Source organism: Xenopus laevis, chromosome 2L (assembly GCF_017654675.1).
Source record: "Xenopus laevis strain J_2021 chromosome 2L, Xenopus_laevis_v10.1, whole genome shotgun sequence".
NCBI classification, from domain to species: Eukaryota; Metazoa; Chordata; class Amphibia; order Anura; family Pipidae; genus Xenopus; species Xenopus laevis.
The window spans coordinates 150,446,975-150,591,153 of NC_054373.1; the positions used below are offsets into that span (position 1 = coordinate 150,446,975).

General features: G+C 38.1%; 1 protein-coding gene across 2 annotated transcripts; it reads right to left on the bottom strand.

Moving 5' to 3' along the window:
- Positions 1–5,870: 5,870 nt before the first annotated feature.
- LOC108708614 (fidgetin) lies at positions 5,871–72,331 on the bottom strand. Of its 2 annotated transcripts, XM_018247503.2 has the most exons (3): positions 71,865–72,331; positions 16,538–16,633; positions 5,872–14,877 (listed from the first exon to the last, which is right to left on the bottom strand). In XM_018247503.2, the coding sequence occupies exons 2-3, from the start codon at positions 16,539–16,541 to the stop codon at positions 12,683–12,685; spliced, it is 2,199 nt and encodes a 732-aa protein (XP_018102992.1). In that variant the 5' UTR covers positions 16,542–16,633; positions 71,865–72,331; the 3' UTR covers positions 5,872–12,682. The 2 variants fall into 2 exon arrangements, with proteins under 2 accessions (XP_018102991.1, XP_018102992.1); XM_018247502.2 differs by lacking the exon at positions 16,538–16,633 and having other exon boundaries at positions 5,871–14,877.
- Positions 72,332–144,179: the final 71,848 nt, after the last annotated feature.

Consider the following 144,179-nt stretch of genomic DNA (forward strand, 5'->3'; position numbering starts at 1 on the left):
GCCCCTCTCTTCCTGAATTATGTCACCATATTACCAGTGTTTCTTAGTTCAGTGTATCAAAAATCAACCAGCCCATAAGTGAATCAGTACAACAAAAACAGTGCCTTGCGTATATATCAATGAAAGGAAATATAGTTTGACTACATACTGATCATTTAGAAGTTCATCTAATGTTCCTGAGACATATAACAGACACATTCTGAGACATAATTTGTAGAAATTGTGTTCCGCACTAATGGTGTCCAGTGTCAATCAATGTCACCCTGTAGTGTCCTGTCGAAGACAATCTAGGTGACTAAGTATGAATCACACCACAGCACATGTCCAATCTATAAGGTGTGATACCACTCCAGTTTAAAATTGTCAAAAATTATTTTTCTGGTGGAGCTGCTCACATATCAAGGTCTGTTTCTGCCTCCCAAATTTTGCAAGCTTCCTTTGTTGGAGGTCTGTTTAGGATATCCATAAAGTGTTTCATCCAGTGGAATGCTTGCTCCTTTTTGGCTGTCAGAAGGTTTCCCTGGTTAATTTTGACAGAGGCAGCTGAGGTAGGTCTGCACTACATGGCTAAGACAAGAGTCATAAGTAATGACAATCAGGTACTGTTGCATCTGCTAAACATTTACATCTTGTGGTAAAGCCACATCTTATTTAACTAAATTAATTTGGTCCTATCCAGATCATAATAATGTCATCCACGTTTTATGGACACAGAGAGAGGATCACACCCAGATTTGCATTATCTCAGAAGACAATCTCTACAAACTTTTATCTGAATATCAATCAAGGCTGAGAGAACATGTGTCCTGGAATGTCAAGGGCATATCCAAGCAAGGAGATAGCTCATGATAGAAAGTATCATCAGTATGAAAAACTAGAAATTCTGTCTGTATGTCAGTATCAAATCAATTGTGTAGAACTAATGTGTTCAGAGCAGTGGATCTCAAATGGGGATGCTGGCCCACTTAGGGGGGCCTAGGACAATTATTAGGTACCCTAAACTTCTGGAAAAAAATGCTTATTTGCTCTCCTAGGTAGATCTGAAGGTTATATTTTAATAGTTAAAGAGAAATAATTTTGGTCAGCCCTAATTTGCTGTGATATTATTGCTGATTGGCTAATGCCATAATGGAATATTACATATATCTGTAACCTTGATATGATGTAAGAGGGCCCTTGACCAAATGTTGGACCACAAAAAAGGGCACAACCAAAACAGTCAGAAAACCAGTTTTTTAGAGGGTTCTTTAATCTGGAGCTCAAAGCTTGTTCTAGCCCATCACAAATGCAGTCTCACTTTTTACTGCACCTCCTTTCCAAGCTGAACTTTCACTCTCCACAGATCTGGCTTTGGCTGGCTGCTGCAGCAGGAGCTCCTTTACAAGCTCTATCTGTAACCTCGTACATGGACTTGTTTGATCCCCTACATCTGCCAGCCACTTATACCCTTACTAGGACTGCACTAAGCAAATCCAAAAAGGACCTTGGAAGCCTTGTAGATGATAAACTTGGCTGTAGCAAGCAATGCCCAGTCAGCAGCATCAAGGGTAAACATGGTCTTGAGCTGTATTAAAATGCGCATAGATTCGCAGGAGGATGGGGTTATTCTTCTACTGTATAGAGGTACAGAGGTACTGTACTGTAAGGTGATCGTACAATAATCAGCCGTGTGGCTGATACATTAGAAAGCTTTAAGAAGGGGTTGGATGGCTTTTCAGCAAATTAGGGAATACAGGGTTATGGAAGATAGCTCATATTACAAGTTGATCCAGGAACTATTCCTATTGCCATCAGGAAGGATTTTTTCCCCTCTGAAGTAAATTAGAGACTTCACTTGGGGTTTTTTTTGTCTTCTTCTGGATCAAATAGCAGTTAGGCTGGTCGTACTGTATATAGACTTAAAAGGTTAAATTTGATGGACGTGTGTCTTTTTTTAACCTAACTTACTATGTAACTGTGTATGCTAATCACTTCATCACTGGGCCATAAATCTAACTGAAAGGCAAGAGCTACCGACCAGCAATGTAAACATAACAGTGAATCATTTTTCCAAGTCTTTTCCACTTTTCCAGTTTGAGGCTGCAGGTCCTATGTACAGGTCCTTATGTCCAGTAAATTAATTGTTAAATACCACAGTTCTCTGGAATTTCTGTGCCAGGAAACATACGTATAAAATAGGTAGGATAACTCCCTGTGAATACAAATTATAGATGAAGATCCAGCTATCAGCACTGACCATGTATTTTACTATAGGTTAATGTTTGCGTATTACAATAATGTCACTAGATGTCTATTTTCTAATCATCTTCAGGATACTAGGTAACATTCCTTGTGAACATGTAAATACTCTCCCATACTTAACAGGGCACAGCATAAAGGGAAGCAATTTGCAGGGGCATAAAAACACAGGTTGGTTCATGTGAATGTGCTATCCAAACCCAGAGGAGAGCTCTTATCTTTTAATAGTAGCTCTTTTCTCCTAGTCAAAGCCAAAACATTGTGCTTGTTAGCCTGTGCATCTGGCTTGGTCACAGAACACCACGGCTAATAGATAAGAAGTAGCCCTGAGGCTACGTATTAATACGTATAAGGAGATGGCTTATATTCCACTGTGGTGCTCCAACACAGATGTTTTGCTATTTGTTATTGCCCTGAAACCATTTCAATTGTTGGTATTCAATCTTGTGTGTGAACATGATGTTATCCTTTAACCCCTGCCAGGCAGATTCTGTGCATCTAGATTCGCACTGCAGTGCCCTGACTCCTTCTCTGTTACAAATAAGATATTGAATGAGGGGCACATTTACAAAGCTCGAGTGAAGGATTCGAATAAAAAAAACTTTGAATTTCGAAGTGTTTTTTTGGCTACTTCGACCATCGAATGGGCTAGTTCGACCTTCGACTACGACTTCGACTTCGAATCGAAGGATTCGAACTAAAAATCGTTCGACTATTCGATCGTTCGATAATCAAAGTACTGTCTCTTTAAGAAAAACTTCGACCCCCTAGTTCGGCAGCTAAAAGCTACCGAACTCAATGTTAGCCTATGGGGAAGGTCCCCATAGGCTTGCCTATGTTTTTTGGATCGAAGGATATTCGTTCGATCGATGAATTAAAATCCTTCGAATCGTTCGATTCGAAGGATTTAATCGTTCGATCGTTCGATCGAAGTATTAGCGCTAAATCGTTCGACTTCGATATTCGAAGTCGAACGATTTTACTTCGATGGTCGAATATCGAGGGTTAATTAACCCTCGATATTCGACCCTTAGTAAATGTGCCCCTAAGTGTTAATGACATTGCCATGTAATTGTTCTGAAAGCAAATTCTTGTCGCCTTTATAACACTGGGGAAAATGATCAACATATAAAGCAGCATCGGATTTAATTGATCCTTCCGAATATCTACCAGTTCTTGTTTTTCCCTTGCTTTCTTGCTAAAATTATTTTATAGCAGCAGGAAAACTATTGTCATCTACAGGCCATATATTTTTTTTAAAGCTTTGGATCTATATAAAGGTATGGGACCTGTTATCCAAAATGCTCAAGACCTGGGGTTTTACAGATAAAGGAGAATTTGGATCTCCATACCTTAAGTTTACTATAAAATCATTTAAAGTTTAACAAAAGAAGAAGTTAAAAATGTTGTACATTATGTTTTGTACTTATGTACCTGCCCCAGGCAACCACAGCCCTTTAGCAGGGAAGTCTCCAAAGATGCCCCAGTAGCTCCCCATCTTCTTTTCTGCTGATTCACTGCACATGCTCTGTGCTGCTGTCACTTACTGAGCTTAGGGACCCACTCACAATATACAGTACACATAGAATAGAAATGTCACAATATAAGGCTGATTAGTAATTAATACAGATGATTACTACATGACAGCACAGAAACCACTGCAACCAGCATCAGAATTTAATAAACAGCCCTATAGCATCAGCTTATATTACAGACAAACCTCATTTTCTGCTTGATAATTTGCTACGATCCCTAAGCTTAGCTTCTCAACAGCTGCTCAGAGCCCACTGAGCATGTGAGTGTCGCAGACACTTTCCAAGATGGTGACCCCCTGTGACAAGTTTGAAGTCCTGGATCATTGCTGCTATTGAGAAACTGAAACTTTAGGCTGGTGCAATAAGTTCAGTTTATAAACTATGCCATTTTTAGCCACATTAATTTTTAAGGTTTAGTTCTCCTTTAAACATGAAATAACCCAATAGGCTGGGTTTGCCTCCAAAAAGGATTAATTATATTTTAGTTGGGGTCAAGTACAAGCTACTGTTTTATTATTACAGAGAAAAAGGTAAAAAAAGAATTATCTGATTAAAATGGAGTCTATGGAAGACAGTCTCTGGATAACAGCTTTCTGGATACTGGAAAAAAAATGATCTGCATTGTGACACAGTCAAACACTCCTGCCTGTGAATAGGACATTATAAAACATGCAAAAGCAGTAAAAGTGGAAATGTCCTTTAAGATTAGCAGAAAAGGTAATTTCAATGGCATCAACCCCTGGCTGAGCAATTCACAGGAGAGGTACTTCTCTGCAAATAGCAGAACCTTCACAACACGTTCTATAGCTTCTCTGCTTATATTAAAAGGCACAGATTGTTTCCCCAACTGTTACATTACTGAGCACTTACTAAGTAGACTTCCACTTCATTTATTTATGTAACAGAAGGCATTTTTGCTGTTTTTGCACACGCCTCCACCCACCCGCATTGTTTTTTGGAATGAAAGAGCAGCAGCAGCACAAGAATTTAGGGTGAATACACAAAAAGTATCTTTACATTTCTGCAAATATAGGGGCACAATAGCCATTCAGAAGGAAGCCAGACTCTCACCTTTTATCCTTCAACATATTGGGGGGGAGGTCATTGGAACCCAGTGCATTTAACCCAAGAAAAGTAAAAATTGACTTTGGAAAAATGAATTTATCATACTGATCAGGTGCTGCTATCATGTGCAGCCACAACGAGACTGGCAGATATGTCACGTTCTATTTTAGCTTGGGTCATGTGATGTATCAGCAACAGAACATTGCTGGAAGAGGACATTTCTATTATTTTTATACTTGTATATATACTGTACATTAAACACATTCAAGTACATTGAGCTTATGGACAATAAATGGTTTGCCCAAGGCCACATAGGATTTCAACATGATATCAGAGTTAGTTTTACAAAGTCAGTTTTCCATACTGACATGTGGCACTTTTTCCACTGCAGACTGTACTGGTAGTACTAATCATATCACTCCTCTAACTTCCGACCTTAAATGTTAAATGACTCTCATAAGTTAAACTTTTTTTGTTGGAGCACCATACACTTTACATGTTTGATGCAAATCTAAATGCCATTTAACAAATTAAAGATTGGGTTATTTTATGATTTGGGGCCTTAATGGGGTTGTTTACCTTTACATTAACTGTTAGTATATGATGTCGAGAGTGATATTCTGAGACAGTTTGCAATTGGCCTAAGTTTGTTAAGTATTTAGCTCTCCAGTTTGGAGTTTCAGCAGCTATATGGATGCTTGGGTCCAATTTAAAGGGGTTGTTAACTTTTAGTATGTTATAGAATGGCCAATACTGCATTCCCCTACTCCTCTACAGATCTGCTCTTGCATAGTGATGGACGAATTTAATCGCCAGGTGCGAATTTGCCGCGATTCGGAGCCGGAAAATTAATTCACTAAACTGACGGCTCCATTTTGCAAATTTTTTGCCGTTTCACGAATTTCGCGGGATATTTGCGATATTTGCGATATTTTTTTTGCCCATCACTACTATAGCACTCCCTCTCAGTCCTTATGTTCAGGGCCATGTATTATCCATACTGTTCACTACTATAACTGATCTCCAAGTGTCTCTAGAATGCTTTGCCTTCACCAGATTGACCCTATTCTCGAGCATCTTTTTATTTCGATATTTATATATGGAAAAAGTAAAGAAGAACATGAACAGAAAAAAAAGTCACCAGGCGTGAAGTTCACATAATCTCTTTAATACTGCGCAATACTTTCTTTTTAAATACAGTATTTTTGAGGTAGACCATTACAGCTCAAGAGCATCCCAACATTAAAAAAAAAACATGAAATAAATACTTCATGTAAAATACTTTGCAGAATGAGGTAGAAATGGTTCCAGATCATGTAACACGGTCAGATGAGAATGTCCTACAAATACAGTACCACTTTTTGGAAAACTGACCTCCGACTCCTTTTAGAACAATGGAAATGCAAGAAAGCAGAGGAAGAGCTGATACGTCTATGCATATTCTATGTCTTACCACCTCAATTACCCTCCAGAATGATTACATTTGATAAATCAGGGTACCCAAAACATATTTGTCATGAGATCTATGCAGCATGTGATCTAATTACTAGTGAAATAGAGATTACTGGAGAATGCTCCTATATTCAGCAGCCCACATTGTAGTTTAACACTAGCTAGAGGCCTGCGGGTTGGAGGTCTGATGTTTATAATAAAAATTTGGAATCATTTTTGCACAATATGTGTCTTTTCATAATATTTCTCCTACGGGCCTCTGTTTGTGCTGGGGGAGAGAGCAAGGAACATGGCCATTGTACTATATGCTAAAACTGGACAATGTCAGCTTCCAAGTTTCCCTGGGTTCTAGTAACCTATAGCAACCAATTTGCAGACAATATTTGCTGACCTGCTGTTTGAAACAAATATCTGAATGGTTGCTACGGGTGACAAGACCTGCAGCAAACTGGGAAATGCACAAATGTATGTATAAACAAAAATATATACTGTTCAAGGTAGAATTTTTACCTTTACATTAACTTTGAGTATTGATGGAACTATTCTAAGCACCTTTAGATCATCAATTTTGCATAATCACTGGTTTTACAAATCTGCCTCCTTTCCAGACTGAGACTGAAAATGTAGGCAGTTGTCAGGGTCACTTATACTTATTTTTACTTATACTTATTTGTTATTGCTTTCATATTAATTTTGTAATGCTTCCATGGTTGCTAAGTGAATTGCCCCCTCGCAACCAGATAACAGTTTAAATTCTAAGCCTGAGAGATGCAAAACAACTGTGGCTCTTCCCCGCCCTCAATGACCGGACCAAAGGTAAGTGGACTTCAGGTGCTATAAAACTGTTTGCTGTCAGGGTGTTTCTTTAAGATGGACTGGTTGGCTATAATTCCCAATTAGGATTTTATTTTGCTGCAGTAATAAATTGGGACATAAACCTCTGTATCTCAAGAATGGTTTCTGCACTGGCTTTATAAAAGTTGCCGACCCCGTGGTATGGCCCAGTCATGTGAATCACCTGAGAGTATAAAGGTGTAAACTGATACATGAATTATTTTTGAAACCTATAATGGGATTGAGCAATGAAAGAATTGGTGTTTGGGATTGATAATATGTATAGTGTATCAGTCTCTTCCAATGTTGCAGAGAGGGCATCTTCATTTTGAACATCAAAGGCTTTGAAAAGACAGAAGACTCCATTACATTTCATTTGCTCTGAGACATCAACCAGTGATTAATGGCTTCTAATAAATAAAGTTAAGTGTGCACAAAGCATCCCAACTTGGCAGCAGGAGACCAGTGCTCAATGTGGGTACAATAAAGCTGGGAAGGGTGCGCGGATTTCACTAGTGACTCAATATCATCCCTCCTGTTACAGAAAGCAAAGAACAATTCAAGAATAAAGACATAAGGGATAATTTATTACAAGACCTGTTTATAATTTCACAACGTAATGAAACACAATAGGAAATAATGGCACGTGTGTGTTGACAGTTGACACGCTTTGTGCATGGAAACTAAAAAAATGGCTGCTGGCTGGATTTCATACCTTATTGTGCTAGAAATGAGTTTGTCTTACAGATAATCGGCGTTGGCATTCTCTGACGCAGAGCCAAACAGTACCCAAAAGAATTTAGACAGTAATTCTTCACCTGACTATCATACAACCCCCTCCCAATGGGAATCTAGAGCTAATACTGTCATTGTTCCTTTATATAAAAAGAAAGAATATGTTGTACAAATATACATTTGTTACTATATCACTCTTCCCCAGATACAACTGTACAGAGCTGTGACAAGTATACACGCACATATAAACGGCAGTTATGCAGATTAGAGACAAGGCAGTGTTTCAGCAGTTAAAACTCATTTCCATTCACTCCTAAATCTGAACAGGATGGTGATCACTGCACATAAAAATGTAAAAAGCAATAACAACATATGAAAGTATTTAAATATAAACATGAGTTTGTATTAACCCTTGTGGAGGCCATTGACTGGCACCGCCCTAGAGCCGCACATTGCCTAGAGATGCATTATTAGATACTTAAGGCTATGGCACAAGGTCTATTGTTGGTCGATGCACAGGAATCTACAAAACATAGAATCTCTTGCTATTATTTTTAATAGTAATCGTCTAGATTGTTGAGGGCATTCCTTCCAGATGATTGCCATTTATGTCAATATTGTGCTTTGTCACCAACTCACGGAGCTATTAATCACCCAGGTAGAAAATATTCTGTGTGCCCTAGCCTTAAATATTTATTTAAAAATGAACTTCCACCTTTCGTGCAGTAGTAAACTCTTGCTAATATATTTTGGAAACTCTCTGCTAATTGATAAGTAGGGTTAATTCATTTATTCTCCTTAAAAAAAGGCAACAGTGTATGAGATGAGGTTATCGATACATAGTACAGCAGTCAGGTCAGTATCTTTATTTCTTTATGGCCATATGATGAGCTATTGATGTTGGCGTCTAGGGGTAAAACCTCTATAGACAACAGGGCAGTTGTCAATAGAAATAAATGCAAATAAGCAGAAAAGGAATGTGCTGTGAATGCAGTATCCCTTGCACTCACACTCATAAATGAAGGGAAACAACATTATGCCTAATTATAGATGGAATTTCTCTATAAGATTGCAGCAATATTGAAAACAAACAAGGTGCCATTGTCTAGCTAATGGCGAGGAGAATACAAGAAAGGGGGTGCAGTGTTAGCCACAAACAGTTGGAAACCATTACACTGACAAAGACGGTATTGTTGGGAAGTGCTTGGCGTCTCACACAAACTGCTCAGAGTTAAACAGAAAGCTTGTGTTTCATAGCAAGATAAGCCTTGTTTCTGCCAATGGAGAATTCTCCAGTATGATGCATTCATTTCCTGGTCCTAAATCCAAAGATCAGGCCTTTCAATTAGAGAATTACATTGAATTTAATAGCCGTGGGCCTGCTGCTGTTTGCAGATTTAAAACAGAGTTAATGGGAAAAGCCAATGGAAAAAAACACAGAATTGTTACTTCTGAAGAGTTGTTTTAAAAAAATAAACCAACTCAAGAAAGAAAAGAAGGGGCAACATCTGAAGGAGGAGGAATAAATAAATCATAGGGTCCAAATGTTGCCTTTTCAGCTATTGCAGGGCTGAAAAATGGATACCCCAAAACTACCTACTGAAAATATCAAATGGTGTTTATACATTAATAAATTATCCTTTGAACTTTTATCTGTCATAATCCCTCTAGAATCAACAGTGTCGTAAGAGAATTCTTTAGCAGTGGTTCTAAAAATTTCCCAAAATAGCTGGGCACCAGAAAAGAATACAAAAGTAGCCCATTAGGTCACAGCACCTATAAACTACAGAGATTTTGGACCTCTAGCTTGTAAGATAGTACTATGCCCAGAACCTGCAAAAGTTAAGACAAACTGGGCTGTAGATAGTGGTAAATCCATTATTTAATGGTTGCTTGATACTGTGTGCTATGATCATGGACCAGTATCTCCAAAAATGCAACAGATATACATGGGGGAGAAGGAAAAGTAAATTAATTCATCAGCCTGGGGCACTGTTTTCTTAGCAGTGGACACCTGGGAGAACAAAAGAAATGGTGGAGCGGCACTCTGCAAGCAGTACTGGCTGGTGAGTTTTTTTTTCAAGAACAGCGCCAATCTGGGGTAACAGGTAAGCCATTAGAATCTTTTTGGGGTGCCTCAGCAAGCACAGGGATTTTATCTTTGATTTTCCTATTTCATCTCTTCACAGAGGAAGAGATGGAGTAGGATATCAAGATGCCCAGGTAATATTTTTATAGAAAAGCATGGCTTCTTTCTGTCAAATGCGGTTTAGTTCTAAGACACCTCCATTTTTTATAGAGATCCTATCCCCTACACCCTTGTCTGAAGGCTGAAGATGGACCCGGCCAATCTGAAAATGGAAGTTGAGGAAGATTAAGTCCATAGAAAGGCAGATCAGAACATGTTTTATAGAACCAATGTTGGGAGTTATGAACATTATCTAATCAGCAACATCAGAAAGAAATAGTGGAACCAACATCATTTTGGCACTGTGTAGGCATGTGATGAGCTGTATATATACAAACAATACAATCAGACAACTGCAGCATTAGGAAGTAACCTTTACATATGCTTTAGGCTGACTGCTACAACCTGTACTGTATCTTTGGTTTGAATCCATGAGAATACAAGCATTACACAGTCTAAATTGTTTTTTTTTCTTCTCCTAAACGTACAAGAGGAAAGGGGGGGGGGGGTTATATATGTACAGTAAAACTATTAGAGTTCTATCATAATGCTTTCAAATCATATTCATTAACAAACTTTGGTTTAAAGAGACAATGTATTTACACTTGAAAATAAAGCCTTAACAGGTAGAGAAGCCTCTGAAGAATTAGTAAACAATTTTGGAGAGATGTCTCATCTCTAAAGTTGGGAAATTCAACTGGCTGAGTACCGAAGTGGCCTGTCATATATTACAGGACAAGCTGTAGGTACTATAAACCCTTTCATAATTTTGGACAGACTATCCTTTGGCGTTCAATGTATCTATTCCAGTGCAAAAGAGAACACTGGGGGGCTTATTTACTAAGATTGTTCAAAAGCCGATTTCCAGAATGCTGCTTTTCTGCTCGCACCACAAGCCAATAAAAGAGGCATTGGTAGGACCATCAGGTGCATCTGTTTAGGGTAGTCCCATTCTTATGGACTAGTGCAAAGTTCAAGACCCTTTACACACTGGCAGGTAACCACTGTGCTGTTATCTAACCAAACATGGAAGCCGCTCTCTATGCCTGCCCGTCATTAGTAAATCAGCCCCTGTATTCCTATGAAACTTTGGTATATCATATTAAACAATTTTTATTCAGACACTAAAGAGTTCTTTGGTCATTCTGGAAATTTGCATCTCATATGGCAAGATCCAGATTCTGTTTTAAAGCAATGGTTTAAAAGGCTTTGGGAGGTGGCACCCAGTAGAAGTATTACTAGGTGGCATCTTCTGGAAGAACTAAAAGGTTGTCTCATACCTCTCTAATTATAAATGATCATCTAGACTTGGCATGTTAGACTCATGGCCGCCCCTTAGTAGTTGGTAGCTTTGTCTACAGAATTTACAGCCAATGGGGGCATAACATATCTGAAGTCTAGATTGGTGATGTGTTACTTCTAGTACTAAAGGGATCATTTATAACTCTACTGTTTGATCCAAAGTAAACCTAAATGTATATTACCCAGTATCAATGCCAGTGAAATAAAGCCCAAGGAAAGTAGTGGCACATTGTGAGATATGGTCAATAAAAGCTATAAAATGGCACAACAGCATATCCCAGTTGTAAACAAAGACTGAGCTGTCAAATCTCCTATGGGTTTTTGTCTTAGAAATAAAAAAAAACATAGGAGGCAAGGTCCTGGCTAGACAATAAAATAATACTTCTCAGGACTTGAAAAAGAACATCCAAAAAGTGGTACTGAAAGTATGTCAAGCTACCGTGCAATTAACATGTTTTAAAAAAAATCAACACTATAATAACAACGTATATAAAAAATAAAATAAAGCAGACTTTTGTGGGATCTTTTTGTTCCTGATAGTGTGAGTGAGAGCATATACAATACATTCAACGTTAAATTCTTGCAGTTATTTCAAGTACTTCTTTGCAGTCTCTAACTCTATGATCTTCATGAGAATGTTGAGTTCAACAGACACATTCCTTTGGAGGTAAATATTTCCTGAGTATTTAGAACATAAAAAGACTAACAATAAAAAAAAAACTGAAAAAAAATTAAAAATGAAAACAAAAAAACTAAAATTAGTTAACAGTGTACTTCTCTTTCCATCCCTTCTTAGTTGTTGTATTTTGATCCTCAACGTTGTGTTGGTGCCTGGTCACCTAAATTATGCCAAGAGTAATATGGTTCCCCAAAGTGCCATGAAGGGGCTGATAAAAAAAAAAACAATCATGTATTATGTAAAACAGCAGTTAAGGTCACCCCAGTGGAAACAAGACCTTAAGGACATGTTTGCAGAACATCCAAACACCTGTTTGTGAAACCACATTGGTACTGCCAATATTTGGCAATAAATAGAAGGTATCCTGAGAACAGTATTTTGAAATGTGTAGAAAAAAAAAATCACCTTTTGAAAGTTTTTTTCCTCTGCATAACATTCAACAGAGCGGATATATCTATACACATATGTATACATATATACACAGATGTAAAAAGATGCCCGTCACTTGGCATTCAGCTGTCATGTTAAGATTTTTGTGGTAGAGAAACAAAAACTTTTTGTTAACCTGTTTCCAGGTAGAGGTCTCACGCACGCACACACAACAAAAACAACACCAGTGTAGAGTCAAATTGTTCCATCAGAGTTATTTCACTGTTAGTGTCTCGAACCATACATTTTATTCCATTCCATGTACAAGTCCAGTTGCTTCTGAGAGGTACTGGCTCGGAGTTTACAAAATGCTCCTTCGAAGTCTTTGTAGGATGTTGGCTGTAGCTGCCCTGAAATACTGTGAAGATGATTGGCTCCGGCCTGCTGACAAAGTTGAATCAGCTCATTGCCTGAATAGCCCTCTGTGTGTTGGACAAGCGATGCCATTTCCCTTTCACTAAGGCAGTAGTTTTGTTGTGCCAAGATGTGATGGAGGATCTGCCTCCTGGCTAGGCTATCTGGAGGTGAAATGTAAAATTTCTTTGCAAACCTGTGGTGTGCCTCTTCATCAATATCATCAGGCCTTTGTGAAGTTCCAATGAAAATGATGTTATCATCAGATGAGGTAGCTATGTTATCTAAGAAGGAAATAAGCTGAGCTTTAAGATTGCTCAAATGTGTATTGTCCTCATTTACATGAATAGAAAGAAGCAGGTCAATTTCGCTAATGAAAACTACAGTAGGCTGGTGACAGCCTGCCATGTACAGCACAGTCTCCAAGATTTTTTCACTTTCATTCTTCCACTTGGAAAGAAGAACAGTGCTGCTGAGCTTAAGCAATGTTGATCCAAGCTGTGTGGCAATGCACCTACTCAGCAGTGTTTTCCCTGCACCTGGGGGACCAAATAACAAAATACTTTTTGGTGGCCTGTTGGTTCCTGTGTAGGCGCCAGGTCTCAAGATAGGCCATACCAATTCTTCTTCAATTACCGCCTTCACAGATGCATGGCCAGCAATATCTGTCCACTGCACAGGGGGGGCACAGTCAACAATTTCAGTATTAACAAGCTCCAGGATAAGGGGATCCATGTTTTTTATACGATCTTCTGAAGAATTACAAAACATTGTCTGTTTTATCCCTGGAACTTGCATTCTCTGTGCAAAAACATGCCCTGGCTCATTACCTCTATGCTCACCATTTATTACCGGGGGAGTGAATTTTCCAAATGTTTCGCTAGATCTCAATGGCCTTTCTTCATTAAATGTTGGTGAAATCATTACTTTCATTGACTGGTTGTTATATTTTCCTGTTCCCTCTTCTTCTACTTGGCGCTTTCCAGATTTAAAGGCAACCTGCTGTGTTTCACCATTGCGATTGAAGCCATTGCCTCTGCAATCATTTGGAACACTATCGGATATTGCAAATGAAGCATCTGAGGTAGGCTTTGGTTGCTCATAGCTGTATTTTCTATACCTGCCCTCGCTTTCTTCTGCTGCTGTCATGTCAAAAGCTTTTCTTTTCAAGGAATTTGCCATTTCTGTGCTCAGAGGTGGGACTGACAATGGTGCTAATGTAGAACTTTGGTAAGCATAACCAGGGACCATTGAGGGCCTTGACGATGTAGTATGGGGTGGAAGTGGTGTAGGTGCAGCAATACCAGATGGCAAATAACCTGGAGGATGAGATGGATGCATTCCACCATATCCAGGACCAATGGCAGGCTGAGCTGGATAACCACTTGAGCTGTAGTTGTATAATGAGCCTGAAGAGCTGTATCCATGAACCAGAGCTGGTGATGCATGTGCTGGCTGGAGTCCTGAGCTGTGAAGAGATGAGGGATGGGTAGGTGGAAGTGCTGAGTTAGGTTGACTACAGTAGCCTGATGGAAGATAAGTGCCACTGTAGGCTGAGGTATAATCTTGGGGAGCCACAAGACCCCCCGTTGAGTTTGGCCCCCCACATGTAGTACCAGGGTAAATTGGGTCAGGAAGGTTACCAGATGCTACAGTTGGGCTAGCCAGTCCAATTGGACCATTGCCTGATTTAGAGCCAGCCAAACTATCATGTATGGAGTTGACTGTATAAGAATTCTCAGACCCGTGTGACATCTGCCAAGACTCAATGTCCCCCTTTTGTCCATTAACAGGTCCAAAGGCTCCATCTGTATAGGTATTTAATGTAGATCGCTCATATGGTGAGTCCAGGACCCCAGAGTATTTCTCTGCATATCTTTTCAAGAGATTAGAGGCAGTCAGTGCAGATATATCATCATTGGCCCAAGCATAATTTAACCTTTGTCTGTTGTACACATCTGATTTGTGAGCTGGAGAAGAGGTGGTTGATGAGACATCGAGGTGCTGCTCTGGCCACTGGGTCAGGGACTGGGCATGCTCCGGTGTCCAGTGCATCTTCAAGAGAGCTGACAGATAAAAAAAAATAATGTTAATAGGTCTTCTTTTAATACCATGGAATAACATAACAGTGCAGATGCCTACAATATAAAATCTCAGCAATACAGTAATTGTGAGTTATTATTACTCATGCAAGCTTTCAAAGTTTTTGTAAAGATATTTGCCCTATGTGTAAACGTTGCACATCAGTAGAAAACCTGTCGAAGTGTATTGAATTGTATAAAATCGACACATTTCTTACCCAGACTTACTAACTGCGCTGGATTCTACATAAGTTTTAAGCAGTATGGCTTCCATTCAATGCAACTGGCTTGCATAAACTTTTGGCCAAATTGCTGCAGGTGCTTTTGTTTGTATAGCATACATTTTGTAAAAAGTGAGAATTTGAACTGTGTATCTACAAATAACAAGGAAATCAATATACTGAACATTCAAACACAGGATCTGACACACAGGGGCAAATTCACTAAGATTCGTAGTTGCGCCAGGTGCAACTTCGCCGCGCTTCGCCAAGCGTAGTTTTGCCAGTGGTCCGCGAATTCACTAAAATCCGAAGTTGCGCACAGGGGTAGCGTAAGGTTGCGAAGTTGCGCTAGCGTTGATTCGCTAAGTGAAGCGAAGTTACGCTAGCGAAGGTTAATTTACAGTCCAAATTCAAATTTCAATGGAGGAATACGCATCAGCACTACAAATGCCTATAAAACCTTCAAAACATCAAAAAAAATTTTTTATTTTGCCCTACACATGTGCCCACTGTCTAGGTAAGTTGCCATGAGTCAGGAAATGTAGGGGGGAAGGAGGGGAGCCCTAAAAAAATTTTCGGTCTTTTTCAGCCTATCACCCATAATGTAGAAAACACGCCAGCGTTTTTTGGGACTTAGAAAAAATTTTGAATTTTTTTGAAGCAATCCCTATCTACTCTATTGCGCTTCGCCTGGTCTGAGGTGGCGAAGGAAGTCTAGCGTAAAAGGTAGCGTTCAGTACACTGCGCGCGTTAGTGAATTTGCGTAGTTACATCCGTAGCGAAAATTTGCCAGGCGTAAGGGTGCGAAGTAACACTAGCGAATCTACGCCAGCGTTCATTAGTGAATTTGCGAAGTAACGAAAATGCCCAACGCTAGCGAATTGAAGCTAGCGTTCGGCGCTTAGTGAATTTGCCCCACAGAGTTTGTGAGCCAGAAAAGGAACCGCAAAGACCGCAATGAATGAAAAGGATTCACTTTACAACCAGCTATTTAACATTAAATCCTGAGCTTTAGATAAAAAGTGCAACAAGGTTCCCAAACATGAATAGAAAAAAGTAGCTTTGTGTTCAAAATTCAGTGGGGAAATGTAGCAATAGTAAGAACACACAAAAACCATCACAATTTAATATTCTTCAGTAGACTAATGACACTGAGAAGATTTTTTGGGTTGACATTCCCTTTAATTCCCATGGAACAGTGATCATTATGGCCACTGTATTAGGGAAAGAAGACCCAGTTATTGGGTATCCCTCGTTTTGGAGATGCGCAAATAAGCCGGTATATTCGGAACATTTATTTACCCATAAGAAAACTTCAGAATTTAATATACAGCTATCCTTTCTCCTGATAATTCACCAACCAAAGTTATGGGATGGGAAGTGCACAATAACTGTGTGTTAATGCTAAAGAGGAAAATGCTTACCCATTAAATCAATATTTATTTATCTGATTGAAGTGCATTTCCTAAAATACAATCGGCTTTTAAATCACAACTTGGAGTCAGCTGCAAACCGCAAATCTGGAGAGAGAAAAACACGTGTATTATAATACTTCCACATCGGCGATACAAACTCGGAATCATAAAGAGAAATGTTACAATGCGAGCAGGGCCGTCTAACTTTTCCTATCTGAATCCCTCTGGAATACAGCATTGAACTCAATTCATCCTCAGTTATTAATATAGCGCTTAGAAAGGAACGTCATTCATTACAACAACTATCATGGTTCGCTGTTAATTTGTGTATATACAAACAGATACATTAATGTTTTTACAATATACACACAAAACATAGCACAGGGAGTTGCACATATGGGGGAATGTAATAATACAGGTATAGGATCCCTTATCCGGAAACCCGATATCCGGAAAGCTCCGAATTACAGAATGGCCGTCTCCCATAGACTCCATTTTATTCAAATAATCCAAATTTTTAAAAATGATTTCCTTTTTCTCTGTAATAATAAAACAATAGCTTGTACTTGATCTCAACTAAGATACAATTAATTCTTATTGGAAGCAAAACCAGCCTATTGGGTTTATTTAATATTTAAATGAATTTCTAGTAGACTTAAGGCATGAAGACCCAAATTACGGAAAAATCCGTTATCCGGAAAACCCCAGGTCCCGAGCATTCTGGATAACAGGTCCCATACCTGTAGTAGCAAAGAGCAAAACAATTTGCACAAATAAGAATAAAAAGTCTCATTTTGCAATGTAATACGCTTCCTTAAACTGTTATTACATTGTGAATTTTAATTGTGCATCGCCTACTTTTCAGAAGTGCTTGAAGGTGTCGTAATCTTTTGGAGCAAACATAACAACTTTATCAGTACGAAGTTTTATTACATTCACTGCGCACTGGCGCAAACTAGAAAATTCGCAAACTTTCTTCCACTGTCGGAAGTGGTCGCTTAACAGATTCCGGGTTCGCAAAAGCTATATTAAATTCGCACAAAGGCAAATTTGTTCGCACAGAGGCATAACTTGCATTGCGAATATTTTTTCCATTACCGACTTTTATTACATTCCCCCGTGACTTTTATTTAGATGTTCAAAATGCATTGTGGTCCTAAACAATGTGCCTGGGGACAGTGTGTGCAACACTACAATGTGTATGAGGGCATAGCATTTGATTTGCAAATCCCTCTGTGCATTCTCTGATTTTGAGTATATATTTCTCCTGACCTGGCACCAGTTATTTGCAAAGAGGTTATTCCCTTAATAGCTGGAGGCTTTTAACCCGTTGCCACATTTACCCTATTCATTGCAGCCCGTTTCCTTTGTGAGCAGGAAGAAGCGAGAATGTGCAACACACTGGAACTCAGAAAGGGACCACAGCCAGTGGCTTTATATCATTACCATAGATGGTCTTTTGTGCCACATTCATAGCCAGGGGGAACATTTAACACCGGTTAAGAAACTGTGTTGTACGAAGAACTTTGGGTCATTTACACGTTTTTGCATTTTGAACACAAAAAAATCGCAATAACCTGCTGAGCTTAGCAGTTTTTTTTTTTTTAAATGTTTGTTGGTGGAACACAGCAGCACTGACTGTGATAACAAGCAAAACATAGATTGTCTCAGTTTGCACAGCATTCACACGCAATAAATATACTTGCAGGGGTCTTTTTGTGATCCTGATAGTACTGGACTGAGGGTCCCACAAAGGTTGCAAATACAGATATGTGATCCGTTATCCGGAAAAAACCCATTATCCAGAAAGCTTAGAATTACAGAAAGACTATCTCCCATTTTTTTTTTTTTAAATGATTTCCTTTTTCTCTGTAATAATAAAACAGTAGCTTGTACTTGATCCAAACTAAGATATAATTAATCCGTATTAAATGGGTTTATTTAATATTGAAATGATTTTCTAGTAGTCTGAGGGGCAGATTTATCAAGGGTGGAAGTGAATTAGAGGGAATTTTAAAAGTAAAAAAAATCGCAATTCAAAGTAATTTTTTGGATACTTCGACCATCGAATAGTATACTACGACTTAGACAAAACAGTCAAATTCGGTAAAAAGACTTCGACTTTGATATTCGAAGTCGAAGTATAGCCATTCGATCGACCTTTCGACCTTTGATAAATCTGCCCCCTAAGGTATGAAGATGCAAATTACAGAAAGACCCATTATCCAGAATACCCCAGGTCCCGAGCTTTCTGGATAAAAGGTCCCATACCTGTACAATACCAATAATGTGCAAATCCAGATTTGAAGCAGGCTAGCATATTTTAAAATAACTATGACAGTGTAAGTTTAAGTCGAAAGACGCTCTGATAAAGGTATAGAATCTGGCATCTGGAAACCCGTTATCCAGAAAGCTCTGAATTATGGGAAGGCTATCTAGACTTCATTTTAATCAAATGATTCTTATTTTTAAAAATGATTTCCTTTTACCCTGTAATAATAAAACAGTACATTGTACTTGATCCAAACTAAAATAGAATTAATCCTTATTGGTTCATTTAATGTTTAAATTATTTTCTATTAGATTTAAGGTTTGGAGATCCATATAAAGGAAAGATCCCTTATATGAAACACCATTCCCCTAGAATTCTGGATAACAGGTCCCATACCTGGCATTATTTTTAACCCTATCTGAAATGTTGGTACGTTTTCAAATCCAGCATTAAATTATATGTAAAATGCTCAGGCTGCATACAGTAAGCTAAAAATCACTATAAAATCAAATCTGGGTGAATCTAAGAAAACTGAATTCAGTTTGGCCAAGTGTTAAAAATCCAATGACACTAATGGGCATTCCTATGAAAATACTGATTCCCCATAACTTGCCACTTGCTTGTGTAGAGCTTTGGTGTTCTAATTATTGAATCTAAGGCTTCTCTACAAATAAACTATTCATGTAAACAGTATAAACTGTTAAAACAAAGATATATTAAATGTGCAGTTTATAATGGTCTGGGGAAGATTCTTGCGTATGAAAGAGAAGCAGGCAAGGCTCATTTCCATGTGAAAGAAAGTACTCAGCAAGTGCAGCACTGTTAGTAGTAATAAACACTAAAAGCGACTTTATTATGGGCTTAGTACACAATATGGTTACAATGGTTCAGCTGTACAATGGTTGGCTATACACAGAAATCTATTCCTAACATGGAAACATCTTAAATTCTCAAAAAGACGGAGAATTTAAAACAAAACATACACATTAGGATATTTCAGACTTTATTCTATAGCCTGTATCCCTTCCATTGGCAGCTGCAATGCAACAAAAGTAGTAAATATTCCTCTGATGCAAGTTTCACTGTAACTGTATTTATCCTTTAAAAAAAATTAAATATGTATATGTGTCGATGCCCTTAAAGTCTTGTTCTAAGTCTTAAACTGAACTGTTCCATCAGCCCATAAAAATAATGCCTTTGTTCTACGGGGATTTAATTAGAAATCATTTTTGTCCATTGTAAGACCTTCGCTGGGTTTGTGGCTCCTTCCACAAAATACGCATAGAACAAAGCAAATAATCAAATCAGCATGTAGGAATGTTAATCACACATCAACGTCTGCAGGATAAGTAACTTTAATTGCACCGTTTCTCCGCCGATCAGTTTCCCTTCTAACTAATGAACAGAGACAAGATTGAGAAACTTGCTGAGGGCAAAACAAATTCCAAATTTTGGTGCTAGCTGGAGCCTCCATCCCCCCACCCCTTTCTCTTTTGCCACTTTGTTGCTTATATTACATGCATACTGATCTGTTCCTGCTCACAAAGTATTTCTAGCCCTCTGGCTAGAGGGCTGCGGATAAGTTCTGGCTTTCCCAACATCTGCATGTGCTTGTCCCTCTGGACCTATTGTTGTCCTTCAGCAGCGTATGTTCTCCTTTCCCTTCTTTCATATAGACCATGGGGATAGTAAAGCTTAGGGGGGTTGGGAGGTACCATAGTACTATTCACTGTCGGAGCTGCTTTTAAGCCACTTTGTGGCTAGAGCACAATTAGATTACCTAATGCATTAATTGACTTATACAGGATCATGGCTTTCATTTTGCCTACTAAAATTACACAAGAGGATTCCAAAGAGCAGCTCTGCAGGGCTTTATCCAGCAAGCCAAACACTGATGTGCTATTATTAAGCGTGCCGCAGTTAGGTAAACGCTTATTAGTGACGGCAAACTGTTTCTTACCAATAGCTCTATTTTCATGAAAATGAGGGCAGATTTTTCAATTGAATCTCCCTCCCCTCCTTTAAAACACACAGTGCTTTAAGGAACAGTTAGATCTTATTGAATTTGCCTTTCATGCTGTTAAACTAAGTTTCTCATACACCAGGGAACTGGGGCAAAACAGAACCTCCCTATAAAATCCTGAGAAAATTATAATAGGACCAAGAAGAGACCGTAGTTTTTTTTTTCGCCCTTAAAATTACACTTATTTTTAACTGTGTATTTATAAGGTGTTCTCAAGAAATTGCTATTTCTATTCTCAAATTCAATAACAATTCAAGCTCTATTCTCAAATTCAATAGTAACAATTACAAGTCAATGCATAAGTAAAGGACAGTAAAAACAGTGGTTTCCAAACTGTTGCGTTGACCTCTTAGGTCAGTTTCTTATCCTAGATAAGCCTGAAAGCCCAGTTTGAAGATAAAGTAAGGTAAGATTTTTGGTTGAACACCTTTTTTACTGCCCAAGATACTCTGGGATAAGTCTCAATGGCTCACAACAAAATGTTTTAATATATCTGTAAGTTTGTTATGAGCTAAAGGCAGAACTGGCCAAATATTGGACCTCGTAGAGGTAGAACCAAAGGAGTCTGGAAACCACTTAATTTCACCTCATCCCTAAAACTACTAGTTACCTGCTATGTCAACCCTACCCCTATTACAATGTGTTTGCTGAGATGCCAAATTTGACATCCTGGTGCTTATCTGCAGTCCTGCCCCCAGGCATGGCCTTAACTATATGACTATACACTTTCTCCTAACAGAATTGAGCGAGTGCTGACACTGCACATAACACAAAGGAGAAAAGACCAGGGATGCTTTTCGGGCTGTATATAGACTACACGCTATTTGTGTATATGAGTACATGTGTGCATAGTGCTGTGTAACGAGGTGATGTCATGTTCCCTAGTCAGCTATTTTATCACTATTGTGTTGATGACTTTGTAAAGTCGACCTGTGCTATGAAGATTGTGTATCACAGAGAGTGATATGTCCCCCCAAAATTAAAAAAAATCAATTTGATATACACAGTGACTACACTAAAACAACAGCTGGTACATGTCCCAGGTCACTGGCAAATGCAGTAATTCACACAAACACCTTCTCAAATTCCCTGAAACAGCACTACCAATAGATATATTGATCTATATCTACATGTATGCTGCCTCAATGACAAAGTATACAATAACAACTATAAATGCTGCACCCCACTGGGCATCACTTGGCACCTAACATGAACTATGATCTCCCCCCAAAGGAAATTTCTAGTGATGGGCGAATTTGCGCCGTTTAGCTTCACCGGAAAATTTGCGAATTTCGCGAAACGGCGAAAAACTTGCGAAATGGCGCCGGCCCGTTTTTGAAGACGGCGCCCGTTTTTGACGCTGGCGTCCGTTTTTTCGAAAAAAAAATTTGACGCCGGCGAATTTTTGCCGCGAATTTTCGCGGGCGTTTCGTGAATTTATTCGCTGGCGGCGAAACACGCAAATTCGCAGCAAATTCGCAGCGAATTCGCGCCTGGCGAATAAATTCGCCCATCACTAGAAATTTCTGCTTTTCTTTCCTGGCCATAGAAATGTCCCACAAAATGTTTATTGTTTGATTGGACTTATTTCAAGCATTAATGCTGTTCAAACACGTGTGCTATATTAGTTTGATTTGTGTTCAGGCTTTCTGTAGAGGGCTTTTATCCCACTAAAAACAGAACATTCTGGCCGGGTCAAGCTGTGCCATTGTTTTCATTCTCTTTGTGATTTATTGCTTTCCCAATAATATGACTTAAAAAATTACAGCATTTTACTTTATAAAATAAAGAAAAAAACCCAAAAAGTTTGGGGACACATCATTACCTACAAGATTATAAGGTTGCCACCAGCCTATCACAGTCTCACACAGGGCCAGAACTAGGGGATGGCAGAAGAGAGATGTTCCTAAAGTGCAATGCTAGAGGGAAGCGATGGCATTAGGGATGGGCGAATTTGACCCATTTCGTTTCGCCAAAAATTCACCGCCGGCGAAATGTCGCGGACGGCCATTAAAGTCCATGGGTGTATGACACACGTCTTTTTTTTTTTGACCCACAACGCCATACAAGTCTATGGGCATCATTTCCACGGCGAAACAAGGCGAAAAAACTCGCCCATCCCTAGATGGCACATACCACTACATTTCCCTAAGCTCTGCCCTTATCTATGTAGGGATTCGGTGTGCAAGTAGCGGAGATGTGTATAGAGTGCAAGTAGAGGCCGTACATGCCGACAGGACAGGGTTGAGGTGATCAAAGGTGGGTGATTACCTTGGCTGCTCTGCCCTGTAGACCCTGCCCTTAACTCACAACACACTATGGCCTACATGTATATTATCTTCCTATAAATTATCGAAGGACACTTGAGTACTGGGTGGAAACCTGCGCAAGCATGGTGAGAACATACAAAGTCCATACAGATAGCTCTAGACATGCCTCCTCTGCCACCAGATTGGAGCACGTGAACAGTTTATATGTGGGTACCCCCTAAGCTCCACCATCATGTTTCGCTGCAAAATAAATTCAACTTTTTCATACAAAAGGCATACATGGGAAGTATGTTGTACTAGGCATGGGCCCAGGTGCCTATACAGAAAACCCTGGTTACGGCTAAGGCATTTAGTATACACATAAACAGATAGAGGATGCCATGAAGAACATCAAAGTTGAGGCAACACAGATGTATACATACACATTTACAGAGTGGTTGTGCACACAATAAGTTGTTTGAAAAGCAATGGTGGGTTACTTTAGTAGAAGGGTACTTTTATATATCTTCTCCTTGTTCAGTACTTTAATTGTAAGACAGCTTCACTAACTAAACACAATTAAGTTTTAGAACATGACAGGAAAGCCAAATGGAAAACATTCTTATAATAATATCCCTTAGCAGGGTTTGAGTCACGTCCCAGCCCGCAGTTCCCGTAGCCAACTCTAACCTCCCGTGCTCCTGTGGGTCCTCCATGCTTTGGTAGAGAGTGAGCCTGTCACGCTGTGGCATTCAGATCAGTCTGTCCAGCCATTAAAAAAGTTAACCTGATTTAGGTTTGCAGAATGTTAAGTCAAACGCAATTAAAATCAAAGGAAATCTTTAAATAAACTGCCAATGCTAATAGTTAGATAGTTTAAGCAGGCGGCTTTCTTTCTGTCAGTTTCGTAAATCACCTTGTCAGCAATGAAGCACGCTGTTGGCCTGAGGATACTAGCTTTGGTTTTATTCTCAGAGTGTTTTGTTCTATATATACATATATACTAGTCAGTTCATTTTGCCCCCCCCCCCCCCGTTGGTCAGTAACCTGCATTAACAGCCAACTCTCCTGCAAAATTCTGAGGTTCTGTAGTTGTAACTTGTTATTATAGTGTCTCTAGAGTCCATGCACCTACAAGGTCTGATGGTCTACCGAGTGGCTTCTGGTAATAAAACAGGACACGGTTGTTCAGTGTGATTGTGGTAATAAATTTCACAACACTGGAGTCTGTTTCTGATGTCCAAAATCATGGAATGAAATACAGATTAATGTTAAAGTGGGGGATGTAGGTATTTGGTCTTATAATTAACTGATTGCTCCAAAGTGATCTGCCTGGCCTTCTGCATCACTTCTCATAGCAGACATTAGGGCTCATATACAAAGGCAAGGTACAGGGTAAAGCAGAATTTGCACCAATCCAAATGCAAATCACAAAGTTTCTTGTGTTATTACATGCTCCTCTGTTGCACCTCGCACCAAACTGACAGTTGTGTCTGCTTTGCAAAATTAGGTAACTCCAGTTACAATGCACTACCAAAATGCAAACTCAAATTGCCCACAATTTCCCTGTCTGAGAAACCTTCCAATATTAAAAATGCTTTTAAGGACCAAGGGGTCTGTCTGATTGACTGCAACACCTCTATTTTCTACTCAATGGAATACTTTGCAAATCCTATCTAAGTATTTATATTTTAACTAGAGAGAAATACAAGTCTGCTAAAAAAAGGACATGTAAATAAAGAGGGTATAGATAACATACTTCTACTTAGTAAAGCAAATTATCAGCTTGCCAGGTGGAAGAACAGTGAGTGCCTTCAGAAAAATAGAAATAAGTTCATGGAAAAAGACAGATGTTAGAATGCACATCCGTGCTGTGTGAGAAAAGGACTGTCCAGTGACCAAATGGCATGTGCGATTCCCACCCTGGTTGCTTGCCCATTATCCGGAGCCAAAGACAAAAGAGTAAGAGAAAGTGGGGAGGGGTGGGTCCCATTGTTCCTCGTTCTCCCTAATTATGGAAATCTTGTTAATCTATTCAGCTGCATCCTTAACTGATCCTTTGTTCTGAGTTTTTCTTAACACAGTGCAACTGGTGCACACAGAGTTCTCAACAGATTTACGGCACAATACAGTTTTTCGCCATTACCAATCATTGGCGTGTCCATCCAACATGTCATAGGGAAATTCAGGGCACAAATATTTGCTAAGTCCTGTCAGAGAACTAAGATCCCTACAGACTCGGATTCCCATGGGGACAGCAGCTGTACCTTTCTCAGCATCACTCTCGCCCCTGCCATCTTCCTATTGCAATCTGTCAAATGGGATGACTAAATGGAGAGATTCCCGCGGAAAACTGAACATCAACTCAGTGTGTTTAATTGTTCCATTTCATATAGTATGGTGCTAGTCTACATGTAACCTTTTGCACTGCTAAGGAATGTTAACAAAAGCACTAAACTCTATTCAGAACTCAAGATACTTAAACTTGTTATCAGGGTGACTAAGCCAGCTACATGTTACAGCTACTAATGTATGAAATTAGCTCTAAAGGGAAATGAAAGACCCTTAATCAGAAGACTATTAATCTGGAATGAAGCACACACCCAAATGTAAGTTCCTTTGGTTCTATGCAATTTACATCAGGGCCTGCTTTACCCCACCTTATTAGTGTCATGTGCATTCATTGGACTCGAATTCCATGTGCCACATTCAAATATAAAAAGAGTTTGGGAGCACCACATGCATGAAAAAAGTTCCTGAGGTGCCAAATATGGACTGCGACTGGCTATATTGGAGCCCCTATGTGGACTGGCAGCCTATAGGAGGCTATGTTTGGCAGTACATCTGGTTTTTAAGCAACCAAAAGCCAGGAATTCAAAAATAAGCACCTGCGTTATGGTCACTGGGAGCAACATCCAAGGGGTTGGTGAGCCATTGGTGTCACTTGTATACAGCAATAAGTGCATCTAGAACAGTGATCCCCAACCAGTAGCTCATGAGCAACATGTTGCTCTCCAACCCCTTGGATGTTGCTCCCAGTGGCCTCAAAGTAGGAGCTTATTTTTAAATTCCTGGCTTGAAGGCAAGTTTTGGCTGCTTAAAAACCAGGTGCATTGGCAAACAGAGCCTCAATGTAGGTTGACAATCCACATAGGCGATACCAAATGTACCAAATGGCCAATCACAATACTTATTTGGCACCCCAAGAACATTTTTCATGCTTGTGTTGCTCCCCAACTTCTTTTTCTTCTAAATGTTGCTCATGGGTTCAAAAGGTTGGGGATCCCTGATCTAGAATATGCACCCCATGATTCTGCAATTGGCTTGCATTTGAGAACAGGCATTAAATAAAATTGCACTTGGAAGTAATGATGCATTAGTCTTTCTAAGCTGCAGAATACTGAATGTTGGCCCTCCACGTGTGTCTCTGCCCTAAGAGATTTAGTCTCCCAGCGACAAAATGCCTCTTCTTCAGGCGACAAATCACCCTGAACTGCCTTCCAGCCGGCTACAAACGAAATCGCTGGCGGGATGGCACTCAGAGCATTTTGCTTTCCGAATTTGCCTGAAGTTGCCTCACGAGGAAACTTCGGGCAACTTCAGAAAACAAAGCGCTCCGAGTGCCATCCAGTCGGAAATTTAGATTCTAGCCGACATTGCGGGCAGATTAGTCGCCCAAAGAAGAGGCAATTTGTCACCGGATGACTAATCTCCCCGAATCTCCACGTGTGTCTCTGCCCTTAAACATCGGATAATAATAATTGATCCTTATAGGGTACAAAAACAGTATCACCAGAGCTGGGAGTATTTCCACCGGATTATTCGCTTGTTGCCAGGGAAATGTTGAATTCACAATGCACAGCCATAGCCAGAGTAGCTAATAGTCTCAACTAGCAACAAAAGTGCCAAGATACTTAGCAGTGCAGCCGGCAGCTGTGAGCCTCCCTGCTAATATCTGCAGTGATTTCATAGTTGTCCCTGCATAGCAGCTAAACTCTGTATTTAATAATCTGAACACAGCTCACTCCATAGGCAGGACTGCAGCAGCTATTTAGTCATTTGTGTTGTACTCAGCCTATTCTCAGACCAAGTATATGCAACCAAGTCTCAATGTTTTGCTGAACAAAAAATCCCAGATTCCAACACATATAAAGGCAAACATTTGTTTATAATTAACAGACCCAAGCAATTAACTGACATGCACTTATTCATATCAGGGCTAAAGATTGATGACTATGATAGCAACTGTATTTGCCACCCACTCTTGATCATACTGCCTGATCTACACTTCTAGAAATGACTAAATAATAGTGGGAATATATATTACAAGAGATGTGCTCATCAATAACATTGAGATTACAGATTCATTTTAATCACTGACACAGGAATCTGGATGGAAGTCAAGGAAGCATACGTGTCTATTGGTCACCATTTGGGAAGCTTCCCAATTAATGGCTGTGAGAAAGTGTCTCGTCTGTCACAAGGCAAACGCAGGCACAAATTAAGACAAAAGGACACTGTAAACTGTTCAATGGTTTTATGGCTTCTTTGGGTCAAATGTGGTTCACTGCTAAAATAGTTGTGTAACAAATTCTGCCTGTTCAGCACAATTATAAATCACCATCATTTTGTTTTTAAAAATGTGGCATTTAACCAAATACTGGTGTAAGGAAGCCAACACTTAATAGGCACTTTAATCATTTCTAAGCAAAATAATTGACTTTTTCTTATATAGGAATCAGTTCTTAGGATCAAGCATGAAACTGCAGTGCAAGTGACTGACAGAGCCATGGAAATATACTGACTTTTGCCTTGATAAACGCTTGCTGCCTGCAGTGCATAATAAACACATCAATGGCTCTGCCTACACACCAGGGCTGCCACCACCAAAAGGTCTTTCCCTTATGTCATCTTTCAAAAGGCCTTTGAAAGCCTATACACAATTCTAAATAAAATAATGTGCATTATTAGCAGGTCTGTGAAGTTATGGCCAGGACCTATAGCACTTTATTCTAACCTATGTTTATTTTTCTTCCCACATATAAAATGAATAAAGACAAAGGAAAACTGGAGACATTTAAAAGTATTGGTGTTTAGCAGCGATATTGGCATGCACTAAGCCCACTAATTAAACAATTTTGGTAATGGAAAAATAAAAAACATAATTGTAGTCACCCATTCAATATGCTAACTTGGCAGGGAGCAGCTGAAGAATGTCTCAGTTCCCTGGATGTTACTTGAAACCTTTCTGTGGCTTAATGGGATTTGTATCCAAACATGAAATAATTCTTCTATTTAATTGTATAATTCCAAAGTGCTGGTATGCAACTCTATAAGCATAATTTTTTAACCAATCTTTAAATCTCTATTTTTCTAAAGCTTAAAACAAATTATTAAATAATGATTGAAGATACAATCTAAATAGGTTCCAGAGAAAGTCACCTCCCTCAGTGAATGAATGTGAAATTGAATTACATTAATCAACCGATACTTAAGCAACAAATATTTTAGCTGTATCTTGGAGGCATAGAGGATAACGGACATGAGCTTAAGTAATTATCCATGTGTTGGCTTGTTGACGTCTATATGCTTGGTAATATAAGTTGGCAGGACGGAGCTGGCCAGAAGATGTATTTACGAACAGGTGACAGTGTCGAGATGTCAGGAGTTTTGACACGCTTTGCTAGGCCACTGCTCTCTTCTCTAATGACCGAGATAACTAAAAGCCTGTCATTCTGAAGACCAAAGGGTGAGATGTTTAACAAGGTCCACTCTATAATACACATAGGCTTCCTTATTATAAGGCTCAAATACATAACAACATCCAGACAAAACAGAGAAGATTAAAAAGGTAGAAATGCCAAGTGCTTGTTTATGCCTCCTCAGAACCTGCAATAATTAAATCCCATCTCCCAGGAGGAAGGGTTAAGGGGGAAATCACATCCTTAACCCACACACTTAATCTTCCTGATAGCATGCAGTCGTGGAGTCATGCAATGCCATCTAATTTCTCGACAATTTGTCTCTGCAGCAAAGCAAGGCACAAATGCCTAGGTTAGAAGATCAGCTCAGTTGGGTGTACTTGTACAAGTCAGTCGGATGGAGAACCACCACCCTACTCATATGCATTGCCCAGTCACAGCTGGGAAAAGTATTAAGCTGTAAAGAACGTTCCAGCACCAATGAGGGTTTGCCACCATAAGAAATTGTTTTTGTCTGCAGGCATAAAAGACAGAAACTAATATAATAGGTGTCCTCTCCAACATCTATATAAGTTGCTTGGCTGAGGATGTTGGGAGTTCCAGATGCTCACCCTTGACCTCATTTACGACTTTGCTTCTGAATGCAGTGACTAATGAAATCAAAGAAACTGTGTGATCAGGTAGAAAGGCAAAGAACAAGTGTGAAGCTGAACTATTAGATACTCAATTGAAGCGACTAAAGCACAATGTAAAAAATAAGCAAAAAAAAAATGTGGCTTATAATTGCCAAGTATAAGTCAATAGAGTCTTTTACACCAGCTAGTAAAAATGATGGCATATGTGTGTATATACATACACATGGTAGAAGGCGCTATGCAAGAAATATGAGAATACCCAATCTTGGTGTTTCATTATCAGTATAAATACTCAGCCTTTGGCCTCCTGCAGTTATATTGTTATGGAATGCCTTATTTACTTCTAAGGTCTTTCTTCCAAACATAGACAGAATAAGACAAAATCATCAATGGTGACAGAATTTAATGGCATGTAACAATTGCAAGTTATAATGGCAGCAGACATTTGAAACTATCTCTAGTTGCTGCCAATAGTGGATTATTGGAAATACTAGCAGTATGGCACAGCTATGCAACTGTCGCCTTAAAAAGCCATGTTTCCAGGAAACAGCTTTATTATACATGAGCTGATTCAATTTGTCCTCAACAGTAACCAATTCACTTCCCTTATACTTTAATGATATCATCCCATTAAATGGAAAGTAACATTTAAGTATATAGCTTGCCAGTGCAGAGACCTTCTCTGTATATTTACATTGCACATAAATGGAAGATTTCCTTTGGCATTCTCCACTGATGGCCTTAACAGTTCACCTTGCTGCAACAAAGATTTAATTTTTACTGTTGGGAAAGAACTAGGGATGCACCGAATCCACTTTTTTGGATTCGGCGAACCCCCGAATCCTTTGCGAAAGATTCGGCCTAGTACCAAACCAAATCCGAACCCTATTTTGCATATGCAAATTAGGGGTGGGAAGGGGAAAACATGTTTTACTTCCTTGTTTTGTGACAAAAAGTCACGTGATTTCCCTCCCTGCCCCTAATTTACATATGCAAATTAGGATTCGGAATCGGTTCGGCCAAGCAGATGGATTCAGCCGAACCCGAATCCTGCTTAAAAAGGCCAAATCCCGAACCGAATCCTGGATTCGGTGCATCCCTAGATAGAACCCTTCGTCCAATTCAAGAAATATGGTAGACCAATTACCTGAGAAGGGGTATTCTACATATATACCAAGCTTTGCTGTCATATAAACACAGGATACATATATACAGAAACCTGTTATCCAGAAAGCTCCAAATTATGGCAAGTCCATCTCCCATACACTCCATTATAAGGAAATATTTCTGATTTTTAAAAATATTTTTTTTCCTGTACCTGATACTAAGCTGCATGAATCCATATCGGTGCCAAAAATGCTATTGGGTTTATTTAATGTTTATGTTTTAGCAGACTTAAGGTATAGAGATCCCCTTATCTGGCAAACCCCAGGTCCAGAGCATTCTGAACCTGTACCTGTACCTGTTTTTTCTTTAGATAATGGATATCATTCATGTGCAGACTATATATCACTGTATAGAACAATTTTTTGTTCCAATTAATAATTGGAGTTAATGCAGTGAGTTAAATACACTGCAGCTTGTAACCACGCACTATGGAGAAGCCAAACTTCCAGCGTGTGATGCAAAGAAGATAAAAATACACCAGTTTGAGTGGGAAGAATGTACACTATTTGTTTAGCGGACATCATTTCGATCCCTTCACGGGGTTGTATTTATTTATGTTTCCCCTCGGGTGTCATATTCTGTCCTATAACCATGCGAGTGTGTGCTGTTTGAAAAGGCCAGCATGTGTCTCTTTGGGCCTTAAAGTAACCACCTTCAAGCCAATGCACTCCTTGAAACCCAAGATGTGGAATTTGGAAAGAGTCCTATATGTAGGATCAAGCACACATCCATGTTACAAATGATGAAAACCAAAAATAGATGTGTGCGGCACAACCTCCTGCTGATAGGGATTCCAGAGTTTATGGCTTGTTTTATTCCAGTGTTATTTATTGTATGGGAATATCGTCATAATCAGTGCAGTACTTTAAGGCCAAGGAAGAGGCAGCTGACCCTTGTACGTGAGAATTTGTAAGGGATGTAGATTGTAAGCTCCACCACCTCATGAGAAAAAAACACAGGCCCCATGCATTACAGATAATACCATCTGTATCATCCCTTCCAGCAGAAAGCAATTTAGGAAGGCCAGGGCCATAAACTTTAGAGGATGTGTAATTAGCAATTCTCCAGAACTACAACTCCCAGAATATCCATGTAAAGTGGTTCTTCAAAAATGGACCTGAACCAGCACCAGCATTTCTAAGAGGTACAAGTTAAACAAAATTAAACATAATACAGGGCATTTAGCATCTATAAACTGATTTAAATTCTATGAGCATATGGACCTTAATACCATCTAAAAGTAGCATGGATATTACAGATTTATATTGCATAGCAAATAACTGGATACTGCTGTTCTCAACAGAACGGAGCATTTTCATAGCATTTATTACATTTAGTAAGTGTATTTTAAAAAGAAATAACAAATAGATTCCTGTTATCACATGTGGCGAATTCTGGATCGAGGTGATGAGTAATTTAGAGAGTTATCAGTTCTCGGAAATAGGATAAATCAGAATCAATTGCTGCTGTGCTTCCATGACTTGCACAAAGCATTGCCAGCCCACAGAAGGAAGACTGATAATCTGCTCCAGCTTTCTCTTATCTGTCCTGCTGCCATGTGCACTTCCTTGCCTTTCTTTGCCTCCCTTACATATATCTATATATATATATATATATATATATATATATATATATATATATATATATATATATACATTTTTTTACCTCCATTGCCCCCCATAGACATTGCCCAGAATGCTCAATATGCTGTCTTTAAACACATCACTAAAGTCATGTATAAATGTAGGCTGTATAAAGGTAGATACAAATTTAAAAAACTAGAATCTAATGTACTTTGTAATTCACATATGCTTATTTTATAAATAATTATAATTATTGTGCAGAAAGCAGTTGTACTGGTACATTTTCAGTTGAAATGAAATTTACAATATTACAATATTAATATTTAACAGATATATACCTCCATAGAACAATGGGGGAAAATTTGTGAGAATGCAACTAAATCATCAATATGTACCACCATGAAGGAGAATATATATAAAATATTATTTGAGTGGTACCATACTCCTGCTTTGTTGCATAAACTTTTCCCAGACACTTCAGCTAACTGTTAGCGTTGTCATCAAAGCCCAGCGACACTATTTCATATTTACTGGACTTGCCCAATTATAATACCATTATGGGACACAACTGATATATTATCAAGGATCACTTGCCTAACAATAGTGAAAGATCCTTTAACCCACCTACTGGGGCTACTGCTTGGAAACATAGGCAAACGTATCCAAAAAGTCGCACGGAATATATTGATGGGTACACGGTGCTTGATTGCGGCCCACTGGAAGGCGCAAACGGCTCCAACTACGTTAGCTTTAGTGAACAAAATACAGCAAATAAGGAGAATGGAGTATTTAACTGCCCTATTACACAATAACTCAATGTCCTTTATGGAGGACTGGTACCTTTGGGATTCATATCATGACCAAATTCAACGGTAAACCATAGATTATCATGAGGGGTGTGTGGTGTCACTCTGATAATATGGTGCTAGTTTATTTTATATACTCAATTATTGGGTAAAAGAGTAGTTTACATATATATATATTATTCTCGGTAATCTCGCATATCTCGAGTTGTACTTGATGTGCTTGGAAATATGATGCTCCCCTCCTCTAGAGGCACCCATTTATGGAGATGCACAGTGTACCTTTTGTTATTTGTCACAGATTGTAACATTGGGGTTCATTTTTGTATGCTTCTCATTATTTCCTGGAGAGATGTTTTTTCTTATGCTGTCATGCATTGTGATTTAAAACCAATAAAAAAATATGGTTATCAAAAAAAAACAGATATATACAACGATATGAACAAAGCACAAACATGCAACATCTGTGCCCTATAGGATTCCTGACCAACATGTAGGACATCAGCTATTATACGTCTGTTATAAAGGGGCAGAGCAGTACACTAAATACTGTATGTCTTTAAGCCCTTTCCTTTTATTAGCAGGAATCTGCTGTGTAGCTGGACGAAGCCACCAATCCTCTAATGACACAAATGCCATTTTTTTTCATCCAGCGAAAATGAATCTTGATTAATGGGCATGATGGATTTTTAAATCAAATCGGAGTCAATGTACAAATGGTTAAGGGAGAACATCTCCCCCCAGCAATCCCACAAGCACAAGTCTCTATTCCCAGAGCAGGGGCACTAAAATGGACTGGGTGCAGTGTATGTCCACTCTGTCCACTCATATATCAAATTCAGAGCAGCTGGACATCACTAGGAAATAGAGACTCACCAACAGGCCATTCTCCATCTGTGCTGTTTCAGGAGTCGGAGTCATCGGGCAGAATTGGGAAAATGAATATGTATCAATGCTGATTGAAGACAGCTGAGCATCCTCCATCTGTTCCTTTTGACAGGGCAGATACAGGGTGTCTAACATCACTTCGTAAAAGAGAACTCATCTGAGGATGTATCTCTAGCACTTACACCCGGTGATTTGCCATAAAATAGCCTCAGTACTGCAGAAGCTGTCTCTCTTATATGGGGCTATAAAGATGGAATGGGCTTGAAAATCAGCGTAGCTCCCAAGCCCCCTTACAGTAAACACATTTAAAAGGAAATAAGCCAAGGAACACGAAATAATTACGTGAAAATGGAATTCCTTATATTTGTCTCTCTACATTTATAATAAAACATTTTAGAAATAAACAGTCACAATAAAACCACATTTATTTTATGACATTAATGTAATTATAAATAATTTCCCCTGCTTTAGCCATATATTCCTCTGTTTCCAAAAGTCAATACCCTTGTGCCCTTGGGCTGTCTTAAATGTGGTACAGGCAAATGAGACCAGCATGGGCCCTACAGTTGGTGAGACTTGGATTTCTTTTCTGAGACTTTGCTGCATCACTTATAATGAAGGTAATACAACATGAATCCTCCTGCTGGTCCCATCATTCTCTGAAAGGCAAATATTCCCAACTATTCCCTTAACCATTATTCAATGTTCTTCATTTGTTACGTCATATCCATAGCTATAACATTAATCTTTACAGCTTCAGAACGCTCCACCACTATCCTTCACTGCCCATTAGAAGGAATAACGCATCTTCACTATCATATTTCCAATCCATCACCCTTCCTTACTCTGTTCCACTGCTCTTTTCCCGTGCTACTACACTTTCTAAACACAAACCACCAACATCCCCCATCACTATTTCTAAAAGACTATTGTGGGGCCATAAAGGCCTTCTCATTTGTATCTCCTTATTTGTAATCTTTATCGTCCATCTGCTATGTGCACTGAAGTGAATAATTAGTTAGTGCTTTATTCAGATAATAATTATAATTTACCTAAATAGGCTCACTGTTAATCTTTTAGCATTTCTACTATGCATCTGCAACTAACGTTAACAATGATATTGTAATGTGACATTGCTTGATTAAAAATGTTCCACCCAAGATAAGACTTTGGATTGTTTTTCCAGTCTTGAGTCCATATTAAAATTGATCTTTAAGGGCTGTTTCATAAACTGTTTCGAAACAATGGCAAATAAGTCAATGTGGAGTAAAGTATTACTGGTAACACACTGTGGCCAGAAGAGGTTACTCCACTTCACAAACACAAACTGTCATGTCTTTCATCTTTGACTTGATACTGATGCCCTTTAGAGGGCTCTATATGCTAATTATAGGCTTATGCTATTCCATTATTAACCACATATCCAATGATTTTAGAACACACCCCCAGAGAAAATTATTATATTATAAACAACCAGGCTTTAGGAAGTGGAAAGCAAAATTATGACCAGACATTTAATAAAAAACAAAACAAAATCCGGACCAATCCAAGTTTAGGTACTGGATGAGCAAAAGGCAATATAATCAAGTAAAACAACCAAAGGTGGCTGTACATGGGCATATTTAAAGGAACAGTAACGTCAAAAACATAAAAGTGTTTTAAAGTAATGAAAATATAATGCAGTGTTGCCCTGCACTGGTAGAACTGGTGTGTTTGCTTCAGAAACACTACTATTGTTTATATAAATAAGCTGCTGTGTAGCAATGGGGGCAGCCATTCAAAGGAGAAAAGGCTCAGGTTACACAGCAGATAGTAAATAAGCTCTGTCTGTCTAATGGTGTTATCTGTTATCCATTAGTTATCCTGTGCCATATAGCCGTTTTTCAATTTCCGCCATTGCTCCACAGCAGCTTGTTTATATGAACTATAGTAGTGTTTCTGAAGCAAACAGATCAGTTTTACCAGCGCAGGGCAACAGTACATGATATTTTCATTACTTTAAACCACTTACATTTTTTGGTGTTACTGTTCCTTTAAGTTGCTAATTTGACCGTTTAGACCAATTTGACGGCTTATCTGCCCATATATGGGGTCCTCAGATAGGCCTACCTAATCGATATCTGGACGAAAATTAACTGGATGAGGACTAGATTGAGGACCAAAACTGCGCATTGATGCAGCCAACGTGCGGCATAACCGCAATGAAGATCCAATCATTGGCCCAAGGGTCAAACAATCAGAACAATATTGGCCACTTGAAGGTGGGCATATTGGTGAAAGATCTGCTCATTTGGTGACCTCACCAAATGATCTTATAATGTATGATAAGCTTAAAAGACACACATGATGTTTCATTTGTTTCAATCTACTTTGAAGGATGTTGTATTTCTTTTACATCACATTCTCACAATACATCTGGCTCCAAGGAATCCCCAAAGGCTCTTCCTGGAGAAGAGATCATGCCTTGGCATTGAAATGATATATTATTGTTGTTTGTCCCTCCTCTCCGGGTCTCTTGCAATGATAACATCCCTTTAATTTAATATGTAGGAAAGCAGGGTTGCTACCACTAGACTTCTTTCTTTAAGCTTTGCTCATGTAATGCCTCTAAAAAAAACCCAATAAAGCACATCTGTATATTAAATCAAATGCAATGAAAATGCTGTGCATGATAAAATATTCTCTCAGGATAAAGTGGAAGAGCTGTATCACAGTACTAAATATACTACATGTGTGCTAAAGTCTATGAAAGGTTTATCGTGCCCTGGGATAATTCAAACTCAGTGGACAGGAGTATGCTGGGTAAGTATATAATACTTGAAGGCTATGAATAACAATTAAGATATATCTTTATAAACACTGCTTAGCGAGGTCATCAGCTAGGCACAGTGATGAAATTTGAGTTACAACTCAAAACATGAAGTAAATTATGAGTCTAGAAGTCCGGAATTCCAAGACCAGTAGAAAAGCACTTGGCCCTGAATCCTTGTACCTTTATATGGAACTCATGGAACTCACTGGTCACTTTTATTATGTTTTACAGAATTTTCGGTTGGAATGCTCTTTGTTGATATGTTCAATCAAGGTTCCACTTTGGACATGGGCAAGCAGAAGATATTGTTGTACTATAACCCTCAGCATCTCTCTGAAGCCTGAGTAAGGGTGACATTTGGAGGGCCACTGGTGCTCACCACTGTTGCATTTGATTCCATGTTCCAATATTTTCTTAATCAAAATAAGATCTGTACGTCACGTGAAAAATTGGAATCCCATATATTCACTGTTCCATGTATGTAGCTGATTGTGCTCTTAGAAACCAAGCTTTTATGTTATATTATGATTTCTGCATGGGACGTCTGAAGCACATTGTATTGAAGTGCTCTAATGTGTCATTAATTGATCCTTTGCTTTTTTAGTCATGGTCTGGAATCACTGGATGGAAATTCCAACATTCTCCATTCAAGTTCCATGTGGTATTTCAATGATGATCCATAGGAGTCAAACTTAACTATCAATGGGGGGGCCTTATGGACCCTATCATGGGATTAGCTGGTCGTAACTTCGCCAGTATACTGTGACAGGGCTGTAAAAATCAGTGAGATGGAAGTGAGGAATGTCCTGCATTTAGGAAACAAGGATAACAGGAATGCAGAATATGTACATAACATGTGGCAAATTCCTTTACAACTTCCACGGAGAGTCCCCTCTGGCAAACCTTTTTGTTCCTTATTATCCTGATTAATGGAAATATCTGTATATAATTAAAACTATGAATTCTACAACTGTGGAAAGAAAAAAAATGTTGACATTATCAATCACATGCAAGTGTAAATTGTTGAAAGTTGAATTTCCTTAAAATGACACTCTGTATTTATGTTCTCTTCCAGAATCCACTCAGCACTCAATAATCTGCTCCCACACCCTATAAAGAGACAAGCCCAAAAAGGTTACTATTTTCCACAATTTAGCCAATAGATGCTATCCCTAAGCAATAAATTCCTGACTCCTGTCCTTCTCAAATGTGTAACAAGGTACAAACCTTGGTTTGAGTGTCAGAATCAAAAAAATAAATAAATAAAAAGCTTTTTACATTAATATATTGCAAATAATTTATGGATTACTAACAATGGTGACTTTCTGGCCTTCAAGAACAATAAGAACAAGGGGGAAACTTATTTTCCAGTATGTCTTCCAAGTTGCTTTTGTTGCAACCAGGTAGGAGTGCAAATAATCTAGAACCCAGCATCCCTCTTGTAGTCCCCTAAATCACAGTACACACATTGGCAGTGGTTGTCAAACATTTTCAGTTAAAGCAACCCTTGGAGGCCATATCTTGGGTCAGGAATCCCCCTTAGCTCATAACAGGGATACAGATATGGGAAAATATCAATGTAATCTCAGTTGCAGGAATCCTAACCTAAATGACATTTAAGCTGAGCCCAAACTGCCACCATCCAAGCACCCCAAGATGGGCCAGCCCCATAGTTTTGGAATCACAGCAAAAATGCAACAATGCTAATTCCTCCAAATTTTTTAACAAGCACCCATTTCTTAAGTTATTATTTTAAAAATCTAAATAATTGTAAATACCATGGCGATTAAACTGAATACTGGGATGTTGTAATATACACCTATAAACCACCGAATGAGCACCACTGGGCTACTGGTTTCCATGGAACGATTCTCTAAGATACACAAAGCACTTCTCCATCCTGGAACAAAAAGTGCTAGTCCCAGAGGTGTTAATTTTCAGTGGTGCCACTGAGCTCTAACACCCCACTGAACAGAACGGTGTTCGACTAAGCAAAACAGTCAATGCATTCTGACAAACTGACACATTCATCTGAAATATAAATCATTTCATTAAAGACATTCCAGTCTGGAAAATGCCCCTACCAGTCAGAAAAATGTCCAGTAAATAAAATAAAATTAAGGAATTCAGGAAATCTGAATTGTTCATGTGTTACAGGTTCCTGCATGAGGCAGAGAAGTGCTTTGTCCCTGACTCATAGAAATCACCCTCCCAATACACCTCCATACAATACCGTGCATTTAACACACAGCTCACGTACAAACCATAATACCAATCATTATAAAGTCTTGACTTTCAAGATTTCATTTAAGGAAAAAATAGAAGCACCTTGGATAATTGTGCTGTGAGAATATTGAGAATATTGGTAGTGACGGTTTCTAACGCAAGTGCAGCATTCTAACAATAAATCTTTATCTTTAAATAATCCCTGGGGGCTCTCCTGCAGCTCTGGGTAAACTGCATGATTTAAATTGTTATCCATACACTATTCTGCTACAGTATTGACCATTAATGTACAAATGGGAGATTGACAGATATTCCACTAGTGCATTTTTTATATTAATCATTTCCCCTGGCAGCTCTGTTTAACTCTACGCACCTTTATATAAAGATCAAGAGACCTAAAGGGACAAATAGAAGGTTGCTTTTTTAAGATCAGATGGGGCATGAATTAACATTTACAGATAACCAGTAAAACAGTACAGTGTAATAAGCCATTGACACACATTGAGTAACAAGTAGTCAACTGTCCCAGTTGGCAGCAGCAGCATGCAATAGATGAACAAGCCTTTTCCTTGACCACTGAAGAACAGCACTTGCAATTGTTTCTAGGTTCTAGAAATAAACTGTAACCATCATATTTACATTTGTACATGTTTCAGTTAGAATAATTTTTGCAGCATCTTGCTTAAACCAGATCACTGACGCTTGGACTGGATCTTGCTATGTGGCTATATGAAGACTACAATGAACATGTGTTCCACCTATATTGTATCATCTATCTTACATGGGCTAAGGTTGTCTCTCGTGCAAACTGGCCTGTAGGGAATTAAATGCCTGCAATAAAGCGTTTTGCTATTAGATCCATGCATCATAGCTCTAGGTGCTTAACAGTCCCAAGGTATTTATGTTTCTCTGAAACATTCAGGAAAGTCAATGACCTTGAACAGGGCAACACATTTGATGCTGAAGATGACTGCCAATGTATTACATCACACGGGTCTCAAATGTGAGATTGTTATGAGCTTAACAGCTCATGCATTAAAGTACCCATAAAGAAATTTCATGTTGGTCACATAAAAGCTGTCAGAAACTGGAGGTCTCCGCAAGCAATGCACCTTGCAGAACATTGCCTCTAGACACTGCTTATTTCTATTTCCTTCCATACATGTGGAACAGCTCAAACGTCATAGTTGCAACTGTCTATCTATCTATCTATCTATCATCTATCTATCATCTATATATCTATCTACCCGTCTGTCTATTATCTATGTATTTATCTATTATCATCCATATATCTATCTCTCTATCTCTCTCTCTATCTATCTATCTATCCATCTATCTATCTATCTATCTATCTATCTATCTATCTATCTATCTCTCTATCATCTATCTATCTATCTATCTATCTATCTATCTATCATCTATCTATCATCTATTATCATCTATATATCTATCATCTATCTACCCGTCTATCTATTATCTATGTATTTATCTATTATCATTCATATATCTATCTATCTCTATCTATCTATCTATCTATCTATCTATCTATCTATCTATCTATCTATCTATCTTTCTCTCTCTCTCTCTCTCTCTCTCTCTCTCTCTCTCTCTCTCTCTATTATTATCATTATCTATCTATCTATCTATCTATCTATCTATCTATCTATCATCTATTATCATCTATATATCTATCTACCCGTCTGTCTATTATCTATGTATTTATCTATTATCATCCATATATCTATCTCTCTATCTCTCTATCTATCTATCTATCTATCTATCTATCTATCTATCTCTCTATCATCTATCTATCTATCTATCTATCTATCTATCTATCTATCTATCTATCATCTATCTATCATCTATTATCATCTATATATCTATCATCTATCTACCCGTCTATCTATTATCTATGTATTTATCTATTATCATTCATATATCTATCTATCTCTATCTATCTATCTATCATTATCTATCTATCTATCTATCTATCTATCTATCTATCTATCTATCTATCTATCTATTATCATCTATCGATGTTTTGTACGATCGGATCTTTGCATCTATGGCCAGCTTTAGAGCCCCATGGCTGCTTTAACCCCATATAAACTTTGCAGCCTTCTAACCAACCAGATCTAGGCAGTATCAATAACCACAGTTGTATAGTCACTGCTACTGAAATGAGAAATATCATCATCATTAAAGCATTCACAGGTGCTTATCTTCAGCTTTTTAGAATAAAAAGAGTGTCCACAAATATCTGGGATTGAACAGCCAATGGATTATTGTTTATAGTTAAATATATAGGATACAAGTTTTGTTCATATTATAAATAAGTCTTATATGTTGTTTATGCAATGGGTCCTCACCACCAAAGAAAAGACATTATGCAATAAATGAAAGCTTACTATTGGGCCATAATGTATACATTTTTGTGTGCAAGCATGCTAGAGTTTAGGATGACTAGAATTCTAGATCAGCCAAGTCCCTTTGAGACAGTCAAGATTGGGGCCACCATAATTCATCTATCTGTGTAATAACGTACTATTATATTCACAAAAATGTAAACCATCCTATTTTAACAACACCTACCATATTTGTTGCAAAATAATCATTGATAAACAACAGAGAGTTATTTCCTAGACAGTTTCATGAGCGAGACAATAAAACTTTCTGTATTAGTTTGAACGAGACGTCATGTCTACTTAAACCACTCGCAAGGGGCTACTCCGCTCGTGTTCATGACAGGCAGGAGTTGGGCAAGGAGAAGCAGAATTTATGAAGACACTTTTGCAAAAATGGAGAATGTGGTCACAGATGGGAGGTCACCAGAGCGTGCTGGGAATCAGGCAGGCGATATAGTAATAAACTAGTCTATTATAAGAACTACAGCCTTTTGATTACAGGAGGCAAGGATTTATTGTAAGGCTGTAACAGATAGCAGAGTCAGGGACATAGTTACAACCCACATTATAATTTCTAACACAGTGAAGGTCAGATGAAATCTTAAGGTTGTGAGTGGTAGTGGGAAGCTTTTAACATTAATGTATCCATTCTATCCAGGTCCCAAGCCCATGTTAGAAGGAGAATCACATGATAGAGGTTGAGTTCACTTAGCAAAATACATGGATAAAGTCAATACAATGAGGCAGGACACACAGTGAATGGGATAGAGAGAATTTGCCACAGATGCGCATATTAAACCACAACAATTAAAAAGGTGTTTTCACAAAATGACTTGTTATGCTACACATTAAAAAAATATTTTAAAAAGCCCTTAAATAATGCTTACAATTAAAGAGAAAAAAATGCTTTGTACTATAAAATTCCTTGGCACTCTTATAAAAAGTTCCCCTGGGACATGCAGCCTAAGTACCAAGCAGAGTGCATAAAGATTCTTATCCAGCTGAGCTACCCCAATCAGCTCTTTCTCTGCTGAATCCTTGAGGTGACTTACAAGGTAATGAAATTACATGATTAATAACCAGAGCTGGCAGAAAAGGACTAGGAGTTCTGACTTGATCATTCGCTTGTTAAAAATAGGGAATTCTTATAATTGGTGCAATGTGATTAGATCAAAGCTACCCAAATTGCAGCCCTTCAGTTGTTCTTGATAGAGATGTGCCAAATTCAAGATTCAGAAAATTATCAGCTGAATCCTGAATGCCCGACTAAATCCCAACCCTTAATTTCACGTGAATTTGAAGCAGTGGGCAACTGAAGGTGACTTTTTTTGCACTGATCGGTGCAATGCGTGGGTGCTTGGACCCAGCAGCTCAAACATGTCATTTACATGGATTCTACCTTTTCCCTGATATTGAATTTGAGCTCTTGATTTGTTGAGCATACATGACTAAATCTTGCCATAACCCACAACTATTTGGCCATTCTACTTAGGAAGATGACAAACTGCATTGAAGGACATATCTTTGCTTGATACTGTCTTCCTTCATGGCCCAAGTATCAGACAACATGATATTAATTTGGGAGGACATCATTTAGGAGACACATACAGGCCAGTAGGTTGCAAGAGTGGCAGCCAATGTCTGGTCAATAATTAAATGGCCAATACATGATTCAGCCTTCACATCTGGCCTGCACCTTATTTATAGGACATAAAATCATAATGTCATGGGATACCATGTGTACAGTGAGTTGTGTTTACACTGCAAAACATTCTGTACTAGTGGACCTTTGGTAACGGCACAAAATATATAACATATAAATACATCTGCAGTTAGATTGAACCAGCCACCTGTATAACCCTATGGTCCTGCCAGGAAGAGTATAACTTCTTCTGAATAAATGCTTATTATAAGCAAATAAAAATAGTTTACATTGCCCCATTAGAAATGCCAGCAGTTTCACTTACTAATTTCAGACAGGCACAGAGACACGGCAAACTGAGTGCTGAAAAAGATGAAAGCTCCAGCAGCAACACCGCAGCACATAACCCAAAACTGATGCAAAGATCTTTGTAAAGGATCGAGCAATTCTGCTCACTACGCTAAAACAAACTCAATTCAGCAACGAGAAAAGCGAGAGACAGGAAAGGCACTTCCATCTTAGATGAATAATCTATACAGAAGCCCCTTTCTCCTTTAACAGTGGCCTGCCTGCTGGATTGTTCATCTTTTGTGCTCCTTGGAGTGGAACCCAGGCAATCTGGCTCCCATTTGCAAAGCCGCTGCAGCCCAAAGCTCCTTTTGTTGACCGCCACATTTCGCGCTCATGTTCTTTTTATTGCAATGTGTGGAGAATTAGAGACAAATTAATCTTCATTGATTCTCCTCCAACAGCTGCAGCAACCACTAATATTTATTTCTTATTTATTCTACTGGATGGAAGCCGCTTGTTTCACCTCTAGCAACTACAATTACATCTGGCAATTAATTAATTACCGGCGGTGCCTAAGTGCCAACCTTGAGATCTCCCTAAAGGCTAAAAAAAACACATTTACAGAAAGTACAATTTATCTACTTAATCTGATTTAACTAAAAAGGAAAAGGCTGGTCTAAGGCTAAATACTTACGTTTATTAGTTGATTATATGGTTTCAAATATATTTGGGGAGGATAATATGGAAGTCTTTTCTTTTTGAGTGACAGCAGTTTACATGTAAGAAATAGCCTGTCTACAGCAGTCAGTTATGGGATCTTGGAGTTAGAGACATAGATAAATAAACGTCCCTTATTGATGATAGTGTTCCATTATATGAAATCGGAAAAAAACATACAATTGAAAAAAATAAAAATAAATAAATAAAAAATGTGTTTGAAACTGTTAGAATTTTTTTTTCTGGAAATGTCATGTTCAGTTTCCATAAATCTGAAAAAGCAGCTGCTTCAGTATGGTGTGTGACCTGGTAATAGAGAACAGTGGGGAGAATAACCTTAAGCAGTGACCAATGGCAAGACTGTTGTGCATGCTCAAAGCCTGGCAGTCATAGAGAAGAAAAGGCATTTTTAGGTTAACTTTTAGTATGTTATAAAATGACTAATTCTAAGCAACTTTTCAATTGGCCTTCTTTTTACATTTTTTTATCATTTTTAAATTATTTGCCTTCTCTTGACAAATGAGGGTCACTGACCCCATCTAAAAAATGCCCTGTAAGGCTACAAATGTACTGTTATTGCTGCTTTTTATTACTCATCTTTCTATTCAGACCCTCTTCTTGTCATATTTCAGTCTCTCATTCAAATCAATGCATGGTAGCTAGGGTGATGTGGGCCCTAGCAACCAGATTGCTGAAATTGCAAACTGGAGAGCTGCTGAATAAAAAGCTAAACAACTCACAAACCATAAATAATAAAGAATGAAAACCAACTGCAAATTGCCTCAGAATATCTCTCTCTACTTCATACTAAGGGTTAATTTAAAGCTAAACAATGCCTTAAATTCTAAGGAGTTCTCTGCAGACACTTAGGGGCAGATTTATCAAGGGTCAAATTTCCAAGTAGAAGGTCCCCATAGGCTAACATCGCACTTCGGCAGGTTTAATTTGGCAATTGGTATTGAAGTCAAAGTTTTTTTAAAGAGACAATACTTCGATTATCGAATGGTCGAATATTCAAACTATTTTACTTTGAATCGAATTCAAAGTCGTAGTATCCTATTCGATGGTCAAAGTATCCAAAAAATTACTTCGAATTTCGAATTTTTTTACTTCGAAAATTCCCTCAAATTCACTTCGACCCTTGATAAATCTGCCCCTTACTGATATACCTTACTTTATTGTTAGAAGCTAAGATAGAAGCTTAAGGTACAAGAGAAAAACAGAAACAAAAATCTAAACCAATTATCTCATGAAGAATAGGAGGCACAATATCACTTTAATTGTTTGAAACAATAAGCATACCTCCCAGTTGTCCTGTTTTCAGAGGGACAGTCCCTCATTGACAGCTCAACCCATAGTCATCATCATCATCATCATTTATTTATATAGCGCTGTCAAGATACGCAGTGCTTATATCCAGTGTTTTTACTGAAAAGTCTGACTTTCTCTGCACTGAACAGCCAAAAAAAGAAACAAAGTTTCTAACTTAATTGGCTTTTAGCAAAGAGCAGCCACAGCAGCAGATAAGATACTTTTGTAACAATTTTGAGATAAGCAAATAAGTAATTATAACAAGATAAGATAACAGGTCCCTTGGGGAAAGTTAGACTCACAGCTTAAATTCACCTTCATTAGCAAAACTGTAATAACTGAAAACAACCACAGAAATATGTTCAAACTTTCATAACCTGCCAAATTTTGTAAAATGAACATGGTAATTAGGTGGTGTGGTCACAAAAATGTCCCTCTGTTTATTTATGTTGTATAATGTTGGGAGGTATGCAATAAGCCTGTGGGTTGTCACCATAAGAATTCAATATTTTGAGTTTAGATATTTGTAGCAAAGAATGCTTTTCACAATTCAGGTCGCAGCTCTTCCGAAAAAGCTAAATTGAAGCACGGCATTACACGCTGTGGAACGTATGAGGGTTTTGTTTATATACTACAGAATTGATATGCAGTCTTGTCAAGAAGTTCTGTGTAATTAGTGTGGCACTTATGCTTTTCAAGTGATATCGGGCAATCACCCTGACCTGAAAGACAAGAATGTCATGCAGCCAATTGACCCTTCTGTACTTAATCGAATCACCAGGCGTTCTTCATTCCATGACATCAATGTGTGTATGTGTGTATATATATATATATATATATATATATATATATATATATATATATATATATATATATATATATATATATATATATATATATATATATATATATATATATATATAGTATATATGTCTGCAGGCATTTGTCACAACACAGGGTGTGTCCATATTCATTCTATGATGTTCCATGTCCATTCCTCAATATGTCCATACTCACACCTATTTGTCATGGAGCATGACCACAACCTCTACCACCAACTCCACCATACTTGTACCCACAGCCTCATGACATTGTCCTACAGCTGCAAGATATCTATCCATCTATCATCTATAAATGTATCATCTCTCTATACATGCAAACACACACACACACACATCCAGGCCACATTTCATGGTAAACTGACACTAAGCATTTGCCATAGATCAGTGTATCCCAGTTATGTGCTGTCCACCTGTCTGGCACTAACATGTTGCTCCCAACAGCACCGTGGCAATAAATAGAAACATCAGCAAGTTAATATGAATAACAGTTCTGCTGCAACAGCTAAAATGGCACGTGCTGGTGATGTGTGGCTAATGATATCTTATATAATAAGGAAAGGCAAAGACCTCTATCTAATATTTCTATTAAGTAACACCCTGGAATGCTTGGCTGAGCTTGTGTCACAAGTGTGCTTCTACTGCACATCATTCAATAACCAACTCTCTATGGGGCAGATTTATCAAGGGTTGAATTTCGAGTTTATGGGAGTTTCTAAAAACTCCCTTCAACCCCCATGAACTCAATCGAAATTTGTAAAAAAAAAATTTTATATTTGGGTGAATAGGATCAAACTGCAAACTTTTTCACCAAAAAAAAAAAATAAAAAAAAAATTCCACCAAACAAATCCAAATTGATTGTAGGAGGTCCTCCATAGGCTAAAACACCAATTTGGCAGGTTTTAGATGGCAAATAGTCAGATTTGAATTCTTAAAGGGACAGTGCATGATACATTTCAAAATTCAAATTTCAATTTGTTTTTAAAGATAAATCAAATTTGAACTATTCCCTAGCTGAATTACACTAAAATAAACTCGAAATTTAAAAATCCGAATTTTTCATTCGACCATTCAAACCCATGAATATAAAGGCTTGATTTTGTTTTTTTAATAAGTCATCTAATTGTGGGTGACAGTGCTGTAATCTTTTCCAGATTATTCTCTTGCCTATAATTAACAACACAGCCAAATAAATAGATAAACGTATAGCAATAAATAGGCAGATAGATTGATAGATATATAGATTGTAGATAGATAAATAAATAGATAGATGGTCGATACATCCAGTACATAGATACGGCGACAATTACACACACGCGCACCCCAAAGAACTAGGCAAAATAAACTTCCTTAGCAAAACACACAAGTTCTAGTAAAAAGTGGAGCAAGTTCTAGTAAAATAAGCAACATGATTGCATCAACAGCACAATTTACACCCATAGAGAGAGAGAGAATATATTTACAGTAATTATAAAGGGCCAAATGGATATCATTACAAGTGCCCTAACATTTAACTGGCCAGATGAAGCAAATCCCAGAGGTGTTATAATTAGCATCCATTACACCACAGGCCCACATGAATTTCACAGTCGGCCTCGGGGGGAAATGGAGACCACTGCAAACTTCCCTGCCCCCAGCTTTGGGATACAATTCCCAAATATCCCTGTTTCTGAACAGCAGATGCTAGAAGCAGACACGAGTGCTGGCTTTCAGTTGCATCAATATGTTTGGTTGTGGTGGCACTCCGCTATATCCCTACCCCTGTACATTTAAATTGTGATGTAATAACGCCCCCTGGAGCTGTGCCATTCAGTAAAAGATACACAATTTGTCTTTCCAATTTCCCAATTTTATATTTATAAGACACATGTCTATGTAACCAGCAATGTTCTCATACTGAAGGGTTTGTAGGATGAGTCCTCAAACACTTTCACATACACAAAAATTATGCACACAAGGGTTCATTTATCAGTAGTATAGGAGCAAATGCTGGAGCTCTATGGAGGGACTGGTGGCTAATTTATACCTGACTGTGTAGAAATATAATAAGTTTGGGTCAAAATTCTGAATCAAAATATTGTAATGACATTTTGTTTGCCAGTAATTACTTATTTCTAGAGACAATTCCCTTTTTAGTTATATGTATCAAGTACCCTAACAAACTGACCAATCTCATTTCCTATATAAGGAAAGCAACTCTGTTCCTATAAACAAAGTCATAGCTGTCAATCTAGTGACCCAAGTACCGGGAGCCACTCAAGCCGCTCAAGAGCTTTATAGATTTCTTTTTCTGATATCACCACTTGAATATATTTAGGGCCAATATATGTGCTAAAGTAGATGAGTGGCCCCTCTATGTGAAATAAGCTGCTTAATGATTTAGGTTGAAGGCCAAAAAATATAATGCAACATATAACTGACTAATATTTATTTGATTGATTAATGTTGAGGAAGTGACTAGAAATTGCACTGGAGGAGGACATATTTTTTCTTTGGAAAGAAAAGTGCTGGAGGACGAATGGTTTTCAGTCAGACAGATGCTGACCAATTCTGCCAAATGATAACCAAAAACAAGGCTAGACAAACGTTTATTAAATGGGAACACTTATAAATATTAAACTGTACATTATAAAACTGAAAGGTATATAAAATACACAGTACAAATCGGCAGTTACACAAGAAATAAGACCATTTAAGGGTTTTTAATCCAGAATCAAAAAAATGCAGGAAAAGGGTTGCAAATTACTTTCATATCTTTGGACAGGTAATATCAGTGGTTTCTGCTTCCTATGTAGGGGGGTGATATTACTTTTGCATGTCAAAGGTGACCTGTGTTTTTGTGCATGTGCCGGTGATTTATGGAGTCGTTGGAGCCCAGAAAAATACTTTGTGGGACTGGCGCCTCCAAAGTTAAACCATTAATGTGTAGAGGTATTTCTTCAGTGGATATGCTTAGATGGATATGCTTATATTTATTGTTACTTTTTATTCCAATGATCCCTTGTTTGTTACTACTAATTTATTGTTTTGCTGTACAGTGTTTTGCCCTCAAGGAGCGCTTTACAAATAAAAATATACATACATACAGACATACATACAGATGTGAGTTGTAAACTTTTGAGTAACATCAGCATGTTCATGAAACATTCACCATTGAATTCTACAGTGAAGATAACTAGAATAATAAAGGTAACATTAACATGTGGTGTTCTATAGGTACAGTGAAGCCAGGAAATGAAAGCGCCCTTATAAAATCAGTCGTTTGAATAGATATTCCTGGGTCCTACAGAAAATTAAATTTTGGCCTCTCCCAAACACTTCCAGAAGTTGACCCATTTCACCAAAGAATTTGTAGCATAAAAAGTGGAATAAAATGCTCTAAGCTGTGACACAAATTGTGTCAAATGGGATATTTTTCAAGGCAGCGCCTTTATTTGCACATTACAATAAAAAGATAGATTTTTATCTGCTCACTGCTTTTAGCAAAACATCCACACAAATATCACCTTGCCTACAATGCCCTATGATACAACAATAGGACCCCTCTTAGAACCAGTAGGTTTGGCTTCTTTAAAGAATATTAGGGAACTAGGCCAGCTATTACTGCATCAAAGCATGATGGGATGCTAATGCACACATAACATATATGACTCATTTATTTTGTCATTTATATGCAATTTTCTGTGCTCTATGGTACAAATGGTTATTTCCAGGTATTAAACAGATAAAGCTTTATACTAAAACACACTCAGAGCAAGAACTTCACACAAGGAGTAATGCTAAAATATAGAACACATAGGTTAACTCTGCACCCTCCTACTCATGTGAGACCAGAAACATATAATCCAATCTCATATTTCCAAAAGGGAATCAGCCTTGAATATAAGCCAAGATAAACTTGTAGCAAGGTAGCAAATAAGGGCATTTCAAGATAACACCTTTCTCCTTTGACAGCCCTACTTTCATCCAGACAGAACATTGTCATAATAAATCATAAGTACTGTGTTGTGTGTAGCTAGTTGCATATGAGAAAAGTCTGACTTCAGGAACATTCTTACTAACAACATATTTATAAATCAGGATTGATTGACATAGCCAAGAGCACAAAGATTAGCCAAGGAGTCATCATGTGGAACAGAATCCAGGCCTGTACAGTATAAGCACAAGTCCAATACTTAATCACTCTTACTCAGATTTTAGTTAGCACTTGTGAAAACACAATTAGTTACAAAATGAACCATTATGCTATTATCTTACAGTCATTTGAACTATGATTCAGATGTTGGATTTCAAAGCAATTTCCTTATATACTATTACAGGATATGAGTTATACCAGTGACTTCTGAGTTCTTTCTGACTTCTGAGACCTTTCTGTCCTCTTGCTCTTAAGATTTTCAATCTCTTATACTTTTTGTCTGTGGCTACTGACATAGTATGAGCCATTTCCAGACACAAGTGCAGTTTGCAAAGTGCACCATTATGCATCCTCACACCAAGTTGGGTCTGCCTTAATTGAGGCTAATGCACAAAAGCGTTTATTCATTGGCGTGAGTCTAATAATTCAGAGTTCGGGGATGTGCCTACTGATACAACTCTGAAAACCCTGGATCTACCAATAGAGTAGCAGTAACTCTCGGGTTCCCCAGGGTCAATAGGTGCAGTTGTGGACCATACATCAGAAGAAGCAGTATGGATGCATTGGCAACCATGTGAAAATGCAGTATGCATTCTCCATTGTGTCCATTGTAGAACACCTGCACTTGTGAGTGCATTTGTAAACTTGCCGGAGCGAAATAAGATTTGCTCATCTCAAGGAGCCCCAATAATCCCCAAGCATGGAATTTAGGGTTTCAGTATCTGAAGCTAGTAAATTAATTATTGAAGTTTAAAAAAGGCTTCAGTATAAGCCTAGACGTTTTCCATTTTATGTTTTTCTTTACACCTAAACAGTCAGATTTAATAGCAGGTTGCACTGGGTATGCTTAGAAGAGTATTCCATAACATGATCTGTATATGAACAATAAGCACAAAAGTGCCATTTAGTCCCCAATTAAGTCAAGCGTCTCTGTTTTGTTTCATTAACAAACACAAGAGAACATTTACGAAATGCAAGGAAAATAAATTACCTAAAATAGCACCCTTTTTTCTCTAGACTTTAGAAAGCAAGTGAATTGTCAGCAGATGTGTGGGCTTTGGATAAATCAATAGCAGCTGTAGCATCTTATGAATCATGATACCACAATGTTAACTATATTTGCAGATGTTAGCAACATGCAGCAACATCTATATCTGTCAGAGAACCACGGCCGCCTTTGTTAATGTTTGCCGTCCCAGCACTAATAACGCTGCTACTGTTCTCTTCATTCCTGGAAATGGGGAGGTAATGTAGACTGGAAAGAAAAGGAGAAAATACCCATTGCATTTTTAAGAGTTTGCTCACATTATTGGAATCGGATCATGGTTACTATAATAGAATTTTGTCTTGGCAAATTTTAAGTTGTCAGCTAGCAGGAGACAACATGCTCAACTCTCAGACAATTAATTTTTTCTCTTTGCCAATCAACTTTGATTTGCTCTTGATCAACTTTTTGTTTTAAATGTCCAATGTCCTGACTAACAACGCCTGTTTTCAGAGTTAAAACATGGCAGGTCCCACCACAAAGAACAGTGGACACTGGTTTATTGCCGTTTGAATCCTCTAAAAAAATAAACCAATAAACCACTATTATTGGACCCCAGTAGACCCTGATATAACCCTGGTATAGCTGGGTAAGAAGTATATGACAATTGCCAACTATGATGTTAGTTCTACAGTAATGCTTGACAATAAGTGCATGAACCTCTAGGGTGCCTGCTGTCCAACTGGAGAATACTTGATTTTCAGGAAACATATAAAGTGCCTTCCAGTAAAGTAAATAAGTACATATAGGGAGGGTCATAATAACATCTAAAAATATTACATGCAGTGTATTGGCCTGTTGTTAATATTTACAAAGGGAACACATAAGGGAACAATCCTAATTCAGATTTCAGCCCCAGTCCTCCAGTATCCGCATCTCGTTAGCTTTTGGCAGTAGCATATTCTGTAGAACATCACTTTTCATGGAATAAATCAATGACGGAGTGCCCTTCAAAGCATTCACAATACACAGTGTGCCTGCTGACAATGGTGTACTAACATGTTCCATAATCTCAAGAGAAATCCAATGCCAAAAACTATATAAAAAAAAAAGTTCTGTTGTTATAAAATTATGACAGTAGATTGTAGACAAGCGAGATGATCATACTGCTTGAGTTCTGTGCAGCAAAAAGGGAAAACAAGGAAATGTAAAAACTGGGAAAAGAAGAAGTTTGACATCCTCAATGAATAAGGCACCACTGAAATGTCTTCAGCAAACTGAAACCTAACAAAAATAGATATCTACCCATTGATTATTTTGTGGAAATTCTTTTCAAATGATATGATTTTAGTGCACTTCTTCAACTTCTACTTCTTCAACAAATGCCAATACAGAGGGAACTTTCTTCAAGTTCTGCTTCTGGGCAATTTCATTATCAGTGAAAAACCAGTAACCTGTGATTGAATAGTCATTTGTAATGCTGAGGTATATGCAGAAACAGTAAAGAAATTTGCCTCCAATGCCAACCACACACCTTCATGTTCTTCCAATCCTTGGCTTGCTCCATGCCAATTGCTGTCCCTTGCAAATATACAAATCTGATTATCGCTGAGAACCTGTAGTGCCTGAAAATTTGCCGAAAAGACAATCCACAGGGACATTGGCAATTTACTAAAAGGCATAGACGACGATTCGCTAGCGAAAGAGCTCAGCGGTAACAAAGTTTTTCGCCTTTCGCCAAACGAATTTTCTTTCAGGCAAACGATAGTTACTCTGCAAATTAATCAAAGTGTGAATTTTCCACTACGTTATCCTTTTCGCCAGAGAATGCTTCACCAGGTCATTAATAAGATGAAGCTACATCCTCCTTAATATTATGTCAGTGACATCATATCCTGCATACAGAAAAGTCATAAAAAAGGCAAAACGCTGGCATTTTTTCACATTTTAAGTTGTAACTGTTAAATAGGTACATATATTTATATATATTTTTTTTTTAAATTTTTTTAACCATTTGAAGCTCATGCCACATTTTTTTAAGGACTCATATCTAGGACAACAGAGGATCTCTTTTGTTTTGCTGCCTTGGATATTTTTAATAATAAGTGGCCACTTCAAGCAATTTCACCAACATCACTAATAAAGACATATATATGACCTATATGTACCCACCCTATTTAAAGTGACGTAAGCATGTTAACAAAGTATTGGTAGGTAGAAAGAAACGCTAGCAAAAGTTCCCTTTAAAATGCCAGCGCTGAAAATTTTCACTGGCGAAACTTCGCCATTGTTTATCTGCGAAGTAGTAACTTTGCATTTTGATAAATAAGCATATGTGCTTCGAATTAACGCCCTTTAGTAAATTTGCCCCAGTGTTTAGATTTAGCAATGTTCAAGGCTTCTCTCTTTATTATAAGCATTATATCGTTAACCCCATCTTTTCATTTGCTAGATTAAAATGATGCAGTTATATAAACCATGGCATTACATAGTGATGAAAGACGACCAAACACAATCCAGTTTAATAGTAGACGAAAGTAATGGCAAGACAGCCTTCGTTACAAAAGAGTAGGTGGCATCACAGAGATGGGATCCTGGGAAAGTGGTCTGTATCCTAGGAGAAATGTGGGGTAGCTGGAATATCTAGGATACATCTGGAGAGATCACAAGTATGTAAATGATTTGGGCCGCAAGCTTAGAATAGAGACTGTTTTTCTACATGGCAATGCACTGATAGACCAAAAGTCATATAAATGACACATTTAAACTAAAGATGGTGTCTGTTTTCTGTACATATAATGAGCATTCTGTAATTCATGGATGATTTAATTGTAAGCTGTCTGGCAAGGGGACTCAATTTCCTTAAATGTGTCTATGTACAGAAATACTAATCTCTGTTCATATATTTTACCAGCAAATAATAGGCAATTGGCAAATGCAATGTTTGTTAATACATTATTCTAGCGATACACGTGAAAAGATACTGCAAATATTTCAGAAAATAGAATAGTTGGGTTCCAGTTGGTCCTGGCCTTTCCCCTTGTTTACTGACTCAGATGTTTCAAATAAAAATTAAAAAGGAGAACCCACAAGATAAGGAAATGCTAAGTCGATCCATATGCCGTGCAGCTTGCATTGCTATTTAACTCCAATGATAAAGAGTCAAAATAAAACAAAGGGCGAGTGTTGAGGGCAGGCGGAGAGGACAAAGCTGGAGAGTGGAGGCATGCCCTGCAGCTGCACAAAAGGGAATGGCCGGGAGAGAAGGGGAAGCATTGGAGAGGGGGGAGGGAAAGGGAAAATAGGCAGGGGGTAGGGAGGGGGGTAGAAAACAGCAAAGTTGCTTTCCACATGGCTGCACACTGTCTAAAGGTATCTCCACTATTTTCTCACAGCTAGGGCCTCCTGCTCTCTGTCACATTTACTGTCACTGTAAGAAAATAAACACATTAAAGCTGGGCCAGCTGAACACATGTTAAAGAGATAGACACTCCAGTCCCATCATAATCATGGCACCTACGTGCAGCTGCAAATTCAGAGAAAAGAGGACCATGGATAACACAGCTGACACCTCAAGTTGGGAAAAAACTATATGCTTCATGGATGTTCCAACTGTGGCCCTCCAGCCAGCAGGCCTGGATTTGTGGAAAGGTCGCCAAGGCCCAGGCCTAGAGCGGCAGGATTTTAGGGGGCGGTATGTTGCCCAACCACACCCATATTGGATCTGAAACACTGGGGATGAGCAGGAGATACAATCGTTTTTTAAATTTACAGTGTGCCAATCCCCATTGCTCCGGTCCCTATGATATAAATTTGCGCAAATAAGGGGATGGGACAGGGGCGATGAATGACAGCGGGCCTAGAGGCGCCTGCTATGTAAATCCAGCCCTTCATATGTCCAAGGAAGTAATGTTCTTTCTAGCCTGCCATCAGGGTTTATTCACAAAGGGTGTCTGTACTACAGAGCAATGTGCTCCTAGAGTGTCAAATGTCCTAGATCCAGAAAAGGACATCACAGGCAAATGGATGAATGCAGAAAAGCAAACTATAAGAGATCATTCCATCTGCTCAGACATCAGTTGGGAAGCCTGAAAAATGACACTGGAAATGGACCTCACTGAGCTATAGATCCTCTTCTGATTGGTCTGCTTAAGGCCTCTGTGTGATGCAGCCATTGGCCTGAGGATTGGATCAGGTCAATTTAGCCATCACAGAGGAAACATGACAAAAGTCAGGTCTAAAAAGTATCAGATTATTAAAATCATATAACAAAAACATAACATCAAACAATATAGCTATCATTGCATGGCATGTCTTTGCTCATAAGGCTAAATAATATGGTCAGGCGGTAAGGAAGGGTTGGAAAAACACAATAATCTGCTCTTGTGAACATTCATTAGGACTGTTTTCTCAACTCAATCCCAGTTTATCACTGCTTGACAAATTGCTGCCATAAATTGCTGATGAGATTTGGATGCAAAATAAATGTACATGAAGGCTGAGCTATAATTATTTATTTCAGAGGATGAGGCAGACCTTGGGAGCAGCTTCTTCCCTGGCGTTCATAAAGCATGAATTGCCTGACATCTGTATACCGGTATATAGATACATTTATTGTGTAACAAGCAAGACCCTTGGAGTGTACTTTGAATTGTTGTTTAATTATCTTAATGCAATGTGTACTTCCTTATATATATATATATATATATATATATATATACATACAACATTTAACTTGGACATTTCCAATTCAAAGTCACTTTCTATATGAAGCATTTATCATTTAATTATAGTTACAGTATAGTCTAAACGCAGGCCGAGAAACAGTCAAACCACTTGCCTTAGCCCACTGCATGCATTGCATCTGCCTGTGTGAAGAATTATGGGGCGGATTTCCAGAGATCTGCTCCATGTTTCTGCAAAAAGCCCAAAGCTGTGCTTGTTAGTGCACACAATGGAGCAGGTTAAGGCCACCAGTTTGGATGTTTCTCGGTCTAATGTTGATGTCGGCCTATGATCCTAATTTTGGTCCTCAGCCAAAAATATGGCCCAATTTAGCACAGTGCAAAGGGCCCAAATCAGGCAAAGATTGAAGAGTTTGAGGCAGCTGCTCTTCTATAGTCTTCTATTAATTTCTACAATTTGTTTTTACTGTAGCACTGGTAATAGAGACTCCTAATATTGATAAGGAGTTACAGGTATGGGGCCTGTATTCTGGAATGCTTAGGACCTGGGTTATTCCAGGTAAAGTATCACCATTCTTTAAATCATAATTTAAACATTAAATAAACCCAATAGGTCATTTATAGGATTTAAATGCAGTGGGAGTAGGGCTCATACTCGCTATTTTGGGCCAAGTTCTGATTAGACCGTACACCCCTCGTCCCTTGCTTGTCAGTGCTCCTGAGCAGAAACAGAGGCACAGACCCCAATCCAACCTGACACTCATGTTTAACCCCTTGTGAGAGAAGCAATGTTCCATGAAGGGTTAGATGAAAGAAGGAACATGGCTCATGTGACATTTAACAGGCCATGCGGTAATTTAAATTTCGAGATCTAAGGTTTTTCCATCCTGTGTTTATTTTTACAGGTAAGGCTTTCATGCCTAAACTACAAATGCAGATATACATGGGCCGCTGGCGCGGTACTGGGTTTAATCACTGTACTTGAAAATGGCTTTGAGTGTTAGAGAACACCCACCCAGCGAACAATTGTGTCTTAGGAGCAAGAATCGTGTGAAAATAACACATGCCACAGTTTTTACATGATTCCCATTGATATCAAACAAAGATGGTGGTTTGGGGCAATTTGTTTCTTAGTTATGAGTGTGGGAAAAGCAGATATAGGGCAAAACATGTCAAATCATTATGTGTGCTAAGATGTAGGCCTATGACATGTCACTACTGTTGGCTTTTGCACCAGACATGCCAGCTAAGTCCCATGTCATTTGGATGATAATGATTCACTCCTGGCATGTATGAGGCCTCCAAGAACTAACACGGAACTGGGTTTTAATCAGGGGTCTGTTTGCACCCATTGTGCCTTTCTCCATCGTCAATTGGAAGGCCCTGCTCTGTAAATCATGCTCTTAACCTATCACATTTATTTTCATGTGTCAGATTTACACCATAACAACCAATCAATGGTACTCATTATTCTAAGTGCACTAAACTGATTAAAGCTATTGGCTACTGCCAGTTGGCGCAAGTTTCATGTGGCAGAACCTGTTCTACATACAGTAGCTCCTAGTTTAGGCTAAAGTCCACTCATGATAATGGGAAATGCAAGCAGCTGGGAGTGCCACGGGCTTCCTAAAGCCACAGCCAATTACCTAATACCAACCAATCAGATATTAGCTTATATCATTTTAACTGCACTGTACTAGGCAAATGCAAGGGCCGAAATTTTACTGGGTTGAAGGAACAATAATGGAAGTCAGTGTTGACCACTCCCAGTTTTTAAACCACACCCACTTTAAACCAACCCCGTGTTATCACAAGAACTTTTAAGACTATACCATTAATGGTGGTAGCACAACAAAAAATCAAATGGTTCAGCTATTACTCATCTCTCATATGTGAGAAAAGTATATTAAGACATACACTTAAATCTATATGACTCCTCCTCCCCTGTGGATAGCACAGTAACCCTCAGCACATGATTAAACACTTTAGGGTCCCCCTAACAACTATTTTGTTTGCTAACAAACCCCTAAAACAAACCCCCTTGAGGCTCATGTCCCACAGGCAGAGTATGGCATGCAGAGGCAGTGTAGAGTAGGAGAAGCAGAGTAGGGCAGGCACCACTGCCACAATGGGTTTATGTAGGGTTTTTTTGGGTTTATGGTGGTGTCTATGGGGAGGTGACAAATGTATTATTCTACAGTTTTGGAGCCTACCTTTTTCTATTGCCCAAGCTCCCTCAACCCCAAATTCTAGCCCTGCCTAACCAATGACTGCTACCCGCTGATGTGGAAAATGAAAGTAAAATGAGTCCAGACTGCTGCTTTGAGTCCCTGTCTCGGGTTATTCTTAACGCTGAGTGAATGCAAGTCTTTTAGAGAGCAGCACAAAAGCTCCTCATTAACTATCATTACTCAGATGTGGGCTCAGTAGAGCTGTCTGTACGGGGTGCAGAGCAACAGCTGTCTGCAGAGGCAAAGCAAAGAAAGGACATTGTGCCACACTTTTATCCCTTTTCTGGGTAGGGGCTGGATAGCCAGGCAAAATGGCACCAGTAGCACATTATATCAGAGCTATACACATGAAGTATACATTGTTGCACAGACTGTCCCACAAATGAATCAATTTGCCCTGCTACATGTAGATAGCTGCAGATAATTCCTATAGCCAAGCACAGAGGATTTGGGGGAGCTGTTAACCTTAACAAGTAACTTTACAATAATACATGATGGTATAGAAGTCAGACAACTACTGCTATAAGGAATGTTTCTATTGTGCCCTCCAGCTCTATTTGTCTGCTGTCAGTTAGGGTCAGACTGGGCCGGCAGGACACCAGGAAAAAACCAGCCCTTGGCGCTTAACATATACACCTCTGATTGGGAATCTTACTCCATAGCTGCATTGATGCAATCAATTAGGAACTTTACCTCCTATTCACACATATTAATTGCTTTTATAATAGTTCTTTGTCTTCAGTTAGTTTTCAACTGCAGCACCCATCACCCTTTGCTAGCACCAGTGTACTCTCACATTCCCTGCACCCAATCCAAGATTCAGGCCTTAGACTAACCTTTTACTTCTGTGCCTCTAACCATACTGGGAAATATTACAGCATTCTTCTCAGTAAGGATTTTGCATTCCCAGACATCAATAAAGAAGACTGGACATAAAACAGTAAAAACGCATGCAATGTGCTGGATTCTTCCACTCACTCTTGGGACTGGAGAAACGAAAAAAAGATGATGAACTGCCTGTGCGAAGCCGCTTTTACTACTGCTTTTGTGTCGTGTGGATTTGGAGATGCCATGCCGCTTCACTGGAAAGCATTGCAGGATCACAACACACCAAACTGATTCAAATGACTGTGATGTAACAGAAGGGTGGAAATGCGCATAGTTAGGGCTATGGCACATGTTGAAATTAGTCACCCACGATAAATCTGCTCTACCACAGGCGAGTCTACTGATATGTGGTTTGAAATATTTTATTTGGTTTTCACAATAAACCATAAAAATCAATATGATAACAAATAGTATGCAGAATAAGAAGATTACTGATATGTGAATATGACCCATTTTGCTCCGTCGAAAATTTGCCAAAATGCATTGAAGTCTGTTTGTTTTTTTACCCATTGGAGCCTATAGGCATCATTTTCGTTGCACAACTTGTTGAAAAATTCAATCTCGCAAAGGTTTCTTCGCAAAGGCATGTACACCCAAAAATGACATTTTACCTACTTAAAGAAAATGTCGTTCCAATCAGCAACATATGTGTATAGAAAACGGATCTGCACACACTCTGATTAATGCAGTTGGGGAGTATCCCCTTTTTATTTAGCCACCAAGGGGATACTCCCGACTGCATTAATCAGAGTGTGTGCGGATCCTTTTTCTATACACATACGTTGCTAAGGGACCCGGCCGGGTCAACGGAAGAAACTCACCACCAGTTGCAGGATTGGTGAACTACAGGTGTGCGGTAGGAGAAATTACATTGTTCCAATCAACAACCCATTATACATTCATATGACTTTTTAATGGTCTCAGATTTATTTGCCAGCACCCGTCTGTACTTCTGCGTCTTGAACCAATGTAATCAGAAGTCAGCCTTGCGTTCTTCTCACATTTGTTCCCAGGTGGCTACTGGTACATTGTTTCAAAAGTCAGAACCACCTGAGCAGAGAAGTTTTAAGGGCTCTTACACACGGACGGTTTTACCTGCGATCCATTGCGTTGCGCTTTCTTCCGTTCAGCCGCAGGGGAGCGCAGGAGTAGACAAACTCAATTATTGTGAAGGGGGCTGTACTCACACAGACACATGTATGCTCCGAACGCAGGTGAAATGCAACATGCTGCGTCCCACCTGCGTTTGGAGCTTACATGTGTCTGTGTGAGTACAGCCCCCTTCACAATAATTGAGTGTGTCTTCTCCAGCGCTCCCCTGCGGCTGAACGGAAGAAAGCGCAATGCAGGGGAGCGCAGGTAAAAGTGTCCGTGTGTAAGAGCTGAAATTCACAATGACAGTTACGAAGAAATAGAAATATACATTGAAAAGTTTTTTCATTAGGCAAAATGTTATTTTGGTTTTTGAGTAGGGAATGTTAAAGACATTTTGGTACAGACATTTTAATTGCTGCCATTTTCATGTAGCATTTAGCACCCTGTCCAGTATGTACAGGAACATTTTTAGGAATGCATGTAATGAAACAGCCTTATTTTAACAGCACAAAGGCATAGAAGATTATATTTAAACATATGAAAAGCATCCTAACGTTAAGGTGGCCATAGACGTGCAGATAAAATTGTAAGAATCCTCGATTTGTACGATTTTCAGACCATGTGTGGAGAGTCCCAACATTTTTCTTACCATGGAGATTGGTCGTTTGACAGATTAAAAGATTACTGTTGCTAACGATAATACCTCTGCATGTATTGCCGATCTGACGATATCAAAGGGAGCTTGTCACTAGAATTTGTCGGGCATAACTTTGGTACGAATGCTGTCACAGGCAGGTTATTGTCTGATTTGTTCCATTTGTTCCTTTTACTACTTTATTTGATCTGAATGGATAGTGGCAAGTCGGCACGGACCATCGTTTGTCCAATACCAAGGCTATATCTGCACGTATATGGCCATCTTTAGGCAGAAGGACTAGCTGGAGACTGGGATTAGATTTCGACAACTGCCCTTTTATAATGAAAAACCAATCCTCCATCTTATTATTATCTCCTCGGTGAGCACACATTTATTTCTAAGACTTGTTGGTTCTGCTCTACACCCTTGGGAGAGGCTGCATGTAATTTGCTATTATACCATTTTCCTCCTTGGAGGAAAAGTCCAACTGACAAGTCAGCTTTCACTTGTGCAGCCTTTCAGCTCGCAGCATACAGAATATAGAGCATACAGAATATAGAGCATACAGAATATAGAGCATACAGAATATAGAGCATACAGAATATAGAGCATACAGAATATAGAGCATACAGAATACAGAGCATACAGAATACAGAGCATACAGAATATAGAGCATACAGAATATAGAGCATACAGAATACAGAGCATACAGAATACAGAGCATACAGAATACAGAGCATACAGAATACAGAGCATACAGAATACAGAGCATACAGAATACAGAGCATACAGAATACAGAGCATACAGAATACAGAGCATACAGAATATAGAGCATACAGAATATAGAGCATACAGAATATAGAGCATACAGAATATAGAGCATACAGAATATAGAGCATACAGAATATAGAGCATACAGAATATAGAGCATACAGAATATAGAGCATACAGAATACAGAGCATACAGAATACAGAGCATACAGAATATAGAGCATACAGAATATAGAGCATACAGAATATAGAGCATACAGAATATAGAGCATACAGAATATAGAGCATACAGAATATAGAGCATACAGAATATAGAGCATACAGAATACAGAGCATACAGAATACAGAGCATACAGAATACAGAGCATACAGAATATAGAGCATACAGAATATAGAGCATACAGAATATAGAGCATACAGAGCCGGGAGATGACAGCAAAGCATAGAAAACCCAGTCGCCAGCACCTGAAACTATTACTACACAATTTCCTGTTTTGTTACCTTGTTTATCTTTTAAGCCAGCAGCAGATAAAGTTGTGTGTATATTGTGTGCTATTTATTCCATTATAATACACAAGAGCCATGAACATCCTGTACATTATATCCTGATACACGGTGCTTAATGATGTCATTGGTTATAATCGGAGCTAATTGATGTCATTCATGTCACATGACTCACTGAAACTTGTATATTTTATTATTTATCATAACATTGTCTTCGAATTCTATCCATCATTTTGCCATAAAAGTATTTACAGATGCTTTTACATTACCCATCTGATCCCCTCTGTCCCTGTATGAGGGGGCTGCCATATCTGTGCAGCAGGAGTCCGTTAGCATTAGAAACTCTAACTGACATGTTGAGAAGGGACAGTCAGGTTGGCAAAACAGTCAGGTTTAGGAACAATTACTTACAAAAGCAGTGTGACCTATAGGTAACTTTTAATGCAGATTAATATTTTGAAAAGAAAATGTGTAGTGTCAGTATCACTTTAATAGCGCTAACCTTCTCAACTAGCCAGTCATTGCTGCTGATTCTTATGTTGTCAATAAATTCTTTTTTCCAAATCTATTATTTATTTTATTTGTACCCCTGTGTTAGTATAATTAATCATTATATTTTTTCCTACTTTTTGCTTATACTGTAGGTTTTATTGGTTATTTGCTTATGAGCTCAGGCACCTTTCTCCTTTTAGATTGCAAGCTCTAAGGAGTCAGGCATTTTTTTACCTCCTGTACGTCACTACTTGCATGTTATTTGTAAATGTATCTTCCTTTCTATTGTACAGCTCAGAGGAATACGTTGGAACTTTATAAACATGTCTTGCCCTTAATAATAATCAGATCCGTTTTCTGATCTTGCCTCTGTTGTCCACATAAAAAAGCTCATCCACAAAAACACTTGCACATCAGATGGTAGCTGAGTAGCAATGTCCAACCACAGCCCTGCCTGAGTGCATATCATACCCACTATTCACTTTCTCTTATACATTAAAGGCAGGGACCCATTTTTACCAATACACAAACTTAATGATGGAAGTATATGGGTTACAATAGAGAGAGAGAGAATGCAGCAAGGAAAATGAAGTGGGTAATCTACAAACAAAGCTGTAAAGGAGGTCTTAACCCACTAGGTGTGTAGAACGTATTAAACCCACTTCACCTTTCAGTTCAAAACAGCCCTTTCATTAAACCAACACCATGTCTACACTCCTATAAATTGTTTTCATTTGTTTGTGTGGATTATATGTTAGAATTACCTTTTAATATAATATTTTCATGCTGCAAAGAGAAACATCATTTAGATCCATACCATATGCCTGCATAGAAACCAGTGCAGTAGGCAGCCTGCGTCTACATTAACTGCTAATTAGCCACACACACAATGTAGATTTGGTACATATCTGGATTTAAAGAGACATCTTATTCTAATTACACTAATTACACCTCTTTGCTTGAGCATATGTATATGTGTGAGTTTGCAAACACCTAATTACCAATTACACATCAATTCAACCACAAAAAAAGCACAACATTAGCCTTTGTAAAACATACCGCACACTATTTATTATTATCCTTGCTACCGATCTAGTGGAACAGACATCTGAAAAATGCACGGACTGCTTTCAGAAATTCAGGTTTTTACAGGATTTCCAACAGCACAATTAATAGGCAGTGCACTGCATTCTGGATAAATACCAAAGCAGAGCAAAAAGATCCCAAGGTACGAAGTTAAAACTTTTGGAATGTTTTTACATTTCTAAGCAGTTTGAGTGAAAAGGCAGTCTCCTTCCCAGCGGAATTCACACAATCTTATGTAACTGAATCAGTTCCCACTTCCCAACAACTCTTCTTTTAGGACTCTTCTAAAGGATTATGGTTTCATTAATTAATTAAAAAACATGGCTAAAAAGCCCCACAGATAATAATACAATACATTTTTTTTTGTGGGGGGAGGTAATGGCCTCTGTATCTGTAGCAAATTAATACAGAAGTCTTCATTCAACAGTATAATAAACATTTGGTCCAAGCAGACAGGAAGTTTTTGGCAACATTGTATATATTATCAGCTTCAGTATATAATCCCACAGCCTGTTATATTTGCATTACACATTTCATTCATCAAGCGCAGGCTCAGCTGACAATGTGTACTATCTAAAATAGTCACCCGGCTGCCCCTTTTACGCACACCCCCTTGCACAGTTAATGAGGGCTGGAAATTTATTTTTGTGCAATTATGGATGTAAAAAAAAAGGCCAAGTGTCCCCTTAGTTTCAAGGAATATTATAATTTTTTCATCAATAAATTTTGTCCTTTTTTGAACTGCAAAGTGCAATGCTATTATTTTTAATATTTTGTTTATTTCATTTGCACCCAGGCAAATTGAATGTTGGACTTTATTTAAACCCAATAGGCTTGTTTTGCCTTTACTAAGGATTAATTATATCTTAGTTTGGCACAAGCTACTGAGTTGTTATTATTACAGAGAAACAGGAAATAACTTTTAAAAAATTGTATTATTTGGATAAAGTAGAGTCTATAGGAGACATCCTTCCTGTAATTCAGAGCTTTCTGGATAACGGGTGTCCAGATAACTGTTCTATATCTGTATATATATACACACACACACACACACACACACACACACATATATATATATATATATATATATATATATATATATATATATATATATATATATATATCTATCTTTAGGTGAGGCTAAGCTAGAATGACATGGCTGTAAGAAAGCAGACAAACCCGTGTTTAATAGCCAGTATACAAACGTAGCTGCAATCATTTAAATATTAAATGAAACCTTTATTATCAAAGTTAAACTGGCCATACACTGGCCAATAAAAGTTAGCTTAGCATCCCCTTTAGTCGGCAGCTTATAGGCCTGTGTATGGGACCTTCCTGACAGCCTGTCCAATGGATTTCTGTCTGAAATTGGACAGACATCTATTGTTCAGATTATGAAATAGGACTGTAGGACTATGTTGGCATGTTGGTGTGTTTTACTCCATAATGTGACTGCATAGGCTGGCAGTATGATCCAATTGCTAGCCTGGGGGCCTCGGATCGTTTCCTTTTTCCGAAGTTGCCTCACAAGGAAACTTTGGGCGACTTCGGAAAACATAGCGCTCTGAGTGCCATCCTGCTGGTGATTTCGATTCTACCCAGCGGGGTATTCGAGGAGATTAGTCGCCCGAAGAAGAGCTGATTAGTTGCCAGGCGACTAAATCTCCACAAATGTTCCCATGTGTCTCTGCCCTAAATGTATGTATTTTTTAGGGAAAGGTTAGAGTTTAGGGAAAAAAAGACACTATTTTTTTTCCCAAGAGGGGAGCTCCAAGGAGGGTGGGGTTGTAGAAAATAGGACAAAAATATATAATATATCAGATGGGGATTATGGGAGTGGCCCTTCCAAACCACAAGGAGGGTCACAGGTTGGATATCCCATGGATAAAGAGCCTGGAATTCCTGATCCAACCACTGTAGATTGAATTGGCATTTGAATTGTATTGCAGGAGTCCTCTGACACCCAGGAAAATAACTACATCAGTGCACTGATACAGTTCTCTCCCAGTGGATCCCATTGTGATCCTGTGACCAATGAATTGGATTTGGCCAAATCAGTTAAAGATCATCAACTTCACTTAATGAGTGGATGTAACAGTGTGCGCTTATTATAGCACTCATACAGCTAGATATGTAACCATGTAGAGCACCTATTTACACACTTCCCAGATAAACAATGTATTTTCTTCAGTTTCTTTGTCAATATGTACATTTCACCTTTCAATAGCGATTAAGTCAGCCTAATTTTTTTTCAGCTTTCTGAAGAGAACAGCTCAGCTGGTTACAGCATCTGTTGTATAAAAAAAGAGCAAAGTCATTCTGGTGGAACTGGCTGCATAATGATTTTTACACTATCAAAGCGGTGCCACCAAAACGCTGCAAGGGAGAAGTTATGAAAATATTGATTTGTGATTGCTTGCTGTGCAGTCTCGGGGGGAAGGAAAGGGGAATTATCATTCTGACCATCGCTCACATCAAATAATTCAGCAGGAGGTGTGGAATCTGCGTAATCTCGGTGACACAGTGCTACAGAATTCCAACAGGACCCATATAATAGGCCCTGATATAAATAGATTTCACCATGTGTGCAATAATTGGAGAGTTAATATGAAACACAAGCTCTCCCTGGAGAAAAGTGATTTCTTCCAGACTCACAAGCCTGGCACATTGTAATTATATATGGTTTTCCTCCATAAAAGAAAAAAAATATTTGTGTTTTAACTCAGTTCAGATCTCGTTTCTCGTTTTTTTTCCCCTTTCATGGCTAATTATGCATTTTTGGAAAAGACAAGAATGCTTTATTTTGCCTGGTTCAGCTTACGCAACCCTGCAGTTTATCAACAAGGATTATCCAGAACATGTGATTTAACTCCATCTGTGTCGCTCTGGGTTGCACACTTGTCAGGCTAAACCACCAAAGGGTAACACTGGGAAGAAATGGTTAAAAGAAAAGAGCTACAAGTCACCTTCTTCAGAATACTTATATTTTATGATGATATGTTGTGCTCTTTTTCTGAACATTGCAAGCTACTAGGAACATTTGTGCTTGTATGATCTTCTTGTATGATCTTCTTCCCTCATATTGTTCAGTTAATGTACATTGTAATGTATGAATCATAATAATGTAAACATATGAAAGGTACAAATGTTCTCTGAGTTACGAGTGAACTGAATGCTTGCAATGAAGTATAAACACATTAGCATACAGTAGTTATACCTAGTATATACTGGTCAACTGAGCTTTTCTAATTATCCTATCCTACTTACTCTGACTATTCTGGCTTGCATATTCAGCCATTCTATCCCACTACTTTTTGCCAATCTAACCAGAACATTCTCATGCTTCTGTACCACTTATTTTAACCATTCAACCAACACATTCCTCTGACTCAATCCCAGGCATTCTAATCATTCTACCCTAGAAATCCCCATTATTATACAAATGCTTTAGTCATTATTATTATTATTTAAATTTGTGCCATGAAAATGTGCACATTCTAACCCATGTTTTACCATATATTCTGCAAATTCACACCCACTTATCTTCTGTCAAGTCCAGTCTGGATTCAAACCCTGGACTGTTTGATGATCTGGTTGAACATTGGTCATTTTAGCCTGTATTTTAGGTCTTTTTGTTACTAGTAGCTAAATAAGCATTCTCTGCTTCCTCTTTGCCACAGTTTCAGACTCCAATCCCATTAAAGAAAGTGTCAAAATAATCTACCTATCAGCTATCTATATAAGCCTGCCTTTTGCTGCTTTCCTATTCCTGGGTCCCTACCTGGTTCCTGCCTGGTTCTTGGGTCCCTACCTGGTTCCTGATTCCCTCCCTAGTTCCTGAGTTACTTCTGTGGATTTCCTGGTTCTTACTCCTGCCATCTGTTCACCATGAATGGTCCTGCTCTTTTCCTTTTCAGCAGACTTACTCAGTATAACGATTGCAGCCCATCTTTACTCAGCTAGTTTATTCCTCAACACTATATACAACACTTTCATTATTTTATAACACTCATGCTATCTATTCTATCATACACATTCACAGCATTCTATCCCATGCTGCATTAGCATTTACCTCACATATTCTCACCACCCTAAGGGCAGAGACACATGCGAAGATTTGGGGAGATCCGAAAAGCCTTTCTGCAGGCTAGAATCGAAATCGCCTGCGGGATGGCACTCAGAGCTCTTCATTTTCCAAAGTTGCCCGAAGTTGACTCACGGATAAACTTCGGAAAAAGAAGCGATCTGAGTACCATCTCGCCGGTTATATTGATTCTAGCAGCAGGAAAGGCTTTTTGGGGAGATTAGTCGTCCGAAGAAGAAGCGATTTATTGCCAGGCGACTAAATCTCCCCGAATCTTCATGTGTGTCTCTGCCCTAAGTGTCCTATTGTCTCATGATCAATATTACAACCTGTAAATTCTCAGCATTCTGTCTGGAAACTCATACCATAATAGCCAACACATTGCACTTTGAAACCACAGGTATTGGATCCGTTATCCAGGAACCCATTATCCAGGGAGCTATAAATTATGGAAAGACTCCATTTTATCCAAATAATGCAAATAATCCAGAAATTTTTAAACTGTCTGTAATAATAAAACAGAACCTTGTACTTGATCCCAACCAAGTTATAATTAATTTCTATTGCAGGGCTGTGGAGTTGGTACATAAATCCATCGACTTCGACTAGGACTCCTCAGTTTATGGTACCTCCGACTCCTCTGTTTTATAGGAACAGTAACACCAAAAACCAAAAGTGTATCAAAGTAATTAACATTTATTGTTGCCCTGCAGTAAAAACTGTGTGTTTGTTTCAGAAATACTACTTTTGTTTATATATAAACAAGCTGCTGTGTAGCAATGGGGTAGCCATTCAAGCTGCTGGACAAAAAGACACAGGTAACATAGCAGATAACAGATAAAACACCAATGTATTAGAAATGGCTTATCAGTTATGTGCTATGTAACCAGTGCATTTTTCCCCTTTTTCCAGCTTGAAAGGCTGTCCCCATGGCTACACCGCATCTTGTTTATATAAACTATAGTAGTCTTTCTGAAGCAAACACACAGCTTTTACCAGTGCATGCTAACAGTATATTATATGTTAATAACTTTAATTTTTTTGTGTTACTGTGTAATGTAACTTCCATGTTGACTGAAAGAAGTTCAAAACATACAAGGCATTTTATCACATCCAAAGCTCAAAAATATAAACCAAATCCTTTGGTAAGTCTAAAGCAAAATCAAAGTTAAACTACATAAACCTAAAACAACTTATATATTAATTGAACCTGGCTGCTAAATATTATCCAAAATTAACTACAATATTGTTCTTAGAAACAAAATTGCTTCTGCCATACCCTCTTTTATAGAAGCTCTTAAATCTGATTTGATTATTTTCAGTGCTTGTATTTAAAAGCTATTCGGAGCCAGTACATTTTTGGCAACTTCGACTCCAGATACCCAAAACTGCTTCTGACTCCGAATCCATGACACCGACTCACTCTGCTTTATTGGAAACGAAACCTGCCTATTCGGTTTATTAAATGTTTACATGATGTTCTAGTAGAATTAGAGGTATATTTATAATGTGATGTAAAAAAAACAGTGGGATAATTCACCACGCATCACCAGACTTTGCTGTGTAAAAAAAAAACGTTCTTTTTTTTATTGCATTTTTTCCCCCAGAAGCAGTTTAAAATAACAACGACAAATCTCACATTCGCATGGCGTAAAATAAAACGAACCTTGATAAATTTGCCATTTATTTTACACTGCTTTTTACAGCATTTTTTCAGCGACTTTCGTTTAACACAGCAGAATGAATATGCTCCTTTAGGTATGAAGATCCAAGTTATGGAAAGATCCATTATCTGGAAAACCCCAGGTCCAGCACATTCTGCATAATAGGTCCCATACCTGTATTCCATTCCACTCATTCTAATCATTGCCTCCTGCAGATTCAAGTAATTTATATCACGCTTATTATTACTATCCCACATGTTAAAACCATTCTCACCTAAGTACATTTACAGATCTGTTATAAATATTCCACCACTCAATTCTGCATACTGCAAACCTTCATGTTTGCACCCACATTCTTAACATTACATTTCTGCACATTCCAATAATAAAATCCTGCTAACTTACTAACTACCTAACTAACTAACTACCTAACTGACTAACTAACTAACTAACTACCTAACTAACTAACTGACTATTCTATCCCAGTCTGGCTCCTAAAGCAGGGGTGCCCAGTTGAGTTGCACTCCATGCAATTTTCAGGGTCTAGCACCTGAGAGGTGTTATGGTACGTTACCATATTGCATTGCACTAAATGAAAGCAGATGGTGTTGTATTTAAATGAATAAAGCCCACTTCTGAGAGCAATGTTTTAAATCCCGAATAATGGAAAGTAGCAAGTTGGCTGATCTAATAGAACTGTTTGTGGACAATGTTGGGTTTCTGTGATCTACTGGTCATCAGCTCTAGATCTACTGCTAGATAGTAATCTGCCTATTGGGCAAACACATTCTAAGGCAATTGAACTGAGCTTAAACTGTGAATGAGAGAAATCTATGTATATATATGTATATATATATATATATACACACACACACATACACCTATTCAAAATGTAGACATCATAATTCTTATCGTAGTATCAGTAAATTTAACCAGTTCAGAATAATTAGGTATAAAGGAATGGTTTTAAAAGTATTATATGAAGACACTCATTTTTTATTACTTCTGCTCCCTTTCAGATTAAATTCACTATGAAAACGGTCACCAGTTTTTGACCTCTGTTCCTAACTGGGTAACATGCAAGACTTGTGAACGCACAACTTTTCAGCTGCAGAAAGCTGGGCAGTCGTCTATTGTTTTGTGGAGTCACAATGAGGTTTCTCCCTCTCAGGGCTGTGTGAGGCTCCATGTGATATTCGGCCATAAAACTGGTTAAGCCATTTCACTGATCCACACAAGAGGAATTCTTGAAAGAAATGCAGCCTGGAAAAGGAATTTGTAAGGAGTTTACTAAAAGCCTTCCTTTGCTCGTGTGCAGGGCTCTATTCAAACAGATTTGCTCAGCACCCATTGTATGTGGAAAGATGTCTCCTTATTACTTCTGCAGTCACTGCACTAACATGTAGAAAGGCACCAGCGATTAAACACCAGAGATTAAGATGCAGTTTCCTAGTGATTCAGGGGCATTTGTTACTGACTGCATTTATTCATCACAAATGCAATCAATCTAAGCCAAACCAACTATAATGTTGCCATTAATTGACAGTAACATGCCCTACAGAAGTCTCATAACACTGGAAGTGAACATAACAAACAAATGTACAGGTTCTATACGTAGTTTGTCATTTTTTTTTAATTGTATCTGTATTATAATCAGGGCAGTAAGTTAAATACTTGCCTTGAAAGTGTTATCTCCCTACAGAAACATCTGCATTGCCTTATCTCTCCAATTGGCCGTCATCATCCCGTGTGGCTTCCCAGGAGTTACACTAATCAGACTGAGATATTGTGCAAAGCCTGCTGCCTCATACTGTTTATCCAGCTGAACAGAAATCCAATGCATTAGGCACAAGCTTTTTGGATTTTTACTGTCCTACAATGGCCACATCTCTCTTCTTGCAAACACAGCATAAAAAAAATCCATTCACTGTTCCCAATGATGCTCCCCAGTAGAGTCAGCTTTGTATTGCAAATGCACAACTTCATCACCGCCCCATGCCCTGCAATTGTATCAGGTTTTGGTGGTGCTGATAATGCCCCCTTGGTCTCTTTAGCTGATAATAATGGATGGGGACAAACACATTCCAGGCTGGATACCCAACTGTTCAACACTGTTTTGGGGAACAACACACACACACAGGCAGACGGCAGTACAGAGTGATTGCAAGCTCAATGGGGCAATATAACTAAACAGACATAACCATAAACAATGATTAAAAACTTCCAGTAATGCACTAAAAGTAATCTGGATCTTCCATGCAATGAATGGCATTAGATCAGCAGTGTTTAAAGTCCTGTAGATCTGAATGGGAGAAGCAGAAAGCCTGTTGTTGATTTGGGTAAATAAATGATGCCACCCTTACTATTAACCCTTATCGTGGTGCCATTAGGCTGCAAGGCGTTGCTACCCCCCATTGGGGCAGAGAGGCGATTAAGTCGCAGCTGGATAAGCTCAGTGTGCAGCCCGGACCATCAGATCACTAGAATTGCCTTATCCAAGCGCTGTGCTTACCTTGTGCTCGCAGGAACATACTGCTTTGCCCGGGCGGTTGGAGTAATCCAGACTGAGAGCGCAGGGCAGGGCACCGGCAATGGGAAGCGGAGCGAGAGCGGCACTCAATACATTATATGAGACTACAGAGGGAGAGCGTGTGTGACAGCAGCCTGCCAGGGCTGGAATCTCTGCTAGGGCATCCCCCTGCTTCCCCTCCCCCTTAGCACATCCCTTCAGCAATTCACTCCTTCCAAAACTATATTAGCCAGCAGGGGGGAAAAAGTGACCAATCAAGCGTTCAAAGCGCGCGTCCCTTCCTTCAGCGCTACAGTGCGATCATCTGTGCGCCGCCGCCGCTGCCTCTGCTGCTTCTGCTGCTACTGGTGTCCTAAAGGCGGCACATGGGAAGGAAAAGTGTTGAGATGTTATCTGGCCAATGAGGAGAATGAATAGCGCTTGGCCAGAGGTGGAGGGATAGCGGCAGGGCTTACAAAGAAGGGAGAGTGGAATGAGAGAAGGGGAGGAGGAGGGTGGGGAGGAGGGAGGGTGCTGGGTGCTGCTGCTGAGCTCCCACTGCTTCTGATAACTTTAGATTTTTAGCTGTGGCTAGTGAGAAGTAGTGATGATGGAATAAATTCTCCAGACACGAATTTGCTGCGAATTTCCGCGTTTCACCGAAAGCAAATTCATTTGCGAAACTGTGGCAACAATTCGCAGACGAAAAAATGCGGCGCATCAAAAAACAAATTGTCCCGTGCATGCCCATTGACTTTAATGCATTTGGACCGAATAGTCGCACGTATAAAAATTGACACTGACTTCAATGCGTTTCATGAATTTTTCGTGTTTCGCAAATTTTGTTGTAAATTCGCAAAGTTTTCATCAAAGCGAAACGGCACAGATTCGCCCATAACTAGTGAGAAGCTCTGGGGTGAGAGCCCTGCACACAGGCCCAACCAAAGTTGTCCAGATCAGGTACCACAAATAAACAAATTAACCAAAATATTAAATTTCAGTGATGAGTCCCATTTTATGTCATCTACGTGCTCTATACATATAGAATGGCTTTCATTTACCAATAATAAACAATTCTGAGGTTGTTCAGAAAGGGTACTTACAGGTCTGAACTGAGAATCAAAATAATCCCTGACATTTCATTTATACAGAGGCCCGAACAGCCCCCATGGGCCCAATAAAATAAAGACTGGTTATGGCATTTTACAGCAGCCCCAATCCACAGATTATGGGCCTGGCACCCAATATCAGAAGAGACACTTGGGGGGAAATGTAGTGAAAAAGTACAAAGGTTAATGTGGTACAGAAATTTAGAAATGTTCTGTTAGACATGTTCAATATATACATCAGAGATTCCAAGGCTTCAGGCTCAGTCTTTCATTTGTTGTAAAACTGCAACTCCCACATTTGACTGCAACATATATATATAATTCAGCTTCCCTCAGGTGGGGGACCCAAACTTCAGGCATTGCCAGGGCCCCCTCTTCTTTTACTCTGGCTCCTGTTGTAATTGCAATTAGTGTTTAGTGCAGACTAAGTGGCTTCTCAGAGCTCAAGGTGCCTCAAGGTGTAATACATCAACGTATTATTTGATCCATATTTATTGTAAATCGGTTACATGGTTACACAGTAGTTTAGGCTGAAACAAGACACAGTCCAACTTTTGCTAACAGAATTCCTGCCTGTATCTAGCAGCTCTAGCTGGTATAGAGAAGTACTTTGCAACTCTTGCCATGCAATTGGCAGAGTACATTACACACATAATGCACTTTAACAAAAAAATTCAAGATGTGACAGTGGAGTTATTTTATTGGTCAGAATGGGGCCAGTGGCATAACTTAACTTTCTTTTGCCTTTCTACCTTGGCCCCCTGCAAAAAAGATCTTAGGGCCCCATTCCATTACTGCAAATTCCAGCTGCACCCATGAGCATCGTTGAAGTTAGCAGAGAAAGTACGGTTGAATTTTTAATCCATAATGGGGGATCATTAATACATATTGGATGGCCACCAGGTATCCAGTTGGACAGATCCAATTTAGATGAGGACAAGAACTGTCTCCACTCTCCAGTATAATTTTAATTAATAGACACATACGGAGCTTACAATCGTATGTCTGGTAATATATATATATATATATATATATATATATATATATATATATATATATTGTCCAAAAATAAAAGGAAGCACTCACGGCATAAAGGTTGTTAGTAGTCCTTTACTGAATCATATAAACATCTACGCGTTTCGGTACCTCAAGGGACCGTCATCAGGTCCCTTGAGGTACCGAAACGCTTAGATGTTTATATGATTCAGTAAAGGACTACTAACAACCTTTATGCCGTGAGTGCTTCCTTTTATTTTTGGATTTTATATTGAATTGGTTTAGCACCCGGCGAAATGATCGAATGACGGAGGTGAGTGGCGGCAACCAATGGCTTTATATATATATATATATATATATATATATATATATATATATATATATATATATATATATATATATATATACATATATATATATATATATATATAAAAAGTCCAAAGAGGTGCACACCTTCCCTGTCAGTAACTGCCCAGGTGCTGGTAAACAAATAGTAATATATTGTAACAAAAAAAACCGCACTCACAGGACTTCAAAAGAAAGCCGCAAAGGCTGTGATTTATTAATCCGACGTTTCGGCTACAACTCTAGCCGTCCTCAGGAAGACTCTTTCTTTCTTTTGAAGTCCTGTGACTGCGGTTTTTTTTTTGTTACAACATATATATATATATATAGATATATATATAGATATATATATATAGATATATATATATATATATATATATATATATATATATAGAGAGAGAGAAAGGTACTTTCCTTCAGTCCACGTTTTCTGAGGCACAGTAACTTTCCACACCCATTAGAAATTGACCAGGATTTGAACCCATGATTCCCCGAGTTCAGTCCCTTAATGACTGAGCAGCTCCTTCTGCCTATTAAAAAAACAGCCTTGTAAATGGCAGCTAATGTTAGTTATCCTACTATCGTTTATATTTCAGCTCATGGAATTGTAATGGTACTGGATTTATGTTATCATTCAAGGTTTCCCTACAGTACAAGGGGGGGGGGCATTGCAGTTAACCAAGCCTTAGTTACCCTTAATAACACAGTAGCAACCTCCCTTCCAAGCCTATTTATAATACATATATAAGATATGAGTGGGTTTATATGCTGGTTATTGCAGTGCTGAATATTTCATGCCCTTGGATCATTCTGTAAAAAGCCGCGTGCATTCTGTGGCCCCATTAATGTCAGGGAGAAGGGGACCAGCGAAATCGCTTACCATGGAAGAAACTAGACGCTGAATAAATTATTCCCTTCACTCCATAAGTGTTACCTTTCAAATTGAAAAGAGATTGTGCAAAACGGTGCTGAGGTTATCAGGAATTCTTCTTATTATCAGTGATTGGCCAAATACCTAATGGTGCTCTTCCACTTTAATTTAAGTTAGATGGCAGAGTTCTCACCTAAAAAGAATAAATAAACTCTAGAAATAACTTTAAATATATATATATATATATATATATATATATATATATATATATATATATATATATATATATATATATATATATATATAACAGAAGGAGGCTCGCACTCACAGGTCTTGCAAAGAAATAATGTATTAGTCAAAAATAAGAACTCCAAGCTCCTTTGCATAGGGCCTTCCTCGCCTTTTGTACCAGTATTGGTTGTGATGTATGTAACTCCATATGTTCTATGTATGTAATCAATGTGTTTAATTAATTAGTTGTATAAACACATTTACTTTACAGTGCTGCGAAATATGCTGGCGCTATATAAATAAATGTTAATAATAATTATATATACACACACACACACACAACATATTGGTGTTTGTGAAATATTTTCTAGTAATTAGTTGAATCATTAAGCAAATATTTTTATTTTATTTGCTTCTTTTTTTAAAGAACTAGTCGGTCAGGGCTCACTGGTTCAACACTGATCAGATTTAGCCTGGGGTGGCTGCAGAAATGGACTGAAAAATGAACAAGTGTATTCTGATGAGTGAGACACTTCAGATGTTCTTTACACTATTAAAGGGGTTTCTATTAACTTTAAATCCTTATGGCCTGGGTGGAGCTTGGGATGCCGTCATGGATGGCAGGCCACAAACGGCATTGTTCTTTCTTCAGCATCAGCAGTGCTTTAATGTATTCTGCCTATTCAAGGATCCAGTGGATAGTCCCCCTCCAGCTACTTTCCAAAAGTGGATATGTTTTGTTAGGAGGGGCTGTGCTGGGAGGTGGGTGAGATAGACCCAAGCATGGGAGGAGGGGAAGGTAGCAAGAGGCAAAGCAACAAAAAATGAGAGTAACCTAACACCACTAACCAGGAGCTGCCTTCTGCTAAAGGGGAAAATGAGCTCGCTGCCTTTCTAATTTGGTTACCAACAGGACCCCTACCTCTCAACTATCCCTCTGAGAATTCCAGGACAATAGACCAAATTGAGGCACAACCTCTAGGCAGAGTGTGTTGGAAAGAACAGTAGTGTTAAACATTTGGAGGGGTATCTAAAGATAACAGCGTGCAAGGCAATACGCGTGTAACACATGGCTCGCACAAATGAACATGTCAACAGCCTAAAGAAAGATCATAAATATTTTTAAGGCACATTTCACGAAAAAAAGGGGGGATAATTTAGCGCACACTGCCTGGATTTTAGAAATAGCCAAGAGAATAGCACATATGTTGTCTATAATGTAACTGCACTGAGGCTATGCTGTTAATTACACAGAAGGTGCAGTGCCTAAACTAGCTACCTTCATAGATGCCAGTATAGTAATCAGAAAAAGCAAAATAGAAATGCAGATGAGGAATAAAGTACAGGTATGGGACCTGTTATTCAGAATGTTTGGGACCTGGGTTTTTTTTGGATCTTTATGCTCTTACTGACGAGTGGTTGTAGCTGCGTTCCCCTGCGTTCCGTTTTTCTGCGTTCATCCGCAGGGGAGCGCAGGAATAGACGCATTAGGTTTTTTTTTTATGGGGCTGTACTCACACAGGCATGTGTAGGCGCCGAACGCAGGTTGAGACGCAACATGCTGCATTTTTCCTGCGTTCTGCGCCTACACGCGCCTGTGTGAGTACAACCCCATTGAAAAAACCTAATGCGTCTATTCCTGCGCCCCCTGCGGTTGAACGCAGAAAAGCCAAACGCAGGGCAGCGCAGCTACAACCGCTCGTCAGTAAGAGCCCTAAGTCTGCTGGAAGATAGTGTAAACATTAAATAAACCCAATAGGCTGGTTTTGCTTCCAATAAGGATCCCATATCTGTCCTTGGTGAGCCTCTGCCAACTGCTATAGCTCCAGCTGTACCCCCATGTTCATGCGTACACATTAGAAGTTTATATTACAGGTATTAAGGTGGTCAGTGAATCCCTATAAATGTGTCTCTTTCTGACATGCAGTCTATTCGTTTATGTGTGTCTCGCTGATATTTAGAAAATGACGTCCATAGACTGTAATGGGTGAAAAAAATTGTTTCACGTCAAAACTTTATCCAGCAATTTGTTACACGTCAAAAAAAATGTTGTTACCCATAGACTTCAATGCATTTAGTCGAATTTTCACCGTTTTTGTGTATTTTTGGGTCAACAGGTCAGATTCACCCATCAATACTTGCTATTAAAGCAGTCCACTTATGTGACAATAATGCTTCTTACAATTCAGTAGAAGTTGCATTGGAGCCCTTACTATCAGAGAGAAGGCTAGAATAAATGAAGAAGGTAACCATGCTACCAGTACATACCTTTCATATATTTTAAGGTCGCATGGTGAAGGGTTATGTTTAAAGAACAAGATCCTTATCAATTCATTTTTGCCAAGCCTAGATTTATGTGATGCTTTTAAGGAGTCCATTCATGGGTGAGACATACCAGCCTACAGTTTGGCAAAACCATTTGTTTTATTTGTTAGTCTCTTACACATTTACAGTACTAATGCTTGGACATGCCTGCGATAGACTTAACTTGGGAAGAGGACTAGAAAAAACAAATATAACCAAGAAAGCAAAACCACTGAACTTTAAAAGTGTATGAAAACTGGGCAAAAAATATAATGCTTTTGTAAAAACATTAGTGGGATTATAAAAATAAAGCGTAATTATGTAATGGGAATATCATTTTAAATGATGTATAACTATTGCCTTTGTTTTACTGACTGTCAGTAAAATTAAAATTGCTGACAGCTGGCAAAACTGCCTATAGGATGTGGAGCATAAGCCTGCAGTTAGTGTCTGATTAGCTCCCTCCGTATGTCTCTTCACTGCCTAAACAGCACTCTGTTAATTAGTAATATTAGAAGACTGCGCAAGATTGGTGTTACACACATTACACACATGCACTTCAGCTTCAACTAGAGAAGAATAAATAGGAAAAAAGGCTAAGCTTTATTCATCCTGTAGTTTGGGTTCTAATTATGCAGATCATCAGATTCTGTATCTGAAAATAGTTTATCTGTTCTCCATGTGTCTCCATGGTTCTCCTTTGAGTACCCAGGTTTCCTTCCACACTTCAAAAACATAGTAACAGGTTAATTGTCTCCTAAAAAAATGGACCATAGTGTGTGTGTGTGTGTATGTGATAGGGAGTTAGGAAACTTAGATTTTAAGCTCCACTGGGGAAGCTACCAATGTGAATGATGTATCATAAAAAAATCCTTGAAGAGCTTCATGTGACCCCAGTGCTCCATTTAGATCCATTATTGTTATTAGCGCATTATTATTGTCCATAATCTTTAAATAATGATATAATCCTAGAAAACCTAGAATGCAGGTAAAGCATAAACTGGTCACTATAAGAGAGAGAGCTTTTTATTATTATTATTATTATTATTATTATTATTATTATTATTAACATGTATTTATATAGCGCCAACATATTGCGTAGCACTGTAAAGTTAATGTGATTATACAACTAAATCATATGAATTACATACATAGAACATATGGAGTTAAATACATCACAATCAATACTGGTACAAAAAGGTGAGGAAGGCCCTGTGCATAGGCATACACTCTAAAGTGCCATAAAGTTTCAGGGAGCCCAATACAAGACCGAGTGTTTCAGCTTACACTTAAATTGTCCCTCCTTTTGGACTTGAAGTTTGAAGTCTTAGATTAAGTTACTGTCTCTAATTAAAAGGGTAGTTTACCTAAAAATGTACTTTTAACAACCCTACCAAGTTGCTTTTTCATTTGCAGGCTACAAAAATAAAAAAATAAAAACATTTAAAAACATGAAAAATAAAACATATTGAAAACCTATGGCTTTGTTTCTAAAGCTAAAAGGGGCAGACAGGGAATCTGATGCTACTGTATTTTTTTTATTTATGTTACCAGTATGCAACACCCTCCATTCACCCTTTGTTGTGACTGTTTTGTAAGTAGGTGTCCCTTTATTGGGGGATAATCTGTGCATTGGTAAAATACTTTAAGGACCTACTGAATGCAGTGGCAAGTTGAGGGTGGTATTTTCTATTCTATTTCAGTATTGAAACTTAGCTTCATAACCTGCAAATCTGCCTGGAAGATAGGGCCAACACTACTAAACAGTGTGCAGACTGGTGTATATTTACCTGAAAAGACCTAAAGTTACTTTATATAAGATTATATACTTATGTAAATAGCATGTTTAGGTTTTTAAATTTTTATTCTAACATAAGCAATGTCACAATAAAAAAAAGCTGAAAAGAACGAAATACCAATGATGGATTTGTTATTCAGAACAATTACAGAATTGGCTCAGTGGTTGGATACTCTTGCAAGGCACTGTGTATGTTCATTGTTGTGCATAGTAATGTGATTTTATATGATTTTATATATTTATTTAAATATTTAATCTGTTATCCAGACTGCTCAGGACCTGGGATTTTCCAGATAAGGGGTCTTTCTGTAATGTGGATCTCCATACCTAAAGAGGCCTATTTATAAAAATTCGAATTTGTGAAGTTTTAGAGTTTTTTTCTACTTCGAATGAACTAACAATTTTAAAAAACTTGAATATTTGCTCATTTATCCGAAAAAAACTCCAATGCCTTGAATTTGTTGAGTTTATAGGCTTAAAAAACGAAAAATTTGTTAGTTTACAAACTCAAAAAAACTTGGAAAACTCAAAATTTTGGATTAAAAAGTGGCTTGAATTTTGCCTAGGACAACTCCCATGAACTCAACAGCTTTTAAAATGCCAAAGTTTTACATTACAGTTTTTTGAGTTTTTTGTGCTTAATAAATACCAAACATTTGAATTTTTGAAAATATAACAAGAATTTGTGAGTTTTTGTTCAAAAAAATTCAAAACGTGGCAAAAAATTTAATCCAAACTTTGATAAATCACCCTCTAAGTCTACCAAAAAAATCATGTAAAAATTAAGGGGGTTATTTACTAAACCTTGAATTTTTCTGGTTTGTGCTTTTTGGGGCAAAAAAATCTATTTTTTCATGGAAAAAAATGTATTAAACCCTGATGCTGCAAAAAGTCTGAATCTGAAAATCTGCATTCTCAGACCTGTCAAGGTCCTGTATAAATCAGTAGGAAAGGCACCTATCTCCATTTTATGTTTTCGTGCATTAGGTTTAGCCCAAAATCCGTTTTTGGGCAAAAAAAAAGCCGAAAGATTTGTGTTTTCGCTCGATTTTAACAAGTTTATCAGCGATCCAATTAAATTCAGTTATTTTATTAATAAATAAGGTCAACTCGAGCATGTGAGTTTGGTTGTGGGTTTTTTTAAAATAAAATATGAGATAAATTTGAATTTTAGTAAATAACCCCCTAAATGAACCCAATAGCATACTATTGGGCTCATTTAGGGGGTTATTTACTAAAATCCGATATATGCCTCCGATGAAGATTAGTTATATCTTAATTGGGATCAAGTACAATGTACTGTTTTATTATTTCAGAGAAAAAGGAAATCATTTTAAAAACTTTTAAAAATTATTTGATTAAAATTATTTGATTAAAATTCAGAACTTTCTGGAGAATGGGTTTCCAGATAATGAATCCCATGCCTGTATCTAATTGTTTCATACAATGTGTACGATAGGACATATTAGTGTAGGTAAAGATAAACATCATTAACATTATTTACTAAAAATAATAATATAAACTATGAATATTTCATACAGTATTTATAAAATGTGAATTGCCAACATATTTGGCAGCGCTCTACAATAAGTGGGTATATACATTGAACATAAAGATTAGGGATGTAGCGAACGTCGGAAAAAAAGTTCGCGAACATATTCGCGAACTTGCGCAAAAACGCGAGCGGTTCGCGAACGGTTCGCGAACCCCATAGACTTCAATGGGAAGGCGAACTTTAACATCTAGAAAAGACATTTCTGGCCAGAAAAATGATTTTAAAGTTGTTTAAAGGGTGCAAAGACCTGGACAGTGGCATGCCAGAGGGGGATCAAGGGCAAAAATGTATCTGAAAAATCTGCCTGTGTGTGCTTGGAAGAGATAGTGTAGGGGGAGAGCTGTTAGTGATTTCAGGGACAGATGATAGTAAGTTTGCTGGCTAGTAATCTGCTTGATACTGCTCTGTATTGGAGGGACAGAAGTCTGCAGGGATTTGAGGGACATTTTAGCTTAGGTAGCTTTGCTGGCTAGTAATCTACTGTTCTCTTTAAACAACTGCCATACGTTGACCTTGTAGGCATTGTTTGCCCAGTTTTTTTGGACGCAGCCACTGAAGCACAGTTGCCAGAAAAAATATGCCATATAAATGCTGAAAATAGTCATTTTTCGCCATTACGTAAAATATATTATGGCTGCTTGAAAAAAGTGACTCCGGTGTTTTTTCTGGAGACGGTAATATTATGGATATTTAGACAGAATGGGAACAAGGTCACACAGCTCGATGGCGGGTTGAAGAAAACAGTGTGCAAATAATGCCTACAAGGCCAACGTATACACTACTACAGCGGTGGATACGGATTACGTAAAATATATGAATGCTGCTTGAAAAAAGTGACTCCGGTGTTTTTTCTGGAGACGGTAATATTATGGATATTTAGACAGAATGGGAACAAGGTCACACAGCTCGATGGCGGGTTGAAGAAAACAGTGTGCAAATAATGCCTACAAGGTCAACGTATACACTACTACAGCGGTGGATACGGATTACGTAAAATATATGAATGCTGCTTGAAAAAAGTGACTCCGGTGTTTTTTCTGGAGACGGTAATATTATGGATATTTAGACAGAATGGGAACAAGGTCACACAGCTCGATGGCGGGTTGAAGAAAACAGTGTGCAAATAATGCCTACAGGGCAAATAATGCCTAAAAGGTCAACTTATACACTACTACAGCGGTAGTAAAATAAAAAAAAGTAAAATAAAAAAAAATGAATATTAAAAAAAAAAATTAAAGTTGGTGCTGCTGAACTACTAGGAGCAGCAGATTAGCACACCAGTCCCACTCCCCAACACTGCTAGACTAATAGCACTGGGCTCTTATAGTAGTAGTAGTAGTAGTAGTAGTAAAACAACAAAAAAATAAATAAAAGCAGTCCTTACAAGGACTACTGTTATTGCAGCAGTCAGCAGATGAGATCAGAAGCAGGACAGCTGCCCACTGCAGCTACATACAGAGCACTGCAGTAGAAGGTAGATTACTAGCCAGCAAAGCTACCTAAGCTTAAATGTCCCTCAAACCCCTGCAGACTTCTGTCCCTCCAATAACAGAGCAGTATCAAAACGATTACTAGCCAGCAAACTTTCAACTGTCCCTGAAATCACTAACAGGCAGCAGCTCTCTCCCTACACTATCTCTTCAGCACACACAGGCAGAGTGAAAAAACGCTGCAGGGCTTCGGTTTTTATAGGGAAGGGGAGTGGTCCAGGGGAGAGCTTCCTGATTGGCTGCCATGTACCTGCTGGTCTGGGGTGAGAGGGCAAAAAAAAGCGCCAACAATGGCGAACCCAAAATGGCGAACGTCGCGCGACGTTCGCGAACTTCCGGCGAGCGCGAACACCCGATGTTCGCGCGAACAAGTTCGCCGGCGAACAGTTCGCGACATCTCTAATAAAGATTACAAAACACATGTTTCTGATACCAGAGGTAAAGAGGGCACTGTCAAAAAGAGCTTAGCTTTATGAGAAAACTGATGATGGTCAAATTTACTTTATCTTCATACATAGACTTCAAACCTCTCCATTGCTCTGTTTAATGTTCCTGCACAGTTAATTTTTTTGTACAGTAAACAGCATTCCGAGTGCTGGGTAGTTTTTTAATTATTTACAGATTAAAACAAATATACAGTATTTTATATTTTAATTTGTATTTTATAGCATATTTTTCAGGATTAGTTATTTCCATAAAACAATCCTTTATAGTATGGACAATTATAGAGCTCACTGAGTAGTAGAAATTGCAGTTTCAGTGCACACACACACACGTTTATCTTTGAGAGTGTAAGGCCATGTAAAAAAACAGAATTAGTGTATTATTCAGTGCAATGGTACATTTTATACCGAGGGGGCAGTCCATCTATACTGACAAAAGTACATTCTTCCTTCTGTTACATTTAACACAAGAGACCACAAGTTCAAACATGGCTTTGTATTTACACATAGCTGCCACAATCAAAGTATTTCTAATAAAACATTCCCCTTTTCCTCTCTATTGACATAAACACCAAGAACTAGCAATGGAGCACAGCACATGGTGGACTCTACATCAGAACACATACTCTACATCATTATAGTTTTTCCTCCAAAATTACTGTACTGAAAATTCACAACCGAGCAACAAATATACATACTGAATAAAGTTCCTCCTCTTGTAAAATATAAGGATATTAAAAGTCCTCTACACCAATCAGGACAGCTAAAGATAGACATTATATTCCAAATCTGACCACCGAATGGGTCAAATTCGATCAAATCGATCGAATCAAATGATTTGAAGTAAAAATCGTTCGACTATTCGACCATTTGACCATTCGATAGTCGAAGTACTGTCTCTTTAAAAAAATACTTCGACTTTGTACTTCGCCACTTTAAACCTACCGAGCTGCAATGTTAGCCTATGGGGACCTTCCCCATCACTTTTCTAAGTTTTTTTGATCAAATAAAAATCGTTCGATCAATTAAAATCGTTAGAATTGTTCGATTCGATTTTATTAGATCGTTCGATCGAAGCTTTTGCGCAAAATCCTTCTAATTCGAATATCGAATTCGAAGGATTTTTACTTCGATGGTCGAATTCGAGGGTTTATTAACCCTTGGAATTCGACCCTTGATATATCTGCCCCTTAGAGTTTCTAATGCTGCTGAAGCACAAATATGGCAGCACCCTCAGAGAGTAACATAGGGGATCAGATGGGTAATGTAAAAGCATCTGTAAATACTTTTATGGCTAAATTATAGATAGCACGCAAAGACAATATTATGATAGATGTAAAAAAAGGTTTCATTTCTGATCTCAGTATCTCTTTAAGGGCCTGTAACCAATCGTGTGCCCAGTGTTCCCCACCCCCTTCAGCATAGTAATGACCTACAGAGCTTTAAAGCAGCTGAGCCCAGCACAAGAACTTACACCTGTCTAAAATATAAGGCATTGTATTCAATATAAACCTTTTGAGAATTGGGTGGATTAGTTTTAAATGTAGACAGGAAAAAAAATCTCTCTCCCTCTAACGACAGTGGGAGATCAAGGGTTCGAACCAGCGGTAGATAAGACTGGCGCCTCCCCATTGTTACACCCTAGGCACGTGCCTCTTCTGACTATCCCTAGTTCTGGCCCTGCTGAAGACATAATTTCTGGCAATACATGCAATCTGGGTACCTAAAAGCATGGTCCTACTACCTGTATGTAAATATGTGTGTGTGTGTGTGTGTGTGTGTCGGAAATACAATGGTTATATCCATAACACTATATTTTTTTCTTCTGTATATTATTAAATCTGAAAATACAAATTATGTTTTTGTTTTGTAAAGATGTAATGTTACCTTGTCCATGAAAATATGTCTCAGCATCTCCTTTTAAAGAAAAAAGATTATTTACATCTCCCAGTAGGTTTCAGGAGCCATACTTGTGTTGTGATGGTTATACACAGATTTTCTGGTACTAATATGGTCTCTTAGTTTGCTCAGTGAATGAAAATATCAGTTTGATCAGTATCTTGTGTCACCTGCCAAATTTATAGGGACAGGAGGCTTTTGGGAATCATTTTGAAAGTGAATAAAGACAATGGGCCAGATTCAATTCAGTTAGAAAAAGTTATCTCGTGGTTTATCACATGAAAGCTCATGAACAAGATTAAATTTAAGGAGAAAAAACTTTTCTCCAAATACAGTTTCAGCTTTTTCCCATAGACTTCCATAGAGTTTTCAGGGGATAAACCGTGAGATAAGTTTTTCTGAATTGAATTGCATCTCAAATTGAATCTCATCCATGACTTTTCACTTGATAAACCTCTATTTAGTTGAATAGAATCTGGCCCAATGGCTGAACAAGACAACACTGAACCTGCAAAGAGAAAATACCAAGTAGAGGTTATGGAAGTCATCTATTTTTTATCAATTAAAACATTCATATCTGTTGTGCAAAAGTACAAATAGAAGGTCTAATAGGCTTTTAATAGGCTTTTTGTTTTTTGTTGCCAATATTTTCAACACCTTTATTTCTGATTTTATAATCAATGAAAGAAGTTGGAGGTATGTGATGTGCCATGAACCACAAGGAGGATCTCCAAAACAATTCTCAGTACGATTGGGAGATGGTCTTTCATGATAACACATGGCACTTTAATCCACAATTCCCCACAATTTCATACAATATCCCACAGCTCTTGATCAAATATACCACAAATCCCTGTAGAGCCCACTGTATAACTAACAGTGCTGCCAAGGTCTCTGGAAGGCTTATAATTCTTTACAATCCACCAGAAATCCCACAATGCCCTTCGAGTCCATCTCATAAATCTAGCGTCCTCAAGGGTTTTATGGAACAACCATATCTGAACTACTGCTTTCCTGCTGGTGTTAAACTTCAAATCTCAGCTGATAGACAGAGGTCACAAGTTGGACATCCTGGGTGACATCCTTTTATCCCTGTCAGACAGAGCACCAACCTTCCTGCATCATCTGGGGCCTCCTCATTTTTAATCTGAGCCCAGGTAAAGAGATTTGAAGATACAATGGAGGAGCCAGATTCAGAAATGGTGCCACCATACATTTGCAGATTTGCTCCAAGCTTATATGTTGGGGCATAGGACAAAAACTGGGCCAATGTAGCACAACTTGCTTTACTTGCCTAGTCCAATATTTATTAACCCTTCCTATTACATTTTTATACAGCAGCACTGTAAAACACAGAGAGACCCTACCCAGCAGAGTTTGCCATCTAAAGTTAATTGCCTAATTGCAACAGATTTAAAATGCCATTGCAAAGCGAGATGAAGCTAACCTAGAAAATCAAATCAAGGATTCCCTGAAAGATTTCTTCAATCTCATGTGTTGGTTATTCCTTGTCCTGAAAAAAGGGGGTGCTAAAAGCAATGTTAGGTCTCAACTTTTCATGGTAAATCCGCACACTGACATTCAATCTTTGGCTTTCAAAGTGATACTGCAATAATAATTCATTTTCTGTTTTATCTATGGTGGCCCATTTCTGCTCTAAACTATATATAGTGGATAAAGTGGTATAAATAGAGATAGATAAAGAAATAGAAATACTGTAGATAGAACGATGATAGATAGATAGATAGATAGATAACGATAGATAGACAGATAGATAGATAGATAGATAGATAGATAGATAGATAGATAGATAGATAGATAGATAGATAGATAGATAGATTAGGCAACATGGTTATATAGGCAGACATGCCTTATGAGAGCGATACATACAAACTGCAAACACCGAAGGAAAATACTATACTAAAGACTTGATATATTCTTTCTGTTGTGGCCATTTCTTTAGCCTTCAGGCATTCTGTACCCTCAGGGAAGACTTGTGCACAAAGATAAATGTGGTGTCAGATGACATGCCCAGATTGTATAGATGACCACAGACAGCATTGGGCTTTACACTGGGAATATATGTAACGTCTGTACAGATTAATTGCACATGTGTCTGTACCTCTTTTGTGCATGTTCAGACTTACCTCCCACCTTAGCCCCACATCACTGCACACTTCCATTAATGAAGAATATTTGACAAATGCAGGATTTAAAAGACAGGTAAACTCGAAGCAAAGTCAGCTTAGCAAATCTTATCATTATTTATACAAAAGTCTGAGCCCGCAGATACAATTTTTTTCTGTGGAAGCGTCATGTACTTTAAGGGGAATAAATGCATTGCTTTGAATCTTCTATGCCTTCAGTTAATGTATTAGTGTAGTTAGCGTATCCATTATTCATGTAATATTAGGTTATTAGATTCACACAAAAATATTTATGGGCTGTCGTTTTACTTAATCAGGCCCAAATGGGATTGTCTGTTGAGTGGTATATTTATACCAGCAATGGCTGTTTATCCAGGCTCATATTTAAAATGTTTTACCATCCATATTCCACATGAAAATTATTAACAGGGGACACAAGAAGGCAAATACATGAACTGGGATTTTTAACAAAAAAAGGTGATATATTGAAACTATCTTTTTAATCAGTTTTGGTCAGTTGTAGTCACAAGAAGAATTTTAGCATAAACACATGTAACAGTTGTCTATAACTACTTCCCATTCAGGAATTCTGGTATGGTATAATTCTTATTCCATGCAATTTCTTTAATGCATGTAAAATATTACAAGAGGATTGTTCTGAGACTAGTTTGGATTTATGCAGCCTAGTTACTATCAAATAAAAAAGGCAACCATTAAAAAAATAACAATTATTTTCTATAAATGGAGACTATGGGAGATGGCCTTCCCGTAATTCAAAGCTTTCTGGATAAGAGATGCCATAACTGTATTGAATATATTCAGAATCTTCAATTCGAGGAGATGATTGCATTATATAACAGTATTTAGAATTCAGATGGACAAGTGGGTGTAAAAGTATAATGACGCACATTACAGGACACTAATTACAGTAAAAAGAAATGTTTTATTTCGAAAATAGTGCACCAGTATATAAAACAGTTGCCAGAGGTGTAACTACAGAGGAAGCAGACCCTGCGGCTGCAGGGGGGCCTAGGAGGTATAGAGGCCAATTGAGGCCCTAATTCATAAACAATTTCAATAAATATTGGTAAAACAGGTCAACCTCTAGACATTTTGGGGGCCTGAAAAATAATTTGCTGTGGGGCCCAGTAATATATATTTATGCCACTGACAGTTGCGTCACCATTCTAGCCACCATCTTGTTTATAAATTACTGCATCTCGGCAGCATTTGCTACTGTTCATGCAAAGCCCTTGGAAATAAACCATAAAAAAAGCAAAGATATCTACAATTGGTTGTGCCACATATAATCCACAAGCCAGTTCTGTTTTCTTGCAGCCCTCAGGGATAAATGTCAGTTGGTAACCATTATTCTCTAAATGTTTCCTGCAATGGTCTTTGAACTCAACATCTCCCAGAAAAGATCAGAATGTGGCAGAGAGTTCTTGATAGCTGCTGTGGATTAGATGAGAATTCCTGGGGTGGAGACCCAGGGAAAGGCCAAATTGCTACACAAAGGGCCACACAAAGTTATCCCACCCAAGGAACTCTGAATCCCATGACACTGCCAACACAACAATTGAACAGCATTTTTAGATTCAAATGATTGCCAGCAATTTGACCAAATGATACTGAACAGATTCCTCATCCATCTAATTGATTCATGATTGGAACTGACCTGGGAAAACCATATAGACACATCAGAAAACTTTGCAAAAATCTATGTCTAAGTCGTTGATTTTGGTCACAATTTATCCAACAAGTTAGGTTTTGCTGCAGTTGCTGGCATATTTTTCCCAAATGAGTTAATTTTGTGTCTAATTGCAGAAGAAAAAGTCGAATGCCAACATAAATTGCATAGCTCCACTCATTTATTTTCAATGAGGCTGTAAAACCTCAGCTTTTTTTTAATAAACTCAAACAGAAGAAGATTGAACATTAGTTTTCTAGAATGATTTGGGATTCCCATTGACTAGTCTAGAAACTAAATTTTTATTTCTATAAAAAAATATTTATAAAAGTTAATTTGTGTGTACATTTCTAGGCCCATCTAACAAAATTCAAATTTGTGTAGTTTTAGAGGCTTTTTCCATCTCAATTAAACTCCCATTTAAAGAAAACACAAATCTCTACTTATTAATTAGATCTGAACATAAAATGCACAAACGAAAAAAAATGCAGAATGAATTTAAATAAGAATACTAAAATCTCGAAATCTTCATTTTCATTTTCAAAAAACCCTGAAAAGCTCTAAAAGCTCAAAGCTAAGAAAGATTTTACAATTGGAAAAGGACAGTTTCCATTGAGTTCTACATGACCTCAGCAGCTTATAGACGGATATGTTTTGTATTTGAGTTTTTTGTGGTTTTTACTCTTATGGGCAGATTTATCAAAGGGTGAGTTGTTTTTCCTGAAAAATTTAGACATTTGATAAATCTGGCCCTTAATACATTTTACATTACATTTTTGTTGTTTCAAGTAATTTTTCTAATACACGATTTTTAGGGTAACTTAAAATTACAAATGGCTCCATATTCTGTACAAGTAAAGTGAGAGTAAAAGGCAAGACTAATATGATAATTTAACATAAAGGGGTGAGATAATTTGCAGCCAAATTGGGGGCAGATTTATCAAAGGTCGAGTTTTACAGGTTTCTGAGGTTTTTTTTTATACCTTGAATGAACTCGAAACTTGAATATTTCTAATTTAGGGCAGGACTAGGCGAAGCGCATGGACTAGGCACCTCGCAATATGACTAAACTCAGGAAGCAACTACATTGATCCGACTGTCGGAAAAAATTCAACAAATTGTAGAAACCTCTTTATTTGGTAATGCACGTCATGTTTCAGATCTTGTGATGCTTCCTCAGGTGCACTTGAGGAAGGATCACAAGATCCAAAACATGTTGGGCATTACCAAAGAGATTATGGACTAAAGTGATTGGTTTTTCAGAGTGATTTCTACAATTTGTGAAAGTTTGCAAGGTCTGGTGGCACCTTACTCTGAAAGTGAACCTCATATACCCGATAAATAAGGATCACATCATCCACAAAGTGTGCATATCTCAAAAAATTAAATTTTTTTTTACAAAAACCCAAGAAATTAAAGGTTTTTTGAGTTTTTGACTTAAAACTATCCTCAAAAAAATAGAATTTTTGGGAAAACACAATTCTAACATTGATAAATCTGCCCCTACATCTAGGTTGTTGAAAATAAGTCCTCCAGGTAGTTTATAGCTTTTTCCAATAGGCTCATACAATAGGGCTTATGTAAAAAGGTGCATTAACATGATCTGTTTAAATACTGTAAATAATGTGGGGAAAGATTTTGTTCCAGATCAGAAGAAATAAGTTGAGCATCTACAGTTTAAAGCCATAATGCACATTCATTTTTTTCTGAAAATAAATTATACACTCCTTATGCTCCAGGGTCAGCCAAGTCCACCAGGGCATTTCCAGAACATGATGACGTTTATTGCTCTTTTCTTCCCTAACCATCATACAACTACCACTAGCTTCTTAATATTGGGTGAACTCACAAGGGTCCTTAGACCTTTCCCTATCAAATACACCCTCATTACAATAAGAAAAAAAACTGGTTGTCCTGATGGCACTGGCTGGTAGATAACGATTAGCCCTAAATCTCTTAAATCTCAAACTTGAGCTTTTGTTGTGGTGTACGCAGCACAAATCCATGGAATGTCTGGCATAAACCTTTTGTCTTCACTTAGGCACTTGACTTGTGGACATTGCAAAAGCCATGAAGGGATTCTAGCACATCAGAAAGAAGAGCCTAATAAGGGAAAGGGAAATGTCCGTGTTTTGGAAAACAGATTCTACAAAAAATCATCTCAGCATTAAATATTTCCAATTGAATTATTTTGCCACTGATAAGGATTACTTAGGATCAAGTACAAGGGACTGTTTTAATATTACAGAATAAAAGGAAATCATTTTTTAATAATCTTTTGCTTAAAGGGATACTGTCATGGGAAAAATTTTTTTTCCAAAATGAATCAGTTAATAGTGCTACTCCAGCAGAATTCTGCACTGAAATCCATTTCTCAAAAGAGCAAACCGATTTTTTTATATTTAATTTTGAAATCTGACATGGGACTAGACATTTTGTCAATTTCCCAGCTGCCCCTGGTCATGTGACTTGTGCCTGCACTTCAGGAGAGAAATGCTTACTGGCAGGCTGCTGTTTTCCCATCTCAATGTAACTGAATGTGTCTCAGTGAGACATGGGTTTTTACTATTGAGTGTTGTTCTTAGATCTACCAGCTGTTATCTTGTGTTAGGGAGCTGTTATCTGGTTACCTTCCCATTGTTCTTTTGTTTGGCTGCTGTGGGGGAAAAGGGAGGGGGTGATATCACTCCAACTTGCAGTACAGCAGTAAAGAGTGATTGAAGTTTATCAGAGCACAAGTCACATGACTTGGGGCAGCTGGGAAATTGACAATATGTCTAGCCCCATGTCAGATTTCAAAATTGAATATAAAAGAATTTGTTTGCTCTTTTGAGAAATGGATTTCAGTGCAGAATTCTGCTGGAGCAGCACTATTAACTGATTCATTTTGAAGAAATTCTTTTTTCCCATGACAGTATTCCTTTAAAATGGTGTCTATGGGAGATGGCCTTCCCATAATTCAGAGTTTTCTGTATATCGTTTCCAGATAATGGATCCGATATCGATATGAAATGTATAATTGCACTTCTTTTTTTGTGATGCATTTTGAGTTTTTTTAATTGCTATATTTTTATTATTATGATTGTTATTACATATTGATAAAGCGCCATTGTGAGCTATACAATAGAAGGGTGTGCACATAAAACTTACAGATAACATACAAAAATACAGCCCATACAAGTGATACAAGAGGCAATGAAGGCTCTACCCAAAAAGATCATTATGCTTTATAGCACATTTACCCAGCACTTTCCATTCGCATCAGTCTCTGCACCAACATTATATTACACAGATAATATGTATATGATTTCAGTTAATGTTTTTATAAATGAACATCGCTGTTCTTAAAACCATTGCCCGACAAAATGAAAGTAAAATCCTTTGCACAGCAAAGCCAACATTTGCTGCAAACAATCTGAGACAACACCAATATATAAGTACTAAACGGGGTCAAATATTAGAAATGTAATGAAGCTTGAGGGGTAGAGCAGCAATTTATATAAACGGTGAAATCTTGATTAAGATAAGAAGCGCAAGGATGAGGTCACCTTGTCATTTAGCCCATTCCCTAAATCACACAACCTGTACTGTCACTGTGGGTAAGGGAGAAAAAAAGTTATTTTTCCCAGCAGAAATCTCAGGAGCCATAAATATTCTCTGAGGCTCGGCTCAACATTACATGTCATCGAAGGGGAAGAAATATAGGCAGGGCCCCAAAATTAACTGCTTTTGTGATCTACAAGATTAAAATTAGTTCCCAGTGTACAATATACACTATTAAAAGTCAAGGGCTTAAAGTGGAGACATGAAAGAACAACATAAAAACAAGTTTAAAAAGGAAAAAGATAGCACATGTGATAAATATAGTATCCTAGCATCTTATTCTAGTATTTTACTACTCATTGTATTTAAAATGAAACCTGCATGGACCCAGCTTTTACACCTTCCCTCTTCCCCAGATCTTTCACAACCCCTTTTTCTAAAAAGGACAAATAGTTTAACAAAAAAATAAGAAAACTGGAAGTTATTTCTTTACAGTCAATATAAATCTTTTAGGCCTATGGCACATGAAAATCGCCACAAACCTCATCTTGCTGTTCCCTCGTACTTAAATGTGGCACTTCCTATTAAAGGGGAACTATCACGAAAATGAAAATGTAATATAAGCTTCATTATACTGAAATAAGAAACTTTGTAAACGATCAATTAAATATTCTGTATTGTTTCTGAAATAATCAAGTTTATGTTCACTATCCCTCTCTCAGGATCTGTTTCTCTTAATTCTGTATGTATCCGATAGGGAGCTTCCTTTCCCAGCAGATGTATTAGAGCTCTCTCTCAAATAACTGATTCCAGTACAAACAAAATCTAACAAAATAACTGCCTTTTGCACAAATTCTGCATGTAGAGAGACAGGATCTCTGGTGATTTTAATAGAGTGAGCTCTAATACATCTTCTAGGCAAAAGGAGCCCCCCTAAAAGATATATTGGATCTAACTATCAAGGAATTTCTGACACCCAACTGCTGAATGAAGACAGAATGAAGAGAAACAGATGCTGAGAGAGGGATATTGAATATAAACTTGTTTATTTCAGAAACAATACAGAATTTTTCATTGATAATATTTAGAAAACTTCTTATTTCAGTGTGCTGAAGCTTATATTAAATTTTCATTTTTGCGATAGTTCCCCTTTAAAGTAACAGGAGCTACCAGAGGATGTTTGTGGCGCTATTAATGTTTTTGTCATCACAAGATGCTTGGATCAGAGAAGAAGCAAATGTTCCATTCGCCTTTATGAATAGTCTCCAAAATAATATTTACATGTTTTCTACATACTAAGTTTTTAACTTTAACTTTAATATTGTAAATATATATAGACTAAGATATATTTATGTACTGAAATTGTAAATACATTATTATTAAATGCGTTATTATTGACATTTCTAATATAAAAAATAACCCTGATTTGCTTGCACTAATATCTGCAATATCTGTATTTACACTATTGTGTGTTAAAATGCAATATTGTTTTCAGATGAACTTACTGGGCTCAAACCCAGTGGGTCATTCTCTGGCCTCTATTTGGGAAATATACTGCAAATATTAATTAAACCCAATAGGCTGGTTTTGCTTCCAATAACGATTATTATATCTTAGCTGGGATAAAGTACCAAGTACTGTTAATTTGAAAATAAATTGGATTATTTGAATTAAATGGAGTCTATGGTAGATGGCCTTCCCATAATTCAGAGCTTTCTGGATAACTGGCGTTCCGGACAATGAATCACATACCTGTAGTAGTAGTAATAGTTGCAGTAGTAGTATTATCATTATTGTAGTTGTCATTAGTATTATTGTTATCATTATTATCATTATTATTGTAGTAGTAGTAGTGATAGTAATAGTTGTAGTATTATGAATATCAGCACATATTTAGAAAGCGACTAGTGATGGGTGAATTTATTCGCCAGGCGCGAATTTGCGGCGAATTTGCGTGATTTGCCACCGGCGAATAAATTCGCAAAATGACTGTGAAAATTCACTGTAGAAAGTTTGCCGGCTTCAAAAAAAATTGTCGCCGGCGTCCAAAAAAAGGACGCCGCGTTAAAAACGGCATCGGCGTCAAAAAACGAGCGTCGGCGTCAAAAACGAGACGCCGGTACAGTTTCGCCCATCACTAAAAGCGACACTATATTCCGTATACACTGAACATCGACCAATAACTGATACAAGAGGTTAAAAGGGCCCTACCCAAAAAAGCTTACAATGAACAAGTCAATAAAACATTGCTCCAGTTCTAGTAACCCATTGAAAACCAGTAAAAGCTCAGTTGAAAAATATCAAATAAAGCATAGACAATGTCAAAAAGTACTTTCCCATAAGCACTGCGTATCTTGACAGCGCTATATAAATAAATGATGATGATGATGATGATGACCTTTTCTCCCCCAAGCTCTTCAATCTCATAAATACGGGGGGTTATTTACTAAACTCATTTTTGAGTCAAAACTCAAATTTTTCATTATTTTTTTTTAAAAAAACTCAAATTTTTCAAGATTTATTAAAGTCCAAAGCAGCAAAAAGCCAGAATCCAAAAATCGTCCATCGCAGACCTGCCAAAGTTATGTATAAGGCAATGGCAGAGGTCCCTATCCTATTTTGAAGATTCTGTGGTCTGCTCTGGAATTAGCCTGAAAATCTGACCATTTCAGGGTTTTCGGGCAAAAAGCTAAAAAATTCGGGCTTTTCCAAAAATCTAAAAAAAAACACAAAAGATTTGTACGATTCGAGTTTTTGCCTAACCAATTAAATCAAGCTTTTTTAAAAATAAACAAGTTTAAATTGGGTATGGTCGTGATTTTGTTTATTTTAAAAATAAGATAAATTCGGATTTTAGTAATTAACCCTCTTAAAGTACATACATTCATTTATGTAGATGAAGATAGTCTTCATTATAACCAATTAATAAATAAATACATTATCATATCCCAAAAATAAATTAGCAGGCTAAAGCTGGCAAGTATTTATGCCAGGGACTTCATTGTACAAGATTTTTTTTGTAGGCAATAAAAATCTCTAACAATCTCTCTAGCCCCACACACACACACTGACATTAACTTCTTTCTTATTTACAGAAAATGTCAACAATTAGCTAGGATTTAAGCCAGTTTCTGAAATGCAGACAGGAAAGGGAAAGAGCCAAACAACATGGAAATCAAGAAAACATTGAAACAATGCTCTGTTCCTCAGCACAAATACATCATCACATGGTATCAGCACAGCACACGCCACACGTGCAAAAAATAATAATAAAGATGCATGATGGAGTGTCACATAACAGGATACTTTAGCCTCTTCCTGTGGTTTTCCTGAAGTTTATTATATACTAATTGACTACAGAGGAACTACTGGAACGTATTATGTTTCTGGGGCATTATAAATTGCTTTCTATTTATTAAAGCTTTGTTTGGTTAGTGACCATACTGCTGGTGTAAGCAGACAGATAACAATGGAATCGGATGTCATTAGAACATTGCACCAGCATCCAGCCTTAGTAGCCACTAACAAAGTGTTCTGCTTGAGCAGTCACACATGAGAGCCAGCGTATATTATATATATGGAATTATACAGTAACTCAATTATCATTTGCAGGCTCTTGCCACTTTACATACTTGGGTTGTGGCTGAACAAATACACAATGCATTTATATAAAGTTGAAGCTATAGTGAAGCTATGCTTAAGGGTAGAACTCAACAAGCGTTTTTCGTCGGACCTACGCCCAGCAACAAAACGCACGCATCAAGTCGGATGGAGTCGCATGCGTCAAGATATAACTGGATTGAATGAAAGTTGGAGGTAACAAGTACACAGTCCAACTGTCGAATGAAGACGATGCGTCCACATCCGACAGTCGCGTTGGATGTAATGTAGTTTTTACATGCGACTTTTAATTCAGTCCAATTAGAATGTTGATGCCTGCGTCTCCATCCGACTTGTCACGTGTGTTTTGTCCCCATGAAAAACGCTAGTGGAGTTCTACGCTAAGGGGGTTATTTACTCAACTCCAAATGCAAAAATCCATAAAAATGTGTGAGTTTTTTTTATAAATCGGAATTTATTAAACCCCAAGGTTGGAAAAGTCAGAATCTATCCCAGAGCATCCCAGACCTATCGAGGTTGCATATAAGTCAATGGGAGAAGTCCCAATGATTTTTTGACGTGCACTGGGTTTCGTGCAATACTCTGAAGTTTTTGGGTGAAAAATCCAAAAAAAACATATCGGATTTTTTCCTGCAAAGCAAATTTTTGGGAAAATGTAATAATAAATAAGTGTAAAAACCCGAGCAGATTTGATCGGAGTTTGTAGAAAATGTTGAGATCAAATCAGACTTTGATAAATAACCCCCTAAATTTGCCATACTTAATGGTTTAAAGGTTTATAAGATGTGCAAAATTAAATTGCCATGTGTTTAACCTTTCCCAAGACAATATTAAAACCTTTTTGCCCTATAAGAGTAACAGTAAATAACTGTTATTATTAGTCCTGCCAGACACAAAACCTATGGGCCTATCTATTAATTAAATTTTTCTGGTCGAGTTTTTTAGGGGGAAAATCTGAATTTTTAGGGGAAGGGAAATAAAGTCGAATTTTCGATATTTATTAAGTTTCAAAAGCTGCTAAAAGTCCAAATCTGAAAATACCCCAGTAAAAACCTGTTGAAGTCACATAAAAGTCAATGGCAGATATCCCTTTTACAATTGGAAGATGATTTTTGCCTTCATGATCTTCAAGGGTTTTGGGTTTTTTGATGCTGGTTTTCACTCAAAATTTGTGGTTTTCGAACTAACGATTTTGTCGAGGTTTTTCCTGCACATACAATTTTCATTCAGATTTTTAGTAAATTAAGCCAAATTATGGTTGGGAGTTAGGAGGATTTTTTATATTTAAAATAATGAGAAAAATTTGAGTTTTAATAAATATTCCCCCTACTGTATATGTATATATGTTACAGCTTAAATAATAACCTTTGTAGAATACTCTGAGAAAGCTGCTTTAAATAAACCCTCAGTGAGGTAGAGAAGCAACCAGTAAAAATCCATCCCACACACTGCCACTTCCCCACTCATGGAATAAGTTATTAAGGAATCGAAATCCTTCCCACACTCAAGAATGTAGCAAGCTTTCAGCTATAGGCCAGGATAAAGGTTCATGCCATCACGTTGATTCATATCCTGCTGTCTCTACTTTAAATTATCCATAAGTAAGGGCAAATTTAAGATTCCCTCCATCCATCCAAACCTTCCTACAGTCCAAGGAATTTCCAATATCTGTCTCTCCTCTGTTCTTCCAAATTAGCTGTGTCTCCTTGTTCCCTCAATCAAATTCCAGGAAAGGAAATTAAAGAGACATAATACCTCATCCCCACTCATTAATATAAATGTTCCCTGGTATGGGTATAACCCCCTGAACATAATGCCCTGACATTGACTGCCCCTGTATGCAACACAGCATATGGTTATACATATATAGGGGATAGCAGTCTTCTCCTTTGCTACACTATTAGGCTTGTGCCATATTATTCTATATCTATACTAGCTAGAGGCAAAATGTTTTCTTTAGGAGATCATGTGTGTCCCTTTCTACAGTATTTTCTGTCCTGATAGCTCAGACTGTTGATGATTAACAGACCTGTCTTTGTTGAGGAACCAAGACTTTTGCAACTTTGTTTAAAAAGTAACAACCAGGAGTTAAGAAAATGCAGCTTTCAATAGCAGTTGTTTTTACAAATAACTTTAAAAGCACTGAACAATTTTAATACATGTATATTGGAAAGTTGCTTAGAATTATGTTTTCTTTTATTAGGCATATCTTTATTTTGCGGATGAATTGCCCTTTAATAGCAATTTCAAAGTAGCTTGGAATTGAATTTTCATTTCATTATACACACAATAGACCCCCTTTTAAAAATTAGTTACCATGCGAAATTCCCCAGATGTGTAAAGCAAATAGTCGAGTGCTGTTTTGTGCGGCTAAGACTTTTAATATATAAAGGTTTCTATGAAATGTATACGTTTATGGAGGTTTATATTTTGCAACTATTATTCTGTTGTTTCACAGGTTTATTGCTTTAAACATGTCACTGGCCAGATTAACCTATAATCTTTGTAATACTGAAAAGAAAATGGCAATAGCGTTTTGAGGTAAGCCTAAAATGATGCCTCTAGTATATTTTATAACTATAATAATGGCCAGGAGGACAAGGTGAAAAGAGAAAACAGGTTTAGAGTATATACAGAAAATTCGTTATATACAGTATAAACCCGTATACACAGTGTACTGCAAAGGATTCCAGCCCTTGAACATACTCACAAATAATAAATTTGGTGCTGAAATGTTGTTCTTTTCAATATTAAAGCTGTAAGCCTTTGGATAAATATGTACCAACTTTTCACAGGGTTCAGGAGTAATTTTGGACCATTTCTCAGTCAGATTTGTTCCAGGTTGTTCATGTTAGGGTAGAGGCACAAAATGCTATTTGGGGGAGATTAGTTGCCCGGTGACAACAAATCGACTCTTCTTGAGGCAACTAATCTCCCTGAAATGCCTAAAGCTGGGCATAAACGCAAAGATCCAATCGTACGAATAAGGATTCGTACAATTTCCGGACCGTGTGTGGAGAGTCCCGACATTTTTCGTCCGGTGGAGATCGGTCGTTTGGTCGATCGGACAGGTTAAAAGACTTCTGTTGGCTGCCGATAAGTTCTCTGCCTAAGGCATAGAGAGGGGCAGACAATATTTGATTGACAGCTGAGATTTTTTTTTTGAAAAGTTGTTTTTATTGAAAAGTTTTGTAAACAGACATACAGCACAAACAATAAAGCCAAAAGACAAGGGCAGGAGAAAAAAAAAAAAAAATCAAGGTCAAAATACAATGCGGTATCAAAGTCATACAGGAGCAACCCGCCCGATAGTAGGAGGAGTTGAGAAGAGTGGGCACATCCGCGAGCCAGACATCTTAGCTGAGATTCAAGGCACAGAAACTGCATTGCAATAAAGTAATACATAACACTCCTGCAATTAAATCAGTGGAACATTAAACACAAAAACATTTACCCAACTACTTCTGGATTTTGTCGTTTCTGAACCAGGGGGGAAAAGAGAAAAGAGGGGGGGTCCACTCAATAGGTTGGCGGGGGAGTCCCTAAATGCGGGGCAGCAGTGATGGCATATGGTCGGATAGCCACGGGGACCAGATCTTTCCAAACTTCTTGGGGCAACCTCTACGCATATAAGTGATTTGATATAAGGGCAGTGAGTCATTCACCAGTGCTATCCATTGCTTTTTTGTAGGTGGGTGCTCGGACTTCCATTTGAGAGCAATCAAGCGTTTCGCTTGGATAAACAGGAAATTTAACAAAGCCCTCTCAGCTACTGTGGGGGCCGTGTCTTCAACTTGATTTAGGAGTAAGACCAGTGGGTCCATAGGAATGATAAGAGCTAAGAGCCCGCTAACTTCTTCTGTCACCTTTCTCCAGAACATGGCAACACAGGGGCAACTCCACACCATATGGATAAAGTCTGCTGGGGAAGAGCTGCACCTGGGGCACACATCAGGGATGGAGGGGTTCATTAGATGGAGTCTATGGGGCGTTAAGTAGGTTCTATGCAGGTACCTAAATTGAATCATTTTGTCTTTTGCACTTATCAGCACAGTCATATGGCTGTCTAGAACATCTTCCCATATATCAGGGGTAAGGTGAGGAGCATCAATTGACCATTTAGAGAATAATTTCGGCAAAACTGGTTTCTGAGGTGTGTTTAGTAGGGAGTAAAACCGTGAAACTGGTTTACTAAGGGACAAGTCAAAAGCCAAAACCTCCAGCCGTCTGGGTGTTGTATCAATTTTCGTGGTTTCAAATTGCACCCTATAGGCGTGTCGAAGTTGAAGATATCGAAAAAACATGGTATTGGGTAACTGAAACTTTACTTTCAGATCGTCAAAGGGAAGCAGTTCACCCAATTCAGTGATTTGGCCCAAGTACTTAATATGATAGTTAGCCCAGAGTTGGACATCTGGAATAGTTCTCAGCTGGGGGAGATGAGGATTAAACCATAGGGGTAGGCAGCCAGAGTATTCATTCTCCTTCTTGGGGAAGTACTGTAGGGCTATTTTCCACACCTGTATCGTACTAAGCATAAGTGGGGTGGTGTCGCTAATTCCTCTTTTACCGCGATACAGTAGATTTTTTAGGGCCTCATAAGAGCCCACCAACTGAGCTTCCAATGTAGTAGCAGCATTGTGCGAGTTTGGGGCACACCACCACCAGACATTGACTAACTTTGAAGCAAGGTAATAGAGGAATAAGTTGGGGGCAGCCAGCCCCCCCATGTCAGCTGGATGGTGTAACGTTGTCAGGGCTGTTCGAGGGGAGGAGGCAGCCCAATAGAAAGTGATCAGCAACGACCTGAGTTTCTGAAAAAAGCTCGTGGGTACGGCTACCGGGGCTTGACGAAATATATACAGAAATTTAGGCAATAGAATAATTTTGAATAGGTTTATCCGGCCTAGGAGTGTCAAGGGAAGGCTACACCAGGCTTTAATTTTATTTTCAAAAGTTGACAACAGTGGCTGTAAATTAAGTTCTACATATTTTCCCAGGTCCTTATGGATCCAAACGCCCAGGTATTTAAAAGAAGAGGACCATTGGAGGGGGGCCTTGTACCTAGTGTTGTCAAGTATAAAGTCATCAATGGGGAATATAATGGATTTGTTCCAGTTAATCCGCAAACCAGAGTAGGTAGTATGGGTGTCTAGTAATGCAAGAGCCGTATCTAGTGTATCATAAGGGTTTTCCAAAAACAGAATAGTATCGTCTGCATACATCGCCACCGTCTCAGTGTGAGGCCCCACCCGCAGACCCCTAACCTCCACTGAGTGCTTCAGAAGGGATGCTAGAGGCTCCATTGCAATAGCAAACAGCAAGGGTGAGAGGGGGCAGCCCTGCCTGGTACCCCGTAGAAGCGAGAATGGAGAGGAGACATTTTGGTTGGTTTTAATCCTAGCTTTAGGGGTTCTGTAAATGGCTCTCACCCAGTTCCTAAAGTTCGGCCCAAGTCCCATGAGTTCCATCGTGGCCCAGAGATATTGCCATTCGACAGAGTCGAAGGCCTTCTCATTGTCCAACGCAACAATGACCCTGTGACCGGCTTGAGCATGAGGTGCCACAATGTTAGTAAATAGCCTACGGACATTAATGTCTGTCGTTCTACCCGTAATGAATCCTGTTTGATCAGGGGATATTATTTTAGTGATAACCTGATTCAATCTAATAGCAAGTAATTTAGCTAGGAGTTTTGCGTCTGCATTGATCAAAGATATGGGCCTATAGGAAGCACATTTATGCGGGTCTTTTCCCGGTTTCAAGATAAGGGTGATTAGAGCCTCACTCATGGTGTCAGGCAGGACGCCCCCACGTAATACACCATTGAATAGTGGGGTCAGTAGCGGTACCAACTTCTTTTCATGTTTATGATATACCTCGGGGGGAAGGCCGTCTAGGCCGGGAGATTTTCCCGATGCAATAGCAATAGCTGCACTCAGCTCTAGGTCAGTGATTGGTGCCTCAAGTATGTCTGAATCGCCCTGCGACAAACTGGGTAAGGGGATGTTACATAGATAAGAGCGGATCTGTGGGGTGGAATACGTTATGCGGGAGGAGTACAAGTCAGAGTAATATTCTTTAAACACCCTGTTAATCGCAATCGGATCAGTTATTAAAGAGTCGCTGCCGTCACAAATAGCAGGGATGCTTGTCAAGGGGGTTAATTCCCTGGACAGGAGGGCCAATAATTTACCATTCTTGTCACCTGTGGCAAATACGTTGGACTTTAAGTAAAGTTGTGATTTTCTGACCTGCGTCAGCTGTTTAGTACGTAAAGCTGTTTGGGCAGTAACCCAGTCATGTTTCGTTTGCGGGTTGGGGTCCTGAGTAAATACCCGTTCAGCAGTTAGTGCCTGAGCCTCTAGCAGATCAATTTCATGCTGATTTACTCTGTTATGGGACTTGATTTGTAGGATATACTGCCCTCGAATATAGGCCTTCAGCGAGTCCCACAGAATTTGGGGATTAACAGAATTACTGTTGAGCTCAAGAAAGGATTCGATCTCCCCGTCTACTGCCTCGGTTACGCCCTCCTGCTGGAGCCAGTACCTATTGAGTTTCCATAGTCTATCACTAGGAAGCGGGGATGTTTCAATCTGAAGTAATACCGGGGAGTGGTCTGATATACCCCCCGGAAGTATGTCAACCCGGGTTGTTTGTACCAAAATCTCAGGGGACCCAAAGGCCAAATCAATACGTGACATAGTGTTGTGCGAGGCAGAAAAGCATGTAAATCTCTTTTCCCCTGGGTGTTTCTCTCTCCACAAATCAAGGTAGTGAAAGGTTGACGCCCAGCGAGACAGAGAGGAAGAGGGCCTAACTCCGGGTTTCAGTCTGTCTAGAGGCTCAGACATAACAGAGTTGAAGTCCCCCATCAAAATGGTGGGAGCCAATGGCAATAGTAAAAGTTTTTCCATTAGGGTAGACAGCAGCGACTCATTAAAAGGGGGAGGAATATATACATTGATTATATTATACATTTTCCCATTCAAGTAACAGTTTAACAATATAAATCGACCCTCACGATCCGTCACAATTTGAGACATCGTAAATGCACAGGACCTAGTAACTAGAATCGAAACCCCCCTGGCATAGGAGGAGTAGGTGGAGTGATAGCAGGCCCCCAACCAGGGTTTTCGCAGAGTACAGACTTTTTTCCCTTCAAGGTGGGTTTCCTGAAGAAGAATCAAATGTGGCTTAGCCCTCCTAATCACCTTAAATACAAGACCCCTCTTTATAGGGCTACCCAGTCCCCGAACGTTCCAAGATAACAGTCTTACCTCAGCCATGGTCCAAAAAAGTGAGAAAGTCTCAGAGAAGGAGAGGGCATACTCACGAGGAAGCAGAGGCCGAGTAGAGTGCAGACAGCTAGATTTTTAAATGAGTTTACAACAGCTAGGAATGCTTTAATTTAAAAAAAAGAACTTGGAATTCATGTTTAATTTGAAAAGGACTTTTATTATACAGATTTTTATGTTGGGGTGACAGGTCCACTTTAAAGGCAGCTGTTATATTCCAAATATACTGCTGAGAAATGTATCAACTAATGTAGCAAATTGTAACAGTTCAGAATCCAAATGAAACACCAAAGACAGGAACCTTACACTCTAAACCTACAGTTTGGAAAAATGGTAAAAAAAATAAAAGATGGAAAGTAATTGAAAATAAAATCTTTATTTCTGGGGGGACAGTCTGAGAATAACCCAACTGAAAAAAGTGTTTAGAACATGTACAACCCATTAAATGGGTGTTTTTATGCTTTTTTTATCTTGTGGCAAATGGATTCTAGTCAATGGGCTTTCCCTAGGCAAAAGTGTGAGTTTTTTTGGCATTTAAAAATACATGGAGAAATTCTAAAAATGCTGTTGCTGTATTAGCTAGCGAAACAAAATACATGGCAAAAGTCTAATAGAGCCATTGGCATTTTATCTTTTCATGTCCATTGTAGATTTATCTCCTTTCAAAAAACTGTTCAGCAGCTGTGAGATGCAGAAGGGCGCTGTCTATGAGACTACCAACAATCCAATAGTATATGACAAATGACTTGCCAGGAGCTCCCGTTGTGATACGAAGGGCCACAGTATAAGCTCATGTGAGTTGTACTTTAACTACAGCAGGGAGTCTTTAGGTAGGATATCACTAACAAAAATAATACCTTAGCTAAGCAAATGACTAGAATACTTTGTCTAAAACTAGTAAACTACCACTTATATATATAATAGGATATGAGACTCCCTGCTGAAAATGGTGACAGTTATTACAAGTCATGTTGGACTTCCATCTGCAGCTTTGTGCCTTTATATGGTCCCATTAGGGACATCGCAATTGATTGACTATAATTTTCAGCTGTAAACATTTAATTTTACAACATAGCCAGAGTTTTCTGTTTTTTTAAAAAAATTCCCTTTATAGTAATGAAATTATTTCAGTTTACATTTAAAGGGGGAATTTCACCCAAAAACTGCTTTTGTATAATGGACTATATATGACTATATATATTCAGAACTTTTAAAGTAATTTGTAAATGTAATTTCTGTTAAAAGCAAAAAAAAAAAAACCCAGACCTTTAGGAAAACTGAATTCTATTATATCACATGATATTATCTTGGCAGTAGTAAGAACCTAAAAGGGATAAGGAAATAGCTCATTTAATTGCAATAACTTTTATAACTAATTTAAAAAAAAAATACTACTATATAATTCAGGCATAGGATCTGTAATCCGGAAACCTGTTATCCAGAAAGCTCCCAATTACAGAAAGGCCACCTCCCATAGTGTCCATTTTAATAAATAATTCTATTTTTTTCAAAATTATTACCTAATAAACAAGACCCTGTACTTGATCTCACTTAAAATATAATTAATCCTTATTGCAGGCAAAATAAGCCTATTGAATTTATTTCATATTTAAATGTTTTTAGTAGGTTTATGGTATCTTGATCCAAATTACAGAAAGATCCTTTATCCGAAAGCTGGAAAGAGGCAGAAAAGAAAGGACAAATAATTAAAAAAAAAATGATAAAATATCAATAATGAAGACCAATTGCAAAGTTGCTAGGGATCATAGGACTATAACATTCTAAAAGTTAATTTAACGGTGAACCATCCCTTTAACAGAGCTGTACATTTTGCAGATGTTCCTGTTATACTGCTATATAGTAGATATTATTCTAACTAGAAGGTAAAATAGTTTAAAATTAAAATTTTTAAATCATATCATCTTCAGTCTAGAAACAATGTGCAAGCTCACTGCATACTCAGGTTCTTGATTCATTGAAATAGACCCCCATTTAAATAGATTTTTTGATACTCACATAAAATAACATTTACACTAAAGGAAAATGCCAATAGATTTCCCTTCAAATTAAAACCAAAAAAGGTGCTCCCCTGTGACTAAATCTGTCCACAAGGTCTAACCATCCCAAAAAAACTCACACTTCTCTCTGCTACTCCAAAGCCCAATGGGAGTCACAATGGCGTCTTGTTTCTGGTAACCTGAGAAGCTCCTCTACACTTTAATTTTAGACTTCAAGATGCTGCATTCCTGAGCACTACAATGCTTGATATTTATACTGTGGAATGCAGGATCCAGTCTCCAGCATTCCCGGGATTGATTTTTCTTTTTGGAATAAGGAGAAGATATTGACTGATCACTTTTGTTTTTCATTAATTATTTGTGTAACATTTACCTAGCAATATCATTGTTTTCCCAAAGTGGCTCATACAATTTTCTCAGGGTAAGGTCCCAGAGAAAATAAAAAACAATGTAGAAAGTTTATTTTGCCCTTTAAACACATTGGATTTTCCCCAAGGCTCTTTTAGACATAAGCTAGTAATTAAATGCGTGGATAAGTGGGAATTTGTAGACTGCCTTAACTATTCATTTGGAAAAGGGAATCTGGTAGCATGTGGCAAGCAGGTCCAAAAAAATTTTATAAAAAAAAAACAATCTAGTAATGTGATATCCAAAGATATATATGTGTATGAGAGTGGGGTGGAAAGAATTTAGGAAACTGGGTTAAGATAGGATTTTGCTTTGCATCAGCAAGATCAGTGTAACCCGATGCCCTTCTTATCACATGTGTTGAACATACAATAGATATAATACAGACTGAGAATCATTTTAGCTTATCTTGTGACAAATGTAATACCAGTTCAAGTATGATATGTCATCTGTACAGAATCGGAAGATAGTGATCACTGTAGTATTGAACTGTGACAGTACAATAAATAGGAGACCATTTTAAAGGGAATTGGCTGTCAGTTTGGGACCCACCAGAGCTGCCACCTTAGGGGTCCTCCACCTCCCCAGCACTTTGTTGAGTATCTTGGCCTTTCTTTTTGCAGCTGTGATCAGGGCTGGGGGGTGGTCAAGTGGCTTTAGCAGGAGTGGGTATGGGTCGGCAGGGCCCACCAGGTTATTTTCCTAGCCCAGTCCAATCTTGATCAAGGTCCCCTGTACAGGTACAAACAGTATGGTACCAGGGATGTTCTGTAGGTATAGGATCCGTTATCCGAAAACCCGTTATCCAGAAAGCTCTGAATTACAGAAGGGCCATCTCCCATAAACTCCATTTTATCCAAATAATCCAAATTTTAAAAAACGATTTCCTTTTTCTCTGTAGTAATAAAACAGTGCCTTGTACTTGATCCAAACCAAGATCAGCCTATTGGGTTTATTTAATGTTTAAATGATTTTCTAGCAGACTTAAGGTATGAATAACCAAATTACAGAAAGATCCATTATCCGGAAAGCCCCAGGTCCCAAGCATCCTGGATAACAGATCCCATACCTGTACTGTGTAAGGCAAATGACACAAGGGACATATTGTCTGCCAGCATTTTCCAGCCAGCAGAGAAACACCTGAAGCTTGTGAAGCTCGAAAATGCATATGTGAGTAGGTCATTTTAGAATAAAACAAATTGCATATTGGCAGCATGGTGGTTCACTACTTAGCATTGCTGCCTTGCAGCACTGAGGTCCTAGATCCAATCCCTGCAAGGAGATTGTAAGCTCCACTGGGGCAGGGACTGAAGTAAATGATGATTCTCAAATAGTTTAGAACAGTAGCAGAATTGCTTAGTCACAGTTCCTCTGCACTCCACTGTCAGTGTCCTCTGGATCCAAATGTATACAAAGTCAATGAACTGTCGACACAACACAGGGTTAACCAGCAATCACCTTTATTGTGAAGGTCACAGCATGTTTCAGGACATCTCCATTCATCAAGTGAACATCATACAATTTGGTGTAATTGCTTGAATACAAGTCCTTTCTCAAGTCTCTCGTGTGTGCTCAGGTAACTACACTGTATATTCAAAGTCCCACGTTCAACCCATCATCCAAAGGGATTCTAAGGTCCATATTGAAAGCAAGGGGGTTAATTTTTAAACTCCGAATTTATGTTATATTTTATAAATAAAAAAACCACAACCAAACTCCCATACCTGATATCAGTGTATTTATTAATAAAAAAATTTAATTCATCAGTTCGGGGAAAAAACCTCATAAAATTGAGCGAAAACCTGAATCGTCTTATTTTTTACAGACTTTTCCCAAAGTGGTTCGATTTGTTTCAGGTTTTTCTCTGAAAACCGAGAATATTTTGGATTTTTGGGCTAAACTCAGCAAAAACCTTCAAATTGAGATTGGTGTCTCTCCTATTGAATTATATAGAACAGGTCTGAGATGGAAGATTTTCTGATTCTGGCTTTTTGCAGAATTTGGTTATAATAAATCTTTAAAAATTCAAGTTTTTTTCCCATGAAAAAATCCAGTTTTTGCCCCAAAAAGCTTGACCAGATAAATTTGATGTTTAGTAAATAACCCCCTAATTGTTCATTTTGGTGTTTGGAGACAGCTACTGTTTAGACACATTGGAACCTAAAACTACATTACATCAACCTATCAGCAAAATACAGCAAAAACATTTTTAAAAACATAATTATGTTCTCCTGTATCAATATCTGTATACTTTCTATACCTATAAAAGTCAGGAATTCGTCCTTATTGTAGTATCCTAAGAAAAATATATGTGTGTTAGAGAAAACATTTAAAAACTCAACTTATCATTAAACCCTTTTGGGAAGTCAGTATCAAGCATTCTAATCCATTTGTTTTGCAGCACTGTTTTCACTCAATCGCCTCCTCTAGGGTGTTGCTGAACTACGTTTAGCACCCTCCATTTCAGTTGGCATAAGTTGTGTTATGTCTAATGGAAATGTTTTGAGAATCAGATTATTTTTCAAGGTCAAAATGTCATGTAACTAGGGATGCACCAAATCCAGGATTTGGTTCAGGACTCTGCAAGATTCTGCTTTTTATACGCAGGATTTGGATTTGGTCAAATCCAAGTGCCTGGCTGAACCAAATCCGAATCCAAAAAGATCACATGACTTTTCGTCACACAAACAATGTAATATGCACATATATTTAAACTCCAATGTTGCCATATTCATGTTCTTAAAGGGCATGAAGTCTTTTCTATACACGCATATGATGAAAAATCAGACACTGCTTCTATTTTTTGTTGGCCATGATCAATTTAATCTACATAGTGCCACAAATATAGAAATTATTGCTGGCAATAAAATAATTCAATAAATATAATTGCAAAATAGTTAAACATTAGCTAGGGGCCCATTTACTAAGGGTCGAAGTGAATTTTCAAATTCAAAAACTTCGAATTTCGAAGTAATTTTTGGGTACTTCGACCTTTGAATAGGGCAAAATTCGATTTGAATTGAAAATACTTCACAAATTCGAAAATCGAAGTACCGTCTCTTTAAAAAACTGCGACTTCGACACTTCGCCACCTTAAACCTGCCTAATTGCTGTTTAGCCTATGGGGGAACCTCCTATAACCTATATGAGCCATTGGCTAAGTTTTGAGAAGCCGAAGATTTTTTTGTAAAATCGTATGATTAAATTGTACGAATCGAACGATTCGAAGGATTTCATCGTGCGATCGATCGATTTTCATTTTAAGGAAAAAACCTTAGACTATTGTACTACACCTATTCGATGGTCGAATTTAGAAGTTTAGAAGCTGTAACACCAGGCAGACGTCAGCATGATATCTTCCTCTGGTTTCATCCCTACATTCTATGTCCTGGTGTCACTTAATGAGTTTTTGTTGTAACATCATCTCTTGCCCATTAAAAGATTCTTTTCTTAAAAGGGTGCCAAAAGCTAGTACTGTCTTCTCTATCTCTTCGGTATTTTTAGTCTTGTTATGTAAATGTCCACAAAGAGTCATGAGGAATGAAGGAATGAAGATTTGTTTGTTTTATTCAATAAAGAAAATGTCAGGAACGTTCCATTTCTGGGATCCCTGCAAGTCAAGACATTCAGCCTATGTGAGCACAAGTCTCTGAAGTTAATGTTATAGAGAGTTATAGCAGTGCAAATAGAAGGACATCACAAAAGAGTCATACTGGGAGCCTGAGGCCCACTGGGTATAACCCCTCCAATGGGCCCCTCACTGCAGGCACAGCACCTTCCAATGGCCACCACCCCAGACACAACCCCTCTCCAGCATGTACCTTTCTTCCTGCAAGATGCAAGGCTGTCTCGGCCAGAAGGGGAGGTCAGGGAGAGGCCAAGGGACTGGGTCTGGGCTGATAGGACCCACAAGGACTGGGGCCTAGCGTGTTTTTTCCCAATGTGCCCCACCGACCCGGTCTGACCCTGCAAAAGCCACACTAATGGATGCCTTGATATTAGGGCCAGAGAAGAAGATTCTTCTTAGAACTCTAGAACTCTGCCTTCACATTGTGGCACAGTTTATATTCATGCAGTATGCACCTCCCTATGTCTTCAGGTGTTGACTCACTTGGTCCCAATCCATCATCCAAGTGATATCATATTCATGATCAGATTGACAATAACCTAAAGCTTCTTTCCAAATTTGTACAAATCCTTCAGGATGCCACAATGGACATGCTTTAAAATCAATCACAGTCTGGCTTATTCCTCCCCCAGTCCACAACACACCTTTGCTTGAGCAGACATGGAGTTGTAGGGCTCGCACATATGAGTCTTTGGATCACAACATCTAATTAGGCCTAAATTTGAAAGTCCCTTACACTGAGGCATTCATTGCATGAGCAATTCTATACATTTTATAAATATTTCAGATAACTAGGTAGAGTTTCTTTAATGAGACACCAGCCCCTCCCCCATAGTTCATGTGTGTGTATGTGATAGGGAACATATTTTGTAAACCTCACTGGGACAGAGTCTGATGTGAATAATGTATAATCTCTGTGAAATGCTGCAGAATTTGTTGGTGCTTCATAAATAAATAAATAATAATAACCCTCAGCATTTTCATACATACAGAGCAGCACAAATGGAGCTTCTGATGAAGTGACATATTGGTCACGAAACGCGTCAAGCTACACTCACCCTGCCTGCTTGTACTGTCTGTTTTAAGGATTCAATTAAAGATTATCGATTTTAACTCACCATCTGGCTCCACCGCTTTTGATGTCCTTCCGGACGCCACCCTCCTTCCCACTTTCAGTGCCTGCTTTGAGAGCAGAACATATGGATAGATTTGGAATAAAAAAACACCCTATTTATTTCATGAAAAAATAGTTGTGTTTCTGAATTGTCCTTTTTTTTTAATGGCAGCTCCAACTGTATTTTTTTATTGAAAATCCTACCGACCGTTTGCCAAAGTTTATTGGATATGGTGTAAAGATATTACAATCCCCATTAAGCAAACATGGGAGATGGGAAGTAGCAGAACTTAATGTATTTGTGTTTATTATAAAAGACTGCCTGATTCAAGAGAAAGAAAAGAAGGGTTTTTACTGTAATGTATAGAGAATTACCCAAATGATTCCATATTCCATATTGCATGGACATATACAGTCATTAGAAACATTAGAAACAGGACCCTTGTTGTGTGGACGCACAATAAAAGTTTAAACAGCAGTCAATCTTATGCTGTAAGTGATTCCCAACCTTCATAACTTGTAAAGATATCTGCTGTTGAATGTCAGCGATGGAGTATCCAGGGAACCACAACACTCTCTTTATACATAACAGTAGCTACTGTGTGCAACCTTTGACACCTTGATTGTGTGCATGATTTATGCTTAACATAATACAGTGGAATATTATTGTGTTACACAATTACACTATTTTCTGCTTTAGTAGAGCCTTGTTTCTTCATTGCAGTACATGCCACGATTGCTGCTGTAAATACACCACTGTCCAATCATATGATACTTTCCTTTATTATAGAGACTGCCACCAATTTACTTAAAGGGATTCTGTCATGATTCACTCTGCCATATAAAATTTCATTCCTAATCCAATAAGTGTATTTTTTTAGTTGTAATATTGGTGTGTAGGCAGCCATCTCAGGTCATTTTGCCTGGTCGTGTGCTTTCAGAAAGAGCCAGTGCTGCACTATGGAATTGCTTTCTGTTATTGTTTCTACTGAATGTAACTGAACGGGGTGGCAGTAGGACATGAGTTTTTACTATTGAGTGCTATTCTTATATCTACCAGGGCAGGGTCGGATTTACATAGTAGGTGCCCCTAGGCCCTTTGTCGTTCATCACCCCCATCCCCTCCCTTTTATTAGTTTTTTCGTAAATTTTCATCATCGGTACCGGAGCAATGGGGATTGGCGTACAGGAAAATTTAAAAAACTATTGTATCTCCTGTTTCTTACTCAATGTGGGTCTGTTTGGGCAGCATGCCGCCCCCTAAAATCCTGCCTCCCTAGGCCCGGGGCCTTGGTGGCCTCTCCACAAATCCGGGCCTGTACCAGGGAGCTGTTACCTGGTTACCTTCCCATTGCTCTGCTGATGGGCTGCTAGGGGGGATGATATCACTTGAACTTGCAGTACAGCAGTAAAGAGGGACTGAACGTCATCAGAGCACAAGTCACATGACTGGGAGCATCTGGGAAACTGATGATATGTCTAGCCCCATGTCAGATTTCGAAATTAAATATAAAAAAATCAGTTTGCTCTTTTGAAAAGCTGATTTCAGTGCAAATGTCTGTTGGAGCAGCACTATTAAATGACACATTATGAAAAAAACATGTTTTTCACATGACAGTATCCCTTTAAAGGGATTCTGTCGTGATTTTTATGGTGTCGTTTTTATTTATTTTTATTACACTGTTTATACTGCAAATAATTCACTCTACCATATAAAATTGTGTTCCTGAACAAAGTATATTTTTCTAGTTGTAATATTAGTGTGTAGGCAGCCATCTCAGTGCATTGTGCCTGATCCTGAGCTTTGAGAAAGATCCAGCTCTTCACAATGGAACTGCTTTCAGACAGGCTATTGTTTCTCCTACTCAATGTAACTGGAAGAGCCACAGAGGGACTTGCATTTTTACTACTGAGTGCTATTCTCATATCTACCAGGGAGCTGTTATCTTGTGTTAGGGAGCTGTTATCTGGTTACCTTCCCATTGTTCTGTTGTTAGGCTGCTGGGGGGGGGGGTGATATCACTCCAACTTGCAGTACAGCAGTAAAGAGTGTCTGAAGTTAATCAGAGCACAAGTCATATGACTGGGGGGCACCTGGGAAACTGACAACATGTCTAGTTCCATTTCAGATTTCAAAATTAATTTTGAAAAACAGATTCCAGTGCAAAATTCTGCTGGAGCAGCACTATTAACTGATGAATTTACAGAATCCCTTTACGGCAGAGCCAGTCTACAATATTATACTCATTTACTTCATGCAGTGTCAGGTTCTCAAGATGACCTGTATTTTAGGAAACATCTACATCTGGTCAATGAGCCTCCAATGAGCCACAAGCCCTTTTAGTCAAATAACACTTCCAAGATTTTTGCTGGTTTATTAGGTTACAACCAACACTCTAGTTAATTACAATCCAGCCATATTTACGGTACATTTTACTCATATAATCAAGTGTTTTGTGTAGGTGGTATGTAATCAAGGTAATTGAAGAGATAATCAATAACATTGATCAACACTTTTGCTAAAGCACAACTGGATTATAAACACGTCCCAAGAAAGTTTTAGAAATAATTTGGTTTAGCACACATATCAAGCTAACGAGAGATAAGTACAATATAGAGACTCGTGGAAACTTTGGAGAGAATTCACGATTGACACAATGTAAGGGCATATGCCATATATAGCCACAGTGTGGGGTAGATTTAATAAACCTGTGGATAGAATTGGTTTGGTCAAAATCAACAAGTTTGAGGTCCAGATTATTTATTGCAGGCTCCTTGTAGGAGCCTGCAATAAACTTGCTACCTCCTTGAACGAAGTGCCGTCTATCGTTTTGGCTTTGAACTGAGGTCCAGATTACATCCAGATTTATCCAGAAAACTCCAGGTCCAAAGCATTATGGATAATAGATCCCATTTACTAATGACTGTAGCTCACATTACAGGTTTGGCTCTTCTGCTTATTATTACCAGAAACATTAATCCGTGTGACTTATATTAATCAGAAATTTTCCCACCTAAACAGGTTGTTCACCTTTAAAATAACTATTAGAATAATGTAGAGAGTGATATTCTGATAACATTTGCAATTGGTTTTAATTTTTTATTCTTTGTGTTTTTTGAGTTATTTAGCACTTTATTCAGAGGCTCTCCGCTTTGCAATTTCAGCAGTCTGGTTGCAATGGTCCAAATTAACCGTAGCAACCATGCATTGATTTATGAGACAATGGAATATGAATACGAAAGTGGTTAATCAGAAAAATGAGTACTAAAATGTAGCGATCAAAATAAATCTGTGTCATTACAGAGTATTTGTTTTTGATTGTGTCAGTGACCCCCATTTGAAAGCAGTGAAGAGGCAGAAGAAAAAGGCAAATAATTAAAAAAATATCAGTCTTAGTGATGGGCGAATTTGTCCCTTTCGCTAAAAAATGGGTGAAGTTCCAGGGAATTTGAGAAACGATTTGAAGTCAATGGGCGTCCAAATTATTTTAATGCGCGTCAATTTCGATGCCCCCTTTGGCAATTTTTATACGCTTGCCTATTTTGTCCAAATGCATTAAAGTCAATGGGTGTCCAAATAATCTGACGAGCTGCTATTTTGACTATTTTTATGCGCGAGACTATCCTGATGTGCCCACATTTTTTTTACGTGGCGGATTTTTCGCTGATGAATTTTCTCCACAGTTTTGCAAATGTATTTGCCGGCTGCAAAACGCAAACATTTGCTGCAAATTCGTGCCTGCTGAATTTATTCGCCCATCGCTAATCAGTATCACTTAACTTAAAGGTGAAGCACCTGGTTTCTCAAAAATATTTGATATCTATATGGTTGCTGAGTTTTTTCATGACAAGAATAATAGTGTAATTGCATAACATGGTTAGTAAACGATAGTTGCTGTAACGTCTATAATAGTTTTAAATTCCAGCATTCAACATTGTACAACACTGAGGGCTTTACTCCTTTACGCTTGTAAAATATGTGTGTGTGTATCCTCATCCTCATGCTAGCACATTATGAATATATTCATGCTAATCTCAAGAGGTTTAGTTTCTCATGCTACTTGTACCTTTCAGTTCAAATTGACAGCAAAGTGAAAACACTGTAGTTGTAAACATACTGTGCATGCACTTCACATGGACTCAGATAATTCTCTCATAGGCGATTAACATTCTCCAGGCAAAAGGGACACATTTCCATATCCATGGTTTAAAAACAAACAAAAAGATCATCTGCATATGGATCTCATACATATGAACTGTTATGTATCCACTTTACCTTGTACAATAAAGGAGCTAACATTATATGTTCCTGCTTCAAATTCCTGCGGTACATACTGTAGGAAGAATTGTAAGGCTAATGTAAAATGCAGTGTATCGGTTTCCATTTTCATGCCATGGCTAGCACTCCACAATGGGCGACCCTGGTCTGTGATATTGCATGAAAACACACATTAGGTACCAGGGGCAAACAAAAGAGGAAGCAGACCCTGCGGCTGCACAGGGGTACAGGAGGTATAGGGGACCCCATGAGGCCCAAATAATGAGCAATTTCAACATATATTGGTAAAAGATTACAACCTCTGTTTATGTTGGGGGGCCTTAAAATTAATTTACTGTAGGGCCCAGTAACATCTAGTGATGCCTCTAATTGGTACAAATGTGGGCAATTATTGGGGTTGCATGAGAATACTAAACCTTATTATTGGAAACAAACCTCTACGGGTCAGTAGCAATTTAGTGATAATTACAATGCCTTAATTAAACAGCCCTAAAATGAGGCAGCCAAACATTTTATAAACCTAAAATACTGACAGTATATTTGTTCGTATTTGCTCTTCTAGTCTGTAATATCTGCGGGACTTGCACCCAAATTACATTAAAATGAAACTCTGCTGCAGGTCAGAGATCTTTAAACCAATGAGGCATTTAGTAGCTATACCAGCCATCTTATATTGCATATGTCATACTCCAGCCAAAACGTCTACCAAATGCTTTAGCACTGATGCAGATTATGACTGAAGAGGTAGTGTATAATAGTTATTTTGTCAATTTTCCTTTCAGTAAACATTTTACATGCAGTTTTCCATTGTTTTATGCTTACGAATACACTTATGAATAATAAATGAATCAAACGTTTCGGTTCTGGCTTAATCAGGGTCGTGACCTCATTTAGCTAAATGGCACCTATAAAACTTGAAAACAAAGATCCCAAATGTTGCTGTTAATGTTCAAAAGAACACTCGGGATATTAAAGCATTCAATCTATATTAAGGTTTCTCATACAAAAGTCAGTCTAGGGGATGGTTGTATTGCTATGGCCATTGTGCACAGTACTAATGATTCAAATAGTGGGAGACTACCCAGTCAGTGGTCCTGGAACCTAACTAAACAAAATATGTTGTGTGCTCATGCTCAGCCCTGGGAGCTAGGTCAAACAGCAATGAAACAAAGATACAAAGGGGTTTTGTGGTTGCCCTCCCATGCTAATGGAATACTGTATAAGGAAACTGTAGTGAGTGCAACTTATCTGGCCAATGCAGCTTTAAACATACCGGTAATGATATCAATCTGTTTTTGTAAGTTTAATAATTAATTATACAGTAAAAAAAAGAACAGTGCACCATTATATTAGTCCTATTATATTTTTCTTGGGCACTACAAGGGATATTTTTAATGGGGATACACTGAACCCTGCTTTTCAGGGTTCAGCCGAATCCAGGAGTACGGAGCACGGACAGAAATAGCCAGTGCACACACAAAGCAGTTATATGGGGTTCGCATTCGGTTCAACCAGTCTCTTGGATTCTAACAAATACCTAAATCCGGTATTCAGTGCATCGCTAATTTTTATTGACTTCCCATGTAGCATATTTAGTGCTATGTCTCACCATCTTTTGTCCCGTTAATCTAAAAACTAAAATATGAAGTCATTGGGTGTATGAGGCTATACAAGATTTTTTAGGAACAGGTAGGGCCTTGCAGAAAATCATTAACTTCCTCTTCATCCACAATTTTCTTAGAATCCAGTGAATATTCATGGGGGCAAATTCACTAAGATTTGCAGTTGCGCCAGGCGTAACTTCGCCGCACTTCGCCACACTTTGCCAGGCGTAGTTTCGCCAGCGCTCCACAAATTCACTAAAATCCGAAGTTGCGCTCAGGGGTAGCGTAAGGTTGAGAAGTTGTGCTAGCGTTGATTCGCTAAGCGAAGCGAAGTTATGCTAGCGATGGTTAATTTGCATACGGCGCCAAATTCAAATTTCAATGGAGGAATACGTAGAATCACTACAAATGCCTGGGAAATCTTCAAAACATCAAATAATTTTTTTTTTTTGCCCTACACATGTGCCCACTGTATAGTTAAGTTGCCATGAGTTAGGAAATGTAGGGGGGAAGGAGGGGAGCCCCAAAAATTTTTTCGATCTTTTTCAGTCTATCACCCATAATATAGAAAAAACGCCAGCGTTTTTTTGGACTTAGAAAAAATGTGAACGATCATACAAAATAGGAGAAGATATTATTAACCAGCATTATATATCTGGATGGACATTTTGTGGACAAAATTGTATTTATGAAAAGCCCTTTTTAAGATTATGCTCAGAATATACTGTAATCGAATAGAATTTAAAGAAAAACTGCGGACAGTGACCATCACTCCTGATTTCTTTATTCTCATTCTATTACAGTATATTTTTTGTACAGAGATATAAATCTGTAATGTTGCACATATATTCATCTCAAGCATAAAAGTAGTAGTTGTATATATGAATAAAATAGCACTGATATAAATTAAACACAAAATGACACTTTTCACTTGAAATCAGACTCAACAGCCTTGGCTTATATTTATGTCCTTTTTTATGTTTTCTTTATTGTCCCCTGACAAAGCCTCTGTAAACCTCTGTTCCTGGAGGTTAGCAGAAGGAGCATTAATGTAATTGTCTCCAGAGGCCGATAGAAAAGAATATGTAATAAATGTAAAGAACAGTTCCAATGAAAGAAAGTGGTTTTGCCCTTACAGCATGGACAGCAACTGTCATAAATTGTCTCAGTTCCTGAGAAGGGACAGAGAACATCAAATTTTTACCAGCTCTGAGCAATAGAATAAAACCCAGACATCTGCACGGCCCAGAACAGCCTAAATATCTTGCTGAAAGTGGAATGGGTGCAGCCAGGGTAGGAGGTAAGGAAGAAAAAAGAGGCTGCAGAGCCCAAACCTTCGCCCGCAATTAAGAAAGGACAGCAAAGTTCAATGGGCTCCAAGAGTTCTAATAAATGAAAATTATGTATATACATACAGTACATATTTTCTACATATTTTTTAAGCACTATATATATATATATAAATATATATACCAGCCAATTATTTAAGATATATAAACCCCATTTTGCTAAACTAAAGATCAAAAACCGTAAAAAAACAAAGAAAAATACATAGTGTCAAAAGATATAAATCATGAGCAATACAGAATACGACAAAAATAAGTCTTTAGTTTAGCAAATGGGGTTTATATATTTTAAATAATTGACTGTTTTTTTAGGGTCATTACACACACTATCCAGGCTGATACACATAATACTAGAACTGGATCAACACACTCAGAATATGAGTTTATCATATTATATTGTTAACCAAGAGCACTGGGGTTTAATTATTTGTAGAGTAAACGTTATTAACGATTAAAGCACGTGTCTTTTTGTTATAATACACATATGTTGATTTGTCCCGTAGCATGCAGTCCCATTACGCAAAATAACGATCCAGCACCTATAGGTTTATATTAACCATGTATTTTCTGTTAAAAGTGTGGGCTAATACCACATTCGTTTTTACAACATGGACACTGGTCCGGGCCTGGTAATATCTCATTAGATTCGGTTTTGATATGGATCCAATTGTTATCGACATAGCGAGGGTCACTTTCTTCAGATCTTCCACCTACACTCATGTTTTTGTTACTATTTAACATAGAAAGTTTAGTTTTAGATAAACGCCAAATAGGAAATTACATAGTACTGGTTTTAATCCTTCTAACAACTAAATGAAGAGGGTTAACTTAATTGGGATTGTCTTAATAGTTATAGTTTTATTTTTGTAAGTACAAATGCACAGCTGTAACTTTTCAATGATTTGATGACATTTATGATTGGTCAGCCAATTTACACTTCCCGCCATCTTTTTGTATTTAAGACATTCTTTATGTGTTTTTCTTTACTTTGAGAAAGGCCTCGGAGAGGCCGAAACATTAGTCTAAAGCCCTGAGAGTGCGGTTCTTTTTTGAAGTCCTATATATAGATATAGATAGATATTGATGACTATTATTAATTAGGAATAACTGTGGACTTACTAAATAATACAATTGTTATTATGCGACTTCATTTCAGGAATTTAATGAATGCTCATATTTAAATGAGCTGCATTTAGTGATTGTGAGACTCAGAACAACATCAAAATCTCAGGCACCACATTCACTATATTCAGTAGTTTACAGGGCTTCCTCCAATAATATTTACACAGATATTGGGTTCTGGTATGGGACATACACTCCTTTTGTGTCATTCATTACAGTGAAGATTAACACACTTGATAAACTTCTTTATTCTGAATAATGCATACCTCCAAACTGTTACGTTTTTCAGGGGACAGTCCCGATTTTGACAGCTCAACCCGCAGTCCTGTCTTTAGTAAAATGTCCAGAGTTTCTCTTTGCACTGAACAGCCATAAAAACTACAAAGTTTTTGAAATGTAATTAAATAAGAGTCTTTTGGCAGAGAGCCAAGAATACTCAGTGCCTGCACTTAGATATATTTGTAACAATTTAAGATAAGCAAATATATAATTGTAACTATTTAAGATAAGCAGGTCTCTTGGGGGAAACTGTGACTTGCAGCTTAAAGGGCAATTTAACTTTATTGGCAAAACTGTAATAACACAAAAAATCTGACCCTAAAACCCCCAGAAGTGAGTTAAAACTTGCCATTTTTTAAAATGGATGTGGTATTAAGGGGGTGTGGCAATAAAATGGGTATGGACAAAAAAATTTGCTGCGCTTAGATCTTTTTGTCCCTCTTTCTATTTTTCAAATGCTGGAAGGTAAAAACTGCACAATGGAAACAACCTACTGTCTAAATTGGTTTGAGACTCAAGCAGTCCCAGAACACATTTGACCGTAGACACAAAATTGTTATATCAATATTGTTATATTATATATTATATTCGGCTGTACATGCATACCAACGATTGTAGTTTTAAAAATGATCAAAAAAAAGAAATTATTTCAAAGCTTGTAATTAAAGTGATACTAACCCATCACAAGGTCTGCCATCAGGTATCAGTTACCAGCCTACGGCCAACCAAGGGGTGGGTTTTGACAAATGGGTCTTCGATTTAAAAATCGCCTATACCTAGCCAAATTACACCCACAATCTCCTCCACTGCTTCTTTTTGTCCCCCCTCCACTGCTGCCAGGCCACTGATTCCCACTAGTGATGGGCGAATTAATTCGGCAGACACGGATTCTTAGCAAATTTCCATGTTAAATTTGTAAAACTGCGGCGAAAATTTGCTGGCGAAAAATCCACCAGGACATAAAAATTTGTTGCGTGTTGGAACAATTATTCGGACCCCCTTTGACTTTAGTGCATTTGGACAAAATAGTGGCGCGTATAAAAATTGTCACTCACAAAAAAAGTGCAAATCCTTCGCGTTACGCAAATTTTTCAGAAAATTCACACATTTTTCGCAAAGTGATACGGCACAGATCTACCCATCACTAATTCCCACCTGTCCTAGCTATGTAAATGACTATAATTGTTCAGATTATATCAGTATTACTAATAAAGACGGGTGCTATTGTATTTTTTAAAAAAAACCCTCAACTTCCCTTCCAGCCCTGCAGTGATTTTAGGTCTGACACAACAGTCATTTACATTTTGAATTCCAGCCTGTAGAACTATCATCACTTTAACATTAACTTATTTCTGAAATTACGTTGTTTCCCAAATAGAGTTGAACTGTATTCTTGTTTCAGTGCTTTGCTGAAATACATCCCACTCCCCTTACAACAGGCTTCGAAATATTTGCCCACAGGTAACGTAAGGTCTTAACTTTTCTTTTTGAGATAGTCCCTAATCCTTTCTTTCTTTCTTTCAACAGTCTGCATGTACAAACCGTATATTACATTTGACAGCACTCACATATAATTAGAAGTGTTGCAACTGTATATTATGCCATTTTGTATTCTCTACCTGTATCTGTAGAACTGGAGACCTTTGAGACCCTCATTAGAAAACAAGCTCAGTGCATATGTGCACTGCGCTTATCTATATCAACATTTTAGTATGTTCTAAAAGTGTTATACAACAATGCAGCAATTACAAATAAATAGGAGAATAAAACTGAATCCTCACAGTTTTTTTTAGCTGCCCCCAGTTGCAGGCTCACAATAGGCGGAATAGAAAGACAATTATAAAAACTGAAATAAATAAATAAATAACAAGCAGTGATGAGTGTTGAGATTCTCTTCATCTGTGAAATCCTGGAGATTTTGCAAACTCAGGTCAAATAAAAGGCACAATTTTTCACCATTTGCTTTACAGCCAGGTCAAAGCAGAAGATGTAATTCGATAGGCTGTTTGCCCAGGCTGGCATTTATGTGGATATTACTTGAGCTACCCCATACTTCCCAACATTTTGGAAACAGAAAGAGGGACAAAAATATGTTTGACCATGCCCATTTTTGTGGCCACACCCCCTAATTACCATGTCCATTTTACAAAATGGGCAGGTTATGAAAGTTTGAACATATTTCTGTGGTCATTAGATGTTATTATAGTTTTGCTAATGAAGATGATTTGTCCTTTAAGCTGTGAGTCTTAATTCTTCTCTTATCTAAAACTGCTACAAAAGTATCTTAAGTATGTATTCTGGGCTCTCTACCAAGAGTCAATTAAGTTAGAAACTTTGTATCTTTTTCTGGCTGTTCAGTGCAGCAGATCAAAGATATACTCAGGACATTTCAGTTCTTATCCGGGACTGCGGGTTGAGCTGTCAAAAGCGGGACTGGTATGCTACCCAGACAAATATTGGACACACAATTTTGAGGCAAATTCACAAAGAAATTTGCTACAGGGGAACTCACAGATTTGCCAGCAAATTGCCAGACCAACTGAAACGTTGCATAGGCCCATCTGTGACATAATAAACATCAAAATAAAGGTGGGAATCATCTTTCCAGCTTGATGTGGAATCTAACCCAGTCCTTTGTACTTTGTGTCTATGAAAAGCTGGAAGAGATCAGGTTGTATATACATTTTCAGTTATCTTAATAAACCCAGAAAATACCCATGTCACAATAATATTTAGTGAAAAGTGAAAGAAAAGGCTGTTAGTTTATTGTGTGATCAGTGCAGTGTCATTTAAAGTGATAGTAGTAGAGTGTCGACAGTCCTTTAAAGTTAATTTATGTTTCTCCCTTGTAGTAACTCACAGCTTTAGACCTAACATAAAAAACCTGCACATCACATCCACCAAAATGTTCAATGTGTACAGTGAATATATACATATTAGATTTATTCGAGTGAATAGTGTATTTCTAAGGCTGTCTTAGAATTAATTTCCTTGGCATTTGTGAGATTTCACAGGCCTTTGTGCTGCACATCCAGTGTCCACTAGTAAATTGGGTGACTGAATAGAGGACAAAGGGGCACGACACCCACTATTGGAAAAAGAAACAGAACGAAAAAGCCTCTACGTATTCCAATTCCCAGGCCTGGTGGTAAAAGAAAATAAAGGAGGGGGAAGGTAGCAAGTGTATTTATTTTCTGACCCCGCCTTTTTCCAATGTATTGTGGCCCCCACCTTTCTAACTACAGCAACTCCAATTAATCTCTGTCATTGGGTAATCAAAAGGAGAAGGCATACGGGCAAATATGGATGGACTAGCAATTAATCTAAATCAGTTTAATAGAAAGAGGTTGATCGAGGGGATGATTAGGCTGTAAGGAAGCATCTCTGTTCAGCATGGCAAATGTTAAAAAGCCATTAAAAAATAGCATGGAAAAAGAAGGCAGCAGCAGCAGCAACCAAACTGTCAGGGAGCAAAAGGAAATAGTCAGCAAAAAAAATTAATTTTCTATGTAAAACTCATGGCAAGTGACATTTAGTTTGGCTGGTTTGGAAGGACACATCATAACAGTAGTAAACTTACTGCAGCTTGTTTTGGGTTAGAGTTTTAATATTATGGCACAGATAGAGTGCCAGTAGCAAAAATCCCTGTAGAAAATATTCTCAAAATTCTAAATATTCTAGAAATAGATAGAAAAAAAACTAATGCAACATTATCTCTCTTAATATTCCAGTATGCCAGTATGTATGTATGTATATATATATATATATATATATATATATATATATATATATATATATATATGCACCACTCTCTGGACTATAAATATAAATATTTACTGAAGGAAGCTACAGAAAGGCTTAAGGTCAGGATATCCATTCTGCCCCTGCATCAAACAGTAGAATACCATGCCATTTAGTCATGCACACACAGTAGGTTGCCAGATAGCACTCACTGGCTTGTTTGGCCTGTCTGAACAGATGTGGTAGGGAGCAACTCTATCGTCCTCTCTGGGAGACCCCCGTCCTTCTTCATTGACAGCCACTTCCCTTTAACTTGAATAGGAAATGAGGAGTTGTGCCTGCCAGCAAAACTGTCTGTAGGTTGGTGAGTTTGTTGGCACTATATAAAAAAGGCACATCAAACAACTGCAAATGCTGTAATGTGCACTTTTGCTATAGCATATACAGTATATACAGCATTCTTGTGAGTTTGGTTATCTTTATTTTCCTTTATTCTAATCAGTAATGTGTATATAAATCTAAAAGATCTTACAGTTGTTAAAATGAACCTTACTTCCAGTGGAACACTTCCTTCATGTTACACAATAGGGGTCGGCAAGCTCAGTTAAACCCCCACACTTCTGCCTGCATTAAGCACCATTCATTATAGGTACTTGTGTCAAAATGTGCTTTTGCATTTCCATTTTTGCATAGCTGCACCCGACGCCAATCAGTCCTTCCTTCCTTTCATTCCAAATCAGATGCTGCTGCTCCTCTTGCCTTATCAATCATAGACAGCGTCAGACTGGGCCGGCGGGACACCAGGAAAAAGCCCGGTGGGCCCCCAGCCTCTCTAAACAGACGGTGTTCCTGACCTCCCCCCTCTCAATCACACATAGAATTGCGCGTAAAGCAGGTATGCACAGTTGGGGGAGGGGAATTTTGCGGTGGTAGAGAGGAGAATTTGCGACTAGGGAGAGGGGCCCTTGAAGGGTGTGGGAGACCTGATGTGGCACAGCCCCGTTGGGCCCAGAACCCCTTAGTCCTACCCTGATCATAGAATTTAGGAATCACAAGCTGAGGCAGAATAACTGCTGTTTAGGTTTTTATTGTGCTTCCACACAACATGTTTTGGGCCCTTTCTCAAGTGTGTGAGATCCTATTGGCAGGGGCAGTGGCAAAAGCAGCACTGAACACCAAAAAAGGACACCAGGTGGACTACCATGGACCTTTGCTATGCAATGCAGTCACAGTTGTGTAAATGTTGCCTTATCAAAAGCAATTGCGTTAGGTGCACTGCCACCTTGCAACTGCAGTGATGCTGGGATTCTGGCCTAAAATGCTGCATTGTGGGAAAAATGGCAATTTTGCTCTAAATAGTACTTGCAGATGTCAATGAGCCCTATTAAGTCCAAAAATAAGACTCCAGAAACTCAGAGGTGCATTGCTCTTTTTTTAAGGTGCATCAGTTACCCTTACGTGCCTCGAGCAATGCTATGGCTTTACAAAAAATATCATTATGATAAATGGCCAATTTTGTAGTTCATCAGAACTTACAGTGGTGTACCTGGATTCTGCTGGGCTTCACAAAACTTTCGTTTTTTAAACTGATTATTAATTAATACCCCATGGAGTCTCCCCCAGCTGCAGGGCCTGCGTCTTCTACAGTTACACCCTTGAGGAATGATCATAATGGCAGGTGTTTATTTACTCTAAATGCAAAAAAAGGTGAAATGCATGAAAAGCTGTGAAATATATATTGAATAAAGTACCCCCTCTTGTAAAATATAAGGATATTATAAGTTACCAAGGAGTTTCATGACCATATAAAAACATGAGGCCACAGGCCGAGTGTTTTTATACAGGTCATGGAACTCCGAGGTAACTTCTAATATCCTCATATTTTGCAACTGGGGGTACTTTATTTATTATAATACACACAGTTGAGTGAGTCATGTGACAGAAATGGCATCAGAACTCACCGTTTATAACTGATGACATCAGAACTCACCGTTTATAAGGATATAATTTACGGGAAATTTATGGCTTTTGTGTATTATACAATAATATACTCATCTCCACATTCTGCCATGCATGCAGTTCCTGAGAGTTTCCCATAAAATCTAAAACTGAAATTTGTTTGTTATAGTGGTGAAGACCAAATGGTGGGACGTGGGAAGGAAACTGGAAAGAATGATAGATAGGAAGCTCAGAGAATAAAGAGAAAGCCCAGGGTCAGTAGGATCAACAGCTGATTGGGTCTTTTGTGTGGGGAAGGTTTTGGCTCTGGGCAAGGTGCTTACCAGGTACTTCCATTATATCTTAAAAATAATGAGACTTTTGTGAATAAGCAATATGGACTGACACAGAGATCAAGGGGCCGATTCACTAAGCTCGAGTGAAGGATTCGAATGAAAAATACTTCGAATTTCGAAGTATTTTTTGGGTACTTCGACCATCGAATGGGCTACTTCGACCTTCGACTACGACCTTCGACTTCTATTCGAACGATTCGAACGAAAAATCGTTCGACTATTCGACCATTCGATAGTCGAAGTACTTTCCCTTTAAAAAAAACTTCGACCCCCTACTTCGGCAGATAAAACCTACCGAAGTCAATGTTAGCCTATGGGGAAGGTCCCCATAGGCTTGCTAAACTTTTTTTGATCGAAGGATTTTCCTTCGATCGTTGGATTAAAATCCTTCGAATCGAACGATTCGAAGGATTTAATCGTTCGATCGAACAAAAAATCCTTCGATCGATCGAACGAACGTTTAGCGCTAAATCCTTCGACTTCGATATTCGAAGTCGAAGGATTTCAATTCGAGGGTCGAATTTCGAAGTATTTTTTACTTCGAAATTCGACCCTTAGTGAATCTGCCCCCAAGTGTTGATTGGAGTGTTGAGGTGAATGCCACAGTTGAGAAGATCAGCGATGAGAGTTCTTAACACTGTATATTGAAATTTATACTCCATTTTAGAGACTCAGCTGACACTGCTGTGGGCTAATAAGCACCAACTGATGGCTGCAGAGCTGGATTTAACTGATCATAGCCGTTTAAGATATTTTGATGGAGGATTCAGATGACAGAGTTCCCAACACATACACTTAGGGGCAGATTTACAAAATTCGAGTGAAGAATTCGAATGTAAAAAACTTCGAATTTCGAAGTATTTTTTGGGTACTTCGACCATCGAATTGGTTAAATTCGTTCGAATTCGAAGGATTCGAAGTAAAAATCGTTCGACTATTCGACCATTCGATAATCGAAGTACTGTCTCTTTAAAAAATACTTCGACCACCTACTTCGGTAGATAAAACCTACCGAAGTCAATGTTAGCCTATGGGGAAGGTCCCCATAGGCTTGCCTGTGATTTTTTGATCGAAGGATTTTCCTTCGATCGTTGGATTAAAATCCTTCGAATCGTTCGATTCGAAGGATTTAATCGTTCGATCGAATGAAAAATCCTTCGATCGTACGATCGCAGGATTTGCGCAAAATCGTTCGACTTCGATATTCGAAGTCGAACGATTTTAGTTCCCAGTCGAATATCGAGGGTTAATTAACCCTCGATATTCGACTATTGATGAATCGGCCCCATACAGTTCTATAGTGTTATACATGAAATATCACAGTACTTTACTGCATGGCATTTTATTTTTAGGGGCAGATTTATCAAGGGTCAAATTGAAAATTAGAATTTTTAAATTAAATTTTAAAAAAGTTTGAAATTAGAATTTTGAAATTTATCATGTACTGAATTCAAATTTCACTATTGACCATCTAAAACAAGGTGAACTGGTGTTTTAGCCTCTGGGAGACCTCCTACAATCAATTTGGAGCCGTTTGGTGGACTTTTGAAAATGTAATTTGTTTGTAAAAAAAAAAAAGTGTTTATTTTTGGTGAAAAAACTCAAATCAAATTCTATTTGAATTCGATTCCAGTTTGCAGATTGATCCCATTCACCCGAATTTAAGAAAAACAATTTTTTTTATATATTCCGTTTTTATCCGAAATTACGGGTTTATGGCAGTTTATGGGAGTTTTTATAAACTCCCATAAACTCTAAATTCAACCCTTGATAAATATGCCCCTAAGTGTAACTATTGGCAGGTACATCATTGTCATGTACTATTCTGCATATCATTTTCCTTTCAAATCTGGAACATGTCACAATTAAAAACCAGCAAACCACCCGCCTTCAAAAGGAAGAGTTCATATTATTTGCCTCCTGTATTTGTAATGACAGAAAGCAGAATACCCAAGTGAAAAGACATTGGCAACTACTGACAAACCACAGATTATAGTAAGAGGTGTGATGCAAAATACACACTGATTTCCTCTCTCCAATCCTTTTTCTATATCATTTCAGAACGCAAGGAACAAGCAATTATTTAGAAGGTTTTTGTTGGTTCAGCTAAATTAGTCTTTAACTGTTTTCTTCTACTACTGCTGCGGAACTGCAGCGAAAATTAAAATTTAATATAAGTTTCAGTATACTGAAATAAGAAACTTTTTAAATACAATCAATTAAAAATTATGTACAGTTTCTGAAATAATTAAGTTTATCTTCACTATTCCTCTGTAAGGGAACCTTACCCTGGTGGTCTAGTGGGCAGCAGGGTCCAACGCTGCTCCTTCGGCATGTACGCCCGCTGCGCTGCTCCTTTCCCTTGCTCGGCCGGTTCCACTATGGCGTGCTCGCCGGCGCGCTTCCTGGTGTATGCACCGGCGTGATGACGTCACACGCAGGAGCGCAAAATTCAAACAGTATAAAAGGGGAATTCAGTGTTCTGCTAACTGACCGTTGTTAGGTTCAATTTGCCTTGTTCCTGGGTGCTTTATAACTTGTACTCTGATTGATCTACTGTGTTTTGACCCTTGCCTGCCTGTTTGACTCTTCTGACCTCTCCAATCCTGATCCTGCCTGTCTGTGACTATTCTGACCTCTCCAATCCTGATTCCTTGCCTGTCCATTGACTATTCTACATTCTCCAATCCTGATTCCAATCCTCCTATTATTTCCTATATGCTTCACTTGCAAACACCGGAGATCTTCTTTTACAGCAAGGAATTCCCATAACTTATCCTAGGAGATAGAAAGTGATCCTGTGAGTAATGTCACAGTAGGAAGGGAGCTCTCCTCTCACAGTGGAAAGGCCGCCCTAGACACTAATGGGGTCAGGCACCTACTTGTGTACCAGATAACCGTTACCTCTGTTAAAAACGCATTTGGCACTGGTCCATGCCTTCCCTTGCTGTGCGTAAGGAGTCACACATCTTCCTTTACTGATTAGGTCTTCCCTTAAAATAGACTGTGCCATAGCTTCCTGCACCCTGGTGGAAACACGCTGTCCCCTGTAGTAAAGTTATAAATCTTTTTGCTTTCACTACAAGTTAAACATGACACCCATATTGCATAGATTTAACAGCGTCCTTTGATTTACAGCAAAACATAATTCATGAGCCAGCGGGGTGGAGAAAATGTACCGCTGTGTTGCTGGATTTATCCGCAGCAAATCTGTGCATGAGTTTTTTGTACTTAATGTTTTTGCTCTTTAAAGGCTTCAAAAGTTATAGAGACAATGGAGTGCAATAAAAATCAATAGAAACAGGTTTGATATCATTAGAGAAGAAGAGGGCAGTTTTGCATGGAGCTTCAGATAGATTATGCATGGATTTTTATTACTCATCATCATCATTTATTTGCATAGCACCAACATGTCCAGCAGTGCTTTACAATAATTTAACAAGGATTTTAGAATAACAATAGGAACGGAGAGCCCTGCTCACAAGAGCTCACAATATATATATAAAATCACAATCATACTGCTGATTGTGATTAGAAAAATATGTATATCTTAAAAAAGAGGGGTTATTTACTAATATCTGAATTTATCTCATATTTTATTAAAAAAAACCAAGCCCAAACTCCCATGCACGATTTTAGCTTATTTATTAATAAAAAAAACTCAATTTAATCGGATCGTGGAAAAACTCGATAAAATTGAGTGAAAACCTGAATTACTCTTTTTTTTTTTACTCAAATCTTTGGAGTTTTGGTCTGAAAACCCTGAATTTTCCTCTAAAAATTTGAGTTTTGTAGTGAAAAAAACGCATATTTCTCAAGATTTTAACATTCAGATTTTAATAAATAACCCCTTAGAACATCCCGCAGAAAACTCACCCACTTTCTATCCATTCCTTTTTTCAGAAGCATATTTATCAAATGGTGAACTCTACTTTCATCCATTGATAAATAGGCTTCTTAAAATCCCATTGGAATGAATAGAGAGTGGGTGAATTTTTCTGTGGTGAGCTCTAATCTCACACTTTGATAAGTATACCCCTTAGCTTCTAACTTTTTATTGAAAAATGATTTACTTAAAACCACGAAAAATTTGTAATGTATTAAATGTAAAAAAAAACCCATGAATAACACTAATACAAAACTTCACCATCTAAAAGCTGCTGAGTTCATGTAGAAGTCAATGGGAGCTGTCCATTGTCAATTGTAAAATCTTTCTTTGCTTCATAGTTTTGGAGGGTTTTTTTACACTTTTTTATTATTCAGACAACGAGGATTTCAAGGTTTTTGGATCCTTTTTTTTTTTTTTCATTTTTATTAGTAACTTTTTATTAAGTTTTCATTATTAAACAATATAGAAGGAAGTATAACAAGTAGAAGAAAGAAAAGTAGACATGGAGAAGATATATTAAAGGGATACTGTCATGGGAAAAATGTTTTTCCAAAATGAATCAGTTAATAGTGCTGCTCCAGCATTTCTGCACTGAAATCCATTTCTCAAAAGAGCAAACAGATTTTTTTATATTCAATTTTGAAATCTGACATGGGGCTAGACATATTGTCAATTTCCCAGCTGCCCCAAGTCATGTGACTGGTGCTCTGATAAACTTCAATCACTCTTTACTGCTGTACTGCAAGTTGGAGTGATATCAAACCCCTCCCTCCCCCCCCCCAGCAGCCAAACAAAAGAACAATGGGAAGGTAACCAGATAACAGCTCCCTAACACAAGATAACAGCTGCCTGGTAGATCTAAGAACAACACTCAATAGTAAAAACCCATGTCCCACTGAGACACATTCAGTTACATTGAGAAGGAAAAACAGCAGCCTGCCAGAAAGCATCTCTCTCCTAAAGTGCAGGCACAAGTCACATGACCAGGGTCAGCTGGGAAATTGGCAAAATGTCTAGCCCCATGTCAGATTTTAAAATTGAATATAAAAAAATCTGTTTGCTCTTTTGAGAAATGGATTTCAGTGCAGAATTCTGCTGGAGTAGCACTATTAACTGATGCGTTTTGAAAAAAACATGTTTTCCGATGACATGATCCCTTTAAGCTTTTCCCAAATAGAATTATTGGACCATTGTTGCTGGTGAATCCAGTCAAGGAGTCCATATTTTTTCGAATTTTTAATTTTTTGTATTAGGATCTTTTAATAAATGACTTGACATTCGTGTTGTTTTTCTTGGTTTCAAAAACCTCCAAATCCAAATCAGAATTTTGATAAATGGGCCTCTAAATATTGAATATTTAGTAGGTTGGAATTTCGGGAATAAAAGCAATATAATTTTCTAAACGGATTTTCATCACAAACAAACAATGATTTGTGTTTACACATCAAAGCCGCCCGGCCTTTGCACCAATTTCTGCTTTAAATTTCCATTTCGGAACTCATATTTATGTAGTCTTATTCATAAATTGAAATTTGATTTATGACCGCAGTATTAACCCCATGGGCACAGTAAGTAGAGAAGCACGCTCTACCCTGGCAAACACACAATCTTTTGCTGTACAATAGGAATAGAAATTACAACACCGGGACATAAAACACCCTGTCAACATAATCAGCATCAATGTGACGCAGAAGATCCTGACCTTAAAGTGCCCTTGTGGGGTAGGTGGAAATGCTATGAAGATATGCTAGATTGCCATGGCTTAGTGTGATTATCAGAGCGTGCAAATAATCAGACAGAATACTAACTTTATATTTAAAAATAATGTTTGGAAATATTCTACAAAATAAAAAATCAAATACAGTGTACTGTAAGAGATTCATCTGACTTGAACCAATACTATAGGGTGCTCTTCCATATGGATAATTCCTGTTATAGAATCTTTGTTTGTCTGTGTCTTGTCATTCGGCACCCAGATAGGAAGTGTTGCCTTCTTTCATCACATGCATACTTGTGTCTCCTGTCTCCCTCTTATGTAGTCAGGGTTTCGGAGAACCGATTCAGTGGCAGTCACTCAACATGTTACTTTCTAAGGCCGATGATATAATTCCTCGTATAGATTGTTGGTACAAGTGACAGAAGCCAGTCTTTTCCCAAAAATGTTTCAGTATCCTTGCCCATATTCTTGTAGGTGCAGGGCCGAATTTACATAGCTGGTGCCCCTACGCCCACTGTCGTTCTTCGTCCCTATCTCCACCCTTTTATTCGCTCAAATTTTCATCATCAAGACCAGAGCAATGGGGATTGATGCACGGGAAATTAAAAAAACTATCGTATCTCATGCACATTCCCAGTGTTTCTGAACCAATGTGGATGTGGTTGGGCAGCATGTCGCCCCCTGAAATCCTGCCACCCTAGGCCCAGGCCTTGGTGGCCTCTCCACAAATCTGGGCCGGTGCAGGTGTAAGGATATATGAATAATGCTACAGGAGTCATTGAAAAGCAGAAATGGAGATTCAAGTGCCAATCCTTAGCTTAAGCAAACCAAGCCTTTAGCTATGCATTTATTATATACAGGTACAGGACCCATTATCCAGAAACCCTTTATCCAGAAAGCTCAGAATTACGGAAAGGCCATTTCCTGTAGACTCACAGTCTAAGCTCTTCTCGCACTCCCCTGCCTTCGTGTTGATTGCCCGGTGCACGGTGACGAAGGGGTCGGCACCCTTCAACAGCAAATGGGTAAGAAATCACTGGCACTCAAAGGGCAGGTGCAAGCAGGGACAATCCCTTGCCTTTATTAACAGAAAATGCAACGTTCCTGTAGACGCCATTTTATCTAAATAATCTAAAATTGCTCCACTGTCATGTACAAGGAATTAAACAAAGAGCAGGTAAGGCATTTAAGCACCATTATTTACATTCATCTAACTTTTTGGTAATATGGGTATAGGATCCATTATCTGGAAACCTGTTATCCAGAAAGTCCTGAATTACAGAAAGGCCATGTCCCATAGACCCCATTATAATCTAACAATTCAAATTTTTATAAAAGATTTCCTTTTCTCTGCAATAATAAAACATGAGCTTTTACTTGATCCCAACTAAGATATAATTCATCCTTATTGGAAGCAAAATTGGGTTTCTTTAATATTTATATGATTTTCTAGTAGACTTAAGGTATGAAGATCCAAATTAAAGAAATATATATTATCCAGAATATCCCAAGTTCCAAGCATTCTGCATAACAGGTCCCCTACCTGTACTTAGAAATCCCAGCATATAATGATAAGAAACATAAGGGTTGAAACGAGATTACATTTGGGTTGATTTACTAACATTAGGCAAAGCTCTAGTTCATTTAACCCAAGGCAAACCCTCTTGCTTCAGTTAGCTGAATATAGCTTAGCATTGATTGGTTGATAGGGTTATTGGCCGGTGCAGCTTTCATATGTTTCCTAAAATCCTTGATGGAAAGTAAAAACACAAATCTGTTTATTTAAAGAATTTAAGACTGTGCTTAAAATATTTGCTTGTAGTGTATCATTTTTGGTCAGTAGCAATGTTTCATTTACATCACCTTGTGGCAGTTCATCCATTCTGCCTATTAGTGCAATTTAATTAAGGACACAAGGGAGCCTTGTACGTTAAACCTGCTTTTGAACAAGGATCGAGTCATAGTGTCTTTTCTACTAACTGATGGGTAAGGAAACACCAAAGACCTGTCCAGGCCATGGCCATAATAAGCAAAAGTGTTGCAACCAAGTTCTACCATTGACTGCTCCTAGTGGCATGTCAACTGAAAATTTGGGAAAAACACTGCATTGAATCAAAATGCATGTGAAGTGCTGCACATTTTGTGAATAAGTGGCTTTATTTGTTGTAAACAACCAGTAAACTACAAGTATTGTACATAAAATGTTTAAATATCACACTATAAATAAAATTGTGAGATGTTATAGCTGTGGCTTTGTTGCAGAAAGTTGAGTCCATTTTAGTATAAGTATAAGCTAGGCATTAGGTTGGTAGCTATTACCATACCTCAAGAGGATTTATGATGGCATCAACTGTATTATGGAAATATTATGGAAAGGGTATTTTTAATCATACTGTATATAATACCTAAATAGTTCAAAATGTATATTAAAAAACAAAAAAAAATGTTTTCTTCCTGTGTGGGAAGGATTCTGAGTTTCCTCAAAGGAAATGTGATAGAGATACATGGAGAAGCAGGACATGAAGAAAATTGCTTGGAAAAAAGAACAGAGTCATCAGTAAGGCTTAGCTGACTATGGTGAAAGTGCATAATAGGCCAGATGTTAATTTAACTAAAGATATCCCTGTTTCTCTTAGTCTAGTTTTAACCTGATAAGAAACTAGAGGAAAACTTGGGGACATCTGTAGAGGTTGTAGTGCAATGAACTGGCTAGGTTTGTGCCAAAACCAATATTGAAAGAAAAAATCCTTTAATGGACTAGAACAAAAAACAAAAATCAGTCCATAAAGTTTTTGTTCAGCATCTATATAATCACTCAGATGGATCCAGTATTCATGTAGGATAAGGTTCTACTGAGGCAGCTTGACACATTTAATCACAGTTTTTTTTAAAGGCAAGTCTCCCAAAGAACACATAAAGGTTGATGGAATTCAGTAAAGTCAAATAAAAACAAAAATCGGGAGAGACTTAGGGGCCGATTCATCAAGGGTCGAATATCGAGGGTTAATTAACCCTCGATATTCGACTAGGAACTAAAATCCTTCGACTTCGAATATCGAAGTCGAAGGATTTAGCGCAAATGCTACGATCGAAAGATCGAAGGATTATTCCTTCGATCGAACGATTAAATCCTTCGAATCATTCGATTCGAAGGATTTAAATCCAACGATCGAAGGAATATCCTTCGATCAAAAAAACTTAGGCAAGCCTATGGGGACCTTCCCCATAGGCTAACATTGACTTTGGTAGCTTTTAGCTGCCGAATTAGGGGGTCGAAGTTTTTTTTAAAGAGGCAGTACTTCGACTATCGAATGGTCGAATAGTCGAACGATTTTTAGTTCGAATCGTTTGATTCGTAGTCGTAGTCGTAGTCGAAGGTCGAAGTAGCCCATTCGATGGTCGAAGTAGCCCAAAAAACACTTCGAAATTCGACGTTTTTTTAATTCCAATCCTTCACTCGAGCTTCATGAATCGGCCCCTAAGGAAAGCCTATGGGGACCTTCCCCATAGGCTAACATTGAGTGCGGTAGGTTTTAGATGGCGAACGAGGGGGTCGTAGTTTTTTTTAAAGAGACAGTACTTCGATTATCGAATGGTCAAATAGTCGAACAATTTTTAGTTCGAAGTAGCCCATTCGAAGTAGCCCATTCGATGGTCGAAGTAGCCCAAAAACACTTCGAAATTCGAAGTTTTTTTACTTCGAATCCTTCACTCGAAGTTAGTGAATCGGCCCCTTAGTCTCTCCCGATTTTTTTTTTGTATAGCTTTACTAAACTATATGGCCCTTGGACTGGGAGCTTCTCTGGGATGTGACTACTGTGTATGATTTTTTTACCTTATTGAATAAGAATTTTGGAATCCACATTGAACTCGGGATTATTGTTCAACAAGTAGAACTACGCACCACAGCAATGTATTTATTTGATGGAATTCAGTATCTCGTTTTAGTGAACAGAATTACTGCCTAGCAACGGTGCCCTACCCCTTCTGCCTTATTTTAGTGACGATGCCATATCAGCTGCTCTCATTAATTTGTTTGTCATTAACAATTATGTCAGAAGAAATCACAATGGCATATTCTTCCTTTTTCCATAACCACTAAGGTGGCATTGTATTCAAAGGGGCACAATCTGGCCTAATTGTTAGCATTTGATCAAAATGACAACGTAGAAGCAGAAGCCACAATTTTAGCAAAGAGACAGAGCTGCTGTTTAATGCTCATGTGCAAATAATTATTTTCCTAAATCCTGGATCTCTAAATGCCCTCTTCAGCTAAGAAACAAGCACCGCTTACAACTATCTGGCCAGTGGTTGCATTGTCTCTGAGCAGTCATTGATGCACCTGTGAAGACAAAGATGTCTTCTGGGCTTTAATGCTACAACCGTGTGGGTGTCCTAAGGGCTGATATATCAGGTTTAAGGGATGCATTCAGATACGACAGCAGAGGAAGAGACTAGGTACCTATAGTATGGAAAATCAAATGCTTGTCTTTGACATAAGAACAAAAAAGGTATAGCTGTAGGGAAACTGGAAAAGCCCAAGCCTTAAAATAAATAAGTCCAATTACCAGGATTTCAGATGGAACACTGGGCTGGCTTTGTAATAAAGCTCTTTATTTCTATTTATTCTCCTTAACAAACTATACCAGCTTTTTGAATACTTATTTTAGAAACCTTTTTTTAAACATTTGAAAAATGTTTTGTATCCTACAGAACCTTGTTTGTCAGCATATTTTAGTCATATAGGTAAGGCTTAGCAGGCAGAAAGGTTATGTCTTATGTTACTTGGGCTTGGCCATCATAGAAGGAACTAGAAAGGGCAGAGAAGAGCCATAAGAAAGTTGGACAAAGAGAAAACATAGAATTACTGTATGTCTAGCAAGTAGATTCTTCCATATCCACAGGTAAGCAAAGAAAATGGTAAAACCAGCATATTGTGTTATTTAATGTTTACATAATTTTCTAGTAGATTCAAGGGATGAAGATCCAAATTACAGAAAGATCCCGAGGTCCCGAGCATTCTGGATAACAAGTCCCATACCTGTATAACCTTTAAACAGACACTAATAAATTTAGAAGAAAATTAATATATCTGCATAACATTCTTTATCTCTATATCTGTAGTGATGAAATGGAAAGCCTAACATTTTCCATTTATTTCAGAAGAACTTTAATTATGATTATGGACTTTAGGGTAACTTTTTCAGTACTTTTCTAAATTAAACATTATAAAAGCTTGCACTTGTGCAAATGCACAACCATCACACTTATAACCAGCACACACAGTACTTTCCCTTTAACACACATGCTATAGCTTTACGTTTTCAGAAATTTTTCTTGCAGGACGTTCAGTGCTTCCAACAGGAGGACATAAAAGGTACCCAATTTCTCATATGACAAATGAAACATGACAGGAGCTGCGATGATATATGTGTTATCACAACATATGGGGTGTTATGGGATCCCGCTACACGGTTTTATCGGAAGATTAATCACCACAATCTCAGTAAAACAAGATAAAACCATGAACAAGATTCAGGCTCTGTGAGAAGCAATGGACACAAATGTTTTATTTGCGGGAGGCACACATTTGTAATACTAGCACTGAGTGCTGATGGTCCACATACATTAGTGCAGTGCTTTTAGCATGGCATTACTGATTCAGACTTTATAACCTTACTAAAAGGATAAAATAATATCAAATCTGCACTTTAACTTATTTGTTTTATACTTTATTTGCAAGCTCTTCTGCTGAGCAAAATAGGCTTTTATCTACTGCATATATTTTATGTTTTTAACATAATAGGTTTAAGTATAAAAGGTTAAGGGATATACATTTTCAAAAATGCTTAATGGGTAATATTTTCCTAGCACTGTTTCTGCTTCAAGTCATAACTGTGCCAGCACTTACCATTCAATAAATCAGTGATGTGTCTGCTGCATGTCACTCTATTCCATGTAAACAAATGGTCAATGCCATAAGGAGAAGTTATGGGATCCCAATAGCAATTTATGGCCCCCTTAAACTTTGGGAATAAGAGAGTTTTAATAAATAAATATTCTGAAAACTTATCAGTGAATGTCTCTCTGTGTCTTCTTTATCTGAGCCCACCAAACACCAAGTCACAAGGTCTGCTTCTTCTTTAGATATACCCTTTACAAATGTAAGCGCAAGATGCCAAAATGTATGCACTATTGTATTGTATTGATGTTATTCAGAAAGGTGCTAGTTCCCAGACATGACTTGGGGCAAGTGCCACTGCACTTGGAGCCTGATCTGATGAATTAAATGCAAGTTTGTCCATCCTGGACCTGATGGCAAGTCAAGCATTGCTAAATTGTTGGGCTGCTCCCCTGGGGAGGCCAGGAGCAGTGGCAAGAGGTACTCAAACTGAAGGAAAATTAGACTGGAATCTGGAGAAAATTTATATTTGCTTTTCTTTTTTTTCAAAAAGTCCAGGTAGTAGGTTCATTAGGGTGAGATTTGGGATGGAAACTCATTTGATACCCTTATATTCTTGGAACTATGACTAAATGACTGACACAGCATTTTCTTTTTTATCTGTAACCTTGTTTTGAGATAAAGGGGCCCTCACCAAAGGTTGACCTTCCAAGGAGAGATTGAAATGAAAAAGTCTGACAACCACTGCATCTTGACATAGAATCGAATCCTGCTTTGACCCAATTGTCCTATATGGAGGGAGCATCAGGAATGTTGAATTGTGATATTTTTGTTAGTTGTGATCTCAGTTATTATCCCACACTGTTACAATCAAGTTCACAGCAATTTCCCACCAGCCCTTCTTTATTATCTGTCATATTTCAGGCTTTTCTAGTTTTTCAGCATCATTTTAGTGCAACTCATTAGCAAAATAAAAAGTGAAATGTGTTTTATTGTTTTAATGATCTTTATTGATGATAATCAATGAGCATGGAGATGGAACACTTCTGCTCTTTTCCCAGCTCTTTTCCTATAGGCTCAGGAAAACCAAGCTAGACAGTCATTCAAACCAATATACAACTCGCCATATATTCATCTTCTTCTTTCCATCTTCTTGCATTCTTAAGCTCCCCATAGACGCGACGATTATTCTTGCCGAACGACCGATTTTAGGGAAGCCCGTCCAATCCTTCGAAATTATCGTGCGGTTAGTGGTATTCGAACGATCGTACATCTTACGATTTCTCGGCCGACATCTGTCGGGAAATTGATCGGCCAGGTCAAAAAATCTTTGTCGGTCCCAGTGCAATCTATCTATGTTTGCAGGGTCAAGCAGGCAGCTCCCCTTTGTTTTCCTGGCAAATTGGTCTTTTTAGTTGATGGTCAATTCGTAGGATTGTACGATCGTTCTGAGAAGATCGTGGTCTCACGATCAACATCTATGGCCAGCTTTAGGGTGAATTACGATCTTTCTTGGAAAAGATCTTTCCAAGAAAGATTGTTCATTTAAACACACATGTAAAGCTGAATCATCAGATATACATATAGAAACAATAGAATTCTACCTGTCTCTAACGATTCAGCACCATTTCATTTCATTTTTTGGTGCCTTCAAAGGCACTCGATCAAAATTTCCATCCAGCCCGATCGACGAGCAGCCCGATATCCAAGTCTTCTGCCGATAAGGGTCGACTATTTTCCCACCATACACGCACTGAATGTCGTACGAAAATTTGTTTCTTACAATATTATCTGTGCATCTATGGCCACCTTTAGACATAACAAATAAGGAGCAGTTCAGGCACAAGTTAATCCAGCAGACTGAAGAGAAAGTCGATGGTATTCCCTTGCTCCATTTGACTCTCCAATAAAATTATTTGCATTGAATAATATATGTATTGTCATTCTGGATGCAAGATCACTTTCTTAGGCTTATGCAGATCTCCAGATATTCCCAATATTGGGTCAGATTCAATTCAGTGAGAAAAAGATTTATCTTGTGAAAACTCATGGATGAGATTCAATTTGAGATGCAATTCAGTTCAGAAAAATATCTCACTTATCTCTCTGTTTATCACGTGAAAACTCTACCGAAGTCTATGGGAAAAAACAGGAACTGAATTAGGAGAATTTTTTTTTCATTGCATTAGTTTTCAGGTGTTAAACTGTGAGATCAAGATGAAGAGAGTAAGTTGTTTGTTGGAGGGGGAAGTTGAAGGCTTTCTCGGTCTTCAGTCTGATTGCCTAGATGCTAGATCTAAAGTTCCTTTACTTTCAGGTGTAATAATATTAAGAGAACAAATAGCTGGGAGGGAGAATCTAATTAAATACTATACTGTCTTTCCATAGTATACCAGGGTCTGGACTAAGGGACGATTCTAGTCTCACCAAGGCACCCTAGTCTGGACGACAAAAAGTTCAATATGTTCCACATTTCAGTTATAGGATCTGTTATCCAGAAAGCTCTGAATTACGGGAAGGCCATCTCCCATAGGGGCGCATATACTAAAGACCAAATTGTGTTTTTCCGACAAATTTTTGCTAAAAACACATTTGCAAATAACTTTGCTTATTTATAAAAAGACGAGCAACACACTTCATTAGCGTATTACCTTACTTTTTCTGTGTTTTGCCAGACAAATTATCACTTAGATGAAAAATCGTATATATCCGCTAATTTATTATAGTATGAAAATGTCAATTTGTTACCTTTTTCACCAAAATCTATTTTGACAGGTTCTGCCTGGGGAATTAGTACAAAGAAGCTACATAACATCCTCAACATTATTCTGTCAGTGACATCATATCCTGTAATCCAAAAAAGTCATAAGCAAAAGTCAAAACACTGGAGTTTTTTTCTTATTTAAAGTGGGATTATATTTACAAATTGCAACTGTTAAACAAACCTTATTTACACTTTTGTGAACATTTGAAGCTCGTGCCACATTTGTTTTAGGGTGGACTCATGTCTAGGACAATGACTAGGATCTGTCTTCATTTTGCTTCCTTGGACATTTTTAATAAATAGTGGCCACTTCCAGCTATTTCACCAACACCACCAATACCCATTGAATTTAAATTGACGTAAGTTATCGAACTTTCGCTAAGAAGAAAGTAACGCTAGAGAAAAGACATTGGGAAATTTTCACGCCAGCAAATTATCACTGACGAAAGTAGCTGAGATTGCTGTCACTTTTAATCATTCCTATACCAACAGTTCACTTGGAGAGAGACTGCAATATCACACAGCGCCCTCTGTTGGTTATATCAAAGAATAACAGTGTGCCCTCTGTTGGTTATATCAAAGAATAACAGTGACTGCAATATCACACAGCGCCCTCTGTTGGTTATATCAAAGAATAACAGTGCGCCCTCTGTTGGTTATATGAAAGAATAACAGTGACTGCAATATCACACAGCGCCATCTGTTGGTTATTTGAAAGAATAACAGTGACTGCAATATCACACAGTGCCCTCTGTTGGTTATTTGAAAGAATAACAGTGACTGCAATATCACACAGCGCCCTCTGTTGGTTATATGAAAGAATAACAGTAACTGCAATATCACACAGCGCCCTCTGTTGGTTATTTGAAAGAATAACAGTGACTGCAATATCACACAGCGCCATCTGTTGGTTATATGAAATAATAACAGTGACTGCAATATCACACAGCGCCCTCTGTTGGTTATATGAAGGATTAACAGTGATGGCAATATCACACAGCACCCTCTGTTGGTTATATGAAGGATTAACAGTGATGGCAATATCACACAGCACCCTCTGCATATGGTAGTGGGACAGTGGGACAATGCACACAGTAATCCGTTTGGCAATTCTCTGTCACCATCAACTTTGCAAAGAAGTCCGGTTGATCGCTGGGGGGGGTCGCTTTGGCGGAATGTGCGCTGCTGGGAGACAGGGCTGTAGTTGTGTCTAGGCTTATACTAGAGTCAATAAGTTTTCACAGTTTTCCTAGGTAAAATTAGGTACCTCGGCTTATACTCGGGTCGGCTTATACTCGAGTATATACGGTATGCAGATCTCCAGATATTCCCAATATTGGGTCAGATTCAATTCAGTGAGAAAAAGATTTATCTTGTGAAAACTCATGGATGAGATTCAATTTGAGATGCAATTCAGTTCAGAAAAATATCTCACTTATCTCTCTGTTTATCACGTGAAAACTCTACTGAAGTCTATGGGAAAAAACAGGAACTGAATTAGGAGAAATTTTTTTTCATTGCATTAGTTTTCAGGTGTTAAACTGTGAGATCAAGATGAAGAGACTAAGTTGTTTGTTGGAGGGGGAAGTTGAAGGCTTCCAAGATTCTCTTGTTGGAGATATAATTGTGCATTGTGATGAATACGTATATTCGTCAAGAAACAACATCTGATGTAATAGTGCAAAGTCTGGCGGAGACTTCCAAAGCCAAAATTCACACATAAATGTGCCTCATAGACCTCATTTCATTTTATCCAATTAATTCAAATGTCTGAAAATGATTTCCTTTTTCTCTGTAATAATAAAAAGTGCCTTGTACTTGATCCCAACTAAAACATAATTGATCCTTATTGGAAACCAGCCTATAGGGTTTATTTAATAATTTTTTAGATGACAAGGTATGAAGATCCAAATTATGGAAAGATCCATCATCTGTAAAACCCCATGCCGTGAGCCTTCTGGTTAACAGGACCTGTATTGGTTGTATATTAATTTCCAATAAAGAAAGTTTGAAGGAACTCCCCTGTGCCCCTGACTCCATTGAACCTCCCATGCTTCCTCATGTGTGACTGGCTCCTTGTCAACAAAGGAGTTAAAATTTTTGCTTCAGGCTCCAAGTTTATATAAATCACTCTCCCTGCTGCATGACATGCTTTTCTTCACCCTATACTGGGTGCAATCTCATGCCAAATCAAGCACAACATAGGGAGTAGGGATGTAGCAAACTGTTCGCCGGCGAACTGTTCGCCGGCGAACTGTTCGCGCGAACTTCGACCGTTCGCGTCCGCCGAATGTTCGCGAACGTCGCGCGACGTTCGCATTTTGAGTTCGCGTTCGATTCGAATACAAATCGTTCGACCATTCGAATTCCTTCGACCGCTAAAAATCGAACGATTTCCATTCGTCCGAACGATTGTAAGCATTCGATCGAATGAAAAGCATTCGATCGAATGCTTCAATCGTTCGATTCGAATGAAAATCGTTCGATCGAACGATTAAAATCCTTCGATCATTCGAATCGAACGATTTTAGCGGGTGTTCGAAGTTCGCGAACTGTTCGCGAACGTTCGCATTTTTTGCCGGTGTTCGCGAACGGCGTTCGCGAACACCAAATCGGCAGTTCGCTACATCCCTAATAGGGAGAGAGTCATGCAGTGTTTTCCAGTTTAAATAAGGATGTAAACGTGCAGCCAGTAATACACTGCTTACAGAGAATACATTTAAATACCGTTGCTGAAGGTTTCCCTCCCTTTAATAACAAATTCAAGAATAAAAATGTAAATTGCAGAACATCTCTTTAACAGGGAAGGACCAATCTACTGAATATATTGCTTTCAGATCTCTATTTTCTGAACATGATGGCCCATGAACAGTATATAATGGTACAGTGTGCACTGGTTGTATTGACTTCCCTGCATCTCTGCTATACTATACTATAAATAATTCACTATACATGTTCAGCAAACTGTGCGACTCTTGCCATGGCACAATAGGTTCACTGAGCAACATGCACATGAAAGCCAGGATCATGCTGCTGCCACTACATGTAATGTCACAAGCAGGTTCTTCTCTTTAAACCTTCATTGAGAGCCATGTAGCACAGAGGGGCCCAATGTCAATCAAAATATCACATAACTGGATAACAGCAAGGTATAAGGTGAACAAGGAAGATACATGCTAAAATACCAGCCGTCCTACTTCTGGTATCTCCCTTCTCCTTTAATAGAATTTGAGTTAAATACTATTTTCCAGCCCAGTGGCAAGTCTGTTTCAGGTTTATTTTAATTCCTTTCCTTAGATATTAATAGCAAGGGACAATGTTTGCAGATCTCAGTTATTTTCAAACCTAAGCAATGTCCACATAAACCAAGCCAAAATCTTAAAATTCAGAGTGTATTTAATTTGTTCTTACTTGTTTTACGATCTAGCCAATATGCCTATAAATGTAAAATGTGGCAGATTTTATGAGCTGTGGCTGTTCTCTTACCTTTGGGTCATTTTCAGGGCAATGTGTTATATTTGGTCAAATAAGCTGATATAAATTGCTCTACAAATAGCTATAGCAAAAATAAAAAAAGAATAACAAATATAGAAAAAAACATTTCATGTTTAATAAACTGCACACACTACCATGCGCCCTCAAGCACTACATAAGGTAGTCTATCTTTTAGCCAAACATGCAGAGCATTGCATCCCTTGGGGGCCTTCTGCGTGTTCCTAAGTTCATTTAGGTTCCTGAACAAATTCAGCTGATGAGTAATGGGGAATGTGACACACAATCAATTGTCGTCATTACATAGACCCACGCTGGTATTTTTAGTGTTTTAGTCAAGAAAAGGAAAAAAAAAAGAAAACCATGCAATGTATGAAGGGATTAGTTAGAAAAGAAAGATATATGGGATCTCGTGTTTTGCTTATGTTGAAATATTTTATTTTTCATGTTCATTAACCTTTTGTCTTTGAAATATACCCTCTTTTTTTGACATGAGCTCATTTAGTTGGACTTCTGTAGAAAAGGTGCTTAAGGAAGCCATGTTACTCTGATGAACCATTTCCTAACATTCTTAGGAAGTAGGAAACTACTTAGTGGGCACCGACATTGATGCTGAAAATTCTGGTGGAAAAATGCTGCCTTGTGGGTAAATAACATGCACATTTGAATCTGGAATTTGCACTTGGCACAATGTATTGCATTCATGAAGTGCCCAGACAGACTGCTCTCCAAAAGGATGAGACAAAGGTTTGCTGATCCCATATGGAGCGATGTATGGGTAGTTTGGCTCAACATCTGCTCATTCAACCTCAAACACCTAGAGCTTACTGAGTGCTTAGGGACCTACTGAACTAGAACTATTTTACTATTCATAGCTTTAAAAATGTTCCCCCGGGGTGAGAAAGCACAATGTCACTCACTTTATGGGAAACCATAATAATACTCACTATGCAGCATAACGCTGTGTAGTCCCCTTAAATGTCATACATTTAAAGTGACACGCTTTTTTCATGTGACGTCTTTCATTTGCAGCCAGGGAACACTCTGCCCTGCAGAGAAACATAGGGAAAATGCAGCAGCAAGGATGTATCAAGCATCATCCAATTTTGTTATTTTGATTTGATCCCCTTGACAACTCTGGCTATGGTCAGAGAAACATCCAACATCCAACCGTTCCTAGTCTATGTGACTCTATGAAGAACCATGCAGAAAGGCCCAATTGTTCATTAGCTTGCTAGATTTGCACAATGCATCAATTGTTGGAAAAGGCCTGAGGCTCACATCTGCTTTTTCCATGTCTGGTTTTAATACATTATCAGAGATTTTTACATAGGAGAACCAGTATGAGTGAATTTGGATTTCTCAGAATTTACATGGA